This window comes from Canis lupus, chromosome 3 (genome assembly GCF_048164855.1).
Source record: "Canis lupus baileyi chromosome 3, mCanLup2.hap1, whole genome shotgun sequence".
Lineage (NCBI taxonomy): Eukaryota > Metazoa > Chordata > Mammalia > Carnivora > Canidae > Canis > Canis lupus.
In genome coordinates, this window is record NC_132840.1 from 23,697,499 (window position 1) to 23,839,908 (window position 142,410).

At 48.7% G+C, this 142,410-nt stretch overlaps 1 protein-coding gene across 10 annotated transcripts; it reads left to right on the forward strand.

Moving 5' to 3' along the window:
• Positions 1-11,508: 11,508 nt before the first annotated feature.
• BANP (BTG3 associated nuclear protein) lies at positions 11,509-116,454 on the forward strand. Of its 10 annotated transcripts, XM_072819541.1 has the most exons (14): positions 11,568-11,648; positions 32,258-32,333; positions 37,325-37,463; positions 41,559-41,650; positions 42,569-42,768; positions 59,500-59,616; positions 61,170-61,345; positions 74,720-74,959; positions 83,275-83,442; positions 88,049-88,179; positions 89,811-89,882; positions 91,664-91,702; positions 112,260-112,403; positions 115,821-116,454. In XM_072819541.1, the coding sequence occupies exons 3-14, from the start codon at positions 37,394-37,396 to the stop codon at positions 115,890-115,892; spliced, it is 1,521 nt and encodes a 506-aa protein (XP_072675642.1). In that variant the 5' UTR covers positions 11,568-11,648; positions 32,258-32,333; positions 37,325-37,393; the 3' UTR covers positions 115,893-116,454. The 10 variants fall into 10 exon arrangements, with proteins under 10 accessions (XP_072675641.1, XP_072675644.1, XP_072675645.1 ...); XM_072819540.1 differs by lacking the exon at positions 32,258-32,333 and having other exon boundaries at positions 11,509-11,648; XM_072819543.1 differs by lacking the exon at positions 32,258-32,333 and having other exon boundaries at positions 11,509-11,648; positions 89,820-89,882.
• The last annotated feature ends 25,956 nt before the right edge of the window (positions 116,455-142,410 follow it).

Genomic DNA, 142,410 nt, shown 5'->3' on the forward strand with positions numbered 1-142,410 from the left:
TGCCAGCATATACCTCACAGCTGACAAACATTGCTTCAATCACTTTATGTACAAACTGAAATCTCTGCCATTAAAAGAAATTAAAAAGCCATCTATATGCAAGTTATGGAAAATACTTGAAGCAGGTCCAAGGTGAAAAATGAGTATCTTAGAGTGAACTGCTAATAGCAGTTTCTTGTGGCTCTTTCTGGAAATTTCCATGACAAATAATCCTACATATATATTTCATTAATTGAATACAGGAAATAATCATATATCATGTAAAGGGTATATATATTTTTATATGTATATACGTATAGTCACTTAATAATTATGATGAAGAAGTTTTTACATCAGTGTTTTTTAAAAAATATTTTATTTATTTATTTAACAGAGCGAGGATGACAGAGTACAAGCAGCGGGAGCAGGGGGAAGCAGGGTCCCCGCTGAGCAGGGAGCATGATGCAGGGCTCGATCCAGGACCCTGAGATCACTTGGGCTTCGTGAAGATGCTCAACCAACTGAGCCACCCAGGAACCCCTACATCAGTGTTTTTTGCTCTTTTTTTGAACTTTAGAATATTCCATTAAAAGATATACCATAATTTATCAATCACTCCCCTTACAGATGGCCTCTTTTTTTTTTTGTTTCATAAATAACACTGCACTGAGCATCTTTGAATGGAATTCCCAGGTCTGACATCTATGGGTTAATGGATACATGTATTAGAATAGAGGATACATGTGCCAACTTGCTCTCTTGAGACAGTGTACCATGTTCTATTCTATTCTTGCTCATGCTTCTTGTATTTTGAGCCAAAGAGCCTCACGTTTATTCAACCCAACACCTTCTAATTCCTTAGTATCTCCCTTGCACATGAGCCCAATCAGTGGGCTCCATATGATCTGTAATTATCCGCTAGAACTGAACATTTTTCACGAGAGTCATGATGGTTAATTTTGTGTCAATTTGGCCGAGCCACAGTGCCAAGATGTTTGGTCAAACATTATTCTGGATGTTTCAGTGTAGGTGTTTTTTGGATGTGATTAATACTTAAATCAGTGGACTGTAAGTAAAGCAGATCATCCTCCACGTGTGGGTGGGCCTCACCAAATCAGCTGAAGGGCTGGCTAGAACAAAGACTGACCTCCCCTGAGCAATAGGTAGTTCTGTCAGCACTCTGCCTCTGGGCTTTGTAGGTCTCCCTTAGGTCTCTAACCTGCCGATCTCCCCACCCCCCACCCCCTCAGATTTTGGACTTGTAAAGCCTCCAGCCACATGAGCCAATTCCAGACTGTCCTTCAAGATGGAGGAAGAAAAGGTAGGGATTTCTATCTTTATTTTCTCTCACACCAGTTATAGTGTCTATTTTACATGTTTCATAGAGCACACAGTGTCATACCTAATACAAAAGTATGATTTATTTATAAGTATACATGTGTTGCAAGGGCATGCCAAAAGTTTTTTACTGAACTGAGTGTGTGATCAGAGTGTGGAGCTCGCTGTTCTGTGAGACCCCTCAGATTTCTTGGCATCACTCTTGCCAAATAGGGCTTTATTCTTACATGATAGAAATTCAAATCCATTCCTAAATGCAACTGAACGCTCTCCAAACTACTTTAAGATCTCCAAATGATACAGACACTGTCCATAAAGAAATTCTATTCCAGTAGAAAAAAAAAGAGGAGATAGGAGAAACTCTGGACAAAAATATTGAAAATATATGTACGTTTCAATGTGCATTTCATTCGCAGCAATTTCTTTTGTTCTCCATGGATTTTTCATAGTACAGTTTTGGGCACACACTTTTATTGATCTAATGGATTTATAAACCTGTTTCCCTGACCCAAAGAGCCCAAGGGGATGTTTTGTAGTGGAAACCTCTTGTTCATAAGGATGTTAAGACCCAGCAGTGCTTTGTGATATTCATCACCTGCCTGGCTTAATTACTCTATATTCTGAGTCAGATGAAAAGAATGAATCACGACTGCCTGGGAGCCCAAAAGAAACATTTTCTCTTCCTTTGCTTAAACATATTCAGCCTCTCCTTCAGAAAGTATGAATCAAGAGCTTCCAGGGGACAAAGTTGCACCACTAGTCAGACATCAATGTTGACATCACTGCTCACATGTGCTCGGTGTCTCTTTTGGGTCTTGTGAGAGCCCTGTGTCACACGCGCTGGGGGCAAATGCTGTGTATGCCTGCCTGACACCTGGCCACTTTCCTCTAATAACACCTGACAATCGCCAGAGTTTTCCCTGGGACACTAGCCCTCCCTGAGTGGCTGTCCATGCTCAAGCTGACCCCTGTCCCTGATGTACCTCATGTTTGACCAATCAGAGAGAAAGGAATTTACAGGTAAGCTTAGCTTGCCAGTGAGCATTAGCCCTGGGGGTTTTGCTGCAATTATAGGGAAAGAGGCACCATCTCTCCGTGATGATCATTAAACTGGTAAGATATGCACTGTATGCAGTTGCTGGGAACCCTTCCTCAGATCTTGCCCAAGAATGGAGAGAAAACTGAATCCAGGGATGAGAAGGTTGGAGAAGGGGAGAGAGAGAGAGAGAGAGAGAGAGAGAGAGAGAGAGAATGACATTGTTTTATCTAAGTGATTACTATTCCTCTATCCTGAAGTGCACTTCCAAACTTTTCAGTTCTGTGACTCAATGAGTTCCTTTTATTTTATTCAGCTACTATACACTTCCTCTGAATTCCAAAGAGCCCTAACTTAGTAGGCACCTTGGTCTCCATCCTACAGCTGAAGGAACCAAAGTTCAGAGCAGTGATACATATTGCCTAAGTTCTGCCTTGCTGGGAAGTGGCAGAGGCAGGGCTCACATATGCAGCTGTAAGCTCATGATCTCATTGAGCCTCGCCTCGCGGCTCCTCTTTGCTTCTAAGAGCCTACCCATGAAGTGCGTAATCAGTGCATGCTGAATTGCAGAGAAATGGCCAATCACCCTTTCCAAATTCTTACCTCGTGCAAGGAGATTTTTGGTTTGGAATAAACAGTGTGCATGGAAGGCTACACCAATTACCTGCTACTGCCTGACAAATCACTCCAAGGTGTGGTGGCTGAAGACATTTACTGAGCTTCACATCTGCAATCTGGGCAGGGCTCAGTGGAAAGAGCCTGTCTCTGCCCCAGGAGGCATCCACTGGCATAGCCCATTTGGGGTTGGAGGACCCACTTCCCAGGCGGTGCACCCACAACTCTGGTGAGATGGAGTGGGCTGTCAGTTCCTCTCTTTGTGTGCCTCTCTGAGTCAAGAAGTCAGCATTTGTTCACCCAGAACAGTGTCATTTAGGAAGTCAGGCAGGTTCTTCAATAAAGTCAAATGCGGAGGTAATATGAGACTCAGCAATTCTGTCCCTAGGTACATACCCAAGAGAAATGAAAACATATGTCCACGAGAACACTTGTATGCGAATGCTCACAGCAGCATTATTTGTAACTACCAAAAAGTAGAAATTATCAAAATGTTCACCAATGGATGAATGGATTAAAAAAAAAAAAAAAACAGTGTCACAAAATGCAATTATTCAGTCACAAAAAGGAACACAGTGATGGTAATCAAGGCTGTGTGGTACTGGCCGAAGAATACCCAGATCAGTCCATGGGACAGGACAGAGAGCCAAGAAACAGACCCCCATGAATATAGTGAACTTGTCAATGACGGAAGAGTCGAGGTGTACAATGGAGCAAAACCAGTCTTTTCAACAAATGGCGCTGAACAACTGGGCATCCCAATACCAAAAAATGAATCTAGACACAGACCTCACCGCCTTCCCAACAGTTGACTCAAAATGGATCACAGACCTAAATGTAAAATGCAAACCCAAAAACTCCTCCAAGACGACATGGGGAAAATCCAGGTGACCTTGGGTGTGGTGACGACTTCTCAGACTCAGCATTGAAGGTGCGGTCCAGGAAAGAGATCACAATCAGTGAGACTTCCCTGAAATGAGAAACATCTGTTCTGTGAAAGACACTGTCAAGAGGATGAGAAGATAAGCCCCGGACTGGGACAAAATATTTGCTAAAGATAGAAAGAAGGTACATCACCAAAGTGAACTCGGGATGAACTCTGGACTCCAGGTGACAGTGATTTGTCACCGTGTGATGAGCTGTCCAAATATCCCACTCTGCTGGGGGATGCTGCTAATGGGGGAGGCTGTGTGTATGTGGAGGGGAAGGGAGTATGCGCAATGTCTCTGTACTTTTCTTTCCTTTTTAAAGATTTTATTTATTTATTTTTTTATTCTTGAGAGAGACACAGAAAGAGAGAGAGAGAGAGAGAGAGAGAGAGAGAGAGTGGCAGAGACACAGACAGAGGGAGAAGCAGGCTCCATGCAGAGATCCCGACGTGGGACTCCATCCCGGGTCTCCAGGATCATGCTCTGGGCTGAAGGGCCACTGAGCCACCCGGGCTGCCTTCTCTGTACTTTTCTGATCAACTTTGCTGTGAACTGAAAACTGCTCTAAATACCAAAGTTTATTAATCAAAAAGAAAGAAGAAAGAAAGAAAGAAAGAAAGAAAGAAAGAAAGAAAGAAAGAAAAAGAAAAAAAGAAAGAAAGAAAAAAAGAAAGAAAAAAAGAAAGAAAAAAAGAAAGAAAAAAGAAAGAAAGACATGTAGCACTGACATGCTACACCAGGGATGGAGGAGCCCAGAAAACATCACATTCATTGAGGGGAGCCAGGCTCAAAAGGCCACATATTGTAGGATGCCATTTATATGAAATGTCTGGACAGGCAAATCTGTAGACATGGAAAGTAGACGAGGGGTTGAAAGGGCTGGAGGTGGGGGAGTGACTGATAATGGGAATGCAGCTGCCTTTGGGGAAGATGAGAAAGTTCTAGAATGAGTTAGTGGTGGTGGCTGCAGAACACTGTGAATGTACTTAATGCTACTGGATTATACATTTAAATGGTTAAAATGGGGAAGTTTTGTGATGTGTATTTAACCACTATAAAAAAGAAAAAGGAGGACGCTTGGGTGGCTCAGCGGCTGCGTGTCTGCCTTTGGCTCAGGGCATGATCCTGGGCTCCCTGCATGGGCCTGCTTCTCCCTCTGCCTCTGTCTCTGCCTCTTTCTGTGTTTCTCATGAATAAATAAAATCTAAATAAATAAATAAATAAGAAAAAAAGAGGGGGGAAAAGCAGTCAAGCAGGTTTGGCAAAGTGTAGGCAGACCGGCAAGTTACTACGTGATTTCCGCATAGGCACAGCATCGGCACCTACAGAGCAGGCAACAATGGTGGCTGTTAATGCTTTATTGGCGATAGTAGTGGTGTCCAAGTCCTTGGCATGGATACAAAATTTTACAAAAAAAAAAAAAAAAACTCTGGTAAGTGTCCGCTTTGTGCCAAATGCTGTGGTGAACACTTTCCCTGGTCAATTTCAAAATTTAGACACACCTCTGCAAAGTAGATTCTATTGTTCCACTTCACAGATGAGGACATAGAGGCCAAGGAGGTCTTGTTACTGGTCTGGAGCCACACAGAGGAATGTGAGCTGGAAGTGGAATGCATATCGGGCTGAGCTCAAAGGCAGGTGATCTCACAGGTGACTTTTGTGAGGTCTCACCACCCCACTTTCCAGGGGCGGAGACAAAGTCATAGTATAGTTTTGGTAGCATTCCCAGATTCACAGGACATCATAGTCACATGGCGGCGATTGAGTAGACTCCTTATCTTTCAAAAAAAAATTTTAACAAGACATTTTTCAGCTTTATTGAGGTATAACTGACAAACAGCATGATAGTTTGATACATGTCTACATTTTGGAAGTGCTGCCACAGTCAGGTTAATTAACAACTCTGCACAGTGCAGCGCTACTGGCTGTGGTCCCCATGCTGTACATTAGATCCCCAAATGCATTCAACTTAAAACTGGAAGCCTGTACACTGTGACCAAAGGATCCTATTTCCCCCACCCCCTGGGCCCTGCTAACCACACATAGGTACTCTCTGCTTCTATTGGTTTGACTTTTTTAGATTCTACATCTAAGTGAGACCATGCTGTATCTGTCTGTGGCGGCCAGGCTTACTTCGCTCAGTACCATGCCTTCCAGGTTTGTCCACATTGTTACAAATGGCAGGACATCCTTCTTTCTTAAAGCCGAATAATATTCCATTCTTTATCTATGTCATAATTTCTCTATTTGTTCAACCGTCGATGGACGCTTAGCTCATTTCCATTCTTCCTGTTGAGAAGAATGCTACAGCATGCAGACATCCTTTGTTCTCATTTCTTTTGGATATTTACCCAGAAGTGGCTGCTAGATCATATAGTAGTTCTGTATCAATTTTTTGAGGACGCTCTGTACTGTTTTCCACAGTGACTGCACCAGTTTGAATTCCCACCAACAGTGCATGAGGCTTCCTTTTCCTCCACCCTTACTGACACTTGTTATCAATTGTGCTTTTGATGACAGCCATTTTAAGAGTTGGGACATACCTCGTGGGTTTGATTTGCATCTTCCTGGTGACCAGTGATGTTTCAGGCACTTGTATGTCTTCTTGGGAAAAATGTTTATTCAGGTTTCTGCCCATTTTAAAATCTCTTTCTTTTTTGGCTATTGAGTTATGTGAACTCCTTATACATTTTGAGTATTAACTGATTTTCAGATGCATGGTTTGTAAATATTTTCTCCCATCTTTAGGATGCCTTTTCAGTGTGACATACAAAATCTTTTTAGTTGGTTGTAGTCTCACATTTGTTTGTTTTGCCTTTGTTGTGATTCTGGTGTTATATCAAAAGAATTCTCACCGAGACCCATATCAAGGAGCTTTTTTCCTATGTTTCTTGCTAGGAGTTCCATGGTTTTAGGTCTTACATTTAAGTTTTTAATCCACTTCGAGTTGATTTTTATGTATGGTGTAAAATGGGGGTCAAATTTCATTCTTTTGCATGTGAATGCTCATTTTCCCTGACACTATTTGTTGAAGAGACTGTCTTTCCTCCATTGTGTTCTTGATGTCTTTGTCCAAGATTAGTTGACCGATTGTGCATGGGTTTATCTCTGGGCTCTCTATTCTGTTCCAATGGTCTGTGTGTCTGTTTTTATGCCAGTATCATACTGTTTTGATTATGATAGCTTTGTGATAGTAGTTTGAGATCAGAAAGTGTGATGCCTCCAGTTTTGTTATTTTCTCTTAGGATTGCTTTGTCTATTCAGAGTCTTTTGTGGTTCCATATGCATCTTAGAATTGTTTCTTTTATTCTTGTGGAAAATACCATTGGAATTTTGTTAAGGATTGAATCAAATATATAGATTGTTTTGGGTAATATGGACATTTTAACAATATTAAATCTTCTGATCCATAAACATGGGATGTCTTTCCATTTTCCTGTGTGTCTTCTTCTGTTCCTTTTATCAATGTCTTATAGTTTTCAGTGTACAGCTCTTTCTTCTCCTTGGTTAAACTTATTCTTAACTATTTTATTGTTAATGGGATTGTTTTCTTCATTTTCTCTTCAGATTATTTTTGTTAGTGTATAGGTTTTTGCATATTGTTTGTAAGTTCTGAGAGTTTTTTTTGGTGGTCTTCAGGGTTTTCTATGTGTAAGATCATGTTATTTGCAAATAGAAAATTTAACTTCTTCCTTTCTGATTTGGTGGACTTCTTGCCTAATTTTCATGGCTAGGACTTCCAGGACTCTGTGGAATGTGGACTCTACCTTTATCTCATTTTTGGTCTCAGAGGAAAAGCTTTCAACTTTTCATCATGGAGTGTGATGTAAGCTGTAAGCTTGTCGTACATGGCCTTTATTATGTTGAAAGTTTTTATCACAAAGGATGGTGAATTTTGTCAAATGATTTTTCTGCATCTATTGAGATGATCATATAGTATCAATTTTATTAATGCAATGTATCACATTATGGGTATGTTTCCCTCTGTGTTCCTGGGTGGGGGGACTACACCAGTTACAAGTGGCTAGAGCTGGGTCTCAAGGTGGTTTCAGGAAGGCCTCAGCCATGGATGGCTGTTAAATTGTCGTTGCTGAGGGGAGATGTGATGAGAGAACCTCCTATTCCACCACGTTGCTGATGGACTTCCTGGTCTTTAAACCTCTTGATGGACCAGAATATGTGGCTGTGGTGGAACTATGCCAGTGGGGAATGAGGCTACAGTTGGATCTCAGTGCTACTTCTTTCCATTTCCCTGGAATTATCCTATGGGCTTTACCTCCAGGACTCCAGGATGAATTCCCCTTCATCCTCAAACTTGATCTCTTCCCAGCAAGTGCTTTTGTATGAAGCAGGAAAAGGAATCCTGGAGTAGGAGAGGAATTACAAAATAGCCCCCTTAGGTGGACAATTACAAAGAGACGCTGTTCAAGGTTGTCTCCACAGCCATGGGTGATGGTCAGTGGCTGGTAGTGTCCAGACTTTCCCATATCAGGGAATGGTGATTCCATCCATCTGGTTATCCATATTTGCAGACCCAGACAGCATCTCAGATGCCCCTCTCCCTTATCTCTGCCCCCAGTATCGGGTTTATGGTCAAGTCCTGTTGATTTCACCCCATGACATCTCTTGATACTGTCCACTTCTCTGCGTCTCAGTCTCCATTGTGATCACCCCAGTTCAGGCCTCCATCATCTCTTGCCAGGACCCTTGCCACAGCCTCCGCAAGTGCTCTCCCCAATCCACTTAGAAATTCTCCCCTCCACCCCCAATTTATTTTCAACATTCTAGCTAGAGTGACTTTTGAAATGCAAATCAGATCTTATCTACCCTTGTCCCAAACCTTATAAAGGCTTTCCATTATTTTAGGATCAAAACCAAACCTATCTCTTGGCCAACAAGGACCTGCATAGGCCACAGCCTAGCTGCCCTTCCTGCCATATCTCACAATCTTTCTCCTCAAAGCTCTAGCACTGCCTTGGCTTTGTGACCCTGGATGTGTTGCTTAACCTCTCTGAACTTCATGTTCTTCACAAAGAACAGAGATTATGTGTTTAGCTGAAGGCATGGCAACTTAACACAGCGTAATATGATCATTTCTTGAGTCAGACCTTCTGCTAAACTCTTTACAAACTCTACTTCACTGAATCCTCCTGATATCCCCATGAGCTCTAACTGTGAAATAACAGTTTCCAGAGGAGATGTCCGAGGCTCACAAGGCCTCAGCATGCAGTTTGCTACAGAAAAGCTTGGATTCCAAGCCCAGGTCAGGCCAACTCAATGTCCTTGCTCTTGTAGACAATAGCACTGTTTTCTAGGCTTTTCTTCTGCAACTGAGAGTTTCATGAATAAGAGTTCTCTCCATCCTAGTGACATCTTCATGAATAGGACCCTTCTGGAGAATTCTATGGTTTACTTGAAGTGAGCAATGCACAGTTTTGAGATCTTTGCAAATGCCCAATGCACGCATATGGAAGGGGTCCCCCATTTCTGGTGCCATTCAGGCCAGAGTGCACCTCCTTCTCTTCTCGTAAAGTCATAAATCCCCCACTAATGTGACACCAGTCTCATTAACTCCAGAACTGAACTGGATTTTTTTTTTTTCTTTGAGAGGGAGACAGAGAATGGGAGGGGCAGAGAGAGAATCTAAAGCAGTGGATGTGGAACTTAATTGCACAACCCTGAGATCATGACTTGAGCTGAAATAAAGAGTCAGATGTTCAACCCACTGAGCACCCAGACATTCCTGGACTGGATCCTTGTATGGATTGACGGGCAAGGAAGAGGACCCTCTGCAATAAAGAAGAAACCCTCCATTGGTAGATAACTGTCTTTGTCAGTTTCCAGATATTGAATTATTTTTAAAACCATGGCTAATCAGCTAGATGTCAATACAAAGTAACATTCTCCTCTATTTGAGCTTTCTGGGCAGCAAAATGAAAAATAAATTAATCTGAATAATCAAAAACGTAAAAGAGAAGTCCATGACTCTGGCATAAGTATAATTATAATTTTGATTGGCTTAATTCCTGATGATGACTTAGCACTGGTATAGAACCCAGTAGTGTGCTAGGCCTCGCCAGGAAGGAGCCAGCAACCCATATCCACAACAGAGCTACAGACAAAAGCTTTGTTGAGATTTTGAAATAACATGAAAAAGATCAGTCTACAAAAAACAAAACAAAACAAAAAAACAAAACAAAAACAAAAAGATCAGTCTACATTTATCTACTCTGTACTCAGATATTTGCATGTCCATGTTAAGAATTCTTAGTTAAGTGTTTAGTTTTGGCTACGGTTGAGGCAGAGGTGGGGATAGAAGACATTGCCCTCACTTATCTCTCAGGATTTGCACGTTTAGCTTCTGCCATCCTCTTCCCCACTATGAGCACACTCTAGACCAGAGTGTTTTGGTTTCTAAACCCTGGTTTTGTCTTCTTCCAGCAGTGTGACCTTGCTGAGCAATTTCCCTTCCTCCCAGGACAATTCTCATTTCAATGCGAGCATCTTTTCCAGCACCGATCTTCTGTGATTGTTCTCTGTAATTTCTTCAAGGCACCTTTCCTGTAAAGCTAAGCCAAAGATCAGCCTCGGTAGATCCCCCAAGTGTGCATTCTGGAAGAGACTATTACTAGCAAGGTTGCCCAAGGGCAAGCAGCTCGTTACTGCCTCCAAGAATCAGGTTTTTATCATCGGCAAAAAGGGAAGTAGGCAGGAAAGTTACAGAAACAGTAGAGCATTTTCTTTTCCAAATGAAAATAGCTCCACAGTCTTGTTTTTGGACGACCGAAGAAATTCTTGCCCGTTGTAAACAACTCAGAAAACAAAGGCAAGTGTAAAGAAGAAAACAAAAAGCAGGGTAACCCCAACGCACAAGAAGAGCAACAGTGATACCAGTGAGCAGGAGTAACATTGCCGGATGGTGTGTACAGCCAGTGGTTTTTCCCCACGAGCACCAACAGACCAGCACTTATGCTACACACGTGTAACACAGCCACATGCACACCGCATGTTCGTGTACATACGCACACACAGAGATTACTTCCACACGGGACAGGTCACACCACGAACACACATTTTCCCCCACGCGTGAGCCCTGGGAAGTGTGGTCAGACTCCGGGGACCCGGAGCACCAGCTATTACTCGGGGGCACCCCTTCGGAGTCGCAGCGGCCTCAGGCCCCCCGTCTCCAACTACAAGTCCCAGCAGTGGCGGGCGCGGGCGCCGACGGGAGGCCGGAGTCCGGAGAGACTACAAGTACCAGCAGGCTTGGCGCACACGCCGGGACTACGATTCCCAGGAACCACAGCTCGCGGCTCGCGCAGAGCCCTCCGGGATATGTAGTCGTCGCGCGCACCTAATTCCTATTCATTCAGCCTCTGAAGAAACGTAAATTCCTCTCGCGGTCCACCGACGCGACTTCTCACGGGGCTAGCGAGGAGACGGAGCGCGCGCCGGGAAAGGAAAGATTCCAGGCCCCAACCGTGGCGCGGCCGGACGACGCGTGCGCATGCTCGGCGGTCGCCGGCGCCGGCGAAGGCGCGCGCGGGAGGCCTGGAGCGGCAGGCCCCGCCCCCTGGCCCGGTCCCCGGGCCCGGCGCGCCCCGCGTGAGGAGCCTGCGCAGACGGGGCGGGGCGGAGGGCCGCGGGGAGGGACTCGCGGCGCCTGCGCAGAGCGGCGGCTTCTCTCGCGAGGACGGACGCCATTATCGCATCTCCCCGACAAACACCACGAGAATTCCGCAGCCCACACGGTAATTGCAGCTCCCGCAGCCGGTCGCGTCTCCACCTCCCCCTTCCCGCGGGGCGAGAGCGAGAGCGAGAGCGAGATCTCCCCTCCTCCCTCCTCCCTGCGCCCTCCTCCGGCCGCCGCGCCCGCGCCCGCCGCCCCCGCCCGGGACGCCCTGCCCGGCCGCCCAACGGCCCGCCGCCTTCGGCCCCGCCGGCGCGCCCCGCTCCCGGCGCCCTCCCCGCCCGCTCTGGCTCCCCCGGCCGCCGCCGCCGCCGCCGCCGCCCCCGCAGCCGCCCCCGCCCCCCGCGAGGGCCCCGCGCCGCGCCCCGGACGGACCCGGGCACAGGCCTCCCCTGTCAGTCGGCGCCCGGGGCCCGCGGGCAGGCCGCCCTGCGCCCGGTGTGCCCGCCCCGCGGGGCCGAGGGCTCACGGGGAGGGGAGGGGAGGGGAGGGGAGCGCTCAGGCTTGGGGAGTGCGGCCTGGGGTTTGCCTCGAGCCCCCCGCCCCGCCCCGCCCCCGGTGGGCGCCCTGCACCGGGCGCTCCTCGAGGACGCGGGGGCTCGGGGGCTGCCGGGGGGCTCGGGGGGCTCGGGGCTGGCCGCCCCTGGCGCCCTCTGCACCGGCTGCACCCCCCCGGCCTCGCCAAGGTCGGGGTAGTCCAGGGGTCGCCCCAGGTGAGGGACCCGGGGGACCGCCCGCCCATTACTCCGCTTCCGGACCGCCCTGCATACGAGGATCTAGAGGATCTGGAGGATCTAGCGGCGGGGAGACCGCGGAACAGCCCCCGAGATGAGTCGTCTCTGTTTAGCTTCGTTCTCCCTTGTGTTGCACTAAAGTGAGAACATGTGCTCAGGATGTTGGATTCCGTGGACATCCCGTGGCCTTAGGGTCTGGAAGTGGCTGCCGTGCACGCGCTCTGTGCTGTGGCTGGGCCTGCGGACCACTCCCAGGGCTTCTCATCGCAGCCATCTAGAGAGGTGACCGGCCACCGGGGTTAGGACACTCGTCCAAGACGCGGGGAGCCAAGGCCTTGAACTCCTCTCTCCGAGGTCCGTGCTCTTAAATAATAATACATCTAGCAGTCATGCACACGGTAAACCCTCAGGGGAAAACTTAGGTTGAAGAGCAACAGCCCCGTCTTACTCCTCAAAGACTTAACATCTTTTTGCTCTTGGGGAAGGTCTCCGTAGCTCTGGAGAGTACCTTGGTATTTTATTAGTCTTACACATTGTTGACATTCTGTTATCATACGATGATTGAGCCCTTCCTATCATATCCCACCTTTTCTATCCCCTTAATTCACTGTGTTCACTTGACTCAGATTGTTTAAGACCGAGCAAATACTGTTTTTCACTTCTACAGCTTTCTGTTTTTTTCTGTTGTTTGTAGTGGCCTTTCTTTTTCTTTGCATTCTCTGTTCCCATTGACTCTTTACGTTGTAAATTATCAAGGGATAAGGTCATCTCTCCAACTCCCCACTCCTCCCTCCCCCCCATCCTCCTCAGCCCTCTGTCCTCTTTTTCTAATCTGGATTGATTACTCAGGCCAGTACAAGTATTCTTCTGATATTTTCCTTTATTATACATCCCAGTTTGTACAGGATTCCATGTTTTAATCTTGGCTTTCTTCATTTCAATATCATTTCTGCCAAATAGTCTTATTCGTTTTGAGTAACTCCTTACAATCCGCTTTGGTGTTAGGACATTTCCAGAGTGCCCTAGGATGTGGAGTCTCACTGTGGATGTTCAGTGCTTCTGGGCGCTTGCCCTTCAGCTCTGGGAAATCCTCTTGTATCTGACAATTTCCCCTGCATTTACTCTTTTATTTTGATGATGGACATCTTGGATTGACCCACTGAATCTTGTGTCTTTATCCTCTTTTGTCATTTTCTTCTCTTTTTTGGGAGAGGGCTTCAAGTTATCTTCCAATCCTGTTTAAAATTTTTTATTTCCACAGTTGAAAATTGATCAAAAACTTATGTGTTCTCCCCGCCCCCCCCCCCCCCCAGTAGCTACTTGTGAACATATTCTTGATTTTGAGGATACCAACATGGGATTTTTTTCAATTCTTTTGTTCTTTGATTTCTTATTTCCTCTAGTGCCATTGTTGCCTTTTAAAAAATATTGGCTTCATACTTCATGTGGCAAATATTCCTTAAATATTGGTAATTGTTGTTTAAAGCAAGAGGAAATGGGCAGAGAGCTCTGAGTCTGTGGGGCTGGTTTTGAAAATGTGTGGGTCTCCCCTCAAGTCATTGGGAACTTGTTACTGTGTGGGACTTTGAGTGCCAGATTGCAGAGACTTTTTCTGTGGGTCTTACAGCTTAAGACCAGATCCCTTTGATTTGGGATTGGTCTACCTGGTCTAGGGAGGGTGTGAGCAGAAACGGCCTGTGCTCTGCTGAGTGTTCTGGCCTGCCACAGGCTTACCCACTTTGGCTGTACCCACTCCTGTATGCCCCAGATTGTGGTTTCCTTTGCCTCCATTAGATCCTATCAGTCTCCCAGAAATTTGCAAAGTATCTTGTCTGTGTCATATTTTCTTTCTTGTGGGATTGTTATATGCAATTAAAAATTAATTTAATGGGATGAGCAGAGATCACCTTTGTGGCAAGTTGCTCCTTGTGAGCAGGAATTACAGAGCCCGTTCTTGTCTTTCTGCTCTGCTGCCTCTCTTGGTAATGGATGCCATCCGTCAGTGGAACCGATGCCCTGAGCATTGTCCCCGTGGTCATCTCCGCGTTGCAGTGTGGGCGGATGTCGTGTGTTCCTCCTGGAGGTTCTGGCTCTGCAGCCTTGGAGGCATGCCAAGCTCAGCTGGGGAAGGCCAACCATAGACAAGTGTAGCAAAGGTTGTGATTTCAGACTCTTAAGGTTGTCTTATCACACTGGCTTCTTATACCATGTCATTGTACTAAGGTAGCACTTCAGTGTGCCAAGTTTAAGGATCGCCTCTAGTTAAGCAGTGATTACTGTACATGAAGTGTAATCTTGGTGCATTTTAGTCAGCTGTCCTTCGAAAGTTGTGTACAGTGAAATATGTCAGCTATATCTGTCAGGGCCTAGCAAGGCTCACATGAGGTGGTTCATGGGCCAGTGACATTACCATCACTGGGTGTTTGAGAGAAAGGCAAACTCTCAGGCCCCCACCAGACATGGGATCAGAATCTGCAGCTTTGTAAACTTTTAATTTTGAGACTTTTAATTTTAGATTTACAGAAAAGTTGCAAAAATAGTTCACAGAGCTTCCCTGTTCCCGTCACCCGCTTCCCGTAATGCTGACTTCTTACATAACCAGATATCCATATGAAAATCAGGAAATTAACATCGGCACAGTACTGTTAACTAAAGTACAGACTTAACTGAATTTCGTAAGTTTTCCATTAATATCCTTTTTCTGTTTCAGGATCTAATCCAGGATCCCACTCTGCATTTAGTTGTCATGTCTCCTGAAGTCTCCAATCTGTGATCTTTACATAGCCCCAAAGTATCTCTCTAAAGATATTTATAAATTACAAAGGGAAAAATGGTAACTTCACAGTGGAAAAACCTACAAATACCACCTTAACATCACCAGTAATAAGACATATGATATCACGTACCCCAGTGTGATACACTGAGACAAATGCTTACATTGTTCAGTCACGAGAAAACCCAAATTGAGGGTCACTCACCAAAATCTTAACTGGTGCTCCTCAAAAAGTATCCAGGTCTTGAAAAAACAGGGAAAGACTCAATTTGCATGTAAAAAGATTGCTGGGTGTGGTATATATGTCCTTTGATGCAGAAGAAATACTTCCTGTGCTAGATGGTCACCAAGGAAATAAGATAAAGAACAGTCTTGTTTTGTGGATTGCTACTTGGGTGCTTCGGGCACAGGTTCTGGGTGAGCTGTGGTAATGGTTTAGTGATAGCACCCAGTATAGCTGAGAAAGCCATCATCTTTAAGATCTTTGTCTACATTGTATAAATCCTGACAACTTTAGCTGTATGGTTAAATACATGACCCACAAGACTAACTTTAAAATGTACACATAACTATCAGTTTAGCTACTTAAGTCTGGGAAAAATAAACATTTTTCTCATTTTGAAGGAGCTCCTGGGGGAAAATAACACATTAAGGTTTTCAATGAGAACGTCTCAGATAAAAGCTTTAAAAAGTCCTCCCTATAATAGGTAAATAAAGATCGTTACTGTGTTCTCTGACTTCACGTATATGATGGTCATAACAAAATCACATAATGGATTGTTCATTGGAAGTACTCTGAACCATTCTGAAATGTTCATTTTCTTGGGACGTGAGGAGGAGTTTTAGGGAATTTGAGAGCCAAGTACTGAGTGGGATCATATGACTGGAATTTGCTCTTAAAAAGCTACACTTGTTTTTTTTGGGGGGGCCAGTACCTGGAGGTTATTTAGCTCATGGCGGAGAATTAGAATTAGCAGTCACCCCTACTTTTCCCTTTTTTTTCTAACCCTTCGGTTTTCCACTTTTGTACAGGCTGTGAAACCAGTTAAAAATTAGAGCTTTAGCTAATACACTATCTTTGCCTCGCCTTTTGGCTCTGTTCATTGTCCAGGACTATGCCTGGCTTTTCCGGGAGAAAGTTCTTGACTCCTCACCCCCAGTGCAGTGGTGAAGGTATGGCCTCCTCACAATGCTCCAGAGTACACCTCTAAGAGGAAGCAGAACTGGGGATCAGCACCTGGAGCCTCCCATTGCTTGAAACCTGTGGATGTTGTTGAATTAAAATGTGATGGAAATATTAAGCCACAAGCAGAGAGTATGCCCAAAATATTGTGATATCGCATGAAATTGATTCCTCTTTTGAATTAATTTTTCTGCACCTTTCATTTCTATCCATAGTCAAGAACTGTATGATTTCATTAAATATTTTGGAGCCATATACCTCCATAGTAGAGTGGACAGTAAGATTCACTTTCTGACTGTAAGAAGTGTCACATTGGGGGGGAGAGGTGGTGGTGATGGTGGATGACTGGTGAATAACCCGTGAGCTCAGATTGCTCCCAGTGCATAAGTAATGGAAGAACAATATCCAACAAAGGTCCAGAGAAGGCAGAGATGAGAACGTGTGTTAATTAGATCGCTGACAAAGTAGTAGGTGGAATGGATGCGTATGTGGAAATTGCCATTTCCTTGCCTTGTATTCGCATATAAAAGAATTGAGCACACGTAGAGCACTGGAAGTGAAGGTGGGTTGGACAGGACCCCCGGTTAGACAGAGGTCTGGCCACGAGGGTGGGAGTGTGGTCAGGAAACCAAGACTACGTTGAGCCTATCAAGCTGAGGCCTCAGCATCTGTGGGCAGAACCCTGTACTGACAAACTGTTTAGTAATAAAGATTTATATTCTGTGCTTCAAAAAGTGCTGTTTGTGGTTTGTAGTGATTTTTCCTTTTTTCACAAGGTAGAAAATCATCAAATAATTTGAAGCAAAGTTTAACCTTTCTGAGCTGGAAGGGGGTTTGGATGAAGCTAGCAGGGAAAACTTGGTGTGTGTACTGCCGGCACTCCCTCCCTGCTGTCAACTGTGTCCAGTGTTGTGGCCAGAGCTCCAGGCATCTGAACCTCACAGAGCAGGGACGGATGGACTCAGGCTGCGGTTCCTGCTGTCACCATGGTGCAGCCCTGTGATTCCGTCGGCAGGTGGATGGCCAAGATGTACCTGTCTGCTGTTACACCATCCTCCTGTGAACTCTCGTCGGCAGGAGCCGAGACTGGGCCTCAGGAGCAAAGTGCTGCATTAGGCTTCCTTGTCTGCCAGAACGCTTCCCTGGAGATGCTGTGTAATTCACACCCCTTGTGCTTTTACACTGAATTGGACAGAGAAGGCCTAGTGTCCTGTTGACTAGCTAAAAGTGGCAGCTGCCTGTTGGCAGTGAATTGGTCTTCTTAGCTTTGTAATTAAACATCTTGTGAATTTTTAAGATTTGTGACATTCAAGTAATTTTCACATTTTTTTGCAAAGTGAGGATTTAGTATGTTATTTTAGACTTGTGTAATTCAAACTTGTACAATGCAATCATCCTGTGTTAGGGAGGAGAAAAAGTGGAAGGGGCCACATAAAATAATAACAAGTATGTAATGCTTGGGGTTCCCTTCAAACACAGCTGCTAATGAAAAGTGCAGTTAGACTTGGTTCTTGAGTTCTGGGGATCATTCAAGAACTCCGTAAGCCTGCTTTTCCTTATTGGGATTTCTATGGATCCAATTATAACGAATCAGAAGCCACTCTCTACGGCTGACAAGAGGTGGAGCAAGAAGAGCCAGTGGAGACCTGGAGACAGTTGAACCGCCCTGTAATAATAGTGCAGCCACCTCTTTCAGAGCTCAACATCCCTGTTCTACGGTAATAGGTCCTGATTTCTTTATTCTTCAGTCTTGAGGCAGTTTCAAGATCTGAAGATGCCACCAATGTCTTCATAAACACTTTTGAGCTCTAGGGCAGAAGTCTCAATAAACTTTTTCTGTAAAGGGCCAGATAAGTGAATATTTTTGACTCTGGTGTCTCTGTCATAACTGCTCAGCTGTGCCCTTTAGGGTGGAAGCCAGCATGGGTGTAGTTGTTTTCTGGTAGAACTCTACAAAATAGCAGGATTTAGCCCCTGGGCTATAGTTTGTGAGTTCCCCAAGCTCTAAACTAAAAATACTAATGCAAGGTGGAGAAATAAATCAAAGTTGGGGGTTCAGTAACAGTGAGATGGTAGGAATACTTCGACTGATGCCAAGTACCGTTCAGAGTGTGTCCTCCCCTTACGGGTGGTGGTGCTGCTCGCCAGCAGCATCACGCTCTTAATTACAGACGTCGAGACTTGGGGCAATCTGGAAGAAGGCCACTGAGCTGTCTCATTCACCTCCTGAAGGTGCTGAGAGTGTAGGTCAGAAATTTAGTTCATTTTAGGGTAATCTTGGAAAGGAAGTGGCAGTGGCAGCCTTTCAGAAGTAGAACGAGTGATGACAAAGTTGCCTTCAAATGAGAATGCTTCCATCCATCCTCACTGCTGTTCCATGGAGAAAAAGCCTCAGCATCTCTTCGTAGGAATTGGGTGTTTTCAGACTTAGAAGTTGCAGGAATATTACAAAGAATTGTGACAGTCTTCTAGATTTTTAGGTTTTCTCTCCTCTCTACAAATCTGTGTGTGTGTATTTTTTCCCTGAACAATGTAAGATATGATGCCCCTTTGGTCTTAAATCCTTAAGAGGCTGTTTTCTATATTCCAGGGATATTCTTTTATACAACCACAACATAATTATTAAAATTCAGAGTTTCTCATTGATACAACTCTATTATCTGAGCAACAGATTTAATTCGATTTTACTAGTTATTCCAGTGATGTCCTTAGTAAAAGAAAAAGGGACTCATACACTTTGATGCATCTGTTTTTCCTCAAGGATATTTTCCCTGGCATACGTAATCATAAATTAGGTCCACACTCCTTACAAACTACAAGTTCAGTAAAATCAAAAGTGTGAACTGTTGATGAAAATCACTGAATAACCATTTCTTTCTGCCCTTCTGTTGAGAGAGGAATGGGAGGACTCAGTAAAGAGACAGAATGCTAGCTCTTTCTAAGGTCTGCTCAGATCCTTAGCTGCATGTATCGATGCATTGTGATTAGAATGTACTAGAATTGTGGGTCAGAAATGAACATGACCTCCCATGGTGTCATTACCTAGATTTATTTTTTAAAAACTTAAAATTTCCTAAGGTTGCTTTCAGGTAGATGTTATCCTATTGGGCTAGGTAAGAGTTCTTTTCCAAGGGTACCTGGTTAGTGCTGGACCGTTTTTTTGTTTGTTTGTTTTTTAAATAAGAGTCTAAATATTTTGGGTTTCCAAGTTGAAATTTGTCCCCCTTGAAAGTCAGGTTAATGGGCTAAGGTGAAAACATTTTTGAGATGCAGATAAATTATGTCATGTGTCTTTTTTTTTTTTTTTTAAGATTTTATTTATTAGAGCATGTGAGGGAGCAGGAACAGGGAGAGGGGGTGAGGGAGAAGGAGAAGCAGACAGTCCCATGGATCAGGGAGCCCAAGGTGGGGCTTGATCCCAGGACCCCAGGATCATGACCTGAGTGGAAAGCAGACACTCAACTGACTGAGCCACCCAGGCACCCCTATGTCATGTGTCTTTAATCAAAGTGAATTATTTGGTGTAGCAAACAAATTTTCTTAAAATTTAAATATCATCTGGAAATGATCTTAACCTGTAATAGTTCTGGGCCCCTTTGCTGCTGTCCAGTCTGAAGTTGTGCCTGGAGTCCTGGTTTGCTTGGCCCCCTTGTTTGGTTCCCCCACTTAAGTCTAGACTAGAGTTCTGTGCTCCAGGTAGCAGGTATTGAGATGTTTCTGGGTTTGGGTGGAGTAGTCCTCTCCAGAGAGGCGTTTCAGCTCTGTTGCCCATAAGATTGTCTTAATGTTATGTGGGCTAGGAGAGTGTTGGGGCCTGAGACCCAGAGCTCCTTGTGCTGGCTGTTTGGCTCCTGCAGGGACGGGCAGCCCTGGCCCCACATGCCAGGTGGTATGGTGGGGAGCACTCCTGAAACCCTCAGCTCAGCATTTACCAGGCTTGCAACCTGGACTCTCAAGTCCTCATCCCACCGCACACAGGCTTCCTGATGTTCTCGAGCCCCAATAGGAAGGCCTACTAGTTTGAAGAAGATATTTGACTACTAAAGTGGCTTTAAAAAATTAAACTGTAGATACATGCTTTACATGGACATTTTTGTTGGCATGAACTTTCAATCTTCTACCTGAACCAGTTAATTTTGGGGTTCCAAGTGGTTTCTTTACTTTTTGTATTGTTTTCATGACTGAGTTTGGACTACATAATGAGAACTCTGAGCTTGACAGACCATACTGAGAGACCATAAACTTAGATCCCTGGGCCCTGTGACGATAGTGGCATGGGATGTGTCTACCACCCTTGAACCCGTGTGAGAGCTGTGCATGGGTCAGCCAGTGTCCCTGACATGACCTTAGCAAGTCTTCCTAGACTCTGTTTTCTGTTGTAGATCATATTAATTACTTCTCCTTGGTTATCAGCTGTGCCTCTGAGGGGTTGCACTTGCTTGACGTGTTGTGTGGATCAGAAACCTCTAGAACTGTCCCTGCATCTGCTACCTGTCATTGTTACTTATTTTAATGACTGCTCGAGTTGGGAGTTAATCTTTTGTTTTTGTGTTGCCTGGTTAGGATTACAAATCCCCTTAACATTTTGGCACGTGCTAGTTGTTTCGTTTGGTTTCTGTGAAACTGCGAGGTGGAAAAAGCAGATTAGGACACTGTAGTATCCTTACCCTTGGACTGCTGACCACCCTCCTCCCTTGGCTTTGCAGTATGTGGCATTGAGCAGGAGAAACAGATGGGTGATAAAAGGCTTTCAGTTTCCGGAGGGAGCTACAGGATAGATGGTTGGGCAGACGCCAGGGAGGAAGAGCAAGCATGGGTGATGGATAACATATGGGCCCTGTTAGCAGGACACAGAGGTTTGACTGTGGAGCATGCTCTGCTTCCTCCCAATCCCCACCCCCCTTTTCTTCAGGGTACTCTGGTCTCATTTCCCTTAGTAAACATTCATACTGTGTTGCATCTAAGGGGAGTGTTTAGGGATGGGCCTGTCTGTAAAATGGGGGCACAACGGCCCCCATCCATTATTGTGAAGACTGAATGATATGATGCTTAATACATGGCAACTCCTGTAATTACTGTTATCAGCATCACCTTCCAGGTCCTGGGTCATCTTATGCTTGTCAAGCTTGTAAGGTGCTAGCTTAATTGATAGAAATGTGCATGTAGCCAGAATTTTTTTTTTAAGATTTTATTTATTTATTCATGAGAATACACAGAGAGGAAAGAGAGAGAGGCAGGGACACAGGATGGCTGTAGGCGGCGCTAAACTGCTGAACCACCAGGGCTGCCCCCCCCCCCCCTTTTTTTTTGTAGTCAGAATTTTGTTTGTGGTAAACTTACATCATAGAATCTTGAAATTTTAGAACTGGCCAGAAACTTAGAGGTGTTTTAAATTAGTAAACTTGCTAAGGAAAAGCTTGGCCATGCGTGTAAAGTACACATTTATTGTAAGTACAAGAACCTGCAATGACTTTTGTGTTTCTGCTGTGAGGGACTGATCAGTATGTGCTCCACCGAACACTGTCCCAGCAACCCTCCTTGATAGACATTAGGTTTCAGATACCCTCTTGTTCTCTCCAGGGAAGTGACTTCTCTTGCACTTTTTATTGTAAATTGTGGTAGATGCTGTAACTACACAGTGCTGTAATTTGTGTTGTTATTCAATGATATGTCGTTGAGAATATTTTTTTTAAAGATTTAAAAAAAATGTATTCATGAGAGACACAGAGAGAGAGAGGCAGAGACACAGGCAGAGGGAGAAGCAGGCTCCCCATAGGGAGCCCGATGTGGGACTTGATCGCAGGACTCCAGGATCACCCCCTGGGCTGAAGGCAGGCACCAAACCGCTGAGCCACCCAGGGATCCCCTACTTTGTTGAGAATTTTAAATCTTATTAGATGATTTTAGACAGTTTGCAATAGTATGAATTCTTATAATCTTAGGGTCAATATTTCTTATATGAACATATGTCTGTGGAGAAAGTGTTTAATTTGTCTTTAATTCAGTCATAGAATGAGCTATCTCTGGATTTAGGTATATGATCATAACAATCAATACAATGTTTCTTTGAAACATAGCTTTCTTCTCTAGAGGTGGAAGAATTGGCCCATGTCATCTCATGCATTTCCACACTTCTGAATGTCTTCCATCTTAACTGAAAAAATAGAGGTACAAGTACATCAAGTGTATAGGAGAGAGGTTGACTTTCAACTGCAGTCTCCAAGTATTGAATGCTTTTTTTTTTTTTTTTTAATGAGATAAAACCAAGATTTCTACTGTCCTATAGCTGAAGGGTTGAAAGACCTGTCAGGCCCAAGACCTGAAGCGTGGGTTTCAGGATTATCTTTGTTTACAGGAACATTTGAACTGCAGGGTCATTCCTTTACTCAACTAGTATTTGTGGATGACTTCCACATGCCCAGCATGATTCTTGGCAACATTGGTCACCCAATGCCTACTGCAATGGTTTTAACATTAAAGGGAGACTTTCAGGCACCGGACAAATCCTTACAGCCCCAAAGCAGCCATAGACAGCATGCAAACAGCTGGGCATGGCTGTGTTCCAATAAAACTTTATTCATGGACACTGAAATTGAGTTTCATGTAATTTCATGTCACAAAATAGCATCTTTTTTTTTCCTTTTGGCTCATGTACAAAAACAGGTGGAGAGTTGCATTTGGCTTAGAATACATTTGTTAAATGGATGAATAAAAGGAGGCTATCAAGAGGCAGACGGGGCAGAGCCAGATTGGGGAAGGTTTGAAACCTAGGGAGAAATTTGGATGTAACACTTATAAGCAGAGGAGGGCATGGAAGGTACTTAAGCTAGGCTTTGAGAGGATGAGCTTTCTTTGGAAGAATGTTAATGTGCAACTTGTCTACGGGTGGATGAGAGAGGATTGGTTTCTTGCCTGAGCCCTCTGTGGCTTTGGGATGGACCAAGGGGACACTCAGCCTGCCAGATCAATGGACTCAAATTCAGATTGTGTTACAGGGAGATGGTGCTGTGTGTCAGGGGCTAGAGGAGGAATTGGTGAGAGGCCAGTTCAAGGATGATGGGGCACCCAGCAGACCAGGTGCAATGGAAGGAAGCAGAAGGAGGAAGTGGAGGAGGAGGAGGAAGAGGAGGAGGGAGGGAGGGAGGGAAGATGGAAAGAAGGAAGGAAGGGAGGAAGGAAGGGAGGAAGGAAGGAAGGGAGGAAGGAAGGAAGGAAGGAAGGAAGGAAGGAAGGAAGTCAGTCAGGTCAAAATCAGCAAGCATAAAGAAGCCGTGGGGTTTGGTAATGGTTGGATACTTAAGGGTAGCAGAGCAGAAGTTCAAAAAAGTCTGCAGAGTTCTTTGTGGGAGGGGTCGGGAGATTGGTGGTATCTCCTTGAGCTTTCTTGGGGGAAGATTAGTGCTGGTGCAGGAAGAGTTCAGCTTTGAAAGTGTTGGAGTGGATTTTATTGTTAAAGGCCATAGTGTGTTTGAAATACGGGGTGAGAAGGCAAGGTGGGAGATGGGGATTACTCCCAGTCATTGATGTGTGAGCCTGCTGGCAGTCCTGGGAGACCATCCATCCATCTAGCATCCCAGGGCTATATCCTGGGAGCGGGGAAGGGGCCTCACTAGTGCCCCACAGCGTGTGGGTCATTTGGAACCAGGTGGATGAATGCTCCGCAGATGAAGGGGGGAGCGTTTGCAGGAGGGCAGAGGTACTGGGAGAAGGAGGGAGAAATGGAAGGGCTAGGGCCCAAAGGTACTCAGTCATTGATACAGGGCTCTTGTCTGGTCCCTTGGAGAAAAGCTCCAGTCTGACACTGAGTTTGGAAACAGTATTGTTTGAGATTCAGAGGGAGAGGGAAGAGACGTTGTGGATGAGGGTTCTAGAACATGCCTTAAGAGTTTGGCACAGGAGGGATGTCATGGCAGCTAGTGAGCAGCTAGTGGATTGAGAGTTTTATTATTTTTGTTTTTTTTCTAAACATTTACTTAAGAGCTTTTATCAGATACATTGCAGAGTAGTATAGGTTGTTCTTGTGTATCCACACCCAGTTTCTCCCTGTATCGTCAACACACACCAGCATGATGTGGGGCCAGGGCCGCGACAGGGAGCACTCCAGGCACTGCTTGGCCTGTCAGCATGAGCAGGTTCTGTGGAGTCAGTGGTTCTGTGCTGCCCTTCCTCCCCTTAATCCAGAGAAAAGTTGCTAGAAGACAGCAGTGAGTTCACAGGTGTGTGTCCTCCATCTAGACTCAAAAAGGATTAGTATTTTGGGGCATTGCTTCATCCATGTGTACAGGCACCCCTTGGAGATACTGTGGGTTTGGTTCCAGACCTCTGCAACAAAGCAAATATTGCAATAAAGTGAGTCAAATGAGTCTTACGGTTTCCCAGTGTATATACATGTTTACACTATAGTTGATTAAGTGTGCAATAGTGTGCGTTATGTCTAAAAAAGCAATACACCTACCTTGTTTAAAAACACTTTACTGTTAAAAAATGCTAATCATCATCTTTGCTTTCAGTGAATCATAATTACTGATCACAGATCAGCACAACAAGTAATAATGAAAAAGTTTGAAATACTGTGAGAATTACACATTTTGGTAATTTTTGCTAACCTGTAATTTTTTCTGCTTTTGAAAATTAGTTGCAGAGATCACTGTATTTCACCACTAAATGCTTGATGCTCACGTCCTGAGAACAAGAACATTCACATAACCTCTAAAAAATGAATATATTAAGTGTCACTGAAGATATTGTCCATATTTAAATGTCCCCCCAAATTTGTTTATGGCTGATGACCCCCACCACTAGGACCTCACTGCCTCTGGCAGATCTCCTTAGGTTTCGTTAATTGAGAGCGAGCCTCTGCTAGTTTTATGCTGTGGGCTTTTCCATGGTCCTGGCCAGTAGACCTGTACCTTTATCCCCTTCTTTCTGCCAACTCCCCAGATCTTTACGAAGGCTGTGGGGTAGCTGCCTCAACCTGTGTTCCCCTAGCTAGGCCTCTTCTTAGCTCTAGCTAAGCAGTAGATCCCAGGTGGATCCCAATTGTCACTTGTACTTGGTCACTATTTTATTGAGTATCTTAAGGGCAGGGTCATGTTCTCTTTCTTTGTAGCATCTGTTGGGCGCAGTGCCCAGTGGTTATTTTTTGAAGAATGTGGGAATGAACGCAGGAAGATCACTTAATATTGTGTGAAAGAGTTCACAGAGACTAAAATTCCTCCTAGAATGAAGAAATAAGGCTGAAATATTTAAATCTGCAGGTGGGTGTACATTAACGTACTCCTGTATCTTTGGCAGAGGTAGTATTTTATGTTGTCAGAGTAAATACTTAACGTCGTGAACAATTTATAGCTACCAGGGAAGAATTAAAATATGGGTATTATAATAGTAAACACCAAAAATTTTATTGCAAGGTAAACACAAGCTTCTCTAGTGTATTTACATTTATCTTTGGCAGTTGGTTAATCAAATAAAAGTTGCTTGTAATTGTTTATGGTTTGTATTTTATACCAGAAGTTATCTGAAATTCACTTTAAGTCATACATGGTTCTTATGCTTTCTTTCTGGATATACAATACCTGAAAGCAGTGGTTGTTAAAAGTGTGGTCCAAGGAACCCCATGGGTGTCCTTGAGACCTTGACAGGGGGGTCTGTGAGATCAGACGGTTGAAATAATGATCATAAGAGGTCATTTGCTTTTTTTGTGTGTTGACATTTGCACTGATGGTGTGGGGTTGATGTGTCAAAGCTGCTGCCGCCTGGCTGCAGTTGGGTCCTTCTATTCTTCACTGCAATTAAAAAAAGCCATTTTCACCTAAAAATGTCCCTGATGAAGTAGTAAAAATTCGTTTATTAGGTCTCAACGTTTGAGTACAACTCTTTTTAATACTCAGTGGGACAAAACAGGAAGTTTGTGGAAAACACTTCTGCATTTCAGAGTTGGAGCATTGCCTGGAGGACAAGCTTTTCTGCACTTAAGTTGCTAGCTGAACTAGCCCTGTTTTTTCATGGACCAACATGAAAGAATAATTGATAAACTACAATTATTTCTTACTAATTGAACAAAGCCTGTTACTTCAAGGAAAGCAACTAATGCTATTGCTGAAGAGAAAATTTGAGCTTTCAAGTGGAATTGGAATTTTGCAAAGTATGCCTCTGTCACTGTGATCCTGACAGCTTCTCAATACTTAAAGATGTTTCTGATATCAGTGTTAATATTAATGAATGTAATGCTGATAATACATAATGAACTGCGTTTGGAAAACTTGAATGACTCAATAAACCAGTATTTTCCACATGATCAATGCACGATGTTGCAAAGTTGCATTTGGGTGGAAGATCCATTGAAAGTTCAAGACAGACCAATGGATTTGAAAGTAATAATTTGAAAGTAATAAAGTAAAAAGTTTACCGATAAGGTTTTAGATTGCACACTGCAACAAGATTTCAGGGAAAAATAAAACACCTGTCGAGTGTTGGTATTGTCTTAACAAAGAGTACCCGCAGTTTTCTGAATTGGCTGGTAAAATATTGTCCCCACAGGACTTCTTTGTGAGGGTGGGTTTTCTTTGTGTGCATCAACTAACATATTTCCTAATGTAAGAATGAAAGCTGACAGATATGAAAATCCACTTGTTTTCCATTAAGTCTGACATGAAGGAGCTGTGTGAAAATGCCAAACTACGTCCTTCTTCTTGCTAAGATTTTGCTGCTGCTGTTTTGGAAACTATAGTTGTTTATCGTAAAAAATATTTTACATATAATATGTTGATTTTTATAATTTTTTGTTGATTTCTATAATTTTTAAATGAATAAAGAAGTATTCAAACATTTTCTGTTCTAATTTCAAATATGGTAACTACTGATAGATATACCTATACAAGCACAGGCTTCTTGGACCTCACCCACTTTACGATGGTAAAGGGGTGCTGAGCCCAGGATGCATGTGAACTGGGGCAGTAGGTGCTGTGGGACCAGTTTCAATGCAGCCACTTTTCTTTCCTGCATCATGGTTGGTATTTGAGGAGGTGTGTACCTTTTGGAAAAAATGAGTAAAAGTGGCAAAGTTAATCAAACATGAACCCTAAGGGGAAGGACCTGCATCTGAGGCCCATTTGGCATTCTTTTTCTAATTTTAAATGTAAACACATCTGGGCCAGCTGTCTTAACCAAGGAATGGTGTGGCTGGCTTTTCCCAGGAAGAAGGGGAAACCATAGGAAGAAGGGTTTCCTACTTCCCAATTTCCTTGTTTACCTGTCCCCAGACAGGGTGTTGATAGTTATATGTTCCCTTCCTTCCCCAGTTTGTCTTTTGTATACTGCCTTCCCACCCTGCATTGATTTCAGAGAAAAAAAATAAGCAAGCTGCGTCTTTTTCACATAATTATCTTAATTATGTTCTTACTACACTTAGATCCAAAAGAATTTGACCTAATGGAATGATCTTTGGTTTCGTGGAGGTTTCCCTTTTTCTGGAGATTCAGCTTCAGGTTCTACTTAGCCACTTCTTCACGTGGGAATGGAAATAATTGTTGTGATTTTTATGGTGTGGGCTTGACATTCCTGCTCAGGTGCACACAGAACCCCCAGCAGGAGCCATGCAAGATGAGAGGCGGTGGCTCTAGGGGCACTGGGCAGGCTGTAGGATCTCTGTGCTGGCGGTCCTTGTCTGCACTGCCGTTTCAGGGCTCAGCATCCATTCGGGTGGTGGCACCCTGAGACTCTTGGACTCATGTAGGGACGCACCTACCCTCAGAGTTGTTCATTCAGTTCACATCTTCTTCATGGACAGTGTGAAGTCACACCAGTTGTCTATTTTGAGACCCCTCCAAGCTAGGGTCATGCCTGACTTTCTCCTCCGTAACTGTGCCTCTTCCGCTGGCCACGCTGTGTGTATCTGATGGTGGGTAGCTTACAGTAGTAGCACAGAGTCACTTCGCTGCTGTGGGAGGTTGTGTGGAAAGACCCTCATCCAAGACAGATTCAGCATCAGAGCTTTGTTTAGGGGTTAATATAAGAAACCGCTTTACGGGCAGCCCTGGTGGCTTGGTGGTTTAGCACTGCCTGCAGCCCAGGGCGTGATCCTGGAGACCCTGGATCGAGTCCCACGTCTGGCTCCCTGCATGGTGCCTGCTTCTCCTTCTGCCTGTGTCTCTGCCTCTCTCTCTCTCTCTCTCTCTGTGTCTCTATGAATAAATAAATAAAATATTTTAAAAAAAAACAGCTTTGCAAAGAATTTCTGCCCTAAAAAAACTGGTGGGAAAAAGAAACCTGTACATGTGACATCCCTGAGACAGACCGAGTGATGTTCTTGTGGTGACAGAAGATCCCAGTGTAGACACAAGGAGGCTTTCTTGTTTTGCTTATTTTTTTCTTGCTTCCTTTTTCCTAATGAAAGCTGATAGTCCGGGACGCCTGGGTGGCTCAGCGGTTGAGCATCTGCCTTTGGCACAGGGCATGATCCTGGAGTCCCAGGATCGAGTCCCACATCAGGCTCCCTGTATGGAGCCTGCTTCTCCCTCTGCATTTTTCTCTGCATCTCTCTCTCTCTCTCTCTCTCTCTCTCTCTCTCTCTCTGTCTCTCATAAATGAATAAAATCTTAAAAAAAAAAAAAAGCTGATAGTCTGTCCATAGCATTTGTGCTTTAACCTTTGCTGCTAAAGTCAAGTTGCATGCTCAATTACAGTAGCTTTTCTTTTATTCCTGTTTTAATGGCCTTGTGGTTTTATTTTTTGGGTATCCAAAATATTTAAAAATTAGCAAAATTAAAAATAAATTTGTGGTTCTGTATTTCAGCTGATGAACAGCTGCTAGTGTCTGCTGCTGACAACTGATGAGCAGTTTGCTGTATTTTCATTGTTAACAACGGAATGTGCCGTTCACATGAAGGTCGCTGTCATAAACTAAACAGAGTTGGGACTTAATTATAGTCTAGTCTTTATTGGAACCAAGATATAGATCCAGTACTTTGAAGACTTTACTCTCTGGCTCTTAAGTAGACATGCTGACAGTCCTAGTTCTGCATTGATGTGTGACCCCACCGATAAGTCCAGTGGATTTATCATCCAGGTGCTTGTCGTGGCCCAGTGTGTGCCAGGCCCTGTGCTAGGCAGGGAGCAAAGTGATTGAAATTCCTGCCTGAACGGAGCTTCTCTTCCAGTTAGGGGAGACAGGTGCGTATGTAGTGAGTTAAGCTCTCAGTGCCTTGTGACAAAGCAGAAGAGGGGAGCAAGGAGCCATGCAGGTGCTGATGGTGGGTTTTGAATGGGTGTAGTTCTGTCTCTGGGAAGATGGTGTTGGGCAGAGGCATTAGGTGGCAGAGGGCCCAGTGGATGTTGGAGGGCTGGGGCTCTGAGCTTGGACAGGTCCAGCAAGGAGCCGTGGGGAGAGCCTGAGGGGCACCGGAGGGTGCCAGCTGGTACACAGTTGTCTTCAGAGTGCCAGGAAGCTCATGAGTTAGGAAGAAGCCTTTGGTGGGCTTTGAATAGATGAGGGACGTGGTCTGACATGTATTTTAATGTGATCTGCATGGCTTTTTAACTAGGTATTGGGAATAATTATGGGGCAAAGACAGAGCAGGGAGATTATGCAGAGGCCAGTGCACAAATCCAGATGTGAGAAGATGAGGCCAGAGTGCATGAAGTGAGAGATATGCCCACAGCTTGGCTGTAAGAGGGACAAGAGCCAAGGACTGAAGGTTTTGACATGGAGAGTCGGAGGAGCAGGGTGGTTGTGGGGTGGGTATTGAGTGCAGTTCAGGTATGTTGAAACTGAGACCAGACACCCAGGGATGGTGTCCAGGACGCTGTTGGCTACGTGGATCTGGAGTTCACGTGAGAGGTCTGAGTTGAAGGGTGGGCCTGCGTCGTCAGCCACAGGTGGTGTTCCAGTGCTACTGAGTGAGAAGAGGTCCTCCACTGAGCCTGGGCATCCCGCCAAGTCAGGAAGATGATGAGCACCCCCATAGAAGGGAAGGCAAGAGAGAGGCAGGTGGAGGAGGTGGGAGCAAGCCTGTGCCGGTGTTGCTGGCGGGGAGCATGGACCCACCTGGTTGGTCTAATTGGGCTAGGTTCTACAGGGAATGGAGGCAGCAAGTCTAGGCAGCTCTTAGGGAGGTGGTTTGCCCTGAAGGGGAGGAGCAAGATGGCCAGCTGAGCCCTGGGAAGGAGGGGCTGTGATGTGGAAGGGGGAGCAGAGAGGGAGGTGAGGTGGGGAGGGCCCGGGGCAATGGCGCTTCGGGAGCCCCCAGAGCTGTGTGGATTCGAGCACATGGCCGGCTGAGGCAGTTGCCTGGTATTTGTCAGGATTTGATGTGGTTGGACTTGTCTAAATACTTACCGGTTTTAGAGGGACAGTTTCTTTTTTTTTTTTTTTTTTTTTTTTTTTTTAGAGGGACAGTTTCATAGTGATAATAATACGTGCTTACAGAAGACTCAGCACTCAGCTGAGGGAGGATAAAGGATGAAAGTTGTCTGTACTCCCCCTCCCTGCCAGATACCAGGAAGTTCACCATGACGCCTTTACACGTGCACATGGACCTGTGACTCCACAGGCACGCAGTTATTAGAAAACGGGATTGGGATCATATATGTACTGTTCTATAATTTTCCTTATATATATACATATATATTTCTGTTAGTATTATATTCTGGAGATCTTTCAATTTGGTTCACATATTAAGCCAGTCTCGCTCACATTAATGAGTGTAGTGTTTCACAGTGTGGTGTGCCATTGTTTATTCCACCATTCTCCTGAGATCGAGCACTTCGGTTGTTGATTTGGGTTGGTGGGTCCTTTTTTCATGTGCCCCAGGGGAGATGCTCTCTTCATGGGCTTGCTAGGGTCGAACTGGTCATTTCCATCAGAGACATTATTGACATTAATCTCAGCTCAGCTGCTTTATTGTATTAAGACTGGACTACCTCCAGGACTTCTGAGAAATGGTAAATTTAATTTGCCAAAATGGCAGCCGCATGTAGTACTCTGCTCCAGTTTTCTTGGGCCTGTTGCCCTAGTTTTTCCTATTCAAACCTTCACTGTTAGCAGAATTTTAAATGACTCTCTCCTGGCAGCTGAACCGTTTTGAGTAAACGACTTGGATAGTGCGTGGCGTCCTCATTGGGAAGAGCTTGGGATTGAGGATTTTTATGGTGAGCTTGGAGGATTTTCTTAAGCCGCTCATAGAACTTTCAGAGACCAGGAAAAAGCTTGAACTAGGTGTTTGAAAACTTTCCATTAGCCCTTCGTGAGGGATGCTATTTAACCTGGAACCTGTGAACCCAGGGCCATCTGAACGGACTTGAGGGTGCCACACTTAAGGTTAAGGCTGGCTGCATGTGACAGGTTCCAGAATATGCTGTTTTAGAGCAGGTGGTTGGTTATTTTCCGATGAGGGAAGTTTGAGGCTGGTAGTCCTGGGACATGTGGCAGCTTCCGTCTTGTTCTTTGCTCTGCTCTTCTAGTTCTTTCTGTCCCACCCTCATCTCTGGAGTCCAGCAGCAGGAGGACAAGTGGGAGGGCCGTGGCCACATGCCAGCTGCCCTGTAAAGAGGTGTCCTGGAAGCTGCCATGCACCATGTCTGCACTTAAATCCCATCGGCGAGAACTGGTCACTTGAGTACAGCATGCTGCAGGAGTAGCTGGGGTAGGGGGTGGGGGGTGTCTGCCTGGTGGCCTCATGTCCCAGGAAATGAGGACTCTTACCCCGAGCATCAGGAGAACAGCTTCTGGGATAGGCAGCTATGGTTGGTGTGGGTGAAGCTCTGAAACTTGGCAGAATTTTGTCTCTCTGTGCTTTTTTTCTTTTTTTTTTTTCCTGGAAAAGAGCTCATAGCGTTTTGTTTTGTTTTAGATTTTGAAAGCAGTCTGCGACCTGAAAACGTTTAAATCCACCCCTCAAAGGTTGGGTGGGTGGTATTATCTCACTGAGGTCTTACTGCCTACATTAAGCGATTCACTGTGTCCTTTAACTGTCTTCGCTTAGGTTCTTGATTTGGACAAAGGAAGACCGAGTTTATGGCATGAGGAGCTCTTAGAGGTCATCTTCAGAGGACACAGAGGTAGCACAACACCTGTTTCTTCACATCTGACAGGCTCCCATGTCCGCTCTGCCCACTAGATCTCCCTCCCACGGATGAGCACAGGCAGCAGCGTTCAGAACTCTACTCTGCAATTGAGGCGGGAATGGGGAATCCCTAGCAGTTTATGCCCATATATTTAGATGACCAATATTTTTTTCTTCTTTTTTTTCAAGTAGGCTCCACACTTGGTGTGGGGCTCGAACTCATGACCCTGAGATCAAGACCTGAGCTGAGATCGAGCAGGATGCTTAACTGACTGAGCCATCCATGTGCCCCTATTTGACCATTTTTAAAAAGTGCTTTTTATTTCTAAAAAGGTGATAAATGCACAGGATAAAAATGCAGATATTATAAAAAGGTGAAAAGGGAAAAATAATTTCCTGTCCCTTGTATGTCCCAGGAATAGTCTGTGCATACTTAGCCTATGTCTTTAAGAAAAAAGCATGCTATACACTTCTGCCCTGCTTATGTTCACGTAATTCCACGTCTTGGGAGGTGTTTCTTAGAGGCATCCGCCTAGTTCTTACACACAACTGCTTGGTGTGTCCATTGTGTGTGCCTTGTTTTAAAAACTCCCTGTTGATGGACACATAGTCCACAGTCCCTCTTTTGCATCTAAAGCAATGCCTCCATTGTTACGGGTTCAGTGGGTCTGCAGATCTCTGCACGTGGATATGAATGTGGGTGCTGGAAGGATTCCTGAGTGGTATGTGGGGTCTAGGCCATGGCCATTGGCATCGTAATTGCCCTCGCCTGCTGCCCTGGAAGGAGCCATACCCATCTACGTTGGCCCTGGAAACATTGGAGCGCGCCCACCCCTCACCCTCCTGGGACACACAGTGGTGCTCCCCTGTCTGATGGTGGAAGATGATGTCTTGTTTAACTTTGCAGTTTATAAATTGCGTGAAGGGTTGAGTTCTCGTGTTCAAAAGCCTTGTGCCTTCTTTTTTCTGTAAATTCCCTCTCATTTTATATGCTCATTTTTCATTAGGTTTATTGGTTCCATTTCTTGCAAAGTCACTCCTTCGTTTCTTAGTGGCAATACTTCCATGCAGAGATGCTTCTTACCATGGGACTGTTTTCTCTGTGGCACAGTTTAGGTAGAAAGCAGGATAAGTGTCCAATTCTTTGTTTTTATCATCAATGTTAATAGTTAATGACTGGGTTCATAGCACCTTCCGAAGGTGACCTTCTGTGTTGTTAGTAGCATGAGGTCATGAACTTAAAAATAGTTTTTTGAGCCCACTGACATGGGTAACCTTGTTGATGGTCAGTGTTTCTTTCCTCTTTGGCGAGGAGGAGCTGCTTCATGTTGACTCTGCGCCCTCTGCGACGACCCCAATGTCTGTCATAGCTTCCTTACCTCTGGCCTGGCCAGGTGTTCCAGGCTCACTCTGCGTCATCCTTGTCCCAGACCTGGACTCAGTAGTCCTGGAAGCCCGGATTTCTTCTGGTGAAAAGTGGTATTTAAGCATCACAGTGTGGGCTCTCGGGACACACATTGCTCCTGATTCGACCACTGTTTCTTTGCCTTTTTGGTGAATTCTTTCTTTTTAGAGAATTAGAGTGCGTGTGCAGACATACAGCACATTTGTTCGTACTTGCGACCCAATGCACAGCCCCAGGGTGTTGTCTGACCTCTGGGTCCGCTTTCCTGGTTCCCAAGGAGTCAAAGAATGATAGAGTTGGAATATCCCGGAAGTCCTTATCTGCACATAGGGTGTTCTCAGGAAGGAATTCCAATGCCACCAGTCAGTGTGATCACAGAAAGTTGTTGGTATTTATTTTGTGTACATTCTTCCAATTTTTCTCCCCATTTTAAACAGTTAAAATTATATGTATATCAATGGGCGTAGAACTCTTTTGTACAGTGCTTTTCCTTTATATTCTTCACTTAGTTCTGCTTGTGAGTCTGTAATTCTTGCCACTAACCAGTTCTTATGTTGTCTCTTCAAGTGATTTTGGTTTTCTAAGGTTTGTTTTCTCGCAGTTTTTTCAGGAAGGGTTTATGGAATACCCTCCTGAGTACTAGATGTTGATAAATGTTTGTTGCCTTTACACTTGAAAGTCATTTTGTCTGGATATAAAATTCTTGCCTCATGTTTCTTAGAGTATCTTAGATATGTTAGTCTATTTTTTTGTTGTTGTAGTTTGATAATTAATTTTCCCCCCTACTTTAAGTCACCTGGTCTTTTAGCTTGGATGTGTAAAGAAATTTCTCTCTTTTCTCTCAATAATGTTTTCATTAGAATGTATCTTGGGATTGGGTATCCGTCTTCACCTCCCCCCCGCCCCAAGTTTGTGATGTGTCTCTTTCGTAAGTAGTTTCAGAGTTTCCCCCTTCCAGGGAGTTGCCTTGACTCACACTCTTGGGCACTCTGTGTCCTTGGGTTTTGCCCTGCTTTTCCCTCCTGGAGCCGCCGCCTCCACGTCCACTGGGCCATCTTTGCCCACTGTTTGTGCTCCTCTTTCTTGAACTATTTTCTTTCATCCTTATTCTTAAAGTTTTCCTCCACTTCTCATTTCCTGTGCCTGGTTCCTTTTGGTTTCCTTCATCTCTGACCCTCTTGGGTTCTATCCCTGCACTTTTGTACTTTGTAATGCTGGCTTAGGGTTCACCGTGAACCTTGTCCCTCAAAGCATGCTTTCATGGTCTTTAGTAGTATTATTTTCCTCTTTATTCTCTTTTAAAATATATTATCTTTGCATGAGATTGGACTTCAGTGTTTTCTGTTGTTCATTTTCATGTGGAATTAATTTTCCTGAATATTTAGAAGGCAAGCATGATTTAGAATAGTTTTTTCTAATTTCATTGTTCTAGAGCTCTATATCCTATTGATTTTAGAAAGTTTTAAAATGCAGCAGTTTATTTTCTGAGCTCTCCTAGCTTTGATTTTCTCCCCCATCCCCCATCCCCCCCCCCCCCTTTTTAAAGTAGGCTCTACACCTAACATGGGGCTTGAACTTACAACACTGAGATCAAGAGTCACATGCTATACCAGCTGAACCAGCCAGGTGCCCCTTTCTCTCCCACCTTTCATTTCATTCCCACCAATCAGACTTTCATTTTCCTCTCACTTTTCCCTGTCCTATACATCTGGTATTCTATTCCTAGTCATTTCTTTTTAGTGTATTTAGCCTAGAAGGGAGGATAATTAGCTCTGAGAGTTCCTGGGGCCCAGACTATTCTAGGCCTTCTGGATGCTTCTGCAAAGGCCTTTGCAGTTTTCTGCCCTTGGACTCTGCTCACCTCCTGGTTGCAGCTGCTGTCATCAGGTGGACCGATTGCTTCTTTCTGCTTTCTGCTTCATCCCTGCTTCCACCACAGTGATCTTGTAGCTCTCAGTGGTTTATCCCAACTTGCTGGTATTTTGGGGCTCATTAGGAACACCTCATCACTCAATCTTGTTGTGGATGTTGACCTGGAGTTTGTTCTTACTATCCTAGTTGCTCATATGTTTTTATGGGTGGGGGCGTTGGGGAGGGTTGGAAACCTACGGCACTCTGTCCTGGTGCCTGGGGAGGCCTCCTTTCCCTTCCCCATAGTGTGTCATCAGTTTCTCCTTTGTTGAGGACCGTTGGTGCTTGAGTACTTCATTCAGTGTTGTGTCAGGTGTATTAGCTGTGAATAAAAATGCCTTTGCGATCTTATATTTGATCGTGCATTTATGTAAAAATGTTACACATACTCTGTAAAGGAAGGTTTAACGTAGGAGCTTAACATATGAGTTCCTCCTTTTACAAATTTTGTCTCTAAGAAGTTCTATAAATTTTAAATCTGGTTGAAGGAGAAGAGCCACACTATTTAAAGGATATAAGAATGTGTGTGACACCTCCAAATTTAACTTCATGCCTCTTGGACTTACTTATTAAAAGGAGATGTCATTAGGCCCCTAGTTGAAAGTAGGTGATCTGAAAGTTAATTTGACTCCTCCTGCCCCACAGGAATGGTGACTGGGGGCTGTGAGCACTTCAGCGGTGAGAGGAACTGTGCCACAGAATGGAGGCCATTGCCCCTGCCCCCAAAGAACATGGAGCCAGGTTGTGGAAAGATCAATAAATGGTTTATTTTAAAAATATTTATTTACAAATAATTAAAACATAAAGTATAATATGTGAAAATATTATGGTGACATTGATCCTAAAGATCTCCAGGACATCCTGTTTTTAAGTAGTATGTTTAGATCTGTGTATAGATAGCCCATATCTGGCATAACGTGAACTCATTTTTGTTTTGGAAGATAAGGTCCTTCTTGACCTAATCAAAGTGTTTCAGGAGCAAGAAGAAAGGAACTGCCTGTTCCAGATATGGTTTTTGGCTCAGGGATGACAGCTCAAACCCCTGCCCTAGAGGGTGACAGGACAGCAGTGCTCCCAGGGCCATGGTTGTGAGGTGGTGCTGTGGTTTGGGTCTGCTCTGGAAGCCAGAGGAAAGCAAAACAGAGGCACTTAGTTGGGCGGGGGGGGGGCACTTTGAGTAGCAGAAAGGGAATATGGGAGCACCCTTGGAGAGGAAGGGTCCACTCAGGTAAAATCCAGGAAGTGGGGGTGTGTGTTCCAGTTGGAGAACAGCAGTGGGCATGCAGTAGTCCTCCCGGGTGCGATACAGGTTGATGATGGGCAAGTGTACTTCTGCGGAAGGCAGGGGCCCACTGAGACTACCAGCATGGGGATGGCCTGGTCAGGCCATCATAAGAAGCTGGCTTGGGAGGTAGCGTAGGGAGTGGACCAAGGAAGTGGGAGACGATCAGGAAGGGGCTGGTCTAGTGGGCAAAGATGGAGACAGTGAGCAGGGTTTGCGAACTGCTTCTGGCTTCTCAGAGAACACTGCCATGTGGTGGTCTGAAGCCAGGAGAGCCCTGTATTAAACCTTGCGCAGCACCTGACGTGCTCTGAGATACACCTGCTTAGTAGTTTGTCTCATGTCCCAGGTCACGATCGTGATCTCCCTGTTTGTCTTGATTTTGTAGGTGGCAGAAACCCAGTCCTCCGTGAATCTGATTCCTGCCCCCTCACCGGCCACTCTCTTCTCTCTCTGGATGATGTCAGAACAGGATCTGGCGGATGTGGTGCAGATTGCTGTGGAAGACCTGAGTCCTGGTCACCCAGGTACGGCGCTGTGGGACAGTAGGTGAATTCTTATACTCTCTTCTTCACAAATCCAGAAGCACTTCCAGAAATTTTCTTTCCTTTAAAAGTAAAGCAAGAGAAGAAGTGATACATGTGCTAGGCATGGAGGGTGGACATATCAGCACCGCATCCATCCATCCTGAGGGGCAGCCCTCCAGCACCCGCCTGCAGCAGTCCTGTGACACTCAGGCTTCCACAGCTTTCCTCCTTACAGCTTCCTGCCTTTACAATCCATTTCTGTAATGCACATTAGAAACCTTGCTTTGTTGGTGTGGACAAATCTGCCTCAGGTGTAGCCCAACCGCTGGACCTCTTTCCCATACACACCATTTACCTTGTGTGCACTGTTTTCCCTCCCTGTATGCCCTGCAGCAGAGAGCCTTGCTGGGATCTCTTGGCAAATATTTTTGTAGGGTAAGTTCCCAGAAGTAGAATTGCTCTGTATGTTCAAAATTTTGGTAAGACACTGACAGATTTCCCAGAAATGTTTATTGATTCTTTCATTGACTGTGTGTGAGTACAACTTTATTCCTGTACTTTTGTTAAGGCTGGTAATTTTTCTTAATAATGCTAACAGCACACATCTACTTTGAAACTTTAAATATTTGTTTTGAGAAGACTCTTTATAAAAGAAACTGTAAAATTGAGGAATTCAATCTATGAAAAAGCTTTGTCTATACATTTATTTTAGAAGATTTCTTTGTAAATTTCTTTTTCTTTCTTCTCTTTTTTAATGTTTGAGGTGAGAAGTGCACACAACAAAATCACTGGGTCTTACAGTTGCCTGGTTATTATTTTTGGAATAGTAGGATTGAAATGCTGACTTTTTTTTCCCCACAGAAAAGAGGATTTAGAAATCTTGTAAGAAAGTAGGAAGATGTGTATCTTTTATGATCTGTTTGATATATTAACTGAAAAAAATTCATTTGAAAAATAAGAGAAAAAACTTCATTTGGAACTTAGTTGTAGTCTGGAAGGGAGAGAAGTGTAAATGATTTTAGAATTAAACGAGCGGTCACAAAGAAATAGAGGCACTCCTTCAGAAATGCTGTGCCTTTTTCCTTATTTTGCCTCTACTTTGTTTATAAGAACTGCTGTCACCTATTGGCTGGTGAGATCAAGAGCCTGTCAAGTCATTGGACAAAGTTAGGGCCTGTGAGTGTAGCTGTGTGACCAGTCTTTGTGAAAGCTGACCAATTTGTTGAGAGTGAGAACTTGCAGCCTTGGCCTCATTAGCACCATGCCTTAGATGCCATTGAGATAAATACATACATACATACATACATACATGCATACATAAGAGAACCACTATCACTGCCCATAAAAATTTAAAAAATAACTTCATATTTTGGTAGGTGAATGACTGTTCCTTTAGAAAACATACACTGAGATGTTATAAAATAAAAATGTTTCAATTACATAAATTTTAAACCTTTTTAGAACAATTAGAATTCTGGACTGTTAACTTTCTAAATAAATTGTTTCTCTGGAGATTATAGTTCAAATAAGGCTTAGAAAAACCATTTCTAACCTTGGTTTTGTCCAGTCTGTGTTCCTTACATAACTGGGGACTATAGTTTATTGACTGTTTGATGAGACCATTATGTGCATGGCTCTCTGAGGCCTTCGTACACAGAAAGCTTCCAATACCTGGTCCAGAAGAGCTTGCGCACACCCAGCAAATACCATGGTGCATACATGTGTTTGCCTTCAGAGTGGGCTTAAGATGGAGATGATTTTGTCCTTCATTTCTAAAATACAGACTTCTAAAATTTAGAAGTAGTTAAACAAGTAGGAGAAATAAAAGTGTCCCATGATCCTAGCAGTAGAACTGCTTATTGACATGGACATCTACTTTTTTTCTGATTTCCACTTAAAACAAAGATGTGTAGGTTTCTCTGCTTCTGCACATCCTCCCCATGTAGCTGCACTCTCTTAACCTATCTAGCATGGATGTAGGTTTGCAGACTTTATCAGGCCTGGCCTTCCAGTTGATTGGTCTGGCTTTAAAACGAACATTGAGTTCTTTTATCTAATTCTAAAAGTAATGTGTGCAAAATTATAAAAAGCAATGCAGGCAATGTGTGTAAATATAGCAAAGGATGAAGAGGGAAGTATATTTGCAACTGTACCACCCATAGAAGGTTGTTGCTGGAACGCTGGCATGTCCTCCTCCATCATCCGCCGTGGACACACTTCCTTTGACACGTCGCTCTGCTGCCCTTTGCTTAAAGCTGGAAGTACTTCATGCTGCTGCAGGTCATCTTTTCCATAATTATAGGAACTAGCTGTGTGGCTCTGGACAAGTTGCTGAACCTCACTGGACTTGCTTCCTATTCAGCAAATTAAAAGAACTGGAATAATGACTGCCAGGATCTCTGTCTTCCAGTCCTGGGACAGTTCACCAGTTTCCAATGGTAGTAAATAGATGAAAGTTTTTGAGAACTTGTGTTTTGCTAACCACAAACACTTGTAGGCATGGATTTTTCCTTTTACTTAATTAAATGGGCATTGATTTCCACACATTTCTGTGGAGGTGGTTGAGCATTCCCTGCTGCCCATGACCCACAGTGTGTGACGCCAAACCTTTTGGTAGGCAGGGTAATTCTTGTTTTGTTGGTCCTTGGCTTGTTTCTGCAGATATAGATAATTTACCTCTAGGAAATCAGTTTACAGCTCTTATCTAGGATGCATGAAGGGTTTGTGTTTGAGCCACAGGACTAATCATCATCTTTAAATTTTGGGGTTTTGTGATGAGTCATCTAGTACGTACAGGCTTTAAGGCATTGGCACAAAACAAATCGAGATTCTGATTTGGAACCTCAGTGTGCACAACCTGTCAACCTGTAATGCTTTGATCGAGGTGGGGACAGGGCACCTGGCTCTCCCTGAAGCTTCTCAACAGATAAGGAGGAGAGATGTGGACAGCTTTGTGTGAAGGGGGCAGGGGAGAGGCATTGTGCCACAGCTGGATCACAGTGGGAGCTGGTTTGAGTTCTAGCATCCACACGGGGCTGCAGGGAAGGTGACTCAGTCTCCCTGAGTGGAGGTGGCTGGGCATTTGATGGTTCTGGGAGGGCTGTGGAGGAGCAGGGATGTGCTCAGACAGCATTGTCTGAGCAAGGCAGATGGTGGTACCTGTCACAGCCAGTCTGTCCTGCTTGACTGTAATGTGGGGTGCACTTGAAAGGTGGGATGAATGATGCCCCAAAGTGTATGTGCGCACTGGCTTATTCCCATGAATGCCATGGCAAACATGCTTCTGCTCATGTTCCACATGTACACTGGTATGGTCCCACTCACCAGTACTCACTCTGTAGAATACATTCCCAAACTCGTATGACCATCAGAAAGTGAGTTGAAGCCACTAAGCAGGAGGGCCAAGTGACAGATGTCCACGTGTGGCAGTGCAGGATGAAGGAGAAATACTCTGTGCAGTGGACACTGACAACTCCAGGCAAGGAGAGGACAAGGGAAAATACTGCAGTGATGTGGGAAGGTCCTCATGGTAATCCCTGAGGACAAATGCTGAATGGGACATTCTGTCCACAACTGCAAGTCTGTTTCTGGGTTGGCGATCTGGGGCCAAGGTTCAGGAATGGAGAGAAGTGTGGTTCACAGAGATGATGTGATTGTGGACAGTTCTGGTGTTTGTGTTTATCTTTGGTGCTGTGCTTGTAGTGAACTTGGGATAGAGGGGAGGGGGCCGGCCCTGACCGTGGGTGGAACCACTGTGGGGGGGCAGGAGCTGGGCGAAGCAGCACCCTGGCAGGGAGTGCTTGCCGTATGGCCATGTCACGTCTGAGCCTAGGAAGGTGATATGCACACTGTGGGTTTGATTTTCAAATGAGGTAGCCAATGGACAGGCCTTGAACTGAAGAGAAGGCCTCACTGTTCTTGGGTTTTGTGAAGCTGGAAGCCCTGGGGCAGAGGCGCTGGCTCCTGTGTGCGGAGTCTCAGAGTGGCAGGAGCTAGGACAGAGTCTGGTGCCTGGGGATGGGAGGCTGAGCCACGTGGGTGCAGGGTGGCGGCAGCCGCAGTGCTCACACTTGCTGTGTCTGCGTCGGTTTGCAGTCGTGCTAGAGAACCATGTGGTGGCAGACGACGACGAGCCGGCCCTGAAGCGCCAGCGCCTGGAGATCAACTGCCAGGACCCCTCCATCAAGGTGAGAGCTGCCAGGGCTGCCCGCACCCTTGTACCTGGGGCCCCACAGAGGGTGGTCCCCCGACCCGGAGGGGTTTCCCACATGGCCCTCTCAGAGTTGGTGAAGACGGGACTTCCCTGTGCCTTTGCAGCTCTGTGGTGAGGAATCCACTTGGGCTGGGGGCCACTGCTATCACAGGGCTGTGATCAACCCATGGCTGCCCCATGCGGTGGGCTGGCCAAGACACAAGCATGTTGGTTCTTGAGAAGCTCAGTTGGCTACACGTGCACTCACGGCCCCCACAGCCCCGCTCCCTGTCCCCACACCCCCCAAGGTGTCTGCTACGGGCATTCCTCCCCTTCCCCCCCCCAAAGTTGAGGGTGGGAGAGAAGAGGACAAGCAAATTCCCATTTGTTGAGCATTGCCCAGGCTGTGGCCAGCTGTGAGGACCAGTGCGAGGCATTCCTGGGTGCAGGTGTGGGTGCGTGGCTGGTTGGCTCAGCCTGGAGGTGGGGGCCGGGGGTGGGGGTGGCTGTGACTGTCACAGGAAACAAGGGGCTCTCCAGGCTGAGGGTGGGCTGCCAGGGACCTTGCTGGGAGGAAGCAGGGGAGAAAGTGGGCCAGTGCAGAGTACCTGAGCCCTCAGAGTGGCAGCTGGAGATGGCGTGCTGGCCACTGGGTGGCAGGCTTGCCGTGCACAAGTGGCACCCTGAACTACTGTTGTGTGTTCTGCTGTGGGCTGGGCTCCCGCCTGGGGATGGTGTTCCGCAGTGACCCTGGCTCAGTGGGAGCGCCTGTCCTGGTCTCTGCGCGTGCTTCTGCTGAAACAAAGGAGCCAAAATGCAGGGCCACTTCTGTTGCTGTAGATGCATTTGGAATTGGGCAGTCACCCTGCAATCACAGCATCCCTTCTGAGCAGTTTCTTTTTTCCATTTGCAGTCATTCCTGTACTCCATTAACCAGACAATCTGCTTACGGTTGGATAGTATCGAAGCCAAGCTGCAGGCTCTGGAGGCTACTTGCAAATCATTAGAAGAGAAACTGGACCTGGTCACGAACAAGCAGCACAGCCCCATCCAGGTCCCCATGGTGGCAGGCTCGCCACTCGGTGCGACCCAGACGTGCAACAAAGTGCGATGGTAAGAGTGGTATGGAGGGCGGGCCTCCTGCTTACCAGGCTTCCCGGCCTGGCCTGGCCGCTGGAGTCGCCTTGCATGTGGCTCTGTGGCTCTGAGTTTAGTTAGCCGCAACCTTGACACGTGACACCCAGCCCGACTGCCTTGAAGTCGTTCCCGTGGTTTCTGTTGGGCAGAAGCCACACTAATGCATCTTCTCTCTGGAACTGAGCTATCAGGTCTTTGAAGATGTGCATCTCTCTCTTTTTTTTCTGTTCTGCATGGCTTGTGTACACATAGGTAGTGTTTATCAATTTTATTGGAGATATCAGATTTTCCATTCATAGCAGTAGTTTTTATTGTGCCTTTAAAAAAACCCTTTAGAATCTCATGTCAGTGATGGGTGTAGTAGTCTCTGTACTGTTTGAGTAGAGACTTGATAAGAATTTACTTAGATGGAAGGGGTTCCTCAGAGTGTTCATGTATCGGCCTGTTCACGTATCGTTCGTCCTTGGGACCTGTGAGGTGCTGGCGCTCCTGACGTGAGCTCCGTCAGTCTTGGTATCCTTCTCTTCTCCCACAGCTGGCTCCTAAGAAGTCCTGTCTATGGTGGTGGCAGAATTTGTCTTTGTAGTTGATGAGAGCTTGAAGCATTTTTGCTGACAGGCCCCTTCTGTCCTGGCCTTGCTGCAGTGTCTGCAGAGTCTACCCTGTTCCAATGCTCCAGAGTCAGGAGCAGCATTAGGGGCCTGGTGGACTTTTTCAGGGGGATGTGGGGGTGGAGGAGGGGTTCCTGGTGTGCTTTGGGGATGCCACATGCTTCACTTTCATGGTAGCCACCTGTCCTGGTTTGTCCGGGACAGCTGTGGATGACACCTGCTGTGTGGGTATAACTAGCAGTGTCTCCAAGGCCTCCGGAGTGTCCTCATGTGTTTGCCACACTGCATGGCCCCACACCTCCTCTCTGGGCCTGAGGGAAGAGGGGATAGTCCACGGTGTTGCTCTGAGACAGGCCTCTGGCCCTGTGTGTCTGCCAGCAGACATTTGTTGAACTTGCTCTCTGCAGGCAGGGACACTCAACCCTATCAGAACCAGCATCTTCCATACAGAATAGTTTTTCTGTGATGCCTTCTTACCCTAAAATATGATGTTTAGAAAATATTTTTAATGGAAAAATGAGCATAATGTCTTAGGTGTAATGTGAAGAGAAATAAAAGGGTAGAAGGTATAATAAAATAATATGTGTTTTTGACTTGTAAACTATTGGGTGAAGTACATAAGGAGGCAGTGAGTAGGCCAGATGCCCAAACCTCGTATGTGGAGCTGTAGTGACAGGGAGAGCTGTTGTGCTTGACCACACAATGCTGGGAACTCAGGTACCAGGTAGAAATGGAATCTTACAAAGTGATGAGCAATGCTTGAATGAAGTTCCAAATAATGCAAAATGTAATTTTTTCTACACTTGAATTCCTGGAAAATTTGTTATAGTAGAACTATCCAAAAGTATTTTGTGTATAAACATTGAATAGAGTAAGATTTTAGGCTCAGAAAGTTGTTAACAATCCTGTTTTTCCTCATATGAGCATCTGGGACATTTGAAGTTTGTGCAGCAAGACTTTTTGTTAGATGAGACTCTGTCATGTGCTGAAGGATATTTTAATCTTCTTGGCCCACACTCACTAAATCCCAGTAGTGTCTCGTAAATGTGATGACCAGTGTGTTGCACTGGATTTCAGAGCCCCCGGCCCACCCCACCCCCAGAACCTCTCTTGGGAACTGCTACTCTGAGGAGTGAGAAGGGAAAGAACGACCTGCAGCTTCCATCTCATAGGCACGAAGCTGGTGTGTGTGGACGATGGTCTCCTTAGTTTGTCACTTTCTTACCTGTGCTTGAAAGAGCTACTCTTCATGATTTGGGAGACATGTAGACAAAGTACATCCATCCACATCCCGCTGTTGAATATTTGTGACAGTTCCAGCAGGGTCACGTGGACGAGTTCAAGGTCTGAAGAGTGCTGTTGCAGGTGTGGTTTGGACCTGGCAAGCACCTTCTTTTGGGATTCCTTCTGTGTCCAGAGCAGGGCCCCCATATTCTTGGGAGAACAGGCCTCTTCGTGCCACACAGGCTGCCCTGGTCTGAAGCCTTGGGGTGACCTGGGCTAGGTCACATAGTTTTATCAACTGTCCATTTCCACTTTCCTCATCTTGAAAAACAGGACAAGATGAAGGTGACCTAGGCCTGCCTTCGGGCTCTTTTGGCCTCTCCTATAGTTTAAAGGATGCAGCTAATGGGTGGGGGAGGAAGCGGCCCTGCTTCTTTTGGGCTTGTGCCTCTAGACTGGTGTGCCATATTCCTCTGGGCTTTGGGTTGTCTGATGACGGAGTGGCTCACTTGGATAAAGGCATTTCCAGGCTGCAGGAAGCAACCGGCTTTTTCGGCTCTCTTCAGCATTTTTGTGATTGCAGGGCTAGTGGGGACACCCCATCAGTAGAAATTCCACTGTGCTTCCTGCTGCCAGCTATGGCTTAGACCTGCTATGGTTTTCTCCGTGTAAGATTTCATGGAGTAACAAGAGGTAGAGTAAAAGGAAAGTTTTCAGATACTGACTCAGATGTCTAATCTCGTCAATCCATTGTCAATTAGGTTTTCTACCTTTAAAGAATTGTCCTGGTGACAAAATCAAACCATCATAGAATGCATTTACTATGTCTTGGCACAAGGTCTCAATATCGTTAGTGAAATGATTACATACAGAAACTGACAGGAGAGTGATAAAAGGGACGACAGTCCCGTCTCTGTTCTCTCCAAGGCATGGTTTTAAATAGGATGTATACATATGATCTTTAAAGAAATGAGAGTTGCAAACTGCTAACATAAAATTTTGGGGAGAATAGATAAGAATTTAATCCCAGTATATCAGTGAAGAAATGTATAGTTTAATTAGCAAGTTACTCATTTGTGAACACAGAAATCATTGAAAATTGTATGTATCAAGTGTGGATGGTGAGTGGGACAAAGAGGGAAGTTTCCAAAACAAACTAAAAATCACTTAACATTCTGAGTAATGAAGTACTTTTACCAAATACTTATTTGGCCTCAGGTATTTAAGATAAAAATTAGAGGTATATAAGTTCTGGATAATTTTATGTGCAAACCATATGCTTTTAAGAAGAACTTAAGATCCCTTAGGCCCATTTGTATTTGTTGTGCATGATTGGTGGGGAGTCTGAGTATAATTGCGGCAGACAGATGGAGGTATGGTAGAGGTTTCTTCAGGTACAAAAGATTCTGGGTAGTACATGAGAAGCTGTCCCCTCAAACAGTTGCCCATCCATTCAGTGAGGCTGCCTGTGGCCCAGGTCAGCCCCGACACCCCGGTATGCAGCTCAGGCCCTCCACACTCCAAGACCCACTCACTGCTGGTGTCTGCTGACTGCAGGCCCACACAGGACTGACCTCTTAACTCTAAGAGTTCCTTACATCTCCTTACTCCCTGGAACACAGAAGGCAACAGAATGCAGCCAACCTCACCTGCCATCTAGGATCCAGATTTTCCGATTCTGCACCTGAATGAGATTTACCATATAAATTCAAGAAAAAGCAGTGAAATAAAGAAAATATTTTTCTTTGATGCTAAAGCTTACTCATTGTACTACAAATGTCTGTGAGGGTGTTTGGAGGGGTTCCATGCAAGGATGATGCCCTCCCTGGGGGAGAAGGAGATGGACTTGGATCATTGCAGGTAGATGCTTTAGTTCCTTGAAGGGGCACCACAGATTCGGATTTTGCATAACCTCCAAGGCTTGACCTCTGAGGCTGCCTTCACGCTGGTGCTGAAAGTGGCAGATGGCTGGAGAGCCCCATCACGAGCTGTGCAGTCCCTGTACGGAGGCTCATCCTCTCAGGGACTTTTCTGTCTTACAGTGTGGACTGGAGGGATCAGGTGTATGGACAGGGATGCTTACATAGATGGGTATAGAAATTCCTCCTTGGCACTTCTTTGAAGCTAGACACAGCTATTGGAAGAGAGTGTAGTGAGCAGGACATGGCTGAGTGTGGCTCTGCCCCTGTGGATGGCTGCTCGAAGGCTGGCAGGACTGTGCCAAGCAGTGCCCAGCTCACGGGACAGGGTACCTGCTTGTCCAGCGGTGTCTTGTAGGGATGGGTCAGACAGCAACACAGACCTGGGTGTTCCAGGTTTGTTTTCATTAATGGATGTACTGACTAATTAGAAAAATGCTTGTGTTTCTTACTTTGTGTGTTTCTTTTAAAAGCAGAATGTTTTTATATTTTTGTGTACAGATGGTTTATTTTTATTGAGATGTAATTGCCCTACAACAGTTTATTTTTAAAAACTTAATTTTTTTTTTTAGAGTTTTAGTGTGTTTCTACAATTTTATTTATTTATTTTTAAAGATTTTATTTGTTAGAGAGAGAGAGACACATAGACAGAGAGAGCATGAGCAGGGGTTGGGGCAGAGGGAGAGGGAGAAGCAGGCTCCCCGTTGAGCAGGGACCCCGACGTGGGGCTTGATCCCAGGACCCTGAAATTATGACCTGAGCTGAAGGCAGATACTTAACCAGCTGAGCCACCCAGGCACCTCTGTTTCTACAGTTTTAAAACAGTTGCGGTAAGTCCGTGGACTCTTTATAATACTCAGACATAAAAGTGGTTTCTCTTCAAAATCATCTTTTCCTTTAGAGAGCTATGTCATACAAGACATATGGAGGAGGAAAATTGTTTTATTTTCCTTTAGGCTGATTACCCACAGAGAACTGAAACATTTGATCAAGAATTATTTAAATTCCCTCTGCTCTGCTGGTTGCTGGGTCTTTATTTCCCAGAGGACCTTTTGTTTTCAGTGTTGATGGATATTTGTGGAAAGTCGCTTGGGGCCCTTGTGGCTTGTGGGTAGAGGGGGTCCCCTTCTGAACATGCTTCTCTCGCGTGTTGGGGCACTAGCAGACATCTGTGTTCAGAGTGTCTCTACTCTGGGCCGTTGACCTTTCTAATCAGCAGGGTAGCATTTAGTAGGTTTGGGAATGTGACAAACTCCAGATGAGGCTGTTTGAATCGTGAAGAAATGGTTTGGTCTCAGCCATGATGAACTTGTTTACAAATTTTGAATTTTTGACGTTTCTACTTAATTTCTATACATAGGTTTCTCTTTCCCACTACCTATACAGCTGCACACTCGTAGTGACCTAATCACGATACCTGTGCGTGACAGGGCTAAATATGAGCCAAGGAAAACACACAGCTTATGCACATATGATTTGTGGAATCCTTAGCATAGTCTGATGACTCAGATACAATCTGATAACCAAAGCAGATAAGAAACACACGGCCAAACGTTTTCATAGATCATGCCTGTTCTCAGGATTTGGAGTACTTCTCTAGTGTTAGAATGACTCATACCTCATTGATTGGGGTCTGTGGATCAATGTGGAGAGAATTGCCACCTTACCACCATGGTGTCTTCTCCTTACACATGTGTCTAATGTCTCGGTTTTAGTGTGCAGCTCTTACTCCTATCTTGTTAAATTTTTCTCTAAGTACACCCTAATTGTAGATGCTGTTGTTGATGGTACTGTATTTTATCTTATTTTATTTATTTTTTTAAGATTGATTGATTGATTTATTTATTTATTTATTTATTTATTTATTTATTTATTGAGATGCAGGGGGGGGGGCAGAGACAAAGACAGAGGGAGAAGCAGGCTCCATGCAGAGAGCCTGACGTGGGACTCGAGCCAGGGTCTCCAGGATCACGCCCCGGGCTGCAGGCGGCGCTAAACCGCTGCGCCACCGGGGCTGCCCGATGGTACTGTATTTTAAATCCCAGTTTTCAGTTGTTTATTGCTAGCATTTAGGCGTACAGTAGGTTTTTGACGACCGACCTTTATCCTGCACTGTTTCTAAATTCACTTGTTATGTAGCTTTTATGTGGAATTTAAAAGCAAGTGGAATGTATGTGGTCATACTTTTTTTTTTTTTTTTTAACATAAAGAAAGTTTTATTTCTCATCAGATTTCCCTACCCTTTCTTACTTTACTTTGGTGGCTAGGATCTCCCTTTTCAGCGCATACTTTTTTGTATTTTTACCTTATTTCTGATCTTTGCATGAAAGCATCCAATCTTTCACCATTAAGTGTGGTGTTAGCTGTAAATCTTTTGTTCTTTATCTGATTGAAGAAATCCTATTCTTGATATCATGGTTTTTTTTTTTTTTTTTTTTTTAAATCGTGAGCAGGCATTGAATTTTCACGTGCTCTTTATCTCCTTGAGACTGTCGTGTGGCTTTTCTTCTTGGTTATATTGTTAGAGTGAGTTACACTGCATTTCTGTCACAATAGGCCTGATGGTCATAGTGTATATTATGCTTTTTATGTATTTTTGGATTGATTTGCTAATATGTAGTTAAGGGTTTTTGCATCTCCCTTTATATAGGGGATGTTAGTCTGTTGTTTGTTTTTCTTGAACTGTCTTTGTTGCCAGTGGTAGCGGGAGGGGTGGGAGGAGAGAGAAAGAGAGAGGATCCCAAGCAGACTCCATACCCAGTGAGGAGCCTGACATGGGGCTGGATCCTGGGACCCTGAGATCACGACCTGAACAGAAATCAGGAGTCAGACACTCAACCAACTTCACAACTCAGGTGCCCCTGAAAATGTTTCTATAGGATGTTTTATTTTTTCCTTAAATGTTTGATCCACTTTGCCAGAGATTTATGAATTCAGTTTTTTTTTTTAAATGTGGAACTTGAGTCAGTATTGTTTAATTTGTATTCTTGTGGGATTTTTTTTTTTCATCTAAATTCTGGAATTTACTAGCATAATGCTTTTCATAGTGTCATCGTGTTGTGGGTAGGTCCACAGGACATTTAGTTGCCCTGTGTCCTTGGGCTCCTCTGGTCTACGATGGTCTTATAGACTTTCCTGGTTGTTATAACTGTGAGGAGTGCTGGTCAGGTCTTTTGTAGAATGTCCCTTGATTGGGATTCATCTGGTGCTTTTCTCATGATTGGACTGGGATTGTGGGGTTTGAGAGGATGACCTCAGAGGTGATGTGCCTCTTTGATTACACCTCACTGAGGGCACATGCTGTCCCCATGACCAGCCTCTGTTGCCCTATGTCAGTGGGCTGAGGTGACAGTCTTCAGATTTCTCTGCTGTCAAGTTCCACCCACTGCCATCCCGTGCTCTTGGGAAGGACATCATGAGCTCAGCCCCAGCTTTGGTGGCAGGGTGGTGGTGGTGGTGGTGTCATGCTCTACCTCCTGGATATATTGTTGTGCTTCTGCACAGGAGATTTGTCTCTTCTTCCCCTTTTATTGATTGAACCATTTACTTATGTATATCAGTGTTGACTCAGGGATATTTATTGTATACTTTGGGTTAGAATCCAATACTCCTATATTTTGTTGCTCAGATGTACCAGCTTTGGCCATTGGGAGTGCTCTTAGGTGGCCCCTTTGTCCTTTGACATGCCCCTCCCCCATCATTTTGGGGTTTTTGTTTGTCTTGAGTACTTCCTTCCTTCCTAGTGCCATAAGATGCTCCAGGCTCAGTTTGCATGCTCCCTGTACCAGCCCTAGAGTCTGTCATTTCTTCTTTATTGGAAGATGGCATTAGAGGCCAGGGTCTGGGTGCTAGGTCTCACTGCTGTGGTCACCTCCAACCCCACGCCCTCTATGTGGTTACAGAGTACCTGCTCCACCCAGGAGTCCCTCTTGTCGTTCAGTTTTTCCCTTCCTACTTTTTTTCTTTGGTAGTCATTTCTGTAGCTCCTTGCAAGGGAGAAGAAAGAATATGCATTCCTAACCAAGGTGCTCTTCTGATCTGGGACTGTGAGCGTGCATCCAGAGGATTTTGTCACCATATAGCATGACTTCTTTGGGATTAGAACTCGACCCCTCCAGGGTCTATCTGCTCCAGAATCTTCTCTCTTAAGCTGCTAGTGGTTGAAATTTGTTGTGTTTGGCTATCCCCACTTCTCTGTTGCACTTGGTTATTTTGGGGGATTTGGTTTTTTACTGTATCTTGCTCATCTCATTAGATATTGAAAATAATTTTTTGAAGTAAATTTTTAATGCTAATTTATCCTTATCCCCAAGAATATTGTTTTGAGTCCTGTTTTTTTTATGACTTAATCTTTAACCTGCAAAGAATGGAACTAAACCCTGTAAAACAAATTTCAGTGAGTATTTCATTTGAATGCTTGGTGTATATGTTGGGGGCACGAGCTGCTCTGATATGGGATCCTCTGAATCTGTGGGATGACAGTTGCAGGTTGGCACATCCTGTTTCTAGAAGTGGAGCCTTGCTCCCGTTTACCTCCCATCCGTGAACACCTGTCTCGGGGCTCTGTTTGCTTCGTGGGGACCTGGGAATGTAGCCTGACTGCATCGTGGCTCCCAGGAATGGAACCACCCTATGTGGAAGGTAGGGGAGTAGCCCTCTTGCCTCTCTGGGGCTTAGAGACCTCAGTTACTGTGTAAGTAAGGGTTGCTCCCCTGGTGAATAGTTCAGTGTTTGTAAGGACAATGCACTGCACATGGTATGTTTTATTATGACCCAGATTCCTCTTTTTTTTTTTTTTTTTTGGCAAAATATAACTCTATTGAAAAAACTAAACAACAATATCCAACTTTATGTAAAAAGTATTTACAATATATGAGCTTTTTAAAAATATAAATTAAGTTAAATTAATTAACATAGTGTGTTATGAGTTTCTTTTTTGGGGGGGGAAGGACATCTCCTTTATTATTATTTTTTGTATATTTTTTTATTGGAGTTTGATTTGCCAACATACAGTATAACACCCAGTGCTCATTCTGTCAAGTGCCTCCCCCAGTGCCCATTACCCAGTCACCCCTTCCCCCCGCCCACCTCCCCTTCCACTACCCCTTGTTCGTTCCCAGAGTTAGGAGTCTCTCATGTTCTATCACCCTCTCTGATATTTCCCACTCACTTTCTCTCCTTTCCTCTTTAATCCTTTTCACTATTTTTTATATTCCTCGAATGAATGCAACCATATAATGTTTGTATGACCCAGGTTCCTGTGTGCCATTCAGGAGTACGTTTGTGAAAGCTGGTAAGAGATATATGTGCTTAGGGAACGTATGCATATCTGTGGAGTTTCAGAAGAATCTGCAAACCTGTTTTCTTATGAATAGAAAGTGGAATTACTTGAGATTTTTGCTAGCTCTCTTTTGTTAATTGAGATTTTTTTTTCTATAAAAAAATTTGTATTATATCAGCTTTACCCAACTGAACTTCACAAATGTTACTTTGAATTGCAAAAGGATCAGCTGTCAGCAGAGTGTGGTGCAGAGAGACTTCGGTGTAGGGGGGAGGGAGGCAGAGAAGTTTCCATATGTTTTTCCAATGTTCTAGCAGGATTCCTCCTCCCCCAGCCATGAAACACAAAGCTGGATATCAGTGTGTGAATAGAAGCCATACCTGAGCTGCCTGCCTCACACGGGTGGAGAGAGGGAGGCATGGTAAATTAGCCAGCGCTGTGAGAAGACCTTGTCAGCAAGGTCCCTGCCAGGTTCGGGTTAGTACACATGGTAACTGGGAGCACCCTGAGGGTGGGGCATTTCTTCTGGGCCGGGAGCAGGGCTCTCACTTCACTGAACTCTCATAACATTCAGAGGCACTTGCTGTGAGTATTTTAAGTTATTTAAATGTGTGTCTGGAAGGTTAGTTTCTCCTAGGATGGTCATGTTCTTAGCCCCTGCCTGCATAAGGTGAGGTTGAGGCCGAGAACACAGTTGTGGCCTTTCTTTCCTGCCTTGCGGCTGATGAAGGGTATCTGTGTCACCCCAGCCATGAAAGTTGGTTCGCTGAACATCCACGGGCATGCCTCTGTTGATGATTAATCAGACTTGCTGGCAGTTGGCTTCTTATTTCCTGGATGAACACTAGTGTGGAGTAAAAGCAGGCAGTGCCAGTGGACGTTTCCTTTGGTCATTAGGACCTGGAAGCAAGGACAGACCGCTTATGCTGCTCATATGAACCTGACTTTCCAGGGGCGCCCCATGCTGCAGGGGAGCTTAAGAGGCATTCTCCTGGGTACTCCCAGTGCACCGGAATTCTTGGGTTGGGAGGAAGTCAACCCCTTGCCCCACCATGTCTGTGGCAGACTGGCAGGTTGATGGCTGCTTGTCCCCTCTGAGCTCACAACAGCTTCAAACTCCAGTCAGCGTGCTGTTTCACTAGGATGGAGCTGGCTGCAAGCCTTAAGCTCTCTTGTCATCCATGTTGAAGGGGTTCTTGTGTTAGGACACAATGTAGATTTGGGTGTATGCATGCACACGTGTGTCTGCATGTACACATGTACATTCAGAATCCAGTTATGTGCCCCTGAAATCTGTGTGAGGAGTTAGCTAATTCAGTTAGAATTTCTATCAAGTTCTCTAAGCTTACAGAGATCTGACATGAAGCTCTTCCAAATAACTGTTGAAAACTCTGGGTTCACCTGACTTGATGTAATTTGTCGTCTTCTCTTTGCCCAAGATCTGTGTTTCTTGCTGGGCACTCTGCATGCCATATGCTGAGCTCCTCTTTTGTCGGCTGGGTTTTGTCCTGGGTGCCCCTGCCCTTCCTCCTCCCTGGGTCCCTGCCTGCATTGACCATGGTGTGGTCCTAAAGCTCTCTGTGTTAAACCAGCTTCTTTTCTATTTTTTTGTAATAAAAAGTGGAAAATACTGACTTGTGAAAAATAGTTTAAATCCAGCATTTTTCAAGAAAATATTTAGGTCTTCTGTTCTTGTGGTTTGTTAATTTTTGAATAGTCTTCAACAGAGCCCCTTGGCATATATGCAAATGGTAGTCATGTTTTATGTGAGTGATGGACAAAGGGGACAGAACCATTTGTGTTCTAAATTCTAGTACAGGTACCTCTAACATGGTCACCAAGCAGTTTCCCGAAACAGAGGAGACATTGAAGACCACGTTGTAAGTGTACCTTGGAAAATGTTAGCATGATGCCTCTGACAGCTGAAGAGGTCTTGTTTTAAATCCATCAAAATAAAATAGTTTCAACACCCAACACTGAAGGGGTAAGTGTTAGCAATGATTGACATCAGATCCTTTCTGGTCTTGGCTAACAGGTGACAAGGAGCATGACAGGCTCTATTACCCATAAGTGGGAGACCTTGGGCACATTCATACCCTTGCCAAGCTCCGGTCTCCTCAGTACAGTGAGAATAAAATAAGATGTAAGGATCACGGTCCTTGAGGTCCTGCCTATAAGCGCTTGGTGTACTTTGACCCTCAACACCCCTGTGAGGTTTAAGAGATTAATCCTGTTAAGGCTTCTTGTTCACTGAGGGTCTAATACCATCCAGGCCTCATGGTCACACTGAGTGGATTGCAGCGCCCTAGGCTGTCCTTTGGGTGTCGTTTTGTTGGGTTTCTGTCCTGGCTCTTGACTCTTGGTCTCTTTGAGCACGTGGCCCAGCATCATGAGATCGAGGAATCTAGCTAGAGGCAAGAGCCAGAGCACTGAACAGTCATGGAACTTATTGTTGAATTTATTCATGTGTCAAACATGCAGGGTTGCCTGTACTGTGCACTCACCTAAGTAGCTGGGGTACCTCCTTGAGAAACGGACAGATTGCTTGTGTGGGGGATGGCCACATGACAAGTTAAGCTGTAGGAAGTGAGCCACGTAATAAGTTAGCATTGTGGGGAAACAGCGAATGGAGTGGATTTGTGCCTCTTACACAGGGTTGAATATGTGTGTGATTTTGTTTGTTGTTTGAAACCAGGGACACCCATCAGAATCACCAGGGAAAATGGTTAAAAAACAAAAGCCTTGAGCTCTCTGGGGGTGGCCCCTGGATCCCCCAGGAAAGTCTGATGTTCGGAAAGTAGTGGGCTATGGACTGTTGCTTTGTTGGTGTTGGTTGTTAGTCTCTGGAGGATTTGAGCTCAAATCGAACTTGGCTGTGTGAGCTTGGGCAGATTATTACATTAGCCTTTCTGAGCGGTGGGCTGCCCGTCTGCACAGGGAAGGTGTAAGGCACGCTTCGAGGATTGAGTGTGTCTCTACCACCGGGATCCCTGGGGGCAGTGCTGTCCTTTGGCTGCCCCTGGGGGAGTCGCTGGAGGCCCCATACTCACTGTCCGTAGAGAGAGAGTGGTTCTTGTGACCCTTAGTCACAGGTCACTGGGCCACATCACAGAGTAGCTCTTCTGAATGATACCATTTTGATGGGTAATTAGCATATCTTAGAATTAAAACAATCAGGATAGTCTGTGAAGCTAGTCTTTCCCACTTTTCCTTAATTTTGGTTTTTATTTAATAGGAACTGAAAAAGCAAAATGGCAAACATAATTAAAGGTATAGGACATGATTTAAGATTGCTAAAGAGTGAATTGAGCACATCGTTTTTAGAAAACAAGATGAGAGATGAGTGGAAGGAATATCACAGAGAGCCTAGAACTAGGCCCACTGAGCTTTGACAAGTGCAGAGGCCAGGGAGTGGGGGAAGTGCAGCCCCTGAACACCTGGAGCCAGGGCTTGGACATCCGCAGCAGAATGAGAGAAAGGACCCTTGGTGTCATGTCACACCTGGAACAGAAATTAATTTGAAATGGAGCATAGATGTCAGTGCAAAGCTGTGAGACTTGCCGATGCAGCTGTAGGAGACTTGATACTGAATGCACTGCCCATGAAAACCGTGATGAAAATGCTGAACTTAGGCTCCTCTAGAGACCGATGAGGAAGATGAAGGAAACAGGCTACATACGGGGTGGGGGGAAGGCTTGCACACCATACACCTGACAGGGATGGATGGCTTGCTCACCTGCAGGAGAGCAGCCCAGTTAGAGAGTGGGCAGGAAATGTGAACAGATAGGTTGCCCAAGAGGAGATTTGGATGGCAAGTGAGCACATGATCATTAGTCATCAGGGAAAGGCACGTAAGTCCAAACCACACAGCGTGTGGCTCCACATCGGTCAGAATGATGAAATGAGAAATAGTAACACCACCACATGCTGGCGAGGATGTGGAGAAACTGGGTCTCTCATCCACAGCTGGTGGGAATGTAAAATGGGTCAGCTGCTCTGGAAAAGTCTGGCAGGACTTACTGTGTGGCCCAGCAGTCCCATTCCTGGGTGTTTAGCCCGGAGAATTGAAAATGTGTGTTCACAACCTCTGCATGAATGTCGTGGCAGCATTAGTTGTAATAACCCAAACCTGTAATACCCTATGTGCCCTTCTGGTGTTAAAGATTAAAAAGCCTGGGCTGCCCGTAAATAAAGCTCTGTGCGATAGGAAAGTCCTTGGCAGCAACGCCAGTGAAACTGAAGGTGGGTGCTAGCAAGATCTTGGGGATTCTGCTGAGCACAGAAGCCAGTCTTGAAGGTCATGAGATGTGTGAGTCCACATCCCTAACCTTGCCGAAGTGTAAGAACCATAGGTGAGAGCAGGTTAGCAGTTGTTGGGGGACAGGAATGAGGCTGGGAGGGTGGGTTTTTCTAAGGGGGCAGCACGAGGCTGCTCCTTGGCAGCAACACAGGTCTACCCATGGGGTCAATCCACCCAGAACCACACATGCATACAGGAGGCATGTAGAACTCATGAAATCTGAGTAAGGACTGTAGACTCATTAACCGAAGTATTCCAGGGTGAAATCCTGTTTTTGATGCTGTGCTGTATGACAGGGGTTATAGGATGCCACCCCTGGGGACATGGGACTTTATGTACTACTTTTATTATTTCTATAGTGATTTCAAAGCAGAATTGGGAGGGGATACATTCCCGTGTGTGTGATAGGAGAGGAGGGACGGCCACAGTACACCCGGTGAGGGTTTGTTACTTGGAGTTGGCTCACACGGTTGTGAGGGCAGCCAAGCATGTTTCTAGTCCAGGGCAGGAAGGGGAGAGCAGGATCAGAGGAAGGAGCCAGTTGGTGTCTCCAAGACCGGGAAAGAGAGCCTAAACTTCCCACCTCATCAGGCCAGGCTCACCTAGGATAGGACTTTTAATCACCCCTGCAGAATAATTGCTTCATAGCATGTGCAGATTAGTGCCTGATTGAATAATTGGAGAGTGTAATTCAGCCTAGGCAAAACACACTTATATTATTGTACCAGTTTTCCCATAGCAACCTTTAGATGACTATTTCATCTTATTAATGTGACATGGATGTTCCTTAATTTTTGAAAAATGAAATTTTTTTAATACAATTTGAGGTTGATATAAATGCATTTGATTAGTCAAAAGGGTGTAATTTCTGGTACATTGTAATGTTGATTTATTGCTTTCTCAGATGTTTGCATTATAGTCTAAATACCATCATCTGCTTAAAAGTACCCCACGAATGAGCTTTCCACCATTGGATTTCACCTTATTCCTTTGCTTTTTGACAGTTCATTCCCATCTCATCCCCTCCCTGTGCAATGGGAACACAAAAATTGGAGCTGAAAAATGTACTTCCTATTGCCACAGGCCCCAAGCCTTAAAAAGGTCTTTTGGATTGAGTTCTCCTGACAGTCATTAGTACACTTTTGAATAAAACAGAATATGTGTATAACTAATTCTTAATAATCCAGTGTTGTGAATGTGGTCTTGAGATGGATGGGGCTTTTGTTTTGGCTAGTTTTTGAATCCGCCGGTGATCATGACTTATCACTTAAAGTGAGACAAGGTTCAGCCCTGTTCCTGCTTCCAGTGATTTTAAGGTTTTAAATGCTGAGAAGCCTTGTTCACAGAAATAACTACGTGGGAGGAGAAGTACCTCTCAGCTCCTCAGGTTGTGTCAAAGGTCTTTGTAAGCTGCTGTCAAAAATGATTTTTGATGACCTCTGAGCTGAAAAGGCCAGTAGGTCCTCTGTCGGTTTTATTGAAAGCAGAGAACGCTAAAGCATTCACATGCTCTGGGGTGCTTCGTTGGTCGATGGAGGTGTCTCTACGGCTTTCTCACGCCCAGCCTGGTGTCCCCTGGGGTGTTGATATTCCGGATGGACAGTGCACATCTATGCATTTGCAGGGACAGGTCATTTTCTTTTAAGGTGGGAAAGGGGCTTTGGGAGAGGGAACAGAGACCAACCAGGTGCTCTTTCAAGGGGAAAACGTTGTTAGGAAGGAGTACGCAGTGTGGGAATTCGGACGATGCGCTGCTGAGAGCTGTCCATGCCCAGGAACCCCCTGGGCATCTTGGTGGACCTCTAGGGCTACCTGTTTACATTGAAGCTTGTTGCTTAAGAATGTTACTTCTTTGACCTTAATGAGAACTGTTAGGGAGAGAAGGTATATTTAGTCAAACAATTTTGCTAGATGGTGCCATGAGTAAGTTTCAGTCTGTTTCCTTTGGGACTTCTGAGACCGCTCATGTGCTGCCATCTGGGTGGAGTCCCATTAGGGGGCCCTGTAAGCCCCAGGGTGGCTCCACTTAGCTGCTCATGGAGGGAGAGAGGTGGAGAGGCACATGTGGGACCCTGGGGGACAGCAGGGTTCCTTGGAATATACATCACGAAAATACCAAATGCATGCAAACCTGTCATCTCCTGTTGTGATACGTGAGACCTGAAATCTTGAAAGCCTGCGTGTGACCACAGTACCAAGCTGAGGTCACCCAGGCCACTTGTGATGCCTGCCCTGTGGATAGGCTGCAGGGATTTGGTGGGTTACTTTCACTATCACCGAAGAACAAGTAGAATCCCTGAAAAAATACTACATTGGAATGAAATGGAGTTGATTTTGCTTTTATTTTAGAAAAACACCCCATGGTCCTGTGATGTACTTGGGCATGGAATGGCACTGTTTGTGTCTCTCATTTTGGGAGGGGGCATTTAACAGCTGTGTGGCTGTGACACAGGGCTCCATTTTCATATGTGCTTTTGGTTCTATGAAATCTTTTCCCAGAGTTGTGAAATTCAAGAATGACACCTTCTCAGGTCAGATTCCCATGCATTCCATGGGAATACCAGTCCATGCATGGTATTCCCATGCATTCCCAGTGCTCCCGGCCACCTCATGACACAGCATGCTCAAATTTCCTATGCCCATAGCACCACTGGCCAGAAGCTTAATGACTGAGCATCTCCAGGAGTACGTGCCTTGAGATAAGCTGTTGGCCACTGCTTATTTGACCATACCATGCCGCCTCTAGGAAGGCCTCTGGATGGGGGCTCTATTCCTTCACATAATCATGTTCCTTCAGAGACCCAAGGCCCTCTGTGGTTGGTGCACCCCACTAGTAGAACACGAGGTGATAAATGGTGTGGTTTTGCCTGCAGTCTTCCTGTCACATTTGCCCCTGTCCTTCCAGAGCTAACTAATGTTCTGGAATGATGTCGACAAGCATGGTGGTTATGAAAGCCTTGATTTGTCACGTAGGGGCGGAGTGAGTAACAATGTCAAGCTGTGTTTCATGCAAACACCCGACTTCAGAAACCCTACTAACTGCAGAAGACCCCGGGACCCCCGCTGCCTTCTGTATGAGGGTGTCCGTGTTCCTTTCTCCGCCCACCTGGGACTACCAGCAGCGAGGGTCGAGGGTCGGTAAACTCTCTCCTAGGAAGAAAGCAAGCAGAGGGAAAGGAGAAAGAAAGGCCCATCCCGGCCACTCCCTGCCCAGTGTCAACCGTAAATGCCGCGTGAGCCCCGCGGGGGGCCCCCCCTCCCCTAGTGCAGGTCATTGGGAGCTGACTGTATTGAATGACTCTTATGTGCTCTTCAAATGAATGTTGTTGTGTTAAGGTCTTCTTTTTTCTTTGTGATTCTTTTGTTCCGTAGCGTCGTCCCCCAGACCACAGTAATACTCAACAGTGATCGGCAGACCGCCACTGTAGCCAAGATGGACGACCCCTTGAGCAACAGGGCGCCGGATTCCCTGGAAAATATCATTAGCAAGTCAGTAGCCACCACACCAACCCCAGCACCTCTCACTGCCACTGCCACCGCGATGAGTCCCCCCGAGGACCAGTCGACGTTCCACGCGGGGCACGGCCCACGGTTCTGTGTGGTCGGGGCGGTGCCGCGTCCGCCACAGGGGGGTGACTCGGCCGGGGAGACGGCTCTGCTGCGTCCCCCCCCGACCACCACGTGTTCTCACCTGTCTGTCTAGCAGCGTGTCAGGCCAATGCACGGCCTTAGTGTGCTAAGTGATGGAGGCCCTTCAGGGTGACGATGTTTTTCCTCCCACCTTTTTCTCTTGAGACTTTGTAAATGCAACCTTGGTCAGACACGGGAGTGCACAAAAGGCATCATGCGATGATGGAGGCCACCGCGGGTGCCCCTGTGTAGGGCTCTGGGCCCAGCGTGGCCTGGTAACGTGCCCCGAGAGGGCCCCTCTGTTTGTGGCTCCCCTCTGTGTGTTCACAGAGCTCCATTTGGCCTCTTCTCTGGGTCCTGTCTGCAGATCGTTCCTCCCCCAGCTGTGTCCTGTGCCCTTTGTTGTTCTAGCCACTCCTGAGGGCCCCATAGTGCCGCGGCCTGCTGCGCTGGGGGGCGGGAGAAGGCCTGGCTAGATGCTTGGGGGCCAGGGAGCTCTTGCCAGTGGTGAGACACAGGGTCAGGCATGCCAGGGGCTGACCCCGAGCAATTAGGAGCCAGGGCAGCTTGAGCAGGCTGCTGTGAATCGAGTCCAGAAGGTGGAGCCCCCTCCCCGTGGCACAGCCAGGATAGGAAGCATGTTTTGTCTCTGTAAGCAGGGAGGTGGCATTTCTTCCACTTTCTTTGTGCCCACCAGTGCCCGCGAAGGGATGTTGTTGAGGCGGTCTTGGAAGAGCTGCGTAGCATGTCTCCAGGCAATAAATACAGATGCTTTGGGCCTTTTTTGGAGCTGGTGACTTATGTCCTGTTTTCCTGGCAGTATCTTACAGCCCCATATCAGGACCCCTTAGGGTGGTGAAACTGTCCCTTAGGAAGTTCTTGGCTGGCTTTTTAGGTCCATTTCAGTGGATTTTGTTGGTGGGAATAGTTGGGAGTGATAATGGCCATTAACAGAGTCTAGTTGCTTCTGGTAGGTCTAAGTAGGGAGTGGATTGGATCAGTGAAAAGTCTCCAGGTTCACTTTCTCTTAATCCAGTCTTTCCTTTGCATAGTCTAAAAAGTTACTCAAATGTCCACGTTTTGCAGGATCACCTCTGTGATCAGAGAGTTGCATTCTAGGCCTTGAGTCACAGTGGGTTGTGATTTTTTTTCTCTTGTGATACAAACATGATTGTAAACTTTGCAATTTCATACGGTTTCTTTCCAACCCCAGACTATTTCGTGCTGCTCAGTTGCTGTTAATCTTGGTAGGGAGAGCTGTATGGGGAGACTTGTGAGCTGCTGCTCCATGCGCAGCTTAGAGTCTCTGATAAATGAAGGTGAGAAGAACATGGCAGTGCCTCAGTGCTAGTGTCTGCTTGTTGCTCATGGCACGCTCACAACATTGGCTGGTGTTTTTGTTTCCCGCTCAGCGCGGTGCCCGGGCGACGACAGAACACCATTGTGGTGAAGGTGCCGGGTCAAGAGGACAGCCACAACGAGGACGGGGAGAGCGGGTCCGAGGCCAGCGACTCCTTTTCCAACTGTGGACAGTCAGGAAGTCAGAACATTGGCAACAACGTCACCCTCATCACCCTCAACTCAGAAGGTGCGCCCGCAAAGCTTCTTTCCTTTGCCTGAGAGGCGGTAGGTACGGCTTCCTGTCCTGTTCTGTGTGTTTGCCGCGGAGGAAAGCAAAGCGGTCAGCCTCACAGTGTTTCAACTTGATGATGGCTCACAACCAATCCATGCTTGGTAGAAACTGTACTTCAAATTTTGAATTGGGGTCTTGTCCCCGGGCTGGCAGCGTGCAGTCTGGTCTTGGTGATGTGAGGTAGCGGCTCCCAATCAGCCCGTAGTCATGCAGTCAGTAGCCACCAGGCCGACCACTGTTCCGCATCCCCTGCAAGCCCTTCTGTTTGCCCCTTTCAGCACTGTGTTCGGTAAGTTCCATGAGCTCTCTCGCACGGTATTTGTGTGACATGATTTTGCCCAGCTATAGGCTAACGTGGATGTTCTGAGCACATCTAGGGTGGGCTGGGCGAACATGTGATACTTGGTAGGTTAGGGGTGTTAGATGAATTTGTGACTTAAGATTTTTTCAACCTATGATAGGTTTCTTGGGACATAGCCCCATCCCCAGTTGAGGAAGATCTGTACATGTTTACTGTTTTTAAAAAGTGGTAGAAGAAAGTGAGAAAAACATAAAATTTCATGTCCAGAGAGCTCTGTAGAATCCTGTGGGCTTTTTCCATGTGAGCATAAACATGGTATGATTCATGGTGTGACACAGACCTCATTCATGCACGTCTAGTCAGCTTCTGGAGGCTTTCTAATGACAGGCATTGTGCTTCTATAACTAGTAGCTGGTCACTGCCTTTGACCATAGGCCTATCCACGTCTCTGTTGAAGACCAGACACAGGTGCTCAGAGGGGATTGTACAACCTTCCACGAGATGTAGAGGGAGCTGCTCTGCTGGCTGGATGTGAGCCTGGACGTGAGCCTCTTTCACCCACACCAGGGCTCCTGTCCCCCCGTCTCTCCTGCCAGGGTCTGATGTATGCTCTCGACTGGCCCTGGTCCCTGCTGCTGGCCTGATGTGCCTCTCAGAGGCTCCCTGCTGCCTGGCACCTTTGCCCTGCCTTTGTGGGCCAACCTCGGCTTCCCACATGGCTTTTCATAGCATGGGGAAGAGGGCAGATTGATGGTTTAGCGCTGTGTTACTGACTTCTAAAGCCTCTTGTTTCATTTACTAGTAAACTTGTCAGGTTTATTGGTTTTATGTCTGAGTTGTTGATTATTACCAGAAGCACAATATCGATTCCTAAAGGCAGTGATGTAGATTTACTGAGCAAAGATTTTCCTGTTAGACAGGTTACCATATCTGAAAGATTGAAGACAGTGTTTTTCTCAAAGTTTTGCTCAATTCTGACATAAATTGCTAGGATTGGGACAGCACAGCAGGAGTGAGGAGAGAATCAGGGTTTAGGGACAGCGTTTTTTAAAAACTTAGATCGAGGGCAGCCCGGGTGGCTCTGTGGTTTAGCGCCGCCTTCAGCCCAGGGGCTGATCCTGGAGACCCGGGACCGAGTCCCACGTCGGGCTCCCTGCATGGAGCCTGCTTCTCCCTCTGCCTGTGTCTCTGCCCCTCTCTCTCTCTCTCTCTTTCTCTGTTTCTCTCATGAATAAATAAATAAAATCTTAAAAAAAAAATAAAATTAAAAAATAGAAACTGAGATCGAATTTAAATACCATAAGGTTGACCATTTTAAATAAGCATCCAATTCAGTGGTTTTTAGTACATTCACATGGTTGTGCAGCCATTGCCCAGGCTAATTCCAGAACATTTCTGTCAGGAAGGAGGCCCTGCTACAGTCACTGGCCATTCTCCCTGGTATTCACCAGTCCACTCTCCATCCCCGGAATTATGTGTTGCAGGCGCTTCACACACGGGGGAGCCGTGTAGAGCACGCCATCCCTTCTGTGGCCAGGTCCTGCTCCATCATGTGGATGCACCACATTTTGTCCATCCATCTGTTCATTTGTCAGTGGACACTTGAAGTGCTTCCAGTTTTTAACTGTGATGACAATGCCTATCTAGGTAGTTTGCGAGAACATGTGTTTTTGTTCCTCTTCGTAGGCACCTGGGAGGGGAATCACTTAGTTTTTTTACACATTAAGTTTGAGGAAGACAGGGATGCCATCAATCTCAGCTAATGGAGATTTACCATCCATAGTAGAGATGGCATCTGTAACTACGTGTTCTTCCTGTCTGTGCACGTGGATTCTGGGTAGATGCCCACATAGGTCTGGCTGGCCACTCAAAGCTTCATGTTTGTTTGGTTTAAACTGCATCAGTTAGGGAGCATAGCACCCAGTAGTTCTGTGAGTTTCTCAGTGAGTATCATAAAAACAAAATATTTCAGCTTTTTATGTGTCTTACTGTGATGTGATTAATGTAAGATATATTTCATTTGGGGAAACTGCAGAATGCTGCTAAGTGAACACAGAAGAGTCCAGCTTTGAGGTTAGTAACATCTGGGAGACAAAATACAGATTTTCTTTTTTATCTGAGTCTGAGCTCTTGATGAGCTGACGCACTTTGTGGAAAGCATTGCTTTCTAGCGGACTGTGTCCATTGGGCATGATGGATGGAGAATGCCTGTTGTTAGGATTGGGGCAAGCTAGAGAAATTTCTCTGATGATGAATTTTACTTTGGGGGGATCATAATTCAGGACCATTCTGTTTGTCTCACGAGGAGAAAGCATGCTGTGTTGTGTGCATCCTGCTGACTCTGCCCTTGGAGGGTCTCCCCCAGAAGTTTGACTGCTGTGAGGAGTGCTGCCCCAGCCACCACCATGGTCAGGGTGAAAGGACATGGAGGTGGACAGGGTCCTCTTCATGTGGTTGCCGTGTATGGAAACATTGAGGAAAAAAGCTCATCCATTTGTGTCTCTTGTATGAGATTTACTGTTGACCTGTAGTGGCATCATGGGTTTAGTCCTCTGAGATAGACGAGTGTGCTGAGAGGTGGATTAGCACTTTCCCTGCCTCATCCTCCCTGAGACCTGCATGGCTCAGCCGGAGACAGTGTCAGGTCAGCTAGTTTATGTTAGGGAAGCTCTGTTCACATGCAGAGCTCTGAAGGGCCCTGGGCTTGGCGTTTGTTTGTGGAATCATTGAATTCCTGATAATGGCCCAGAGCTGCAACTAGACAGATTGTTCTTAGAACAGTATTTAAGTGGCTGCAGTTCTAAAAAACCACAGGTTTCAAAATGGTTATTTCTTAAGAATTCCAAATGGTTTACACGAATTGATGTGTGTTTTATATCAATTTGGAGCCCATTATTTACTCCAAGGCACCATATCTTTTTTTTTCTTAAGAGAGTGCAAGTGAGCATGTGGGGGGCGGCGGGGGAGAGGCAGACTGAGCGAGGATTTGAAGCAAACTCCCTGCTGAGCGAGCCAGCCTGAAGCCCAAGGTGGTACTCGACCCCAAGGTCATGACCTGAGCTGAAATCCAGAAGTGGATGCTCGACCCACTGCCACAGGTACCCCGGGCCAAATCATGTGATGCCCATGTTCCTAGCTCCTCAGAGTGAGGGAGGAGTCTAACTGCCATGGGCACCTCGCTCACCTGGGTTCTTGCTCCTCTCATCTTGTGGCTGTTTGGTCCATTTACTCCTGCCTTTGGAAAGTACTAAGTGTGAGAAAGATAAAGGGACTCTTTTATACACTTTGATGAATCTGTTTTTCCCCAAGGATATTTTTCCCCAGCACATGTAATCATAAATTAGGCCCACATTCCTTACAAACTACAAGTTCAGTAAAATCAAAAGTGTGAATTAATTGTTGATGAAAATCCCTCTGAATAACCATTTCCTTCTGCCCTTCTGTTGGGAGAGGAACGAGAGGCCTCAGTAAAGAGACAGAATGCTAGCTCTTTCTGAGGTCTGCTCAGATCCTTAGTTGCAAGTGTCGATGCAATGTGATTAGAATGTGCTAGAATTGTGGGTCAGAAATGAACATGACCTCCCATGGTGTCAATAGCTAGATTTATGTTTAAAAAGGTTAAATTTCCTAAGGTTGCCCTCAGGTAAACGTAATCCTACTGTGTGAGGTAAGAGTTATTTTCCAAGGGTACCCAGTCAGTGCTGGACCAGTTTTTTTGTTTTTTGTTTTTCTAAATCAGAGTCTAAATATTTTGGATTTCCGAATTGAAATTTGTCCCCCTTGAAAGTCAGGTTATAATGGGCTAAGGTGAAAACATTCCTGAGATGCAGATAAATTATGTCATGTGTTCTTTTTTTGTTTTTTATATATATTTTATTTATTAGAGCGTGAGAGGGAACAGGAGCAGGGAGAGGGGGTGAGACAGAGGGAGAAGCAGACTTCCCACGGAGCAGGGAGCCCGATGTGGGGCTCAATCCCAGGACCCCAGGATCATGACCTAGCTGAAGACAGATGCTTAACTGACTGAGCCCCCCAGGTGCCCCTGACATAAATTCTTTATGTTGTCATGACATTAAAAAACATTTTATTGGTGAACATAAATGGGGTCCTGAGAAGAGGGGGATCACAGACAGGTTAGTGACCAGTTAATACCAAGTTAGTGAAGATGACTGGAAGAAGAATGCCAGTGGGTCTTTGAGTGTGACTGGTCAGCAGGGCTCTGCTGTTTGGCCCATCTCACGGAGTTCCAGAATGGGTGGCATGTGATACTGATTTGTGATACCCTGTCTGTGCCCCATGGTTCCCACTCATTCATGCCCAGGAGGATGTGCTCTAGTCCCGATTGAGATCATGATGACTTGTGCTCAGTAGGTGACCAGGCCCTGGTCTGTGGCCTTGTCCCTCACTCAGTGTGTGCTCATGTGGTTTCTGTGGAATGTGCTTAGAGTTGTGGGGGAAAGTGTTGGCTTCAGTACCAAAGACCGTTTGTTTTTTTCCCTTTTCCTTATTATCTTATATGTAACTCGACCCCCTTGAGTAGCCCATTTAAAAACCCCAAATTATCAATCTGTTTATAGCTTACAGATGTCACATCACTCCCAGATGAGCATGGTTGTTTGGGCTACAGGTACAGAGTTGATTGTGCCTAGTTCCAGAAAGGCAGGCCGTCTGGTTGTTTAGGTTGATCTAAGGGTGGAGTGTTCTTGGTGCTCATTTCAGGTGACACACGTGAATAATGGGCACGTTCAGAACATGCCCAGTTGTGTCACGTGTGATCCAGTGTTGGGAGGGCATGTTTTGGAAAGCCTTGGTCAGCTCGTTCCTAGGGCTGTTCTCCATGAGCATAGCTGAGCCTCTGGTTCCCCTCCCCAGCCTGTGGGCCTCCTTGTCCCCACTGTCCCCCCTCCACAGGGCATGGAGAACGCCATACTGCATCAGTCCCTACTCCAGAAGCTGATGATGTTTGCTCCTGGAACTCTCTGGTTCAGGGAGACGTGGTGAGTTGGATGCAGCGGGGAGTGAGGGCCAGGGGAGAGGTGAGAGTGGAGCCTCTGGAGGAGTGGTTGGCACCCTCTAGGTGAGGGTAGAGCGGGCAGGGCAGTGCAGTGATGGGCCTGGGCATGGAGTTGTACCAGCTTGGAAGAAACTCTTAAGTACCTTATGGTCCATGTATTACTGCTGATCCCACACATTTCCTAAAGTAGCTTCTGTGACTCTGACCAGGCCTCGCAGCCTCTGAAAGCAGGAGTGGACGGTGGAGCGGGGTTCTGTGGCCTCATAGCTCAGAGGGCATTAGGGGAAATGAGCAGAGGCTCCCAGGTAGCTTTTTCTGTTTGGTCCTTTTTAAATATACAGAAGCGGTTGGACTTCAGCTTGGGTGTGTGACAGGGTGTGCGTTTGCCGCACTGCAGGACAAGGTTGCCACCCTCTTGGTAGCGGGAAGGCCCCCTCTGTTCCCTCAGCCCCGAGGGCACAGGTCCCGCCCAGCACCTCATAAGGCCTTCGTCGGGGTGTTGCCTGTGCCAGGCTTCCTTCTCTCTGGAGGCTCTCGGCCTGTTCCCAAGCTGTGATGGCAGAGAAATGGGCACATTAGTTAAACTGCGGCCCCTTCCCTCCTCAGACATGTAGAAGGATGGGGGGTTGTGCAGGGCAGGATGGGATGGTGGGCTTGAGGCACAGGGAGGTTGTGGTGTAGATCTTCCCATGGGAAGCTCAGCATGTGGCCGGCTGGGTGCAGACTGCTTCAGGCATGGTTGAGTAGAATCATATTTTCACCTTAAGAAAGTTTTGAGTGTCCTTGGTAAAAAATTTTGTAATGATAAAATTGATTTAAAACTTTCTACTCGGGACACCTGGGTGGCTCGGTGGTTGAGCATCTGCCTTTGGCTCAGGTCGTGATCCCTGGGTCCTGGGATCAGGTCCCACATCGGGCTCCCTGAAGGGAGCCTGCTTCTCCCCCTACCTATGTCTCTGCCTTTCTCTGTGTGTTTCTCATGAATACATAAATAAAATCTTTATAAGTAAGTAAGTAAGTAAGTAAGTAAATAAATAAATAAATAAATAAATAAATAAAACTTTCCACTCAACAACAACAAAACAGAAATAATCCATTCCGAAAAAGCACTTTGAAAGAAAGTGGTAGGATGTACCAGTTCTGAATCAGAATCTGTGTCATTTGTTGTAGTTTGTTGAATGTCAATTTTATGGATTTGGAAATTCTCCAATTCTGTTTCATGTGATTGTAAAAGCCCTGGTTTTGAAGGAAGGACAACCCGTTGGGGGCCACCTGGCCCCCGCTGCTGTCCTCTGGGCCTGCGGCCATTCATGCCATTTAAGACCTTTCTCTTTAGATCTTCCCGACCCTCTTCTCATGCCAAGTGTTCATTAAATATCCACTGATACATGAGGATGCTTTTGAAACATCTGCATGTGGTCTTCATAGAAGTTTAGCTAGCAGATGGCCACAACTGACAAGTTGTGACAAGTGTGCTTTATTTTTGCATAAAAATAGGTTCCAGGATCCTGGAATATCCTGGCACATGATTTTTTATGGAACAGATAATTGTAGGTAGCACAATGATCAACTGTTGCATGTATTACATGCAGAATTCTTTTTTTTTTTTTTTTTTTAAGATTTTATTCTTTTGAGAGAGAGAGAGAGAGGATGCATGCATACACACGATGGGGGGAAAGTAGAGGGAGAGAGAATCCCAAGCAGAATCTGTGTTGACCCTGAGGTCATGACCTGAGCTGAAACCAAGAGCCGGGTGCTTCATTGACCGAGCTGCCCAAGCACCTCCACCCCCCCATTTGGTATTTTCTGCCTCAGGTGGAAGAAATTCATGATTTCAGGTGCAGTCAGTCCTTGTTCGGTCCCCGGAAACACGGAGCCATGATACTCGTGTGAAGCAGAGCAGCCTGAAGGCTGCTGGCACTGGCCTGCCATCACCTGCCCTGTGAACTCTGTGGGTTTACCCTGTGGTGGCATTCCTGCCCGGGACCATCTCTTCCATTTGCTGTGGCATGCTGCTTTTGAAATTCATGAACAGTTTGGGCAGTCCTGTACAAAAGCCAGATGAAAGTGAATTTTTGATATAGATGGAGGATACAGCCTGACACCAGTCCTGACCACGAATCTGTTCTTTGAAGACTTGCCCGGACATGGGAGGGAACTGACCTTGAATGAGGTTGACAGGAAGTTTGCTGTGTTGGGGAGCTGGCACCATGTTCTCTGTCTTTGAACAATCTTGGGGCCCTGGGTGAATCACAAAGTGTTGCCTTCTTTTGGTTTGGTCTCTGTCCTGTGGGTAGTGTCCCCTCTCACGACTCTGGAGAACTGAGTATGTGGAGTCTCAGTAATAGCCAGCAGACACCACTGTGACAGGCGGCTGTCAGTGAGCATGTGGGGCCTCCGGGGGTAGAGCTGAGACCCCTGGCCTTCCCTCTTTGGGAGCTGCGGACATGTGGGATGCTGTGCTGGCAGGTGGATCACCATGGGCAAAGCCTCACGGCATTCGGAGTGGCCGCTCACCTGCTGGATTGTCCCCTGCCATGCCGCTCCGAGGTGACACACAGGTACGTGCAGCAGTGCCGTGAGTCATGGCGCCTCTGGATCAAGGCAGCTCAGCAGGGAGCCAGCCCTGTGCTGGCACGGGGTAGGTCACGTTGATGCTGTTTGGGAAGAGAGGTTCATGCAGAGAAGTTGGCCATTCTCTCTTTAGCCTGGCCGATGGTGGCCGCACAGCCGCCCTTGCATCTTGGGGCTCTTTTTCTGCTCATTTCATCTTCCTGGTGCTGAAGTAGAACCTCAGAACAGATATTTGAACTGAAGTGTGTGTTTAGTGGGAAGAACATTCAAGTTACTGCTGAAGGTTTTTTTTTTTTACTATTATATTAGGTTTTTCAGAAGTGCTAGTTAATTTCATTGAAGGTTTAAATAATTAGAATAGAAGGTAAGTTTATTTTTCTTATAATTTGGTAGTTTTTAAATAAGGCCAGTGGAGTATTTCTGTTATTTCAGATGCCCAAACTGACCAGGCTATTTTAGTAAAATAAACATATCCTTTTTTGAATTGTCAAGAGGTGAATTTCTTAAATATTTATGTGGGAAGGTGTTTTCATTATCTTTCCCATTTAAAAGACGTGATTCATTGTCACTGGTGAGAAGCTAGAGTCTAGCCTGGCTTCTTGCTCCCAAGTTGGAAGTGAGTTAGAAACAACTGAGTATTTCCAAGGGGAGCAGAGCTGAGCCAGGGGTCAGCCAATATGACCTGTGAGGGACCTGCACCTGAGGCCTGTCCTCTTGCCACAGGGTCATGGAGGTGCTGCCCATCTCCTGGAGGATAGTGGTGATGGTGGTGGTGGAGCCCCAGTCCCCATTCCCACAGGGATGCTTCCATGGTGGGGATATTTCATTGTGTGGTTGGTCAGTGTTACTCAGGGTGTAGTTCTTGTCTGCCTAGTTTGACTACTCGCTTTAGAGATGAGTATGCACCTGTCATTCACAGGGCATCTAGTGAAGTTAGGGACGAATAAGTTATAAACAGGTCATAAAATGCCTTGTAAAAGTTTGAGATGTTCGATTGGAATAAAGTTTCTGGATCATATTCTGTGTTGTCAGAGAAATTTAAACTATTATTTTCAGGAGTGATAAGGGAGCAGGGGATAAGGAAAGTTAAGTTTTAGCCTCATTTACTTTTTTTAAAAATTTTTTAATTTATTTATTTATGATAGTCACACAGAGAGAGAGAGAGAGGCAGAGACATAGGCAGAGGGAAAAGCAGGCTCCATACACCGGGAGCCCGACGTGGGATTTGATCCTGGGTCTCCAGGATCGTGCCCTGGGCCAAAGGCCAAAGGCAGGCGCCCAACCGCTGCACCACCCAGGGATCCCAGCCTCATTTACTTTTGGGAGAGGGAAAAGCATCTCCTGAAATAATACTTACTATAGGGGTCTAGACTGACCTCTTTCATCCTCCAGAATATTCTTTGTGCTTGGCATGGAGGACAGGCTCCTTTGTCCATGGGCAGGTGTCAGCATGGAGCAGGGCCCTAGCTGGACATTGAAGCCAGTGTCCTTTGTTGACTTGGTGAGGGATCTCCCGCATTCTCCTGCTTCTGTTGGAGCACCTTCAGCTGCAGCAGAGGTGCTGGGTTCATGTAGTGCCTTCCATGTCCTGTTCTGCGGCACCACTTAGCAGAGACCAATTGGCGAATACAGACCTACCCATGGCGAATACAGACCTACCCATTGCTGATCACTCTTACTGATGATTATTTTTGACATGAGAAAAAATGAGGTTTAACTGTCATTTGTAAATTTTCTCACTCATTTAACATCGTATTTTGCTTTCACATAGATGAAATCACTTTTTCATTCCTTCCTATGGAATCACTTTGAAAATACTCGCATTTACACTTTTGGAATGCAGGCGCAGTGTTGCCCTGGGACCCCTGTGGCTCAGGATGCCACCACCCCTCCCTGCAGGCTCACATGGATCCTCCTGTTCAAATACTTAGGTCCAGAGATGCTGCTTGGTGTCACTAGCCACCAGACCTCTGGTTCGACCGTAGTTACAGTTAAATCAGCAGTGAGTGTTGGAATGTGGGAAGGTTTCAACACCACAGGTCCTGAACTGAGCCCTGGTGCTTCATGGACTGATGAGTAGCCCCATCAGCAGTCATGTGTGTCCTCTGTCACTGCCCTCCCCCCGAACATCCCCTACCCTTCAGTCCTCAGCATACACCAGGTCACTCCCCTGTCCTTCCTATTTCCCCTACTTGCTTTGTGGCTTGATTGCTGCAGGTGGAGGGAAATCTTTCCACTCTGTGTGGTGTAGTGAAGACTGGGTTTACTGAGGGTTTACATCCTGAGCATTAGACCCGGTGCCAGGCATAGATAGAATTGGCCAGTAAGTATTTATAGGTGAATCAATAAATGCCTGAGAAGTTGCAGCTTTTTTGATATTCCAGATATGACTTCGAGACAGCCCCCTTCAAGTCCCATCCCATCTGTACTTAGGTTACTTGTCCGTTTTGTTTTTCTGTGGGTAGACTAGACTAACCGTGTGATAGTAGCTGATTGATGTTCAGAAACACATATCTACTGAGCACGTGCTCATACACTGATGTTTCTCAGAAATGATACTGCTTCCTTGTGGCCTATTCTGAATTGCAGAAGTCAGATTTGTGTTTTGTTTTCCATCCTTAGGAAAAGTCAGGAGCCTAGTGTCAACCCCAGCTAAGCAGTACTTCCAGCTGCAGGTCCGCCCCGATGGCGACGTGGTCCTCTGGACAGAGTTGCTGAGGCTCGCCTGATGTTCATGCAAATCTCGTGATGCAGGAGCTCAGCTGGGAGGGGCTCCCCGTGAGGGGCTGGGTGTGTGAGTCACCGCTGGGCTGGCCACTTGCTCTGCTCCAGGCCTTCGGCAAAGCAGGGCGGGGTAGGCTGCCCTTTGTGGGGACTTCTTCCTGTGTGTGGAGGTTGGAATGTAAACATCAGGACATTCGAAACAAAGCTCATGAGAAATCCTGAAGTGGTGATGACCTGGCTGTGGCGTGATCTAACAGCCACTTGACAGAAAGCTGGTGTCCCTCTTGCATCCCAGCTGCCCAGGGGAGGTTTTGTCCCTCCCTATGAGCGTCCCTTCTCTCCCCTGGTGGCCTGTTTATGCAGGGGCATGCTCACACCCTAACTGGCTTCAGTGTTGGGGTCAGAAGAGGTTGGGAAGCTGCGAGGTTTCCTGGCAGAATCGATGATTCTCTTGGTTTGTTTCCTTCTGCCAAAGGTTGAGGCTCCTTTAAGTTAGTGTGTATTTGAAGCCCTTTCACATATAGACTGGGTCACTACCATGGCTGGAAAGCTGTTCCAGGGAGATGGAATCCATGGTCTAGCAAAGCCAACCCCTTTGCTCTAAGGGTCTAGCTCGGAACCAGGGACTGGCTGCCAGCCTGGTCTCTGCCTCATGGTGTCCTCACTTCCTCCGGAGAGCTGGATAGGTGCCAGTGGATGTGTGGCCGGCATGGCCCTGGTAGAGAGGTTTTCCCCACTGCCTGCCCCCATCTCTCCCTACATCAGCCTTGTGCCTGTCTCATGATCATTGCTGTGGCTTTGCTAAAAGTTGAGAAGATGAGGATCCCCCTCCCCCCTACCGTGAACGCTGAGCTCTGGGTGTTTGCATCTCACACCGTCCTTGAGAAAGCCAGAGTTTGGGGTGTGCAGTGATTTTCAGTTTGCACAGGAGAGGCTGGAATCGATTGCTGGCGGGGCGGGGGGTGGCTCTGCCATCTGCTGATTCTGGAGCCCTCCTCCCAAAGTGCTCTCCTGTGGGCAATGGCCAGAGATCAGACTAGGCGGCTAGATGGGGTAGCTAGTCTGGGTGTGAGGGGACCTGGAAGAATAAATGATGCTAGAAGTAGCTGGAGCACATGGCACCCTGTGGAGCATCACCTGCTTCCAGACACATTTAAGGATGTCAGGTCTGCTGAGTCAGAGGTCAGGTCCCAGCAGAGCATGCAGCACCCTGGGTACCCAGGTCCTGGAGACCTGCAACTCACCAGGCACCAGATCCTGGTCCTTCTGGGGCCCTGCTCCTCCAGGGCACCCCGCTCCTCCTGGGGACCCCGCTCCTCCTGGCCCCCCTCCTCTCCAGGGGACCCTGCTCCTCCCTGGGAACCCTGCTCTTCCTGGAGATCCCACTCCTCCAGGAGACCCCGCTCCTCCTGGGGACCCTGCTCCTCCAGGGGACCCCGCTCCTCCTGGGGACCCTGCCTTTCCTGGGAACCCCACCTCTCCTGGGGACCCTGCTCTTCCTGGGACCCCTGCTCCTCCTAGGGACTCTGCTTCTGTGATCAAGCAAGGCTCGGGGGGTTTCATTCTGCAGGTAGTACCTTTGAGATTTTAAAAGCACAGATGGTGCACTCCTTCGTGTTCAGGAAAGCATGTGTGGCAGGGAATGAAGTTTCCACAAGACAGGGAGGGAGATCACAGTGCTCTGAGGAGGAGGTTAGAGGTGCTTTAAATTGATAGACTTCTCGGTTCACTCTGAGAGGCCAGAGAGGGGAAGGGAGTGGGGGGCAGGGGGCATCCACAAAGCTGGGCAAGGGAGCGCCCCATCCTCATGGAAGGACTCCACAGCAAGGAGGAGAGCATGGGCTGGTCAGCCCACACCTGGAGCCCTCTGTCCCGCTGAGTTGCCAGCTGCCTCCTCCACAGTGTGGGGCAGTGCCAGTAACATCCTTCGTCTCAGCTAGGATGTGCCTGGCCTTCCTGAGGCTTCTTCTCAGAGCATTGCTGAGGAGAGGCCTGAGGGACAGGGTTGCGAGTAGGTTTGAGAGGCGGTCCTGCCTCTCAGGGCCTCCAGAATGGCCATCGGAACCATCCCCTGCCCCGGGCGCCAGAGGGCTCAGCCTGCTGTTGTTCACCACCCTGCCAGATGCCAGCAAACCTAAAACAAATACAGTTATCTTAGGTTATTTGTGGTGCTTTCCCTGCCAAGATGTGAGGAGAATCTGTTGTTCGAGGCGAGTGCATGCCTGGTGTCACCTCTTCCAGACTTGCGGGCCAGCATGTGGGTCTGGGTGGCACGCGCGGCTGGTGCTGTGGGGCCTCCTGTTAGACTGGCAAGAGTGGGGGGCAGGCCTGGCTCCCCGGCACAGCCTGGCCCCAGGGCAGGCGCTCTGCCTTGTGTTTGCTCTGAACTGAGCTGGGGCGGGGGTGGGGGGGCGGCGTGCGAGCCAGCCTGGGAGGCGAGAGGACGTTTCCACGTGGCAGCAAGTCTGCTGTCCGTCTCTGAAGGGTGGGCGGTGGGAACCAAGGTGACTCTCGTTGGAACGGTGTGCCAGTTTCTGTTCATCACATGCCCTTTGTGACCCTGGGGGCCGCCTCCTGTGCTCCCAGCCACGCTTTGGAAATTGGGGGAGCTGTTCACCAGCAACCACCATGCAGGATCTGTGTTGAACGTATTTGAGCTGAGCTCAGGGCGCTTGGGCTTGTGAACTTACATGAGACTGCGCCTCCTCTCTTTCAGAGGACTACCCCAATGGCACGTGGCTGGGCGACGAGAACAACCCCGAGATGCGGGTGCGCTGTGCCATCATCCCCTCCGACATGCTCCACATCAGCACCAACTGCCGCACAGCTGAGAAGATGGCACTGACGCTGCTCGACTACCTGTTCCACCGGGAGGTGCAGGCTGTGTCCAACCTCTCTGGCCAGGGCAAGCACGGCAAGAAGCAGCTCGACCCCCTCACCATCTATGGGATCCGCTGTAAGTGTGGCCTTCCTGGGTGTCTGGTCACAGGCCACGGCTGGCTGAGCCTACGCTCTGGGGTTGGAGGGCCTGCTGGCCTTGGTGCTAGCCACAGAGGCTCCGGGTGGAGCATCCCCTTCAGTAAATAGCGCTGGTGCCTGCCGTGGGAAACATGGGGACGTGGGCCTTTCAGACCCTGGCTCCACCTGTCCTTGGGCCTCTCTGGAGGTCGGGGAGGAGCAGAGCCAGAGTATTCCCTGCCCTCCACTGAACATGGCCTTTCCTGGGCTTCCCGGTGGCACAAGCAGGGTGCCATCTGCTTCCTCCTTCGAGAGAGGGCTGTGTAGTTAGGGGCTGACCTCCCCGACTAGCTAGCATATAGTACTGGTCCTGATGTCCTCACAGCCTCCGTGGTGTTCCTCCTCTCTGAACAGTGCCCCACCTCAAATCAGTAATCCCTATATTCCTGTTGGTGACATTTAAGGGGGGGCAGGTGACCCATGTCTTTCTCGGCAGCACCCACATGCCTCTCTGCCCTGGGCTTGTCCACTCCACGAGCCTGCCTGACTCTGGGAGACATTGCTGTGGCTTATGATCCAACGTGAAACGAAGCAGTGGACTTAGGAGACCCGAGATTTCTAATGGAAGGGCTGGGTAGCCGGGTGTGAGACACGGATTCTGGAGAGCCACTGTGCTTGAATGTCGAGTTTAAGTCTGAGCTGGCACAGGGGGAACGAGTTCACCCAAGTTCACCATCTCAGAGCAGAGAGGGTGCTGTCCCATTGGGAAAGAGCTGTGTTTGTCACCGGAAACTCTAGTGTGATCCCCGAGTCTCCTGTTAGGAACACAGAGAAACAGGCTGGCTTTTCCACAGTTATTGTAAGACTAGCGGGAGTATTTTTCTCTATGGCCACTTATACAGACTTTTGATTAAAACTGAGGGTTTCCTGCTGACTGCTGAATCATCTGGTTATGTCTGAGACATGGAATCTAGCTCCCTGCTCACGCTAAAATGGCTCATTATCCTGGTTTCCCTGTCTCTTGGCCCTGGGCTTTCTCCCACTCCTGTCTGAACCACTGGGGGGTGGGGAGGTCTGTCACAGACCCTCAGGGCCCCCTCGTCTGTTTTTCTGGGAGACTGTTCGTGTGGCCAGGTGATGGCAGCTCCTCAGATGGGGCCAGAGTGGTTCAGGGATGAGCAGAGAATTGCAGGAGGGCCACAGCAGTGGATGTGTTAGGCTCCATGGGCCTTGGGGTCTCTTGTGACTGCTTAGCTCTGGAAGCAGCCACAGGCCAAACACAAACAGACCTGCTTGTATTTGAACAAAACGTTATCTTAAATGCAGGTAGTGGGCTGCTACCAACTGGCAGCCCCTGCTCTGGAGCAGGATGCTGACCAGAACCCTCCAGTGCACTCGCTCACATCTCTCCGTTCTGTGACGAGGCACGTGGTGTGTGTGCAGCCCGAGAACACATGGTTGTGTGTTGACAGGGTGCTGTGCGGTGGTGTGTGATTTCATGATCCATAGTGCCTCATGCAGGAGGTTTGTGAAGATGAGTGAGATTGGTCCACGATTCCCAGTAGACTCCACGTGTGGTCGGTGTTTGTCAATGGCCAAAGCCCTGGCTGGCAGTGTGCTTGGGAGGTTAGAAGAGGCAGCCCTAATGGGGAGGCTCTGTGAGCGGCTTGGACCAGGCCCAGGCCCAGGCTGTGTAGGCATGATGGCCTCTGGGGGGTGGACTGCTCTTCCCATGGGGAGTTGACAGCTCCCAGAACCTGAAGCTGGAGCATGGTTGCCTCTCATTTGGAGATGTTCCTCAGAGCATCTGTCAAGGAGTATGGGCTCCCTGCGTACAGGCTGTGACTTGTGGGTTGTTAGAAGCTTGGAAGAGGTTCTGGAGAGGGGTGGAGAAGCCAGGTGGTGTGGGACAATGAGCAGAAGCACATGGTGATGGGATCGACATGCTCATGCCCAGAGAGACTGTGTGGTGTGGGGGAATGTGCTGAACTGACCAAAAGGGCCAGCCCTGTTTCCTGTGTGTAGAGAGGTTGGCCTGCCTGTGAGCTTATCATGACCATCTGGGAAGCACTGCCGCCTTCCCAGGGTATCAGGAAGCATGAGGTAAGCATCTTGCCTGGTAGCTGCCACATAGCAGCAGCTTAGCAAGGGAGCATCTGTTTTCTCCTAGCTCTGCAGACTTCAGGGCGTGTCCCCCTGGGGGGACAGTGCTCAGCAACAGGGGGTTGCTGGCTGTGCTCACCAATCATGGCACCACATGCACCCATGCCAACTGGGCTGAACCCTCCACCCCAGAAGGTAATGCCCTGCAGGTATGAGTCCCCCTAGAAGGCCTCTGGTCATGACCTCCTGTGGGATGGGAGTGCTCCTGAGTCCATGTCCATGTGACCAGTACCACCGTGCTGTGTGGGTAGTGTAGCTTTGGTAAACGAGCTCTGGGGAGGGAGGGTCTTGGGCTGGCTGGCTTTTGGGGAGACAGAAGAAGGATGGCGGCATCTTAGGCCATGTTGGGAGACTGATGAGGGTGTCCAGCTGAGGTCTGCAGCAGTGGAAGCAGAGGGGTGCTGATGGATTCCAGGGATTCTGGAAACATGAGCAAGGCTTGGCTAAACAGAAACTCAGAAGGTCGGCTTTATCACTGCATGCTGAGGAAGATGGCCCACTTTCTATATAGCAGATGACTAATTTACTCTCATAAACCTCTGACTTACCAGCAGAATGGTTGCATTTGCATTGAAGCCAGGTGGCAGGACCCTGTGAGCACAATGGCAGGAGAATGGGCCACCTGTGTCCTCTTGTGGGAGAACAGGGGGGACAGAAGGGTTCTGGGGATCAGGCTGTCCGGGGCTGGTGGAGGGCTGCTGTGGATAGCTGCTTTCCGTAAGCAGGCAAACTTGGCCATGTGTCTTTCATGCAGGGGAAACCTGTGGGTCCTTCCTGACCCAGACTATGTACATTTGTTCTTTTTCATGTGTAATGTGTAAAGAATGAAGTATCTTTTAAAAAGAAAATCACTGGAATTGAGATGGACCATCTACAGGGAGTGTCCCCTAAGAGGCAGGGCCTGCCCTCACTGAGCTTCCATTCCTCCAAGGCCACTGCTGAGGGAGTGGGCGAGGAGTCCTGTTGGTAGGTAGCAGCTGTGTCCTGGAACTAGCCATCTAACCGTGGCTCTGGGTCTGCAGCATGCACGCCCGTTCACCATGTGTGCCCCATGTCCACCGCTTCCCAGCAGAAGAGCAGAGGGTTGGGGCCTGTAGCACTGCACATCTGGTGAGGGCTGCGCCTGTGGGTGACGCTCAGCAGCTTATCATGTGCAGGTTGCTGCACCCTCAACAACAGAGGCCATCAGGCAGGACGCGAATTCCTGAGCATCCAGCTCTGTCATGTTCAGAGTAGGTGCTGGTTTGGCGTCTTCGTTTGGAAGCAGGGAGCGGCTGTTGGCCTGGGTGAAGCTCCGGGACGAGATGGGCAGGAGAGCAGAGCACCCGGTCTGGTTGCACAGGCGCTTGCCTGTGGGTTCTCCGAAGCCTGGGCTCCCCCAAGCCCTCAGCAGCAGGGGGCGGGTGCACCAAGGCATCATCCTGGGGTAGAGCAGTGCAGTCAGGCCGGGTTTCAGTCAGGACTTTGGAGAATTAATCATGTGACTTCGTGCCAGTTCCCCCTTGCCCCTCACTCGTACAGAGAGAGCAGACTTGGGGCCAACAGCCTCCCCCCCTGCATACAGTAGGCCCTGGCCGTGTCCCACTCCCCTTGACTCCTATCCCAGTCTTACTGGGGAAAAAAATTACCATTTTAAAATATACAATAGGCTGTGTTTCTAAGAACTGCCTTTCTAATGAGGGAACAAGGAGGTTTTTTTGAAAGCGAGAAATAGTGCATAAAATATTCCATGAAAAGCATGTTTGCTTTTCAGGGTGTCAGCTTGTTTAGGGCTCTCCAGGACTGTTGGGCTTTCCCCAGATTTGGATAACTTGACCCTACCGTTTGTGTGCTCAATGCCTAAGTAGCATATTATTGTAACTTTAAAAATTGGGAACACTTTCCTGAGGGATGTCACCTAAGAATGCAAGCAGTTGCTTTTCTCCCCTCGAATTGAGAGTATAGTATGGCTTTTGTTCCTGGGTTCATCCTAGCAAATCACGTGAGCCTCTGCTTAGACTGGGTGCTAGAGCAAGTTGTGCGAGTTGCTAGGAAGGAAATGAAATCGCATGTCAGATAGACCACTCTGGGTCTCTGAAGGCATCTGGAAGCCTGCAGACGTGGAGGAGAGATACTCACGAGGCTTCTGCATACAGAGGACTGCAGTCAGCCCATTCAGTCTCGTCAGCCACGCTGGCAGAAGGCCGTGCTTCAGGACTGCTCTTGCTTGTATGAGTTTGGGTGTGCTGACTGTGCTGCCCTGGGCTGTGGGGTGCAGGAGCGCCCTGGGGCAGCTGTAGTGGAGCCCTTCACCCCGAGGGGACTCACGCAGCAGGAATTTGCTGGCTCAGCCCACGCGCCGGCAGGGCCACGCGCTGAGCTCTGCCCCTTCCAGGAGCTTCTGGTGGTGGCTGGCAGTTTGTGACAACACAGCTCCCATCACTGCCTGTGCTGACACTTGCGTCTCCTCCCTGTGGATATGTTTCTCTTCTCTCCTTATAAGGACACCAGTCGTGTTGGATCTAGAGCCCACTAGACTCCTCATATGACCTCATCTTAATTAATCACATCTGCAAAGACCCTGTTTCCAAGGGAGGTCACATTCTGAGGTCCTGGGAAGGACATGCATTATGGGGGACACTCGACAGTGCACAGATAGGGCCTGGGTTGCTGGAAACTTGGTGATCAGATGTAGTAGTGTCTGATACAGCTTATTTGGGGTGGAGGTACCCAACACATGTGTTTAGGGACACTGAGATGGCCAGTGGGAGTGCAGAGCTGGGAGGCCGGGTTGGTGAGCATAGGTGAGAGACCATCGGAGCCCTTGCTCATAGGTTGCCCAGCCACAGGGAGGTCCTCAGGCTCTACTCCCATCATGCTTCTCAGTTGTTGAGGCCTCCGCTGCTTGGAGAATGGAGGCTTACCTGGCTCTGACACTAGGACACAGACAAACGGTGCATGGAGAGACATATCGGCTAGTCCCCCTCACTCGGGGGCTGAAGAGTTCTGTTGTTTTTCTGCATTAGTCACTATCAAGTCAGGACTAATTTTAAGAAATAAATTTCTCACACTCAGTTTTCTGCTTTTCTTTCTGCTTGAACTTGAGATTACATTAACAGTGATGGTGTTTTCATTCCTCTGTGTATGATAAGCCATTTGCCACCCACCAAGGACATGAGATTACCAGTTTTGTTCCTTTTTCCCACAGTGAGTCTCAGCCCCTCTGTGGGGCTTGTGGGTGCAGGAGTGGGAATCTGGTTTTATGGGTTGAACCACCAGTGTCAGGATAGGCATTCCAGGAAGTTGGAAGGCAGTTAACGGTGCAGCAGATGGAGCTGCAGCTCTTTGGTGGGGGGTGGGAGGGTGGCCAGACAGCTTGCCAGGGGACCTGGGGAAGAGGCTCCAGGGGCAGTCTTTGGGGGTGGTGGTGAGGTGCTTGCCTCCTGAGCACTCTCCTTCAAGATGGTGAGGGGACAAGTGGCTTGCCTTGCAGAGGACACAAGCCCTACAGGTGTCTGGGGACCCTGTATGCTGGGGCAGGGCCCTGGAAGCTGCGTTCAGGTTGTGTAGTCTTGCATGGGGCAGCCAGGGTGGCAGCCTAGTGCAGGGAGGTCAGGAGAGGAGGCGCTGGTCTCCTGTGCGTGCATGGGGTGGGGGGCTTGGATGCAGGGCAGAGGGAGGCACCATTGCTGTTTTATCTGGGTGGGTGCCAGGAGGCCTGGATTTTATGATCATTTCTCACTCCTAACTAATAATTGGACAGAAACTGAAGCTAGGGTATTGGCATTCTTATTTCGTGAGGTTTTCTTGTAAGCATCAGATAACATGAGAGAAGATGCTTCAACAAGTGTGAAAAAAGTTAAAATCAAAATAAGTTTCTCATTAAGATTTTTCCTCCTCTGTTCATTAAGCTGAGGTTGCTTGGGTGCTGTTAGAGAAAGCAGCAGTGTCAGGTTCCCAGGCCAAGGCAGAGCTGAAGCCAGAATGGCATGCACCTAGGGGTGCACTCCCCACCTTAGTTCAGTGCCTTCTGCGAGGGGAGGGGGCTGTGCTGTGGACTCCATATGGTTTCCTGGCAGCGGGCAGGGTGGCTTTTGCTGTCCAGGTAGAGTCCAGGCTTGCTTTTGGAAGGAATACGTGATGGGAGGTCTTGGGAGAATGTGTAACTGTGTGAATGTATGTTTTTTCTTCAAAGGATGGAAGCCAGGTTTTGAACTGGTTGAACTGGCAAATTGGTTTTTACAAAGTTAAATTTAAATATCAGCATTTTCGCTTATTACATTTATATTCCTTGTAGGTGTTGTAGATATTCATTTCTGTTATTAACAAGTTTTTAAAGTTCCACACAATGTCATTTATCCCAATTTCACTGATATCATTAATCCCTGGAGGCATCTGAAAGGTTTCTCCCTGAGTTGAAGGTGGGAGAATAGGAGGACGGTGTAAAACGTTTCATTGAAGCGCGTCCCTGGAGGGCCTTCTGGGATGCGTGACTGCTGTTTCTCCCTTGGGGACCACTGCTGCCCTTGGCTCCTGAATGACCGCAGCCCGTAGTTGGGCTCCTGTCCCCAGAATTGGTAACTAGCCCAGAACATTCTGAGTTAGCCCCTGTACTCAAAGCCGCACGTGGCATGTGGCAAGTGCGCAGCAAATACTGATTAATAATCTGTGGTTATTTTAGAGATGACCTGAAAATTAGCAAAGAATTGCCACTTCATGTGTGTATTTCCTTTTGTGTACGAGGATTATGAAGGGCTGCTAAAATACTTTGGATTGTTTTTCTTTCTGATCCTGTAAATCCTCCTCCTCCTCAACCTAATTCCTTTTCTCTAAGTTATAGAAATTTTGGTCGTCATGTTTAGAGTCAGATTGGTCTTAAGCATGTGCTCATAAAATCAAGAAGTGTCTTTCCAAGAGGAAAGAAACTCAACACTTATATAGAATTTGGAAAACAGGTGCTCACTCTGGTGATGATCTCTGTGTAGTGGTCTTGGTGGGAGGTTTTAGGGATCATGTGTCTGTTAAACTCCGTGGATGGTGGAAACTCAGCCCTCCTAGCATTCAGAACAGGATGTTGTTCAGCTCCTTTTTTTTTTTTTTTTAATTGAAGATTTGAATTCCATTCATTTATTTTCCCGTTTATCAGTGAAGTTTCACGAGCCAGCTCCAAAAGAGGTCACCCCCTTGAAGAGTGTTTCTTGTGGTTCCCAGGCTCGTGACTGTTACTTTCTGTTGACTTGACACCAGGAAGAGGTGAAGTGTCTAGTGAGGGTCTCCATCTGCCACCATCCCTTGGTGGCCTCCCTGATGCCGGGTTTCCTTGTTGGTGAGGAGGTCGCTGGGGACCAAAGGCATGTCCCGAGAGGCCTGTGTTGCGGAAGTGGTTAACCAATGTGGGTGCCAATAAGTTGCTCCCCTGGGTGGCTGGAGAACCACGGCAAGGCTGCATGTACCCATGGCTGGTGGCAGAGTGGAGGAGATGCCCTTCCACGGGGTGTGCAGGGTTCTTGAGAATGAAGACTGATGTGCCCTAAGGTGGTTTTCTTCCTGATGGACAAGCAGAGGGAGGGCACACTGAGTCACATAAGCCACCCTCTGACTTGGGCTGGAAGAATGTCTTCAGCTGAATTGTCACCACCCTTTAGTGCACTGGTTGGTGCTGGAGCATCTGCCATGTGCCTGGGTCATCTGGGCTCTGTGGCGTACCAAACACAGTAAATATATCAGTTTTCTGAGGTGCTAGAGAGGTGCCTGGGGTGCAGGGGGGCCTGGGGTCCGATGGGCTGGTTAAGGGCGGCCCTTAGGCTGAGGTTGTGTCTGAGCAAAGACTCGGGAAAGGGGGGACAGCTGCAGCTGCAGACACAGAGGCACAGGAGGAGGTGAGTTGGTGATTGGAAACAGGGCTCCAGTAGAGTCATGGGCCCTGGTTCTATTCTCAGGGTTCAGGATAGCTACAGTGCCCTGTGTGAGGTACGGAGTGGTCAGAGTTGAGTGTGGGCGTCCTGGGGGCCTGTGAAAGTTCATTAGACAAGGACTTTTTAACATTCCAGGTGCACCTGTAGGGGAGACTCTCAACCCCAATCACATTTTGTGTTCCAGTTGCTCCCACATGACCAGGATGCAAGGAGAGGCCTTTATCTCATATCCTTCCACATGGGTGTGTGCTTTCAGGTCACCTTTTCTATAAATTTGGAATCACGGAGTCTGACTGGTACCGAATCAAACAGAGCATCGACTCCAAGTGTCGGACGGCCTGGCGGCGAAAACAGCGAGGCCAGAGCCTGGCCGTCAAGAGCTTCTCAAGGAGAACGCCGTCGTCGTCCTCGTACAGCACTTCAGGTATGCTTCGTTCAGCCGCGCAGAGCATTCCCCCTGTGGGACTCGAGGGCGGTGGTCCAGAGTGAGCCCGCGGGCCTGCCACCATCCACGGCCACGTACCGGGCCACCCACCGGGTCAGAGCGCAGTGACTGGAGCCCCGTTCTGTGCCCCCTGCAGGGTGGGTTACCTCCAGGCCCTCCTAGAAGATTTCCAGATGGAGGGCTTCGAGAGCCAGACCTCTGAGGAGGCCTGATGCTGGGAGGAGGAGCAAGGTTGGGACTGCTTGGTCTCTGTGAGCCTCTGTGCTGTGTGTCCCTCCACCCAGTCCCTGAGCACAGTGCTGGTGTGGGGACTGCAGAGGGAGGGAGCAGCAGTGCCAGGTTGTAGTGCTCATCACTACTGCTCTGAGAGCAGGGCCTTAGTGAGACTTCCCCAGCACAGGTGGGGGACATTCTAGACTTTCCTCGCCGACATGGCTGACGACTATTTTTTTCCTGAGGAAAATGTTCACTAGGAACAGCAGTGTGATTTTAGTATTGCCTTTCACCCCACACATCTCAAAATATTTTAACAAAAACATTAAAAAAAAAAAAATCTCCACAGTGGCTCCCTCGGCGATGGCTCTTCGAACCTGAGCTAGGGTCAGGATCTCAGGGCAGCCCCAGCAGGGTCGGCCAGAACTCTTATTCCGGAGCCCTGTGGTGACCGGGTCACCTGGAGTCCTCACAGGGTTTTGTCTTTCTGAGGCAGACCTCAGGATGCCGTTTTCCTCCCGTCATCTTGGCAGTAACTTGCCAGCAATTCCTGAAGATGGGAGGTGGCCACACAAGTTGTGCCCCAAAGCCCTGCTTTTGTGAGCTGCTGTATGGAAGAATCTTCTGAGGAATGTAGGCCTTTCTGTTACAGTTAGCAGTTCTGGCTCGGGAGCGTCAGGAGGTAGCGGTTGTGGGACGTGCTGACACAGTGACTCCTCGAGGAACTAGACCGTCTCTGTGGGTCCTGGGAGGGCAGGCGAGGGCAGCGTGGGTTCAGGGAGGTGGGCTTTAGGCAGAACGGGGTTTTGTCGTCCTCGCCCTGGGAATCCGTGTGGCCTGGCCAGAGCTGGACCCACGATCAGCACCGTGTGTGTCCTGAATACATGGGGAGGAATGGCAAGATGGAGCCCATCTCTGGAGGTTCTGGCGAGACAGTGTGGCTGTTGGGGATCGTGTTCAGATTCGGACTCAGGATGTCCAGGCAGTGGCTGAGGCGGTGTTTCTGACAAGGGGCAGGTGATGCCCTTGAGCTGCTGCGGATCACCCTGGAGTGTGGAAGCTGTCCGTCCGAGCAGGGCTTGGGCCGCTCTGCTGCTCGCCTCAATGAGACTTGAGCGGTCTTTACCTCCTACTCAGGTGTGGGTCGTGTTATGTGGTTGGAGATTATAGGACTTAGTTTCATGCTTGTTTGTTTGGAACTGTTCATCGCTCTTCCAGTCGTTAGCGTTTCTTTAAACTGAGTGACAATAATTCAGTTTAACCAGAGATGAGTTTCTTGTTTTTCCTTTGTTTACAAATGTGTCCATATTTCTTCAGAGATGCTTTGGATTTGAGTAAGTCTCAGGTGCTGTTGGCGTCTTGTGGGCGGTGAGTAGCCACCACGTGAGCGTGTGTCCCATGCCCAAGTCCTGGGGGACGTGTGCCCAGTGTCTCAGGATGTGTTGTTTGGAATGGATGGTTTCAAACACCGGCCCGGTGGCTTTGGAACAAGCACAGAACACAGCAGCACTTTTCGTGGCCTGCGTCACGGCCCTTTCCTCAGGAGCTTACCACACTTGTGCCCGTGGGGCAGGGACACAAGGACTTCGGAGTGGGTGTCATTGCACAAGAGAACTTTGCTGCCTCTGCCATGGTCTCTGCACCCAGCTGTGAGCAGGGAGGAGGGTGAGGAGCATAATTACATTCCTATGGCCCCAGGTGTCTGTTGAGGGAGGACTGGGACTGCCCTTCTGAGCTGCGACACCCAGCCTCACATTCTAGCTCTTTAGTCACAAGGGCTGCTTCCTGTGCGGTCCACCAGCAGCCACAGGTTTCCCAGGGAGCACTGGAATTGAATTTCTGAGAGAAACACAAAATATATTTTTATTTTATCAAACTTTTTAAAAAAGTACATGGCTTTATTATATATATATATATTTTTTTAAAGATTTTAGTTATTTGAGAGAGAGAACGGGGAGGAGCAGAGAGAGAGGGAGAAGCAGGCTCCCCGCTGAACAGGGAGGCCGATGCGGGACTGGATCCTAGGACCCTGAGATCATGATCTGAAGGCAGACACTTAACCCACTGAGCCACCCAGGCGCCCCTGGTTTTATGTTTTTTAAATATTTGTTTATTTGAGAGAGAGAGCAAGGGAGAGCTGGGGGTGGGAGAGAGGGAAATGGAGAGAGAAACTTAAGTGGAGTCCTCACAGAGTGCATAGCCTGTTGCAGGGCTTGATCACTTGACCCTGAGATCACCACCTGAGCTGGAACCAAGAGTGGGACACTTCGTGGACTGCCCCATCCAGGCGCCCCTGAAAAGCACATGGCTTTGTAAATTTCCTTTGCTGTCCTTGTTTCTGTGTTTATTGTGCCACATTCTTCATTAAAATCAGATAGAGCAAAGTAGGTGGTTAGTTCAAGGGCCTCTGGTGGTTCACTGCTCCGTTGGCATCTTCCCAGCCTCCCAAGGCAAATCGGAGATGGTGACAGAAATAACCCAGTAAAATTCCTGGATTCCTGGCTGGCTTAATTTGGAATTGGTAGTGATTCCAGCTGTGTGCCTTGTTTACTTTTGAATTATCCGCAGACAAAAAAAGGAACTTCTAAATACGTGCTATAAAGAGATCCTGAGCCCAGGTTCCTCTAAGTCTGAATTAGTGCTATCCCTGTGAGCACAGACTGTGAAATTACTAGTGCCAATGGATGTTTACAAAATCAGTTCATTAAGACATCTGTGTTGCGCTTTCCTGTCTGGTAGTATCGTGTGAACTTGTGTACTGCTTAAGTGAAAAAGACGGCTGCATCTCCCTGTGAAGGCTGCCTCTGCGCGCCCTGCAGCCCTCATCAGTGAGTTGAAAGCCTCGAGGGAGTGTCTGTGCAGTGCCTGTAGTTTAGGCTTGCGGAGGACCAGCTTGTAACAGTCTGCTGCCTGCCCGTCTGTGTGTGCAGCTGCCTTTCTTCTGGATGCAGAGAAGAGCCAGGTCAGCAGAGGGGGGGCCCTTGGAGTGGCCTGCCTTCCTGACGTGCACTCTGACAGTGGGGCGCTGTGGTCTGGAACCTTCACCAGCGTCAGCACTGTCGGCTCTGAAGGATTCTTGATCACAAAAAAGTCACCAACATGTTTTTTTGCACTGGGCTTTGATATCAGTACAAGTTATGAGACATGAATTTAAACTGGTCTACATACATTGTGTGATTTTTAGGGAGTTGTTGATTAATTGGTAGATGCAAACGTTTGATTCTTAGGTTTGGAAACCATTGACTTCATACCTACATATCCTGTGTTCTGTAGTTTCTTTAGAACCTTGGGGACCATCATTCTTCCTGTATTTTTGAACCATTTGAGAACTGGCAAGATCACTTGATTTCTTTTTTTATTAACACTAGAGCAGAAATTATTTGGGAATTTATTAAGTTATGTAATTCTTATTTACTAGCAGAGTAGACTTTATTTTTTTATTTTTATTTGTTTATTTTTTTAAGTTGATATTTTAAAACATTGACACCTAAAATTGTTCACTGAAATCATTAAAAAGGATGTAATTTCTGACATAATACAAGTGTTAACGTTTTCACATCACCACATTATTTTTTCACACGTAGTCAATGGAGTCAATATCCCATGTCAGTTTAATTACCACCATTGAGCTGTTAAAAAACACATGAAAATCTTTTGCTGGGCAATCAGACATTTTACGTCCTTGTTTTTTTTCTCCTTCCATTCGTGTTAGGCGTCTGCTTCTTACCAAGTTTCATCCTGCTGAGATATGTGTTTTTCTTACCATCAGTCCACCGTAGTTCAGATTTTATGCTGAAAACTGTGCACAAAATCAATGTTTTTCTGAGGCCTTAATATTCTAAGTGTCTAAGAAAATTCTATTAAGATATCATTATAACTAAAATTAATATATAGCACGTCAGCACAAATGTCTTATTTTGGATTAAATGAAGGAAGTAAAGTTTGGAAACGTATTGGAAACGTATCTTTAAAGAAGTGGATGGGGATTTTTTCCCTTTCCCCCCAGTGAGTTTAATTGTACAAGAACAAGTATTATTTGCTGCCGGTGTAAAATAGACTTTATTATCAATTTTATTCCTATTTTTCATTTTTGCCGATAAATCCTGAGCAACTGCATTTAACCAGTAGATGGGAATCCTTTGTCTCAGGAGTCAGTCCTTCAGACTCTTTCTCTTTCTGTCCACAGGTCAGAAATCTGCATTCCCTTGCACTTAGAACTAATGGTGTGTACAGAATGCTGGGGCTCCTCTGTTGGGCCCTGTCGACTGGAGTCTGGTCCTTTCCTCTCCGTGGGAGTGTGGGCCTGGGGAGGGCAGGAGGCCCAGAGGCGTGCACGTGGCTGGTTGCTAAAGCCTTCTGTACTTCCCTGCAGAGACCGTGTTGAGCACACCGCCCCCCGCCAGTGAGATGCCACAGCCCCCGCCTCAGGCCCTGCACTATGCCCTGGCCAATGCCCAGCAGGTCCAGATCCACCAGATCGGAGAAGACGGACAGGTCCAAGTAGTATGTACCCTTCTCACTATTCTGCCTCCACGAAGGCCAGGGGAGGCTGGAGTGGGGCTGGGGCATGGCCAGTGGGGAGGGCCACCACCAGCCTCCCCTGCATTTCTGGGTCATGCTGTGGTAGCTTGGGGTGAGGTCAACGTACCATTTTAAAGTAGAAGTTGTTAGGGGTACCAGTTCTTGCATTTCATGAATGAGGGCAGTTCCTGAAGGGTTGTGTCCTTGGTAGTGGCCCGTCATGGCTCCCCAACATGTACTGCCCTGCGTGCACTGTCAGCTCTAAGAGTCAGGCTGTTCGACCATCCCTGCTTTTGTCTGTCCTGCTGAGAGGCAGTGTAATGCACCATAGATGATTTTCAGTTCAGGAACATAGGTACCGTTTTACTGAGGGAAGAAAACAATAATTTCTTTCTGTGATCAGTAGAGAAATCTAGTGACCTTGGGTAGCGTGAAGCACTTCCTTGGAACTTTGTGATGTGCACTAAGTTTGTGTGGCAGTTAACCCAGCATTTTGCCAACACACACCTGCCTCACCCTGCTTTGCATGGCATGGCCAGGTAGAAATTCCTCCAGAACCTTCCTGGGTCCTATGGCTGGGGAGAACCCGAGGGCAGGAGCTTTGCTAGGGAGCTGCACACTTTCTGCATACTCTGGGCTCCTGTTGATGCTCTAGTTCCACCCAGCTGCTTCGCTGCATGCCCGCATCAGGAGGGATTTTTCCTGAAAGTTTCAGGGTGGCCTTAGGTCTGACATGGCACTCACAGTGCTGCTTGGTAAAGGGAGGGCTTCCAGAAAGCGCTAACGAGTGCTTTTAGAGGGGGGTTTTCTTCATCTTCCAGAGGAGATAAAGCAGTGATGAATGGTGAATTCTCTGTTTAATTGACAGTTACAAAGGCAGATACTCTTATCTTAGTATAAGAAAGTCTTTGAAGGAATCCCAGGACAGATAACATTGATCCAGTTTGCACAGAGTAAAACCAAAGCAACAGAAAGTTTTGCAGCGATGTTGAGCCACTTTTGCATTTATAGGAGTTGTCTGCTGCCTTGCAAACCTAAGTGTGCTTTAGTAGGGTTCTTTATTGGTGTTTACCCACCTATTTAAATAATTTTGTGTTTCTTTAAGACACATTGCTTGACACATATTCAGCATAGACACTCATGTATAGGCTTCCCACCACTCACGCACTGCTGTGTGGCCTTCCAGCACTCCCAGGCCCCTAGGAGACCACCTGCTGCTTCCTTGGGGTTTCTGGTCCCTCCAAGTTGATAGTATGTTTTAAAAAAACGATTCTTTTAATTTTCTGGGAAATTTCTATTTCTCTTCTTTTCCAGATGTCTTTCCCATTATTGAATTTCCCTGTTTGGTAACATTTGAAGATTCAACAGATCTTTCCTAGGCCCCAGTGTTTCTTTAAGAATCATTGCAAACTGTTCTTTCTGTATGTGTTATACACCAAAAGTTTGACTTCAAGGGGCTGTATATACCACATATGTGTTGTGTCATACTATTTAGGAGTTAGTTGTCTTGAATTGTCAGCAGGTAATCAAGGACAAAAATTTCCGAAAGCATTTCTTGTTTCCTGTGGCTTTCATTTTCTTCTGATGCTTCTCGGTGTCTTCTCTTGCTGCGGATCCCACAGGGCCACCTCCACATCGCGCAGGTGCCACAAGGGGAGCAGGTGCAGATCACGCAGGACAGCGAGGTGAGTCCCTGGGCTTCCTCCACTCTGACCTTGGTCACATGAGGTGGATGGCTGCCAGTCGCCAGATGACACAGATGTCCAGCAGTGACCACCTGACTCCTGTTTCCTCAGGAGGTGGTGTGTTGGGAGAGGGACCATGGGGAGATGGCCTCGGGACCTATTACTGGACAGAGGTGCTTTCACTTGGAGGCTATGTCCAAAGGGAGGAGGCACAGGGGCTCTGGGGGTGGGTGAAGATGTCCTGCTGAATCAGTCCTTGCTTGTTCACCTGAGGGGAGGGCCTGACATTCAAGAATAGTCAGTTCATGGGTGGGTTGGCGGGCAGGCAAGCCAAGGCAGGAAGCTTGCTGGAGCAGCAGCAGCATTGGATGGGGAAGGAAAATAGATGGTGAGGTGGGAGGAGGTTGTGGGCATGGTGTTTCCTTGAGGTGGGGAAGCTCCCTTTTAGGGGTGAAGAGAAGTGTGAGGCCCAGCTAGTGGCCTGAGACGTCTGCTAGGATCCTTCACTGCACAAGGCACGCATGGTTGGCTGGTAGCCTCCTGGAGGAAAATCAATATAGATTTGCTTTTGGAATTTTTTAAATATTTTATTTATTTATGAGAGACACACAGAGAGGGCGGGGAGGGGCAGAGAGAGGCAGAGACACAGGCAGAGGGAGAAGCAAGCTCCATGCAGGGAGCCCGACGTGGGACTCGATCCTGGGTCTCCAGGATCACACCCTGGGCCGAAGGCAGTGCTAAACCGCTGAGCCACCTGGGCTGCCCGCTTTTGTATTGTTTTTACTAAAAAATCATTTGAATATTTCTTGGATTTCATGGGTTTGCCTTTTTTTTTCCAGATTTCATAAGCACATCCCTCTTGTCTATGTAATCCAGCATTTTTTTGTTTTGGTTAGAAGATTAGAATTTTGAAATTAGAATGCAATGAATTAAAAGAAATTGCTGATGCCATTAATGATTAGTTTGTGATAAGTTACAATATGAGATTGTCTTTTTAAGATTTTATTTATTTATTCATGAGAGACACACAGAGAGAGGCAGAGACACCGGCAGAGGGAGAAGCAGGCTCCCTGTGGGGAGCCCAGTATTGAGCTCAATCCCAGGACCCCAGGATCAATACCTGAGCCAAAGGCAGATGCTCAACCACTGAACCACCCAGGCGCCCCTATGAGATTGTCTTCTTAACACAATAAAACTTTACCATGTTCATTTAAAAATTAAATATTTTGCAAGATGAAGGTATCTGCAAGAAGTTTTAACAGAGTCTGTTAGACCTAAAACAATAGTTTTTCCCTAAACAAATGAAAATACATTTATACCCTGGTGAACCCAGTGGGGCTGTGACCTGGTTGGTTGTGTTGTGTCCTGTGTGCTTCTGGGTTGGGATAGCACACCCCATGTGTGTAAGGCGTCTCCGTCAGGGGTGCTGGCTTATGTACATGGGACCTCCCTGTGTGACTTCTGGTTTTTCCCATCCATCTAAAATTGTTTCAAAATTAAAAAGTGGGGAAAGAAATGACATTTTCATTTGGTGTCAGGGTGGGGGTGGGTGGGTATAGTGTTTTCTTCAGTTTGTTTTCATCAGAAAAAATAGTATCTGTAAACTCAGTTTTTCTTTTGTTTGGGTTTTTTTATTGCTATAAGGGGTTGAGTTTTTGTAGAACTGACACTTATGGCTTTGCTGGTTATTCACAGATGGCATGGGATAATCCTGCCTCTGTGTCACTGTATCTGGAAGTTGTTCTGGTCCTTGATCTCTCCTTTTTTCACCCATTCTGCAGGGCAATCTACAGATACACCACGTAGGCCAGGATGGGCAGGTAAGTGCTCACTTGCTCTCACTTAATACCTACTTGCTGTGTGGGTCACCAGACCTTGCCTTGCCATGGGGAGGAGTGGGGGCAAGACGGTGGTGCAGCGTCAGCCTTAGGGAAAAGCTAGCTCTACCCCTGCTGGCACAGACGTCCCAAAGGGTGTGGACACCTGGACGTTGGGTCTCAGGGCAACATTTGTTTCTTTGTGGGATTTTACGTAGCTTTTTGCTTTGTAGATGACACTCCACTATCACTTTAGCATTGTTGTCTGTGAATTTACGTGAATGCTGTTGATGGCCATGTCTGTACAATAGCTATATATTAGGATAAGGTAGGGTTTTTTTCATGGATTTTACTGCAAAACGCCAATCACCAGCCTTTTAAAAAAATCTCTGACAAAAAGCATAACTGAAATAGTCATTGTACATACCAGATATGAACTATCTTTACAAGGCCGAGTATTCCAGCCATCAGAGTTTCTAGGGAGGGATTTACTTCCTAAGATCCAGTGAAATTGCTGGTGAATTTGAGGATTGACATTTTTATGCCCTTCTGAAGAGTTTCTGTTAAAGAGACATGTATAATCTTTGAATAATTATGAAAGAGAGTCTGGAGAATTTTCCTTTTTTATAGAACATGACCTGGAGCCACAAACATAGAGCCTCTTTACTCTCAAGACCATAGTACTTGGTATCCTGGAGACCAGCCACCTGGTCTCCCCCATCTGAAATACCCGTGTACGTCTGTCACCACTGGTGGGGGCCTGGTGTCGGCCCTGCATGGGGGCCTGGGGAATGTGTTCCTGGGCTCAAACATGAGGGGTCAGCGACCACACCTCTTGGGTTTTATCTGGAACCCCCTGAACACTTTGGGAGAAGTGTAGCAGACCTTAGATTAAATCACTTGTTTAGATTGGAGTTCCTCTGCTTTCAGTTTCATCTGGAAACACACACTTGAGGTTTTCATCAGAGCCCTGAAGCACCTGAAAGCTGCAACAGTGCAGAGTTAGCCCACGGTCCCCATTCATTGCTTCCGAACCCTGTCTTGGAGACAAGGTCATTGGGCTGGACCTGTGGAGGTCAGTTCTCAGCAGGTTGTCGTTGTGTGTTTCTCATCTCCTAGGCAGATGTCCCACCTAGCTAGGGTCGGAGAGGTCAGGTCATCGTCTGTAGCTGATCTCTGCCTTTGACCACTTAGTGGTTTGTATTTATACTAATTCACAAGAAAAGAAAGTGTGGGACATGGCTGTTCTTCTTTGTCTCTATTTCTGAGAATTCCACTTGGGATTTTTGAACAGTAGAAGGATCAGGTTTTTATATTATGTTAGCACTGTTGTTACCACGTATGGCTAGAGTCAGCATGTCCTAAATAAATCATGAGAACAGAGAGCCCAGTCTCATGGCCGAGACAGTGGCACAGCTTTCAACCCAGGAAGGACTCCTGGAATGTCCATCAGAGGAGCCCGTCTCTGAAAATGATGCAAAACCAAGGTGTTTTGTGTACACTTACCAAGGGTTGCCTCCTCCAAGTTGGTGGTCTTGCCAAGGCCTGTCCTAGGGAGCAACATGCTCTCACAGACGCTCCTCCTGTTCTCTCACCATCTCTTGAGAAGGGCAGTAGAGCTCCTGTGCTGATGGCCGTCTGTGCTACACAAATCATAATTTATTGATCATCTGGCTCAGGTTGCTTGTGCCGCCTCACCTGCCTTCCCTAGCTCTGCCCGGGTCCTGCCATCCATCCTGTGTGTGGGACGTGCAGTCAGAGCTCAGGAAGAGGTAGCACACACTGACATGGCTGGAGGAGTTGTAGTATCTGCCACCTTTTGCTTCCTTAAAGGAAGCTCAGCTTTCTGATTTAAATAAACAGTATGTGTTTATGTAAAGCTGCCTGGTCAGTCTGTTTAGCTAATCCTTTTTTGTTTTCCCTTTGTGGAAATTCCGTGTCATTTTATCACTTGGCTGGCTCTTGTTCCTATGAAGTTACTCTGCTCGTGACAGCTGCATTTTTTAAGTTAACTGAAAATTCGCAGAACAGAATGATGTTTCGCAAGACACAGAACCCGCCACGCCACTCAATGTTGTTGATGGGGTGCCTGTGGGGCACAGCAGTGCGGGGAGCAGGGGCTCTGAGTTAACCCCCCAGCTCCCACCCCACTGCCCCAACCCCCACCCACAGGAGGACAGCGCTGGGGTCTGTGGCTCCTTCCCCTGCAGTTGGGTGGGGGCTTGCCACCCTACAGCTGCTCCCCCCATTTCCACGCCATGGGGCCTTTGCTGGTCCTTGTGCCACCTTACCTGTGGGGCAGGTAGACTTGGCTCTGTGCATCATGGAATCTGGTAAGGGAAGGTCTAGTGTGCCCCTCTGCTCTGTTAACCCTTGTTAGAGCCTGATGATCAGTACCCTGGGATTATGAGTCAGAGTTGGACTTTAGTGAAACACCCTCACTGTTCAGATTCCAGGTCTTCTGAGTATGTGTGTGTGGCTCTCCAGTCTCATCCCCCAAGCAGGAACAACAATGGTCCATTCCAGCCCATCCCAGATGATCCACTCTCAGATCAGGGATATATCTGCTTTAGTCAGGGCCTTTCCGGCACTGGTGTCCTGATGATGTAGTGCTTTGTGAACTTATCATGGTGTTTTGTGCCCTCACAGCACTTTGTGCTGAAGTGTCAGATGTGAATTATGCTTTCTTTTTGCATGGCTAGGACTGTGTGCTATAATTAAGTGAAAGTGATTTTAAAGAGACCATCTAAATTTGACACCAATTAGTAGTGTCCCCAGGTGTTGGCAGAAGCAGACACTGGGATTTAAGGGGGCAACCCTTAGGACGGTGGGGGAAAGCTGACAGGTGACAATGGTGGGTATGCTCAGATGTAATTACAGGAGAGGCTTCACCCTCTCAAGAAATCACATGCCACACCATAGTTGATTGTGAATTTGTTACAACAGTTTTTTAATTTGAATGGTGAGTTTTGGATAAAAATGTTGCCAAGTCTTTGTAGGGAATATTTAGACCCTCTGGGTTTAGATAGCAAAAGATACTATACATGCTTTGATTCTGATTACTTTTATCTAGTTGAAGGTTTGCCAACTGACAATTTTTCAGATTTATCTAATCAGTTGGAAGAACAACTAAATAATTATACTCTGTTTAAGAGATGGTGATGCAGTCATAGAATTACACGTGGAAGTACGGACTTCATGCAGAGAGGTTCAGTTTGAGTAGTGGAAGAAAGAAGTGACCAGAAAGAAAGGATTTTTATTCTGAAAATACTCTCAGTGTTGAATTGGCTTCCACAAAACAAATTGTGATATGAAAGCATAAGATATTAAAGTTTGCATCGTTGTGACAAGCGGGGCAGAAGGTGGTTACAAAGCTGCAGGATGTGCCCTGCTTTGCAGTGGGTGTTGTGTGGGGTCCCAGGAGGAGATGGGCCTGGCTCTGGGACTACGGTGGAAGCAGGAGTGCTCTGAGGTCTCATGCTGGAGACATGGAGCTCCCAGCCACATGACTTCACATCAAGACCAGACATCTCCTGTAACTCATTATGTTGCTAAAATGAAAATATTTTATTTTTTCCCCTCTTCCTTCTCTAAAGTACTTGTTTTCTTGGGGGGGGTTAGATTACATAAGGCATAGGAAATGTGTTGTTTGAATTAGAGCATAATGTCATAGTGCTCAGATTGAGAGCACCGTGTAGGGCAGAGTGGGGTCTTTGCCAGCCGAGCATTTCAGTCATGTTAGCAAGAATATAAATCTTGTCTTGTGGGTTTGTTTGGATTTTTAAGGCAGGATCAACTGGGGTAAAGGGAGTTAAATACAGACAAGATACTTTTCATTTAGTGTATCTACTGCTCTTGACACATCCACTCCTTGATTGCTTGAGCATCTTGTGTTGCCAGTGGCTCATCTCCACTGGTCATGTAAGTGGGAGTGATGGTTGGACAGAAAGGGACCAGATCTCTAAAGATGGCAGACATTAATTGACATTGGCATGGTAGAGTGGGAGAGTCTAGTCTAAATCTTCCTGAATTAGAACCAGTCATGAGTGAGTCATGCTTCAATTACATGCAAGTACAAATAAGCAGAAATCCATAAGTTTGGGTAACAGTGTGTATGTTGTAATTAGAACTATTTGATGCTAAGTTGCAGGCGCTGAAAACCTTATAGTAGAGCTGTAGGCATGGGGATGGGGATGCTAGTAGGGAATGTAGGCTTGGGGACAGGAATGCTACTCGGGCTGTAGGCAATGGGACAGGGATGTTAGTCGGGCTGTAGGCACGGAGACACTACTAGGGCTGTAGGCACAGGGGTGCTTCCCTGTGTAAGGAGTTGAACTGTCACTCTTGCTTTAGTTACCTCTTGATGTGCAACATACTGCCCCAAAACTAGGGCTGATGACCACAACCAGTCATTATCCCGCCTATCTCCATGGTTTTGCTGGGTGCAGTGGCATCACTGGGGTGGGTCATCTGGAGTCTGAGCTGTCTGGCCTGTTGTAGGGCCCACATCCAGAGCTGGAGCTGGGCTGGGCCACACCCGGGGGCTCAGTGAGGCCATCCTCCTTTGTGCAGGCTCCCCTTGTGGCCCCGGGCCTTGCACAAGGTGGCAGGGTTCCAAGAGGTGATATAACTGAAGCTATAGACCCGCCAGCCCCTTTGATGACCCTGCCTTCTTTATGGGTGGTGTGGAATGTCTGTGCTGTCATCTGGAGCTGGAAAGGATGAGGCAAGGAGGGTCACAGCATCTCTCGGCATCCCCTCTGCGCCCAGTGTGCCTTGACTCTGAGCTCCTTCAAGGGGGGGGCCCATGCTGTGCCAGGGAGGGCTCAGCCCACGTGTACAGCTGGGGTGCAGGAAGCATGGGCGGCAGTGGCAGGACTGCAGTGAAGGACACCTAAGTATTTTTAGGGAGACCTTTACTAGATGAATCACACAGCACATTACGGGCCCCAGAAATGACCCTCCCTGTTTGAGCTGATGGGTTGAGGGTAAGTCTGTCAGCACCAGTGTCGTGACCTCAGGCAGACAGCAGCCCACCCATGTGGCACAAATCCACATTAAGAAACTTCATGGGATTTATTAACGGTGTGCTTTGTTGGGGCAGCTTGGCTGATGATCAAAGTCGGATGCATTTTTCTAATTATATGTTGTGAAATAATCATTGAACTGCTGAAAGTCTGAAGTCTTTTTTGCATTTACAAAGTCTTTTTTGCATTTACAAAGTTTAGATTTTTAAAATTTAAACTTATATAATTTCTCAGATATCTTTTCATTCCATTTATGTCATTTCTTTGGGAGTTTAAGAAAGCAAAGCACAGCCCTAAACATGTATTCATGTGACTAGAAATAATGCTCCAAGAGCGATCTGTTTTTGGATAGCTGGCCGCCACTGGCTGCCCTCCAGTTCATGTTGGAGCACCGCATCCGCGGCTCTTCTCTGCTTGCTGGGCTCTTCACCCAGGGACAGGCACTCAGTCCTGAGAGGGCGCCAAGGCCTTTTTTTCTTGTAGTTGATCCTAAGTTGTTGTTAAAGATCAAAACACAACCAAGAACAAGGAGCTAGAGGTCACTTTAACCTTGGACATCATGTAGCAGGCTTCCCAACCGTGAGTGGGGAGCCTCCTGCCCGCAGGGCTTCAGGCACCCCTTTCTGGGGCTGGACATGTTTTCTCCTGCATCATAACGTCTCCTGTGGCATTCCTGGGGAGGTGAGGAGAGAGGTTCAGGAACTAGGTGGGTGTTGGTACCTATTCTACATGTGGGGACAGGATTATGCAGGGAGGTAAAACCCGGGACGGATCCTATGACCCCTGAAGCCCCAAACTGCCTCCAGTTCTCTAGAACAGCCTCACCGCTACTGTTGCCACCGCCACTGCCGCCACCACTTGGGGTTGAGAGGGATTCTTTATTTTCTTGAGCTGTGTTCTGATCTATCCTCTCTACATAGGACCTTCTGAGTCCTATTTGGTGACCCCACAACGGCAGTACTTCCTTTTGGCTTTTAGCACAGTTCCTCAGCATGTCTGCTATGGGCTGCAGATTGAGAAAGGTTTAAACACTCACTTTGTACCAAACTCTGTTGCTAGGCAATATCCTATCTGTTGAAACATTGAAATCTGGGTCAATTATTTCTCTACATGTGGGAGATTTTTAGCCACATGGGAAATCCATAAAACTTGGGCTTTAGTCATGTTGCTAAGACCATGAATCACAGAATGGTTTAGTACTATTTCAGCTAGATGTGTGTTGTGATACTATTTTTTTTTTTTTAAGTAGCTGTACCTAATGTTCTAAAATGTGTATGAGAAAAGTTTAATAGGTCTGTAAGCTAAACAGTCTCCATTGATGTGAACACCTGGAGAGTTTTGTGTGTGTTCTGGTAGTAAGCCCATCTCTGTAATGACGAATGCACCAGGCAGGCACACAATTTGTTTGTATCAAAGCTAAGCAACACAGCGATAAATCCAGGCTGCTCCCACTGCCCTTGTGAGGTGACTTTACCAATACTTAACAATAGCTTGGCATTCTTTAAACTTTTAAACCTCTCTTGACTTCTTTGGCATTTGTATTCCTCCTTATACTTGAAAGTAAATTTTAGTAGCTTTCAGAATTTTTTCCGTGAAATGGGGCCTTCTAAACTCAGCTGGGGAAGAGATTAGCAGAGACAGGAAGTATCCAGCATTTTATGTGCACGACTCTTTTTGAAGTGGGTGAGAAGAAGGACGTGGATATGTAGAGAATGTGTTGTATGTGCAGGAGGTGTGGGTGGTGGGGGCCGTTGTTGTCTGTGGCGGTAAAGGAGTGTAGGATTTCTGCGAGGTGTGGTCCACGATAGATGGTTTGCCACAGCAGGCAGAGCATTCTCCACCTCACAACAGCATACACTGTGTCACTTCACTTCTCATAAAAACGTTCCATTCAAGAAAATATGTTTCTGCATTGCATGCCAGACACAAACAGAAATCTTGGAGGACCTAGGTAGTTCAGGGAATGAATCCCTTATGGAAAAGCCTTCCCTAACTAGAGATGGTGGAAAATATAATTTAAGCTTATAAAGGCCAGAGCAGAATGAGTTTGGTGTTGATTAGTTCCAAAAATATCCTAGAAAAGTCACAAAAACAAGTGTGCATCTCCTGTCGCCTGGTTGAGGAAGCCTAGCCTTCTGGCTAGCCCCAAGTGTGTACAGGGCTGTGGGTCACCCCATGTGAGGCGGCTAGCCTGGATGGGACACAGGGGCCACTGTGTGCCCTGCTGCTGGCTCCAGGTCTCAGGAATCGTCTTGGATTCCAGCAGAGGCTTGTCATACAAAGTGACATGGGCTGGCTGCAAGCGGGTGCAGAGCACCAGGAGCTGGTTCTGGACTGTCTCGGTCTCTGAGCAGCAAGGATAGTCATTTCAGTCATCTCAGGGGGACAGCCTGTCATGTTTCCCTGCAGTTGTCGCAGACCAGGCTGGTTCATGCAGGACACAGGGTGGGAAGGATATTATGATGCTTTCTTGAGAGAAGTTGGATGCACTGGTTACTTAAATGTGTGTTTTCAGAATTGTGTGTAGCTGGAACGAGGTTGTCTTTGAGCGGGTTACGAATAGTTGAGGCTGAAGGAGCTTTACCTCAGAGGTACTCCCAGCTGTTAGGACAGAAACTCTATGCTGCTCATGCACCCACGGCCCAGCCTGAGCTCCTTGGGGTGGAATTCATATCCAGGTCTGGTGCCTCCAGTCAAGGAGGAGTCTTCAAATCAAGGGCAGACCCTAAAATCATTTTCAAATATGTTTAAAAGGTTAAGCTCTAAATAGTTTTAATACCATTAGGTCCACAAATTTTATTCATTCCTGTTCCTTACAGAACCCAGTGTAGTACCATGCTATCAGTTCTTGATAATTGTTGGTAAATGAATACAACAATAATTATTCCAAATTAGCTGTTGGTTATTTGTAAGATGTAAGTAGGAGGCATTTTGAAACACTTCATTTTGAAGCTATTTAGGAACACAGCCGTGTATTCCCTGGTAACTTTAATCATGAGTGACAGCCTAGAAATGTATAGAGGTGTACTTATTTAAAATTTACAGCTCAGTAGGCTGAAAAATAGTGACCTCTGAGTAATTCCAGAATTTCTTTTTGGTGGGATCCAAGTTGAACTCTCTCTGTGCCAGGGAGGTGTACTGATTTCCTTGGGCCTTTCTGCCATGGTCTTTGAAATGTGTCCATGTCTCTTGCAGGTAAGCCTGGTGTGTCATGGGGGGAGCATCCCCATGCCTGGACGGACAGTGGGAGCCCACAGCCTGTGCCATCATGCCTGCGATTTGGCTGATGGCGCAGAGCAGCTAAGGGCTCTCTACACCCAAGGGTTCTGTTCCAGGAGCCATCCCCCCCTGGGTGGCATCTGCTGAGAGGAAACCTGCTGCCCCAGAAATGGGATTTCTGAGTTTCTGGCTTATGGAGGGAGGGTGGATGGAAGGGGGCCTCCTTGCCATTGCATGGAGTTTACTTTTCCTTTGTCAGAGGTAGGGTATGAAAGAGGTCATCTCTTAGGACATTTCATCTCTGTTCTTTTTTTTTTTTTAAGATTTCATTCATTCATTCATCACACAGAGAGAGGCAGAGACACAGGCAGAGGGAGAAGCAGGCTCCCCGTGGGGAGCCCATTGTGGGATTCAATCCCAGGACCCCAGGATCATGCTCTGAGCCAAAGGCAGATGCTCAGTCACTGAACCAACCAGGCAACACCATTTCATCCCTGTTCTGATCACACCCGGCCCTTCCCTTGTGCAAACTCAGGCACTCTGACAGCACCCCCCTGCATAAAACCCAAGCCTCTTCCCCGCCCTCCATGTAGCCTCGGGGTTTATACTACAGAAGGGACAGTAGCCAGTGGAGAAAGCACTGGGGGGTCAGGGCTGGGAAGGCGGGTGACATTGGTTTTAAGGTTTGGAGACCTCGGAAACACGTAGTCGTCCTTTGGGAAACGAGCAGGGAGGGCCATGGAGGGCCAGCATACTTGTGAGAGGCATGCCATGTGCTGAATCCTGATGGATAAGATACAGGAGCCCAAGTGATGTCACACAGAGCCCTTGAACCATCACATGACAATTACAGCAGAATAAAATGTTTTCAAGCCCAGGATACCTTCCCACTTTTCTTTTTACCTGCTTCAAGAATGCACCACTGAGTATTAAATTCATGGTGTTTTCATGAGGAATCTTTATTTAGAAATCATAGGTTCATTGTGCCTGGGAGCCTGGTTAACAAAGGAGCGCTGCTGTGTGAATGGGCTGGTGAGTGACTTCAGAGCGTACTACATGATTTCGCTCACTCACTGATCTGGGGAATCTGGAGGATGGTGGAGGGGAAGGTCCTAGTGTCCCTCCTCAGGAGCCTGTGCTGAGTACAAGTGTCCCATGGACAGAGGGTACGGCCCAACAGGACCATACCGTGCTGTGTGCACTTACGCACCTGCAGGGAGGAAGCTCCGTCCTGGACTCTGTGAGGATTGACATTTAGAAACCTGCAACAGCCCACAGCAGGACGGTGCAAATGTCAACATGAAGACGTGTCACGCGATGCGGAGCAGAGGTCAGTTTCTGACCCAGGAACAGATCACACGGTCTCTGTTCTGAGCAGCCAGGAGGTTCCTTGTTTCTCTCACCTGGGTACTGAGGGGAGTACTTGGAAATCCTGGGTGAGATACCCTCCCTGGAAGGATTTGTAGTCCACAAATGAAGCGTGAGTGCCCCTGGCTCTGGGCTAGAGAGAGAGAGAATCTGAGACGTCCAGTGTGCGGTGTGCAGGAGGGAGGCACCAGCAGACTGTTGGCTGCTCTCTGCATGACACGTGTGAAGGGTAGAAACATAATCTTGGAATGGTTTTCACATGCAAACACATACTGTCACTTATTTTTAAAATTCAGGCCATTGTTTCATGGGGACTCCCAAAGCAAAACAAACAAAAAGCTTGTAAAGTGACCCAGACTGATTTTTAATTCTGCTTTTTCGTCTACTCCTGTGAGCTTGTGCATTTGCTTTCAGCATCTGTTCTCACTTCATGTTTCTATGTCCCAGACGTGTGCATAGCACTGGACGCTGTGCGCCTGGCGTCAGGGACAGTCCTGTGCTCGCCACTTCGGGTTGGCCTGTGCTCTGCGTTTGGCGTTGTAGCTGGAGGATGGTGAAGATGACCACACACAGGCGATCTTATGACGGAAGCCTTTGGAGGAGTAATGACAGGGGCCCACAGTCCAGTGATAGCTGCCCCAACTGTCCGTGCACGTGTCCCCCCTCCAGGAGTGGCACCGGCAGAGGGACACACGAACCTCCCAGGTCATGTGCCCGGACTCAGGCCACCAGCTACAGGTGTCTTGAGGAGGTTGTGCGAGGGGCCCAGTTAGCAGGAGCTTGGCTGAAGTCGTAGCAGTAGGCCTTTGTGGTGTAACCAGCAGGCAGGTCTCTGAGAGAAAGCCTGTCCATCTAGGATGACTCTTCCTCGGCACCCACAGGAGACGTGGGCAGTGGTCAGCAGGCGCTCTGGCAGGAGATGAGTGGGCCTAAGAGACACCAGAGCCCTGCGGCTGTTTTCTCCTCGCCACGAAGGCTGAGGTGGCAAGGCTTCTCCTAAACAGTCTTCCTCAGTGTTTCAAGCCCAGTGGGGGTGCTGGGGGCTCCCAGCCCCGTGGCTGGTGTGCGGTCGCTCTCTTCACTGTTCACGGACAGTCTCTGGCCATGTGCTATGGGCTAGCTGGGCCGGAGTTGGCACGGCTGTGCTCAGAGCTGCTTCTGTTTGCTTGTATTTTTACTGGCCTGTGGACCCAGCTCAGAAGTTAGCCTCTGAGGCTCCATTTCCTCCCTGGCAGAGTGGAGCTAATGACAACAAACAACATGACATCTCTGCCAGATGCCCAGTGCTACAGACTTGGGCTGAGGCCCCAGGACCCGGCCGGTCCTGCTGCTCCCGAGCAGGCTCCTTGACTCTGACGGTCCTGCTCACACTTAGGTGGAATGATGATTGACCAAAATATTACATATGTGACCCTGATACTCGTCGCCATTGGCAGCTCTCTGGAGCAGACCCGCTATGGCTGAGCGCGAGAAGGACATGCCTGGGTCTGGGCCACTCTCCTCTGGCTTCCTGTGGGTTTGGCCAGTACACGGTGCAGGGGGCGGGAGCCTGAGCCGGGGCACCGCTCAGCTGCATGGACTCCCCTTCAGGAGGAAAGTCCCCCGCCCTACCACCTGGTTATTTGTGCTGCTGGCTTCCCGTTTTCTAGGCACAGTGCTAACGTGAGCATACCATGGGCCATATTGGAGCACATTGGAAAGTAAAATGTGAACTCCCGCCTCTTGAGCGGCCCACACGCTCCTCCCCACAGGCAGCCCACCACTGGCCAAGTGTGAAGTGTTACTCTCTTTGTCTCTGGACAAAGTTGAAAGACATTCTCTACACCTGAAGTTACACGTCTGCACTGTGTCTGATGCCTGGAGTCCATTCATCTCACCTTGAGCGCACCATGCGGCCACGTGGTTCTCAGTGCAAACGTGTCTGAGAGCGGTGCTCTGTGCCTTAAACCTGTGGGCACTGCTGCTCCTGTGTGTGGGCACACGAGGGCTGGGATGCCGGGCTGGGCTCCTGCTCCATCCCTGGGATGCCTGGCCCGGGGGCCCATGTCCTTGCCTGTCTATTTTCTACTTTCTGGACCCTGGAGGTTAGAAACAAGGTGTCACTCCATCCAAGGGCCAAAACAAACGCTCTGCAAAGTCTCTGGTTGAGGTGCCCTGAGAGATGTGCCTGCTGGAGTTGGGACCCAGGGCCTCACTAGAGGGGTTTTTCCAAAATTGAACTTGAAACGACTAGGTCTCTGAGGACCATCCATGAGTGCACAGCATGTCTCAGAGGTCCATTCCACTGGAACATCCTAGAAAATGAGTGCCAGTGGGTCTGAGCCCAAGACTGATGTATCCAAGGTGCCTGTGGGTCCACTGGTGGGTGTTTTCTCACCGCCATCTGTCCAGTTGTCTCTGAACTTATCCATGCCTTGGCCACCCTCTTGCCGAGCCAGCCCTTGTGGTGATTGGATGGTGATTGGAGGGTTCCTGAAACTCCCATCTTATAAGGATGTCTTACCCATGTCACTGGGAGGAAGGGCGTGTGTGTCCTCTGCCTCTGCATGCCAGCAGCTCTCACCACCAAAATGGTGACTGCAAATGGGGCAGCTTACACAGCAGCCCCTGATTTCTCACGGTCCTGGAGGCTGTTGGCCTGATGTCAGGTGTTGACATGAGGGCTTCTGATGAGGACCCCCTTCCTGGGGATGTACTCACACGGCCTTCCCTGGTGCCCATGTGCAGACACCATGTGTGTCCCACTTCTGGAAGGGTGCTGGTCACATCCCAGGCTTTCACCCTCCTGACCTCATTTCCAGACTGTCACACTGGAGGTTTGGGGTTCCACACAGGGATTTGGGGGTGTACACAGACATTCAACTCCTAGCACTCAGTCTCTTCTTGGAAAGAATTGGGCTGCTGTGACCGATTTTTCCTATGGGCACAGGAAGGGAGTTTGGGCCTGGAAGCATTTTTGGCTTCTTGTCCCAGACAGCTTTTGTGTAGACAGTAACCCTACTGTATCTTACTCCCTCACCATGGATTTTCAGACACTGCCACACACAGGCAGGTCCTGGGACAGCACAGCCCCAGCGGGGAGTTGGGTCCAGTCACCATGTACCCTGTGCTGATTTGGGTGAGGAGCATGCCATCAGCAGTTGGGAGGAGGCTCCCTTTCTCCTGCAGACTAATTAGGAGTTGGTCCAGAAGAGGCCAGTTCTTAATAGAAAATGGGAATTTGGCTTTTTAAGAGAACTTCACTTGTTTTGTCTCAGTTTTGGCAGCTTTCTGTTGATGGTCTTTAGGCGATGTGCATGTCTTCAGGTTTCTGCCAGGGTCCAGCTGCTCTTCTCCCCGGCCTGGCCCGGACTACGTTCTTCCCCATGAGCTTCGCCCAGCGGTATCTTTTGTGCGCTGGCTATGCTTGAGGCCTGCCTGGACCCAGCCAGACTCAGCCCCACACCTGTCAGGGTATCCAGGGAGCACACATCCCTGCTGTTGGGGATAAGGAGAAGGCTGCCCTTAGAGCCCACCCGGAGGACCTGTGTATGAGCAGCCAATCGTGATGAGGGGGAGGGGAGGAGCTGTCAGGATGTTCTCTGGAAGCCAAAGGCCTGAGCTCAGTCAACTAGAAAACTGACCAGGTGGCCCTCGGCGTGGGGTTAAGGCAAACCACCCGAGAGTCTGAAAGTGGGTTGTCTTTTCCTGAGCTATCATCCCAAAATCTGTGACCCCCACTGCTTGGCTTCAACAGAAATGTGTTCTCTCACAGTAGGGAGGCCAGAGGTCCAAAATCAGGGTTCTTGGGGCTGCATTCCTTCTGGAGGTTCTGGGGGGCATCTTGCCTGCCTCTCCAGGCAACCCTGGGCTGTGGTGGCATCCCTCCACTCTGTGGTCACGTGGCACCTGCCTTCCCATGTCTTGTCCAAATGTCTGTCTTCTTAGGAAGACAGTTGCCATTGGATTAGGCTCATCTCCTGTGTGACTTCTGCTTAACTTAATCTCATCCTCCCAGACTCTGGTTCCACATATATAGGTACAAGGGGTTAGGATGTGGACATTTCTTTAGGGGGATGCAGTTGGAGGCACAGCTCCCCTACTCAGACCCACGTGCCACGGAGATGTGTGGTGAGCCCCGAGCTCTGCACCAGGGAGCAAGGTGCTCTGAGGTGACAGGTGCTTGGTGAAGGAGGGGCCTTGGGTGGGATGCCTGCACCCACCCCCTATCTCCCTGTTGCTCTGGCTGTCCTTAGATTGTGGAATAGGAAGGGGCGGTTTTCTGTACGTCAGGGTGTACTTTGAGCCTCGGCTGTAGGGCCAAGAGTCGCCTCTGGAACTGATCCCAGAGGCAAGGAAGTCATCCCTCGCTAGGCCTTCTCTGGTGTGTGATTAATCTTGCTCAGTATAGAAATCCATTTCTGAACCTTTCTTCTCAGGGTAGAATAGGAACAGTGCACGGATTGAGTACACAGCACCCAGTGTAGGGAACACGCAGACGCTGTTAGCCAGCAGCTCACTGTGAATATCTGGCCACATGAACAGCAGACCCGTGTGTGTTTTACAGCCTGATCAGCCATTCACATTTCCTGGCTTCCCCTCACGCTGGGAGGAAGTACGCTGGCATCTGTGGTCCCTAGAGCACAGACAGACCTTACGAGTACTTCCTACTGAGGTGAACTCTAGGAAAGATGGCCTTGCCCCTTGGAGAAGTTCTTTCTTTGACCCCACACAGCAAACACGAGAAGCTTTCTTGTTCTGCAACAGTGAGTTTTCTGAATTAGAGCAGTGACCAGAGCCATGGGATGGGGCGCTGAAGCAGCGTGCACTTCTGTGGCTGGCCCTCCAGCTCCTCATAGTCCTGGATGGTGCAGGTTGGCAGGCTGGGTGCCCCCAGCCACCCCTCCCTTCCCCAAGTGGTGGTGACCCACTAGCACACGTTACTGACACAGAGCTTTCATTTTCCTCCTGTTCTTTCTCACTTGCTCCCCACCCACCCCTTGTGCCCCTTCTGGAAGCCAGGGGCCTGGAACTCCTGGGAAAAACTGAAGGTCTTCGGATTTGATTTTGGCTGAATTATTAACCCCACCCCAATCTACTGGAAGGTCTTAAAGCACATGGTTAAGATTTGTTCCCAGGAATGCTGCCTTATCTGGAATGATGGGAGATGAATACCAAGTATCTCCAGACTTCCGCTTCTGCTTTATTGTATTTTTTTAGGTTTTGTTTGCTTTTCCCCCAGATTATGTTTGAGGTTTGTGCCCTGATGCTGGGATGAGCTCCAGAGCAGACAGCAGAAACTGCTGTTACTGCTGCTTGCCACACAGCATCTCTCTGTGAGCGGATCTGGATGGTGGCTCTGGGGCAGTTCCCTGCACCTCTGAGGAACGACCCCAGAGGAGTGGCCGTATGTGCTCATTTCTGACCATGTGCTCATGAGTGACTTGCCTTATGAAAACATTCGCAGTAGAACCTGGGAAACACATGGCTCTTCCCATCAGACGGTTTAAAAGCTTAAGAATGATAACTCGTTCTTGGCATTTGCTGTGCAAATATATGAAGAAGATTTGGGGGCTGGTGGAGCTCCTGGCCAGTGGTGATTTGGGGCATCCCTGGGACGGGCTTCCCTCTCTCAACGCCTCGTGCTTTTGTCACGAGGAAGCTGCTCGTGAAGTAACATCTAGATTTGAGAAGATTGGCTTCATTGATGTTGTTCCCTTAATAGGCTGGGTGCAAAAGGTGATGTCAGGAACGAGTGACCACGCTGTTCCAGGACACCTTCAAGGTTCGTGTCTCATCTATGTTCCTGGCCACACACACGTAATTAAACTGTGTTGAAAGTGTATCTTGTGATGATAGGAGAGTCTGGGTTTGGTTTTTTTGTTTTGCTTCAGTTTTTTTCCATCTGAGCAGATTCTTGGTTGGATTCAAAATTTTACATCTAAACATTACAGGAAAGTCCTTGGACTTCTTGCATTTATTTTAGGCTTTGCACCAGTTTTGCATTATTTCAGTTGGGTATCAAACAGAGTTTCAAAATTGGCAGTATATCGAGGAAAACCAGATGTGTGCACTTAAAAAACCAGTGCTTTTAGATCTAGTATTTGCTTAGTGGGCTGCTTCAGATGCATGCCCTCTGGGGGGACTGGGGGGCACATCCTGAGGTCAGCCACAGGCTGCTGGCTGCTGGAAGCCTGGAGGTGATGCTCCTGGCTGCTGACCTGGGAGCCCACTGCATTCCTGTTAGATTTTTCTACATTCCAGAGCCTGTTGGGAGAAGGTTGCAAACCCCAAATGAGTGGGAAGGAGCCGGAAACTCCTCATTGGAGACTTCTTGCTCATTCTAGAGCAGGAGGGAATAGGTGGGGTGCTGGCCTCCTGTTCTCCCAGCAGATCAAGGATGGGTTGTGCACTTTCAGTGGGCTCTTCTCGGGGCACATACTGATCCATGTCACAAAAGCATGTGACCTCGTTTTTTGCTGCTCTACGTTTCAGATTTGATGTAAATTGGTTTTATTCTTCACTAGTTTAAAATGAAGTCCAAATCTACACATTGTGTCCAGCCTACTGTGTATTTCAAGAGGCTGCTTAGAGCTTTGAGGCGCTTTCAAACCATAGGCAGTAAATCAGATTCTTGTGGGATTGACTTTTGTAGTGTTGTTTTCATTTTTACTTATTTCACATGTGTTAGCCTCGTAAAACACAGCTGCCTCAAGGACATAATTGCTGGAGCGGAGGCACAGCTATACCTGGAATGTCCACTCCCTCCGGGCTGCCTTATGAGTGGCTCAGGCTGCAGAGCCTCCCTGAGGCCCCCTGGGGCGACACCCACCGGGTCCTCACCTCTTAGCCTATGTCTCTCTTTATGCCCCAGTCACTGCCTGCTGTGCGCCAGCCACTGACACCTTTCTCTGCCCTGACTGCGGGCTTGAAAGGAGGGATCCTGCTGGGGCTTCCAGGTCATCCTGCACTGAGCTCCACCCAGGTAACAAGGTTCATTCTTTTATTGTCAGATGACACTGGCTAAAATAGAAACTGCCCCACAAGCCTGATAGTGAGTGGATTTTCCTCCTCACCCCACAGGGGTGCCTGCCAGTGGTGGCTGCTGTGCCCTCTATACTTGAGCTCTTGTAGGTTCTTCTAAACACAGAGCAGTGCCACATCTTTACCACCTGCTCTTAGTAAGTACGTACCAATCGCTGAGAAACCAGTGATCTGTTACTCGGCTGTCCCTTGGTCTGACCTTCTAGAACTCCTCCTTCATGTGTCATCCCTTTAGCGGAGTGAGAACGGGCTCTGCTGTGTGTAGGTTCAGTGCGCATCCGGAGGCCTCCTCAGGCAGGCTATTGATGTTGTTTTGTGGATGAGGGTAAGAGACCGTGTCTCCTCCTGCGGACGTGGGCAGAGAAAGGTGTCAGCTGTGTTTTACGAGGCTAACACATGTGAAATAAGTAAAAATGAAAAAGAGAAGAAAAAAAAAGAAAAAGAGAGATGAAGAGGTGCTCTGCCAGTGAGGAGCTTCAGTGGCAGGGAGCCTGGGACCCTGGGCAGGATGCTCAGTGGGAAATAGTGCCAGCTTCATCTCTCTTTCTTCTTCCACAACTGAACTTTAACAAAATCTCACCTTAAAAGAGCTTTCCAAATTTTGAGGGCTACCTGAAAAGCATCCCAAATTGCTATTTGTGAAGTGCTGTCTCTCTGCAGCACGAGGCCCCTGTCAGGGTGTCACTGCCAATGGGTGTCTAGAGGTGTCTGCGATGGGGGGATGTGCCCTTCGGGGGAGCTGAGGGCAGCCACAGGAGGAAGCCTGCAAGCCAGGCAAGGCCGGGGCCACGGGAGGTCACAGAAGACACTGAGACCTATGTCTCAGCTGCTGAGCTCTCTCCACAGCCGGCCCTGCTCCCTGTGCTGCAACCGGCCTCAGCCTGGGTCTAGTCTGAATGGGCTTTCCGTCCGCTGAAGGGGAAACCATGCCTCCCATCAAGAAGCCTGACTCCCTTCAGGGCTCTCGCTGTTCCCACCTGAAGAACGGTGTCACCTTCTGGTCATGCTCCCGGTCCTCGCTGGGAGGGCCCCGTGGGAGGGTTTCCTCTGTGGGGTCCGGGGTGCAAGGATGGGCACGGGCACTGACAAGGTGGCTGGAAGGCCTTTCCCGCCAGTCCTGTGCGCTCATTGACTTTGACTCCTTTCCATTGCCAAAAGCAAACCAGTGCGGACATGGGGAGGAGGTGTGTTGGGATGAAATCTCAGGTGAAAACATTTTCCCGTTTTCATTTTCGTTTGCCAGCCAGGCTGGTAATGTGCCTGCTTTCGTTATCATAATGTAGCACGTTGAGATTCTGAGCTTTCGGGCGTTCTCGTCCTCAGGATTTAATCAACTCTGGGGACCGTGTGAAAAGTCTTGTCACTAGTAGGTTCTGACAGGAAGCGGCTCACCCCCAGGACACCATGAAATGCCCCATGTCACGGGGGTTGTGGCTCACAGCCCAAACAGAGGAAGGCAGAGCCTTCTCAGAAAACCGTTTCATGGAGGCATGGCTTTCATTAAAGATGGTTGATAATTTGACCTGAAATCAGCGTATTAAGGGATCTTGCACAGCACGTGGTGGTGACAGAACCATGACTGTATTGCCTAACGTTTTGCTCCCGTGTTTCAAGACATTGCATGGCTTTTACATTCAATCCAAGATCTAGCAAAACTGTGCCAAGTGAGGTTCACCACGGGGTACCAGTGACAGTTCAGCCCCTCCTTTCCCTCCTTCAGCCACCAAAAGGCAGATTCATGTGTGGTTTTTGAGAACCCCCTTCCTTTCTATCTTTCCCCTGTCCTGATCTTTCCTTGGTGCTATGGAGCAGAGTTCCTGCCGCTGTGCAAGCTCTGCCCTGCACCCCAAACCTCACCCAGTGGGAGCGTGCCGCACGTGATCCCTCCCCAGCTGAGAGAAAGGCTGCCCACCTGGGAGGAGCAGGGGCAGCCCCTGCCCGAGGCTGCCATCCCGTGGGCCGTGTGGGGGCTGCCTTGTGGCTGCAGAAGCCTAGCTACAGAACTGGGCGAGACTGGGTCTTATTTTATGACCATGAGAAGTTGGTGGAGAGTAGGTCTTGGGGAAAAGAAAATGTGAGCAATACAGGAGACTTCAGTTTTCTCTAGTTTTTTCAAACCTCTCTTTCAAACACTCATTGGTAGAAATGGCTCATGATGGAAAAGGAGCTGTTATTGTTGGGTTAGCCCTTGGGGAGCGAGAAGCCAGCTCCTTGGAAGGTGGCAGCTGAGGAAAGGCAAGCATGCTATGTGCGTATCCTATGGCCGCAGGGACTGGTGGCCACCCGCTCATGCTCCATGGTCAGGAGGTCCACCTCCAGCTTGGGCCTTCCGGGGCTGAAGTTGGGGTGTCACAGGGGTGTCACCACCCGGAGGCCCCAGGGGAGGGTCATTTCCTGGCTTCCCCAGCCTCCAGACCTTCCCGTCCTCCATCCTCCAACCCAGCAGTTGCCCAGAGGGCTCTTCTCACATTGCATCTCCGTTCCTCCGAAGCTAGGAAAGATTCTCTGCCTTTCCAGGTGCCTTTGTGAGGCTGGGCCCGCCACTCGCCCAGGGTTGTGTACGTGTCCAGGGGTGCTAGCCTTCCTAGCACAGCTAGCTGGTATTAGAATGTGCAACTGTCTATACATGGTTTCTGAAGACACAAAAGGAAAAGTAGTTAGTAACTTTCTTCTATTCTAATACTTGAATTTACTGGGTATTTTTTTTCCACTGAAACGTTCGTTTTTAGAGAAATAGAACTTTTGCTCATGGAAGACCATAATGCTCTTTTAAAACTATAGACTCTTTTATACACAGTTGATTTGTACCCAGGCCCGCCTTTGCCAAAGTGGACAGCCCCTTCTCCCTCAGAGTACCCCCACCCTCTTTGCTTTGTGGGGGCAGGCAGTGGTTGGGCTGGTCAGGAAGCATGCTCATCGTTGTCCTGCTGTGGACCAACAACAAGAATCTGGAGGTGGGTGGTGGATGCAACCCGAAGTATAAACCCCCACAGTTCGTGGCAACTCCCTTACGAATGCCAAGCCTCGAATGCCTTCACTCCCACCTCCCTATCTGGCCTGCGGGGCAGCAGGGTGTCCACCCACCTGCCCTGCTATTGGAGCACCAGGTGGGGATGCCTTGTGAGTGGTGAGGTTATCCAGAGCCTGTCTCCGGGGTCCTTATCTGCCCCATCCTTTAGGCACAGTCCATGGTGGAGTCCCCCTGGGACTCGGTCTCTCCCGTCCCCTGGTGGTTCCCCTCTAGCCACCAGAGTGTCCGCCTTCCTGACGGCAGCTCCTCACCCTGAGCTCTCCCTGTCCCCTAACTTGCACATATTTCTGCTTTGCTTCCTAACTGTGTTCATCCACTGTCAGGGGCTTCCCCATTTCCCGGGCTGTCAAGCGCTCCAGGGGCTCCCCGGAAGAGCCAGTGAATGTGTCTCGTGCATGGGTTGAGGATGTGATACCACCTCCAGGCTGCCCTTGGGGTCTCTCCTCCAATGAACCTCAAATAGTGATTTCCAGAAGGGTGTCTGTGCTTCAGCCTCTCCATCCCACATCCCACTGTCTCCTTGCCAGCCTTCTTGGACACCTCTCGGCCGTCTCTGAGCTTACTCTTTGAAAGCTTGAGCTGGTTGGTCTTTTTCCTAAGAGGCGTGAAAAGCCGTCATTCTGTCCACGGTGTCTGTGTTGGAGGGAGGTGGATCTGTGGATGTTGCAAAACAGCTTGGTCACACGTGCGCATTCATACGTGTACACCTTCACGCGCGTACCCTTACCAATCAGATGCGGTTCCAAAGTGACTCGTGAGACAGGTGGACCCCACGGTGTGGAAAGTGGTCCTGGGCGATCTCCCTTGGTTCACGTGTCCACCACAGAGTAGCCCCCGCCCCCGCCCCGCCCTCTGCTGTCTGTGCCAATGGTGGTCTGCTTTGTGTCTCCAGGTGCTGCAGGGGGCCCAGCTGATAGCCGTGGCCTCTTCCGACCCTGCTGCTGCTGGGGTGGACGGCTCGCCTCTCCAGGGTAGTGACATCCAGGTCCAGTATGTCCAGCTGGCACCGGTGACTGACCACACCACTGCGGCTCAGGTGGGTCCTCTTTCTGGAAATGGACGCCCTGTCTGTGGACAGGTCCTGCGGCTTTTGCAGGTGTGAACACAGCCTGGGTGTTTTTCCTTCTCATGTTCTCCCACAAGGACAGTAAATTATCATTGGAAGGCAAGGAAGTCCTCATGTTTTGTAAAGCCTACTGTGAGGAGTTAGATCCCCGTCCAGATGCCAGTGTTAGGCCAATTCTGGAGATATTCTGGGTCATGACTTATCTCAGTTCAGAGGCAAGAATTAAGGTGTGTCGACCCATGTCCTCAGAACCAGCTCTTGGGAACTGCGGAACGTGAGGGTCCCCGTTCACCGGAGGCCTCATTGCTCCTCTGAGAACAGCAGGGCCCATCCCAGGGTCAGCGCTCCTGCAGACCACGGGCTCTGCCTGTGTAGCCCCAGCCCCCACCCGCCCCAGCTCTCGGCCTTGATCCTTTTCCCAGGGGCAGCTCATGGGTCCTTGCCCTAAGTGGAGGAGGTGCAGGAGAGCCCTGGGCGGCTGGGGTACCTCCCTTGGTCCTGAGGGCCCTTTCAGGCCTGGTTTCCAGCCTCCCACCTGGTAGCCACAGGGCCTAGCTGGGGGCTGCTCGTGCATGGGGTGCAGTTTCCCCTCCATTCCATGTGTGCTTCCTCAGCACACCACCTGACTGGTGAGCACCGGCTGCCCCCTGAGCCCTTGCCCCTGAAGCCCTTGTCATCTGGTTTTGCTGGACTGTGAGTCTTGTCCCCGTTGCCTGTCCACCGTGCTTTCCCACAGTATGGGGACACTTGGCATCCACTCACTGTTTGGACCCCTCCTGAGATGTCAGATAAGGAGCTGCTTCTGTGGTATGACGCGTCTGGAGTGGCCCCTTAGTGGGTGTGCCTGGCCAAGCGAGCAGCATGCCCTCTCCCGGGCCCCCCATGCTAGTGCGAAGAGCCTCCTAGAAGCCGCCTTAGGGGACAGTGTACTCTCCATCTCATAGGTTGATTATAGAATAATGGGGCCTGTCTCTGAGAGTAAGCTAGGATGAGTCCTGAGAGAGTGGGGGGTCTTCCTTGGTACAAAGCTCAGGCTGTAGGTGGTGGGAGCAATAGAGGTGCCTGTTGCCTGTGTGTTCTCAGACCTTGTGGCTGCTGCTGTAAGTCGCTGGCCTTCCTGCTGAGACCGGGGTCTGATGCAGGGGCTGTCGTCTGCTCTAACCCAGGCTGGTGGCTCCTCCCCACCCCTCTCCCCTCTGCATCCCGGCACCAGGGAGCCACGTGTATCTCCATGCCACTGGCTTGTGATGCTCAGAATGGAAGCCCCAAATTTCCATGCAGTGCCTCTCCCCTTTCTCGGCTCACACGCTGCTGGGAGGAAAGGAAAGTCTCCTTTGCTTGCTCATGAGGTGGCTGCTGAGGAATGAGCTTGGAGTAGCCAAAGAGAGTGCCCCAGGTGACCCTGGGACCAGGTGGCCAGCTGTGTGAGCTTCTTAATCTCCTCATTCGTAGTGAGGCGTTGCCCCTCTGTCCCCTCAAGACTCCTTCGGTCACTCCCACGTGAATGGCCACTGCAGCCTGGGCACGTGTGGGTCCATCTCCTATGTGGCTTTTGTGCAGCAGTGACCACAGAGGCCCACTCCACCCTGAAGTCCACTGGAGCCAGCAGTACCACGGGGCAGGGGAAATCTCTCTGGCTGCCTCATCTGGGATGGTTTGAGCATAGCCTGTCCTGGAATGAAGGGCCCCTGCAGGCCCAGCTCTCCTCACGCGGGGTAGCTGGCATCTGATGCCCACATCATAAGTGGGGTCAGTGTGCTGAGGTGGTTTTCTTCCCTGCTGCCTGGCGGGCACGGATGGGTCATACAGTGGATGTTCAGACCTGGGGTGCTGTGTGGTGGTTACTGGACTGTGAGTTCGTGATCATTCTACAGACTTTGGAATTGAGGAAGGCTGTGTCCATGTTAACCCCTTGCCACCTTGGCTTCTTGTCTGCATTCCTTGTCTCTTCCTGCCTGGCACGTTTGTGGGACCTGCTTATTGGAGCGTGTATGGGAACAGGCCAGAGAATATCTGCATCCACAGGGGTGCTTTCCGTGGAGGACACCCCATTGGCCTGGACTCCAAAACAGCCGGCCATAGAGCAGCAGGGCAGCCCCCAGTGTGGCCCATAGCGTGTGTCCCTAGGACCTGCACCTCCCATCTCATCCCCGCTGGTGCCTCCTATAGACGGGGCCATGTTTGTCTCTGTCAGCATGCAGGCCCCCCACTCTCGTTGGGTTCACTTTCAGTCTGCTGGTCAGACAGCGTCACGTTCCTAAAGTCATTTCTGGAGAAGGCCGGGTCTGGCTGACGAGAACCTCCCAGGAGCCCCAGGAACCATAGGGGGAGTCTGGCTTTGTAGAGGATGGGCTGCTCCTCAGTAGGAGGCCAGGATGCAGGCGCCCACCTCATCTGTGTGCCACCTTCTGCTTGCCTGAGTCCAAAGCTGCCTTTCTGGTTGTTCATGGGGAGGGGCTCTCTACCCAGCCTGTTACCCCCTGCTCCCTCCGCTGCAGCCACTCCCTGCTCACTCCACTTGACCTCCCTGGAAATCTGTAGGGAACATCCGCTGTCTGTGTCCCAGGTTCATCTTCTCTCCTAAACTAACCCCTACTGGTCACGGCCCAGGGCTCTGCAGGCTGCGCAGGTGACGCACATACTACGCCCTGAAACAGCAGTACCCCTCCCTGCTCTACGAAGCCCCATGTGCAATCCTGGGTGCCGTGTCTCTGAAGTAGAGCCTTACGCCGTAGTGTGTGCTGCCGCCACGGCCCTACAGCTCTGGGTTTCTGCCCCTTCTTCCCTCATGTCTTCCCGCCTGGCCCCCCAAGCAGGTTTCCTTCCAGGGCAGCTTGGGGGATCCTAAAGAAAACCCCCCAGTTAATCTCTGTTTGAGGGTCTATTCTGGTCGTGGATGGTTGGTGACTTATTCTAAATAGAATTTTTCCCTTTCTTTTAAAACTGTAAATATACATTTAAAATTCTTTTGTCTGTAACTCGTTGATTAGAACTTCTTTCATTAAAGAGAAAAAGGTAACTGCCCCTCGGGTTTTTTTGGAACAGTGGAACACATTTTATAAGAAGGCATAATGGTAAATAGGATGGTGCAGCCACTTGGAAGGCATCCCCCAGGGGTGAGCAGGGGTGAGACTCTGAGCTGCAGACACTGTGAGGGAGGGTGGGTGGCGGAGGCATGGACAAACCGAAGTTCTGAACAGAAGGATCATGGCCCCTGAGAGTCCTCTCCCAAAGCAGGGGTGAGCCTAGGGCTCTTGGCCCCTCCCAGCTCCGCTCTGTAGGTTTCTTCCAGGCATGAAAGCCTTTGGTGTTTTATGAGCCGTGAGCAGCCTGGACTTGCACTAGTAGGTACTTTTATAGAAAGCCCTCGTCTCTCTCCTCTTGCAGACGGCTGAGACCCTGCAGCCCACCCTGCAGCCTGAAATGCAGCTTGAGCATGGAGCCATCCAGATCCAGTAGGCAGGACGGGCTGCCCATCCACAACAGGACCTAAGACAGCCGCTGCTGCCATGCTCAGTGCTGGCTCCAGCCAACCACCCTGTTCCACACGCGCCCTGGCCCCACGGCTTTGCACGGAGGTGACCGCACATGTTCTGTTCAAGTGCGTCTGAGAGCCTCACCGCGGGGGAGAGTCCCAATGAATAGAAGGTGACAATAACAACCACCGTCCCCACCAGAAGACCCTTGAGTCCCACTGTTGACGTCCAGAGAAAGAGCGGGGAAGCATAGTGTGGATTGCATTAAGTACATGCGGAAAATCAAGAACTGATATTTTTCTCTGTTCAAACAGCTTTTTTTAATTTGCTATGGTGTTTATAACAAAAAAAGAAAATTGAAAAAAAAAAGTGGAGTAGCAGAAGCCTTTTGCTGTGTGCTCTGTTCAGTGTAATGAAAATAGGTATTTGCAAAAGACAACTAACGATTTTGACGGAAATATTGCTTACCTACTTTTCTAGGGGGAAATGCTCTCAACACTGTTAATTATGCATTTCTAATGAAATAAAATGTATTTATGACCACAGAGCTTTGTGTCATTTCCCCAGAGGGGATGGTTCCCCAAGGCCGGCCTCATTCCTGGTGGGTGCTGGGGAGTCCGCCGTGCTGATGAGAAGGTTATGGTTGTGTCTTCCAGTCCCAGCAACAGGACCCGAGCTCTGGATGTGGTGTGCCCTCTCGGATGCAAGCACCCCTGATGCTGTGTGAGCCCATGCCAGTGTGCAGCAGCTCCCACGAGCAGACCTCGAGTGGCACATGCCTTTCCCCACCCTATAGTTACAGTCCTGCGGGTTCCTAGGGAAAGGCACACCTAGAGATGTATACCTGTCATGGGAAATTTTAAAAAGAAAGATAGCTCCAAACAGAAATCCCAGAGGTGGTTTTGTGTGGCCTGTGCCTGGCGCCGGCTGGCCTCCCCATCTGCCATGTTCTGGCAGTGACGTTAGTGGGGTCTGGGAGGTACCTGCCACAAAACTGTGCTCACTGACTTGTACTGGCCACTCAGTGCTTTCTCCAGAAAGGATTCAAAGTTGCTGTTCCCCAGCAGCCGCACCTCTCCATGCCATGCCATTCGGGGTCACCAGGCTGGGTGAGTGGTGATGGCAGGCGGGGAGAGCAGCCCCTGAGAGGGGGGATGACATCTCTGTATCTCATGCCTCTATCTACCCTCCAGGGCTGGGCAGTAACCTGGGAGGGGCTGTTCTCCTGTAGATGGAAATGGGAACAAGGACTGTGTCTGGAATCGTAGAAGGAGAGAAGAAAGGTGACATGTAAGGGATTCCAGAAACAGAACAGATCCCAAGTAGATATAAAAATAAAATCATGCCTGAACACACACACAGTGTTAAAGGCAAGGCTCATTCTGAAAGCAGCCAGAAAAGGACAGCAGCAGAAGCACCGCCGACTTCTCCACAACCACAAGGACTCAGAAGCCCAGGCTAGTGAGAGAAGGCGTTGAGAGGAGGAAATTCTCAGTTCCTATCTGAGTGCTTGGGAACACTGTTATTCAGGAATATTTGAGACACTTACCATTGAATCCTGCATTTCCACTCTTAGGTGTAATGTATTTACCCAAGGAAATTGAAAGCACATGACCACACATAAACTTGTGCACAAATGGTCATTGTGGCATTATTCATATTAGCCAAAAAGCGGAAGCAACCTAGTATCTACAGCAGATGAATGGGTAAGCCAAATATAATCTCTCCATCCATACTTGGAATATTATTATTATTTTTAAAGATTTTATTATTCATGAGAGGCAGAGACACAGGCAGAGGGAGAAGCAGGCTCCATGCAGGGAGCCCGATGTGGGACTCGATGTGGGCCAAAGGCAGGCACTGAATTGCTGAGCCACCCAGGGATCCCCATACTTGGAATATTATTTGGCATAAAAAGAAACGAAGCTCTAACAACACTATGACACAGACGAACCTCAAAAACCTTGTGCTGAGTGAAGGAAGCCAGACATGATAGGCCATATATGTTACAATCCTATTTCTGTGAAATGTTCAGGATGGGGCCAACCCATAGAGGCCTTGAGGAGAAGCAGATTAGTGGGTGCAGCCGCTAGCAGAGGACAAGTGGGGAGTGGCCCTAAGGGTGGGGTTTTGTTTGAGGCCACAAGAATGTGTTGGAATTAAATGACGATGTCGGCCCAGCTGGCAAATACACTAAAAGTCGCTGAAATACACACTTATGAAGAGTGTAAATTTTTTGGCATATGAGTCACATCCCAAAATTAATTAAAGGATATTTCAGAAACATTTTATAGACAAAATGAGGGTGTCACCTGCAGATCGTCCCTCCTATAAAGAAACTCGCAATGAATTTCTTTGAGAGCAGGAGTTGGGATCCAGGAGGAGATTTTATTTATTTATTGGACTTTTTTTTTTTTTAGATTTTATTTATTCATGAGAGACACACACAAAGAGAGGCAGAGACATAGGTAGAGGGAGAAGCAGGCTCCATGCAGGGATCCTGATGCGGGACTGGATCCCAGGACCCTGGGATCACGTACTGAGCCAAAGGCAGATGCTCAACCAATGAGCCACCCAGGCATCCCAAGGAGGAGGTTTGTTTGTTTGTTTGTTTATTTATTTATTTATTTATTTATTTTTATAATAAATTTTTTTATTGGTGTTCAATTTGCCAACATAAAGAATAACACCCAGTGCTCATCCCCTCAAGTGCCCCCCTCAGTGCCCGTCACCCATTCACCCCCACCCCCCGCCCTCCTCCCCTTCCACCACCCCTAGTTCGTTTCCCAGAGTTAGGAGCCTCTATGTTCTGTCTCCCTTTCTGATATTTCCCACACATTTCTTCTCCCTTCCAAGGAGGAGGTTTTAAAGGAAGAAAGGTGGGTGGACAGGTTTGTCTAAGGGCTGTGCCCTAAAGCTGCCTCACATCAAAATTTTCAAGTACAATAAGCTACTGGAAGAAATTGATAAGTTGGGGCCAGCAGGAAGGAACTAAACTTTTTTAAAACCACTCTCTTTATTGCCCTGGAGAAAGGGGATCAAGATACTGCACAATTTCAAGATGTCAGGTTTAACATCCTTGACGAGTGTTATGAAATGTGGTATATAGAAATTGTCAGGGTGGCAGGTATGTGAACGACATGATCAAGGAACTGGGCACAGGTGACATGCAGAATGCCGTGTCCAGCAGACACAGAGTGCTCAAGTTTCTCACGTGCTCCTGGGAGCGTTATCAACATTGGCCACATGCCAAATTGTAAAGATCTCCACAGACATCAAAGGACTGAGATCCTGCAGACTGCACTCTGACCAAGTGGGATTGAGTTAAAACATAATGAGAAAAAATGAGTACATTTGTCAATGTTTGCAGATTAAATAATGCCCATGAGTCAAATAAATGAAAATGAAAAGGTATTTTTAATTACCAATTAAATATGACAGAGTGACATATCAAAACTTGTAGAATTTGTCGAAAGTTGTGCTTAGAAAAAATTTGTTTCCTTCGGATGTATTCCCAGAAGTGGGGCTGGTGGGTCATTTGATAATTTTATTTTTAATTTTTTGAGGATCCTCCACATTTGTTTTCTGTAGTGCCTGTACCAGTTTACAAAGCAGTGCACAAGGGGTCCCTTTTCTCTACATTCTCACCAGCATTTATGTTCTCCTGTCTCTTGATGGCCATTCTGGCAGGTCTAAGGAGGTACCTCTTTGTTTTGTTTTGTTTTGATTTTTTTTTTTTTTTTTTTTTTTTAGGAGGATAGAGAGACTCTTAAGCAGGCTCTATGCCCAGCATAGAGCCAGACATGGCTCTCCATCTCACAACCCTAAGATCACAACCTGACCCAAAATCAAGAGTCCAGAGCTTAACCAACTGAGCCACCCAGGTGTCCCTTATCATGATTTTTTTTTTCTCATCATGATTTTGATTTGCATTTTTCTCTGGATGAGTGATGTCATGCACCTTTCCATGTGCCTGTTGGCCTTTCATAGATCTTTGGAGATATGTTTATTGAGGTCCTTTGTCCACTTTTTAATTGGGTTATTTGGGGGTTTTTTGCTGTTGTACGAGTTCTTTATGTCTCTTGGGTATTAATCTCTTATCATAGAGATGGTTTGCAAATATTTTTTCCCATTCTGCAGGTAGTCTTTTCACTTTGTTGATGATTTCTTTTGCAGTGCAGGAGCTTTTAAGTTGCATATAGTCCCACTGTTTATTTTTTATCTTGTTGCCTGTGCTATAGGTGCCCTGTCCAGACAATCATTACCCATGTCAAGGAGTTTTGCTCCTGTTTTCTCCAAGGACTTTCATGGTTTCAGGTCTTATATTTAAGTCTTTAATCAATTTCATGTTAATATTTTTGAGTGGCGTAAGATGTGGATCCAGTTTCATTCTTTGGCATATGAATACCCAATTACCCCAGTACCACTTACTGAAGAGATTATCTTTTCTCTGTTGAGTATTCTTGAAGGGTCCCCACTGTTGCCATCTCTGTTCAACACATTACTGCAAGTCCTAGCCAGAGTGATTCAAAAAATAGAGCTGGCATATGATTCAGCAATTCCATTTATGGGAATATATCCAAAGGAAACAAAAACCCAAAAAGATATCTGCATCCCCATATTAACAGCAGCATTATTTACAATGGTCAAGACATGGAGACAGGTGTCCATGGGTGGATGAATGGATAGAGAAGATGTGGTGTATGTGCACAGTGGAAATTACTTATTGTGCCACAGTAAAAAGGAAATTCTACCATTTGCAACAATATGGATGGACCTTGAAAGCATTATGCTAAGTAAAATAAGAGAAAGACAAATACTATATGGTATCACTTACATGTGGAATCTAAAACAAAAGACCAGACTCCGAGAGAGAGAGCTCAGACTTGTGGTTACCAGACGTGGAGGTTAGGAGAAGGGGGAACTGGAGGAAGGCCATCAAGAGGTACAGACTTGGGATCCCTGGGTGGCGCAGCGGTTTGGCACCTGCCTTTGGCCCAGGGCGGATCCTGGAGACCCGGGATCGAATCCCACGTCGGGCTCCCGGTGCATGGAGCCTGCTTCTCCCTCTGCCTTTCTCTCTCTGTGTGATTATCATAAAAAATTAAAAAAATATTTAAAAAAAAAAAAAAAAGAGGTACAGACTTCCAGTTAGAAGGCAAGTAAGTACTAAGGGTGTGATGTAAGACATGATAACTACAGTGAACACTGCTTATGACACACAGGATAAATCCTAAGAGTCTTCAACACAAGAAATTTCCCTTGTTTCTTCTTTCTTTTCTTTTTATTTTTTTGTATTTATATGAGAAGGTGGATGTTAGCTGAACCTACTGTGATAGTTCTTTCACAATATATGTAAATCAAGCCATCATGCTGTATGCTTTCCTTATACAGTGATGTATATCAGTTATTGTTCAGTAAAATTGGAAGAAAGAAGACTGAGTATCTTTATCTTGTTCCTGATCTTAGAGGATAAGCTTTCACCCTTTCACCATTGAGGTGATATTAGCTATGGGCTTGTCACATATGGCCTCTACTAAGTTGAAGTATGTCCCTTATTTACCCTATTTATTGAGACTTTTTTATCCTGAAAGGATGTATTTTGCCAAATGCTTTTTCTGCCTCTATTGAGATGATCATATGATTTTTATCCTACATTTTATTAACACAGTGTATCATGCTTATTGATTTGTATATGTTGAATCATCCTGGCATCCTTCGTGTCCCCACACTTGATCTGGTGTATGGTTTGCTAGTTATTTTATTAAGAATTTTCACATCTATGGTCATCTGGGATACCAGCTTGTAGCTTTCCTTTCCTATGGTGTTTTCATCTGGCTTTGGTATCAGGGTAATACTGGCCTTGTAAAATGAGTTTAGGAGTGTTCTCTCAAGGTTTTTGGGACAGCTTGAGAAGGATTGGCATTAATTCTTCTTTAAATGTTTTGAAGAATTCATCAGTGAAGCCATCTGGCCTGGGCTTCTCTGCATTGGAGGTTTTGATGACTGTTTAATGTCCTTGTTATTGGTCTGTTCACATTTTGTTTCTTTGTGAGTTAGTGTGGTAGGTTGTATTTTCAAGGAACTTGTGCATTACTTCCAGGTTGTCTAGTTGGTTGGCACATAAATACTCAGGGTAATCTCTCAGAATCCTTTGCATTTCTGTGGTATCAGTAGTAATGTCTCCTCTTTCATTCCCAATTATGTTTGAGTCTCTCTTTTCTTCTTAGTCTGGCTAAAGGTTTGTCAATTTTGTTTCTTTTCAAAAAAAAACAGGACCACTCACTGTATATACATTTTTAGTTGTAATACCTCTTCAGTGTATTGGTGAATTAACCCCCTTATCATTATATAGGGACCTTCTTTGTCTTATTACAGCTTTTGACTTAAAGTGCATTTTTTAGGGATCCCTGGGTGGCGCAGCGGTTTGGCGCCTGCCTTTGGCCCAGGGCGCGATCCTGGAGATCCGGGATCGAATCCCACGTCGGGCTCCCGGTGCATGGAGCCTGCTTCTCCCTCTGCCTGTGTCTCTGCCTCTCTCTCTCTCACTGTGTGCCTATCATAAATAAATAAAAAAAAAAATTAAAAAAAAAAAGTGCATTTTTTAAAATGTAAGCATAGCTATCCCTGCTGTGTTCTGTTTTCCACTGGCCTGGAATGTCTTTTCTATCCATTCACTATGTGAGCCTATGTGTGTCCTTAAAGCTGAAATGGGTCTCTTTTTTTTTTTTTTCTGAAGTAAGTTTTTGTTGTTTATTTAACGGGTGCAACGTGCAACTCTGGCATTTTTATTTTTTTATTTTTTTTATTTTTTTTGTAAATTTATTTTTTATTGGTGTTCAATTTGCCAATATATGTAGAATAACACCCAGTGCTCATCCCGTCAAGTGCCCACCTCAGTGCCCGTCACCCAGTCACCCCACCCTGAAATGGGTCTCTTTTTAGAAAGCATGTAGTTGAGTCTTGGTTTTTTATCCATTCAGCTACACTGTGCATTTTGATTGAATAGTTTAATCAATTTATATTTAAAGTAATTAGGAGAATTACTAATGCCATTTTATTAATTGTTCCCCCATTCTTGTCTTCCTCTGTGAAGTGGTGGTTTTCTTTTTTTTTTTTTTTAATTTTTATTTATTTATGATGGTCACACAGAGAGAGAGAGAGAGAGGCAGAGACATAGGCAGAGAGAGAGAAGCAGGCTCCATGCACCAGGAGCCCGACGTGGGATTCGATCCCGAGTCTCCAGGATCGCGCCCTGGGCCAAAGGCAGGCGCCAAACCGCTGTGCCACCCAGGGATCCCAGTGGTGGTTTTCTCCTGTGTTACTCTTTGATGCCGTTTCCTTTATATTTTGTGTATCTGCTCTAGGGTTTTACTTTACTGTTCCTGTGAGGCTAACATAACATTTTTTTAAAAAGATTTTATTTATTTATTCGTGAGAGACACACAGAGAAAGACAGAGACATAAGGCAGAGCAAGAAGCAGACTCCCTGTGGGAAGCCTGATGGGGACCGGATCCCAAGACCCCAGGACCATGACCCGAGCCAGAGGCAGACGCTCAACCACTAAGCCACCCAGGCACCCCCCCCCCCTTTTTTAAAGATTTATTTATTTATTCATGTGTGAGAGAGAGAGAGAGAGAGAGAGAGACGTAGGCAGAGGGAGAAGCAGGCTCCCTGCAGAGCCTGATGGGGGACTCGATCCCAGGATCAGGCCCTGAGCTGAAGGCAGACACTCAACTGCTGAGCCACCCAGGCATCCCTTAACATAACATATTTTTAAATTTGACAACAACAACTTCAATCACATGAACAACTAACTACTCTTTATCCTTACCCTTTTTTATGCTTTTGATGTCACGATATATATCTTTTTATATTGTGTATTCGTTAACAAATATTGTAGCTAGGTGGTTTTTTTTTTAGTAAACTACACCCAGCATGGGTCTTGAACTCATGATCCTGAGGTCAAGAGTCACATGCTCTTCCAACTGAGCCAGCCAGGCGCCCCTAGACAGTTATTTTTAATACATCTATTACTTTTATGCTAGAGTTAGTGATGAGCACATCAACACACGTTAGAGTATTCTGAGTTTGATTGTATCCTTCCCAGCATCAGTGAGTCCTGTGTTTTCTCTGTTTTGTGTTAACTAAACACATACCCGTCCATCTCCACCTGAAGCTCTCCTTTCAGCACTTCTTGTAAGACAGGTTTGCGGTAATGACCTCCCTCCATTTGTCCCGGACAAACATGCACATCGCTTCTCTGGAAGTTCTCCTGGAGCTCTGGTTGGGTTTCTTCACGTGTTTTCCTTCCCTTTCCTGTTTGCTGCCCTTGCTGGAGGAGTCAAGGGACGTGTCTCTGGCCCACTGCTGCCTCTCCTGCTGGACCCGTCTGTCACTGAAGCTTTCTGCAGAGTGTTTGTCTCATGATATTCTTCAATGTTAGGATTTCTAGTTTTAGAAAAATGATTTCTATTTCTTTGCTGAATTTCTTTCTCCTGTTGTTCATACATTGTTTCCCAAATTTCATTTGTTTATGTGTGTTTTCTTGTAGTTTATTGGATTTCTTTGAGAAGATGATTCTGCATTCTCTCTAGACGTTTCCTGACTCTCCCTTTCATTAGGGTCAGTCATTGTCATTTTTATTTTATTTTTTGGCTTCTTATTAAGGTGTCATGTTTCCATGATTTCCTGTGATCCCTGTGGCCTTGTGTTGGCGTCTGGACATTTGAAGAAGTTGGTACCTGTTCGGGTCTGCACAGATGGGCTCTGGCACTCAGCCTGTCCAGGAACCTGGGTAAGACTTCCAGTGGCATTCCAGGGGGCTCACTGCTGGAGTCCTTGGGCAGGCGGCCTGATGCCCAGGTCTGCAGGGTCAGGTCTGGGCTCCGGGCTCACTGCGGGCCAGTGCTAGAGTCTCTGGGGGCATTCAGATGTACCTGGCCCCCCACCACCTCCTCTGGGGAGTGTGTCTGTCTCAGTGCTGTAAAAGCATCTTTTGCCACCTGGGTGCTATAACCCTTACCTGCACTCCTTTGCTCTTGTGAAGGTTTCTCCTGCGGGAATATTTGTTCAAACTGATTTTTCCAAAAGGGGCTGATCACCAGAAAACTCCTGTGCTGCCATCTTGCTGATGCGACTCTTGATAGTTCCCGTCTTTATGAAATCTCACCTGCAACTTAACGTGTCATCAGAGGAAAACCCCAAGCGCAGATGACTTCTCTGTTGAATGTTTAGATGTGTTTAAGAAAGAACAGCAGCCTGTTATAAACTCTTACACAGAACAACAACAACAGAGAGGCTCATGTCCCATCTTGTTTTATGAGGCAGCATAACCTTGATGCTAAAACCTGACAAGGACATTTCAAAGAAAAAAGAAGGAGGGGAGGGAGAGAGGAGAGAAAGATAGTTATAGATCAGTGTCTCTCTTGAAAATCCCAAACAATCCTAAACAAAGTATGAGGAAGCTGGATTCAATAATAGTGAGAGGTAATATATTATGACCAAGTTGGGTTGAGTTCAGGAATGCAGGTTTGTATATTTTAAAAAATCCATCAGTGTAATTCACGACATTAATGAAGAGATAAACCATATGATCTTGACAAGCAGAGAAAACATCTGTATACTTTAATACCCATTCATGATTAAGAAAACTTTTAGCAAACTAGAGGTAGAAAGGAACCTCCTTAATCTGATCAGCCAAGAACTCGGTGGCAGATATCCTGTCTGATTGTGAGATCTCGGCCGCTCTGTCTCTGAGGTGAGGTTGAGACAAGGCTGACTGCTCAACACTTCTCTTATCCCTGCACCACAGAGCCTGGCCAGAAAAGGAGATGTAAGGGTGTACATCTTGAGAATCCAGAAATGAAACTTCTGTTATGTGCAGAGATATGGAGAAAAATGAAGAAAATCCAGAGAAATCCACAAGCAAGCTATCAAAACCAGTGAGTAAATTTAGCAAGGATGCTGGCTACGTGCTCAACCTACAAGAATTGATTCTATTTCTCATTATGGGAAAAGTTAATAATGATCCCTGATTTTATTTATTTTAGCCTTTCAGACACTTAAATTATGTAGAAATTAATAAGAGATACCTGAGAGAGAAAGCTGTAAAATACTATTGATGAAAACCTAAGAAATGGAGGTATTTGGCACATTTGTGGATTGGAAGCTTCATGCGATCCGTTCTTACCTAAGCAGTGGATTTGGTGCAATTCCAACTGAAATCCAAGCAGGGATTTTTGTCGAAATGGACAAGCTTCTTCTGGAATATATTTTGAAAATGCAAAGGACTGAAAGTAGCAGAGACTGTCTTGAAGACTTTGAACTACTCTGAAGGACAGTGTGGGGTTATGACCGTGGACATAGGGCATCGGGGCAGGATGAGGCACCTGAGGGCAGACCCGCTGCTACAGGGTTTCTGGTTGAGAGATGAAGCGAGCTTCAGGGAGCAAGGGTGCTGCGGCCCGGGGAGGCTGCTGGGTCAGTAGGGTACACACAGGGGAGCAATTGTGAACCTCTGTCTATAACACGTACAGAAATCCATGGGGCAGCTGGTCCAGGTACCCCACAGCACACTGAGGACTTGATGAAGAAGTTCCCCTCATGACCTTGGGGTTCCAGAGGTGTCTCACCCTGGATCCGGAAGTATGGCGTGGAAGGAGACGCCCGATGGTGGAGGACTCCAGTTCATCCAAAGGCTCTGCTGGGGAAGGGGCAGGAGACCAGAGTAGAGTAGGTATTTCCCACCTTTCAGCCAACGGAGGACACATATCTGGGATCCGTGAGGTTGTGAGGTTGCCTGTTACGGATGGAGCCCCAGGCACCCCTAAAGTGTTGCTTTTTAAATAAAACAGAAACAAAACAAAACAAAACAAAACAAAAAAACAGAAGACAGAAGTTTGCCACCCGCAGACCCACACTAAGAGGAGTTTTAAAGACGTCGTTCTGGTGAAGGGAGAGTGATCCTAGACGGAAGATCCTGAGTGAAAGAGGAGCAGGGAGGTGCAAGCCTGTGAGTAGTCTGAAAAACTCAGCCCATTAAAAAAATTGTCTGTAGGGCTTACAGAGAAACACAGAATTATCCTGTCGTGGAGTACTCAGGAGGACGGCAGGGGACAGCCACGTTTGGGTTTGGGTCTAGTGAGCTGTAGTCCCTTATCCATCACAAGCCTAGAGACTGTGTAAGCATCTGAATGGACGGGGGGTGGCGGGGGAAGGTTATAGTTCGGAAGAGCCCCTGGCCATACAGAAGGTGGCAAGGAGTAGGGGGTGGTGCGGGCTCTGCTGGGAGTGCACTAGGCAGGCAGCCCCTGAGAGGAGCACCCTCAGGAAGCGTGCAGGGTGCTCACGAGCCAGCGGGCTGACCCGCCCAGTGTCTAGCTGGGCCACGATGCTCCTGAGGTGGCCAGGACCCAGCTGGGGCAGCTGAGCAGCGACACTGTGATTTTCTGCCTTGCAGCGTGCAGGAGGAAGGCCCTGCCGACCCCTCGTAGGGTGGGGACTCCGAGGGTGTTTAGCTCCTGAGCAGCTGAGTTTAACCTTAGAATGTTGACTGGCATAACTCAGCACTTACGGGAGGAGAAAAATACGGGTGCCTCCACAGAGGCAGAGGCTCTTGATAAACTTCATCCATTCCAAGTGTTAAAAAAGGATGAGACAAGGACTATTCACATTCTAAAAACACAAGGGAACCTCCTTAATGCAGTCAGGGGCTCCCACACACACCAGACAGCTGGTGGTGTGCTGCACACAGCACTGGGACTCAGGAGCATGGCCAGGGTACCCATCACCACCGGCCACTGTTACCCGATGAGGAAGATAGAGGTTTCAGCATGCCTGCACGGTGGGAAGAGCCCTGTCCTGGTCCTGTGCCTCCGCACAGCAGTATGATGGCGGGCGACAAGCCCTGTGTATGGAGGGGCCTCTTTGTTGTCGGTGGTGTCGGAGAATTGGAGTCCGGGGTGGCTCGTGAGGCACTTGCCCTTCCGACAGAGTGGGCGGTGCTCACTGTCTGCTCCCCGGTGATTTCTGGGCCTCCACCCCAGACCCCAGACCCCAGGGCGTGGAGGTGGCCCCTTCTGGGGGCCCTGGGCTCTGCTCCCCACCCTCTGCAATCACTGGCACTGGTTTTGGGGACGATCCACACCTGGACATGCACCTTGAATTCATGCCCGAGCTGCTGGAGACTCTCCATGTGGGCTCCTCCCCCAGCGATGCCTGCGGGGACCTCAGGGGGCCCTGTCTGCCACCTCTGCCCAGGGCAGGTGGGCTTTCCAGAGATCCAGCCCCAGCAGCTGAAGTGTGGGCTGGAGGTCACAGACCAGCATGGAGCAGAGCGAGAAACCCACGCTTGCCTGGTGACGGTGGGGGGCGGGGGCCTTGCACTGAGGTCGTCCTCGGCTGCGGTTCCTCAAGCCTCAGGGCTGTGAGTCCTGCTGCGTGCTCTCCCCACGGCGTCTCATGGGGTCCCGCCTGTGACCTCACGATCCAGATCCAGGGATGCAGTAAAATCGCCCCCGTCTGCCCAGAGACGTGAGACAACTGAAGCAGCATCTCAGTGCCTTCCAGGTGTGACCTGACCCCCGGAGCCATTCGCATGCCGTGGGGGCCCCGTGTGCCAGGGGGCGGGCGCTCAGCAGGAGTACTGCTGACACGGTGTCCATGAGCGCCTTTCCCCCTCACACCCCACCCACCCCACAATGGCTGAGGCCAGGGACTTCTGAGGCCACTGCACCCTGGATCGGGGTGGGGGGGTGGGGTTCAGAGCTCAGACCTCCCCCCCATTCTCGTTTCCAGAAGGGCTTGTCTGCATGTCCCAGAGCCGCAGCCATTAGAAGTCACTGGCCCACGAGTGGGGGCTGGATCCCGTGTGCAGACTGTGCCAGGCAGAGGGGGGCAGAGGGGGGCAGAGGGGGGGCCCCGGCGCCAGCCGGGAGGGACCCGAGGGAACTTGCCGCTGCTGCCTCTCTGGAGGCTCCTTGGGGAGCACTTGCCTCTTCTTGGCTTCGGGCAGCAGGAGGAGGGCCTCACCCCGTGGGTGGCGGCCCGAGCAGAGCCCCAAGGGCCCCCTCTCAGGTTGGCGGCCGGAGCTGAGCCTAGGGCTGCCGGCAGGTCAGCGCCAAGGCTCCTGGTTGCCCCCCCCCCGCTGGGCCGCATGAGGCTCTGGCCACCCTCACCCTCCTGAGCACGGCCGCGGCCGCCACACCTCGACCCTCCCTCACCCGCCTGGGCTACCGGGCGTCTGGCTCCCGCCGCTCGTGCAGCAGCAGAGGCCGCTCCCCACGCCCGCTCCTGCCGTCCCCAGCCCTGCGCCTTGGCCGCGGGCAGGCCTCAAGGGGGGAGGATGGCCCAGGACACGCCGGAAGTCTGCACCGCCACCTGCTCCAGCCCCGTTCCTCGTCCTCTTCCCCGAGCTTTCCCTGGAGAACGAGCGCGGCGGAAGGGGCGCCGGGCAGGGAGCGCCGGGAGCCTAGTGCTCTTGGTCACGTTACCAGCAGGCTGGTTCCCGAGGACCCGGCGGCCACATCCAGATCCTCTCACGGGCAGGAGGGGCCGAGGGCGAGCCTGGGAACTGGGCTGCCCGGTCCCCCTGCGTGGGTCGGCCCTGTGCTGATGCAGGGGATGTGCCGACGGGCCCACGCTGCCTGCGCCAGGCTTTCTATGGCCAGGGGACCGTGCTCCCATGACCATGCTCCCGTGGTTGTGCTCCCGTGGATGTGCTCTCGTGGACCTACACCCGTGGACCTGCTCCCGTGGACCTGCTCCCGTGAACCTGCTCCCATGGACGTGTCCTGTGGACCTGCTCCCGTGGACGTGCTCCCATGAATCTGCTCCTGTGGACCTGCTCCCGTGGATGTGCTCCCGTGGACCTGCTCCCATGGATGTGCTCTTGTGGACGTGCTCCTGTGGATGTGCTCCCATGGACCTGCTCTTGTGGACGTGCTCCCGTGGACGTGCTCCCATGGACCTGCTCCCGTGGACGTGCTCCTGTGGACCTGCTCCCGTGGACATGCTCCCATGAACCTGCTTCTGTGGACCTGCTCCCGTGGATGTGCTCCCGTGGACCTGCTCCCATGGATGTGCTCTTGTGGACGTGCTCCTGTGGACGTGCTCCTATGGACCTGCTCCCGTGGACGTGCTCCCATGGACCTGCTCCCGTGGATGTGCTCCCGTGCACGTGCTCCCGTGGACGTGCTCCCATGGACCTGCTCCCGTGGATGTGCTCCCGTGGACGTGCTCCCGTGGACGTGCTCCTATGGACCTGCTCCCGTGGACGTGCTCCCATGGACCTGCTCCCGTGGATGTGCTCCCGTGGACGTGCTCCCGTGGACGTGCTCCTATGGACCTGCTCCCGTGGACGTGCTCCCATGGACCTGCTCCCGTGGATGTGCTCCCGTGGACGTGCTCCCGTGGACCTGCTCCCTTGGACGTGCTCCCGTGGACATGCTCCCGTGGACGTGCTCCCGTGGCTGTAAGCTTCCATAAGGTTGGTGTTGTGAGGTGTTCTGACTGCATGGAACTGTGGCCACCATCACTGCCCACCCCCACCATTCCCCTGGTGCTGGCATTGCAGCAGCACTGCGTGTCTGGGGCCCTGTCAAGAGGCAGTGAGCAAGGACATGTATTTGGGTTTAGGGGGACATGGTTATGGGCTTGCTGTCTCTTCTAGTAGAATCGAGCCACTGCTTACTGTGCTGGGTGCCAGAATGGCGCCCAGTGAGGTTCTGACCACCCCAGGGCTCACACACCCAGGGATACGGTGGTGATGCCAGCTGGCACCGTGGTGCCCACAGCAGGAACTGTAAGCACTCACTGCTGTGCCCAATCTGGTGTCCATGATGCCGGTATTCCTATTCTTGAAGACCTCACACAATACCTGGATCTGCTCTTCATCTCATCACCAGCTCCCAGATGTCTCAGAACTGGGTGGCTGAGGGAAGGGGGAAGGCCGACAGTCATGGGGCCGGAATGTGGGAAGTGGGTCTGGTTTTCAGCTCATTTCCTATGCACTGTCCCTGGGAGCCTTCTGGTTACTGACCTTCCCAATACGCCATACCTACGTCTGCCCCAACCCTGGGCTGAGCTCAAAACCCTAAGCTGGGGGGTGCTTCCTTGTCGGGAACAGACACTGGCTTCTCCCCTGGGCAGCCTCTGCTTCCCTCTTGGCCCTGCCTGTCACAGGAAATGGACCCAGAAGACCCTCTGGAGATCCCTGCCCAGCTCTCACCTGCCCACAGGCCTGATCTGGTTTAAACGTCCCTCCAGGTCACTCTGTTTGACCGTGTCCTGCCCAGCCCCGCTCAGACCATCCAGGCTGTCAGGAGGAGATGAGCTGGGGGTCCAGGCCCTCGCCCCTGACTGCTGGCTCTTTTCCCTGCAAGGACCTCCGGGTGTGACCACCAGGGGCCTCAACTGGTGGCCAGGCCAAGTGGGCGTGGGTCAGGCCTCTCCACGGATCCCAGGCTCTGTCCGCCTGCCCCGGGATGAGGCATAGCTCAGTGAGGACTTCATGCTGGCCAGCGAGCTTGGGGCAGCTCCAGGAATCCCCTGGCTTATCCCAGCGAAGCAGCTCCATCTTCCTGCTGGCTTCCTCCAGCCCCCACTGTGTCTGCGATTGGTGGATTTTCAAGAATGATCTCAGTGGCGTGGGTGTAGCTGATTTTGGGCCATGGCTGCTGATGACAGGGAAAACCTGTGTTTGTTCTTAGTTGCAGTTGGTCACAGACCTTGCTGATGGATCTCTTGTGTCCTCAGTAAAACTTGCTCTACTCTCATGCTTTTTTCTCTAGCCAGGATGAGGCCCCAGAGGCTTGGGGGACCCTGAAGACTTGTAGCCTGCCTCAGCCCACCCTCCTCCTACTCAGCAGCCAGGCCAGGGGTGTCAGTTCGCCACTCAGCCATGGGTGCCAGAGCCCTGTAGCTTAACAGGGTACAAAGGTGGGTCGTAGGAGGACTCTGTGGTTCTCAACCAGGGGTGATTTGGACTCCAATGGGACATCGGTTAGCATCTGAGGATATTTTTGGTTGTTACAAGTGGGGAAAGGGCTGCTCCCAGCATCTAGTGAGTACAGGCAGGATCCAGGACCTGTAGGTACAGGCATTAGAGTGAAGAGGGAAGGAGGGAGGAAGATGGAGAAAGGAAGGGAGGAAGAAAACAAAACATGGAAGACTCCACTTCTCCAGTGAGGTGAGGTGTCTCTCAGAGCACGGCTGGTTTCCCATCTGCATGGCATCCCTTCCTGTCTTTGGCTGGGACTTAGGGATGGCAGTGGAACACTATAAGGGCAGAGGGGAGCAGGTATGCCCTGGCCCAAGGGCTCTCTCAACCTGGTGTCTGCATGCAGTGGCTGTTGGAAGAGTGGGCACTGGATGGACTTCCTGTGGATGCTCAGGGGCAAGGGGCATACCTGTCCCTCTGGGCCTTGCTTAAGCCCATGCCCTGGGGACCTCCTCACTGACCACCCCCAGGGTGGCCTGGCAGTCTACAGCCTAGACCTTCCTCTGGGCTGAGGCTCTCAGCAGCAGAGCATGTGGTGGACGGTGGCAGGTTTCAGCTCAGATTAGGAGAGGCTAGCGGACAGGCTGGGAGAGCTGAGGACCAGGACTAACACTGGTCCAGGAGATGGAGATGGCCCATAGATTTTGACTTTGGCTCTTCTTGTGTGCTCACCATCAGCTAACTTTATATGACTTAACATGGTCACCCTTCTGGTCTCACTTGGTCATTTTCAGGTTGACTAGTCTGTGTCCCTTGACCTTTCCATTGCTTTTCTCTGAACTTCTTTCATTTGGACCTCTCTTTAGGACAGCACCTCTCAGATGAACCCATTAATCCATACTGTTTGGTTTTTATCATCTTCCCACCTTGATTCAGGGCTGGGTCAAGTGACCAATAGAATGTGGCAGAGTTGGTGGGGTCGACTTCTGAGGCTGAGCTATAAACAGTGCTTCCTCTTGGTCTCTTGGGTCACTCACTCTGAACAATGTCCATTGTCACTGTGACACTCAGGTAGCCCCACAGAGAGGCCACTTGGAGAGACACTGAGTTTTGTGGCCAACCTGTCAGCTCTTGTGATGGAGCCACCCTGGAAGCGATCCTACTGCCCCAGCCATACCTTCAGATGAGACTGCAGCCCCAGCCTCTGTGAGCCCATGGCTGCATGAGAGGTGCCAAGCAAAGATGCCCCATCAAGCTCTTTCTAGAGAAAAGGGGTCCCAGTCACATAGTTGAGCAGTGTTGTTGCTTGCAGCAACATGGAAAATAAACCTAATGGGCTGAGTGATGGAGCAAGATTCATGGGGGAAGCTCCATGGGCAGCTTCTCCCAGTGGCTCGTGAGGAAAGGCCTCAATGAAGAGCAAGAAGCTCCCCACAGAGGGCTGCTGGTATCAAGGAGACACCTTCTGTGTCTGAAAATATCTTTCTCATTTGTTGTGGCCAACAGTGCTAAAAATAAGAAATGGGGGCTCAGCAGTTTAGCGCCACCTTCAGCCCAGGGCATGATCCTGGAGCCCTGGAATCGAGTCCCACGTCAGGCTCCCTGCATGGAGCCTGCTTCTCCCTCTGCCTGTGTCTCTGCCTCTCTCTCTCTCTCTCTCTCTCTCTCATAAATAAATAAAAATCTTAAAAAAAAAAAAAAAGAAAAGAAACAGATGGGATGTGGAGCATTTGGGGAATCAGGGCAGACTGTGGGGCCAGCCTCCAGGGTTGTGTCAGTGACCCACTCCTTGTGGTATTCACACCCTGTGCATGCCCCTCTCACACTGAACCTGTGCCGGGCCTGCATTTGCACCCTAATATGGTGGGAGTGACAGCATGGGGCTTCTCCTTGATGGGAGACCATGGAAGCACTGCCACTGCTCCCTTGGTCTGTTGGGGAAGCCAGCCACCATGCTTTGAGGACCCTCAGGCAGGCATGTGGGGAGCTGATGGGGCCCCAGCCAAAGCCAACCAGCTTGCCAGCCAGTGAGGACTCCAGTGCAGCCTTCAGATGAGACTGTGAGGCACCACCCGAGGACCTCACTCCAGCCTTCAGATGAGACTGTGGGGCACCGCCCAAGGACCCTGGTCCGGCCTTCAGATGAGACCGTGGGGCATAGCTCAAAGACTGCCCAGCCAACAGAAAGGGTGAAGATAGTAAGCAATATTTGCTGTTTGAAGCCAGGAAGCTTTGGGGTGATTTGTTATGCAGCGATAGATTACTGAAATAAGTCCCACCCTGCAGAGAATATAGATGAGGGGATGCACCATAGTTTTGGACCAGGACAGATGGAATCATCCATTCTTTCCCCTCTAAGACACTTCTTAAGATCCTGGAGTAACTGTATCCTGACCAGCATAAGTTACCTGCTCTGAGATTTCAACTTCCTCTGGTTCTGGATTGTCCATTCCCACGTGCAGATCACAAGGGGTGCAGTTAAACAGGTCAGGCCACTTGACAGCAACGTGCGCAGCACTGCCACCCCTTGGGACGTTGTCACCCTTTGGTTCTCGACTCCTCCCTGCAGTTAGGCCATGCCACCAGCAGGAGGCATGTCCTGTGTCTGCCCCACAAAGGAGGAGGCTTTATCTGAAATGCCTGAATCAGAATTTTTGTAAGTAAAGCAGCTGCACCGGGCATTGGAATAGCAGGGGGAGCTTGAAGCCCGCGGTCCTGCCCCTGCCCCAAGACTCTGGTTGGGTCGTCTGAGGCACACCAGGTACCCGGACGCTGAGCCCTGCCCGGGAGCGCTGATGTGAAGCCACAGGTGAAACCACCAGTTTTGATCTGCCGGGTTTATGCTAACACAGTTTTCTCAGGCCTTGTTCACAAGTGAGAGCCCAACAAACCCCACAGTCTTAGGAGATCGTTGTTCTGGAAACGGTGGCCTGGCCTGAAATGGTTTACACTTAATCGCATTTGCTAGAGGAAAGTCTGCCATGGTGCTGCGGAGGGCAGGTTGCCCAGCCTGGCTCGTTAGTTGGAGGTGGACACAGAGCCCGTGGTTAACCAGTTATGTGAACAACCTTGCAGGCTATCCTGCCACCAAGCTCAGTTAGCAGCTGAAGCACAGCACGCAGCAGGTATGGTTAGGCCACGAGGCTCCTTCCACGGCGCATCGGGAGAGCTCAGAGAAAGGCCAGGCCCTGCAGCCCTCAGGACCCTACCAGAGGCCACAGCCAGCAGGAGGTTTTACACACAAAGGTGTGGATGTCGATACTTGGGCTCCCAGGAAGTCGACAGGGCAGCAGGAAACTCGGCTTTCCCCTCTGTCCCTCAGCAGAACGGGGAGGCCACCCTCCCTCGGAGTGTGGTCCCCTTCACCTGGAGGTTGGCAACGCTGCCAGGCACCTTCCCAGCAGCACATGCGGTTTTAAACAATGAGGGGCAGGGGTTCCCACCTGGCGACAGGTAGCCCTGACCCCCCCACCGCCAACCTCTGCCTGGCTCCTCCACCTGTCCTGGCCATGCCCCCCGAAGGAACCACCTGTTGGGATTCCGACCCCAACACACTGAGGTGGCTCCTCCCTGGGCTGTGCCCGTCATCCCTGTTGATGTGTCGGCTTGTGCTCTGGACACCAGGGAGCTGCTCTCACTTGCTGCAGAGTCCCCGGAGCTCAGGGCACCTGGCACACAGGTTGCTGTCAAAAGTACTGTTGGCTCCGTGGCCTGTGCACCTGTGCACTCAGGGTGCCTGGCACACTGAATTTGCCCACCAGAGGCTGCTGATGGGGTCACTCAGGGAGGCTGTGATGTGCACCCTGAGGCCCTCGCACCAAAGGGTGACATTGCAGACGAGCCCTAGAAGGGAAGCACCCGTGAAACCGGCATCTTTCCTGCAGGTCCCCACAGGGTGGGGTCTCTCATCTCTCGGGATGGCTCCAGCCTCTGCTGTAAGACGGGTTCAAGTCTCAGCCCTGCCCTGGTAGCTGGGCGACCTGGGCAAGTCACTTCGTACTCTGAGCCTCATTATTCCCATCTGGAAGATGGGAACAGTGGCACTGGCGACCCCAGGTTTGCCATGGGCTGGCGGTGTCTCTGGGAGGCAGGAGGCGGCTAGTGGCTAGACCGGGAGAGAAGAGATGAAACAAAAGAAGAAATGAAAAACACAGAGGAGGACCCAAGGACAGAATGATCGTGAAGTCAGGATTGCCTTTCTTGTTTTTAGATGCCTATTTCCTGATTGCAGCAGCACCCTCGCTCACTGTAGGAAACTGCAAACATGCGGAGGAGCAGGGGGAAGGAGGAAAGACCCCCTGTAACCCTGCCGTCCACTGAGCTGTGTGGTGCCTTATTTTGGGGGTGTTACTGTTCATTCTTTTCCCAACATCTCAGGTGAGGATGCACTAGCAGTTTTTACCTGTCTCAACGCCAGCCCTGTTTCTGTTCCGGACAGAATCACTTACATCCAAGTATGTGTTTAGAGAAAAACCCTGCAGAGTAGAAGGCCTTGAGCCATCACCCCATGAGCAGCTGGCCAAGCCATCCCATGACCTTTCCTAATTTACCCCTCACACACACACACACATTTAGGGGCTGCGCTTCCGATTAGTTAGCATCTTCGGGAGAATGTTTTCTGGATCTTGGATCTCCCCTGTCGAAGAGCAGATGCCATGTGATGACTGCATCAGACATTAAGAGCATTTCCAAGCCTGCAGATACACATGAGCAAGTGGGCTGTAGCCACACGAGTGAGTGCCTGGGGTTGGCCCCCGCCTGCCAGCCTCAGCGGTGGGAACAGCGGTGCTGACAGTGTCTGTGGGTTTCCCGTGACTGTGCTCCCAAGACTGTCATGTGTGCTAGTAGTTCATTTAGCCCTGAACCTTGTCCCCAAGAGAATGGATACGACCTGAGTTTTGCTGAGCTCAGAGAAGTCAAGCAACTTGCTTTAACCAGGCCAGCCAGTAAGTGGTCAAGTCAGGGTCTGACCCCTACATGCTGCTGCCTCCAGGGGCCATGTGGTGTGGATGCCCCGTCCTCCACATGGGGGCCACAGAGCCTCTCAGGAAGGGGCCCCAGGATACACCCCTCTGGGCTAGAACTCAGGGGCATTAGTGAGTTCTGGCATCAGAAACCAGAACCAAGATTGGGGATGGGCCATCCAGTCTCCCAATCAGGTGGCTACTGAGGGTCCTTTCTGATGGCACTGTAGTTAGGAAGGGCCCTGAAGACCCCAGGAACCCTTTGGAGGGTGTGACACCCTCATTTGGTCCCTCTGGCTGGACAGGATTATGGATGTGAGCACATATGTGAGCGTGCACGTCCTGAGCATCATGTGGGAGCCTGCGTGTGTGAGCGCGCCTGGGTGGGGAGTTCTCTGCAGGGCTGCCGTCCTTCAAGGGGTCCCTCCTGCCATCTCCTTTTACATCTGCCGTGGAATCCCCATCTGACTTATGGGAGGAGCTCATACCTGCTTAAGGGAGGGGTAAATTATGACCTTGTTAAGTTCTCATGACTCAGTTTCCCTGGTAGTTCATGAGAGCCAAGGATGCCTGGTAAGTGGATGGGACAGGCTCCTCTGGGGCCACAGGATGCATGGGCTCAGAGGAGAGACAGGCTTTCCTGTTCGTGATCCTTGCCTCTGCCGGATGCATCAACAGCTCCCCCAAGCTTTTTGGTCAGTGGGTGCTATTTACCTCCCGCAGATGTGGCCTCAGGGGCTCACCAAGGAACACTCGACGGCACGGAGCAGAGGAGGGGCTGGAATTCAGCCCGTCACGCTTCTCCCCTGTGCCCACCACCCTCCCTGAGCCTGGGGGTGTGTCTGAGCCCCTAACTCCCCTGAGGATGCCCCAGGAAGGAGCCCAACACAGGGCAGTGCCCCATGAGACCTGTGGGCCGGGAACACCCCCGGGAAGACGGCTCCTGAACCCCCCCACCCTGCAGCAGGTGCGCCCCTCCGTGGCCTGAGGAAGCAGCCCCGAGGGTTAAGAAAACCAACAGAGGCTCACAGAGGAGCATCTTCCGGCATCTTCCCCACATGCTCCAGTTCATGGAGGAGCAAGCATGAGAGGAGCCTGCTGCAGACCGGGAGCCTCCCCTGCGCCCCAGAGTGCAGCCCGTGTGTGTCCCCGAGTGTGCAAGCCCGGTTTCTTCGGATCCCTCCTTACCAGGCAGCATCAGGGTTAAGTGTGTGAAAGGGGAGGGGGAGTCCCAGGCTGTCTGGGACTTGAAACTCCCCAGCCGAGGAGAGGCAGAGGCGGCCGCCCTGTGGTTCCTGCAGGCACCTGGTCCGGCGCCGTCCGGGAGCACACGCAAATAACTGCCCGACGCCCGACACACGACACGACACGCCGCCTGCCAGGACGCGCGGCAGCCCCGTCACCGCTGCCTCCAGGGTAAGTGCAGGCTCCCTGCGCCCGCGCTGGCCCAGGCTGCCAGGGAGGTCGGAAACTTAGTGCTGTCGTTAGGAGTTTGGATGTGATGCTACCCGGGCGTGCTGTGTTTTTATTATTGTTAATGCATCCGGACTTGCAGCCAAATCATGGGAACAGATGCCATCTGGGGACGTCTTCAAGGCCAGCAGAGCATTGTTTTCTCATAGAGTAGTCCAAGTCTGGACCCAGTGCGAGCTCAGAGGCTGATCGTTTGCTGGGCCCAAGACCCATGGGTCCACAGGCTTTGACGTGCTGCCATCAGGGGCGTCCCTTCGTCAAGGGTTTCTCTCGGTTGTTGTCTGCATTGTTTCCTCTCTGTGCTCCATCCCCAGGCACGGCCTTATCTCTCAAGGCACCCGCTTCAGATACACTGTGAACTAATCCAACGAGTTGTACTCTTTGCTACATGTGCATCTCATTACAGCTTTTCTGACTAAGCGAGCCGGCCGGGCTGGATCCCCGACCCGCGGGAGCAGAACGGGGCTGGCGGCTTGCGGCTGCTTGCAGACTGTCCTAGGTGAGCGCCGGCGGTTCCGAGCTGTCCCTGCAGCGTTTGTGAGCAGTGGTCCCCTCCCAGCACCAGCGCCCTGGGGGCAGGGTCCCCAGCGGGTGACCCCTGTACCTCCCACCATGCATCCGCTTCCGCTTATAAAGTCGGGCAGCGCATGAGAGTGACAACTGTGGTTTCCATCCACTCCCTGCGACTCCCTGAGAAGTTGCCTCCAACACAGGCAGACACAGCCCGAAGCCCCGCGCTGGGTTTGCCGTGGGTTCTCTTGGGCTTGATCTTCGTGGCTGGGGAGGATGGCAGCCCTGAGGGACGGATGGGATGGGAAGTGGATGGGGTTTCCACGTTCCCCTGCAGCGGCTGCGACCCTCCCCTGCAGGAGGGTTGTTGCACTTTGAGCCAAAACGGGGTGATGTAAAATCTCGGCGAGCTGGTGCCCTGTGCTGGCGGGTCCTTGTGCCTGCCGTGTCCCGCGCTGTGATGGGAGGGAGGTGGTGGTGGTTTTTGGTTGTTGGAAACACTGCAGGGTTCCCCGCCCTGGTGACAGTCTGAGAACACGGGGCTTCCTGGCCACACTGCGGCTTCCATGGGTCTGTCCTTGCTGGAGCTCACTGTGTCTGGGTTCAGAAATGCCTCCTGTTGATGGTCACAGCTATCTTCCCAGAAACAGACTCCATGGAAAGAGTCCTTCCAGACCCGGAGCTCGGCCCAGGCTGAACAGTGAGAATGAGGTGCTGGCGCTGGATGCCAGGCATCTGGCCCACCTGCTCCTAACGTGTGAGCCGCTGTGATCCGAGTGTGTGTGTTTCCACATCATCCCCTGTGACCCTATCCCTTCGGCCTGGTCCCATGGCACCTGCCTCGTGGCTGTGACCCCAAAAGGGAAGACAGCCAAGTTCCTGGAAGATGCACCTTTCCGTGGTTTTGGTTTTTCTTGTTATGGTGCCCTAATGTGCGAGGGTCCGCAGACACTCCGGAAGCAGGCCTGGCTCTCCTCTGACTCTGCAGCCCCGTCAGAGGTCCTGCTGCCATGTTTTCTGTGGCTCCCACCTCTGAACTCCGTGATTCTGCAGCTCTGAGCACACAGGGCCATGAGGCTTGAGAAGTGCCATCACTGCAGGCACTGGGGTCAGCAGTGGTGGGTGGGCTCCCGCCCGCCTGTCTGGTGGCTACGGCCCGAGCAGAGGCCGCCTGCTGCAGGGTGGGTGCCCTCCCCTCTGCTCTGCATTCGAGCAGCCTGGGCTCCTCCCTTGAGAACCACCTGGCAGTGGGGATCCTTGCAGGATACTCCCTGAGACAGCTGTGGCTCTGACCCCCAAGGCCCCACTATGTGTTACCAGGGGCCATGGTGGGTAGGTGTGGGGGCTGGTCCCCCTTCTCATGCCACAAACTGCTCTCACCCTTGGGAAATATCAGGAGATAGTGGAGTCCTGCCCCCTTGCTCCTGGGTCTGGGAACCATCAGGCCTGCTTCTGAAAAACCAGCCTTACTGTGTCTCCTCTGTGCTGGTGGCTGAGCCCCCAAAGCCCTGGGCTGGAGGATGTGTCCTAACACCCTCTTGTGGTCACAGGACTTAGGCCTCAGGGGGGTTGACACTTGCCAAGGCCACCTGGCTGGAAGCCTCTGAGCCGGCTGGCATCCTGGCCATCCCATCCTGAGGTCATCTCCCTCCCAGATGCCACCTACCAGGGTTCATGGAGATACACTGTCTGGTCACTACAGGGGGACAGCTCTGGGGTGTCTGGGGGTATTTACAGAGCTGTCCACCCTCACTGCTGTCAGCTTTACAACATTCTCGTTAGGACAAGCCTCAGCGCCTGACTAGCGCCCGTCTCTGCGGCCAGGCAGTCCCCGCCCACCTCTGTCCCAGGCCCTTGATGTGACCACACCACGTCTGCACTCTGTGGCTGGCCTGTCGCCCTCAGCATCGCGTCCCCCAAGCCCGCCCTCATGTAGCGCCGTCTTCCCACCAGATCTTGGCCCTTCCTGCCCAGCCATGCCGCCTCTGGAAGACTCACGAGCCCCGGCACCGTCCAGTGTGGGCCGCTCGCCCTGTGGCTGACAGTGACCGGAGGCCACCCCACTGCTCACCCCTACCCGGCACAAGCGCGGGTGGCCTTCAGCCAGGGGCACCTTTAGCAGCCTTACCTGCTCCTCACACTAGTGCACGTGCCCCCAGCTGGCTTCCTTCTGGGGAGGACACCCCGTGGGCACTTGTAGGAGTTTGACCTCCGTGACCGTCGCCGCATTTCCAGGGGCTGCTGGCGGATGCTTTCAGAACAGCGTGTGAGGCGTGTCTTTGAAAGCAAACGTGACCTCAGGTAGGGCTAGTGTCAGTCCACGTGGGTAAAGTGCCCAGGAACTGAAGGGCCACGTTGCAGGATTCCAAGGCCCCAGTGGGAGTTTCCGTGATTGGTGAACACTGCCCGCAGCGCCCCAGAGGATGGGGTGCCAGGGTGCATACCCGACTGCTCAGAAGGCAGGACGGCACTGGCTCCCAGACACCAGGGCCAGGTGCACGCAGAAGGCAGGTGGTCGCACCAGCATGTGCATGTGGATGGAAGGGTGCAGCCCCACCCGGCGGGTGCTGACCAGGCCACGTTTCAACTGGCAGAGTCTGGGCAATGGCCCAGCAAGCTGGTTTCAGGGAGTCTGTGTGGAAGTCACTTCCCAGCTCAGCCACCTCTGAGTAATCGAGGATTGAAACCCCAGAATCCGCTGCCTGGCCACATCTGGCCGTGTTCGGGCCAGCACAAAACGTTTCCTTCTTGGCCGGTGAGTCCCCGCGGAGGGAGACAGCGTGGATGGGCGCCAGCGCCTCGGCCGGCTTCCACGTCCCCCCGCTCGCCCCCACGCCTCTGAAGTCAGCACATTGCAGAGGAGTTACGAGCCGTCCTGCCCCCGCTCCCCGCTCGTTACTGATGCGTGGCCTTTGGCAGATGGGGCTCCCGTGGGAACACTGCCAGCAGACGGGGCGCCGAGAGCAGAGCCCCCACAGAGGACGCCGATTGCCCAACGGGGAAGCACCCTGTGTCCTTTCTCGAGGGAGTGGGTATGTGGCCTCGGAGTTCCAGAACTTTCCCTCCATGGCCCCTTACTTACCTTCTCCCTCTGTTTGCCACCTCCCACCTCATTCTTTTCCTTGGAAAGGTCAGATTTCCCCTTAATGACCAATCCAGACGGCACACGTAGTTGGAGACAGGAGCATACAATCAGGGTCCCTGCGTAGGGGCGGACCAGAATCTCCTCTTCCCTGGGGTCCTGAGATGTCGCCCACCATCTCTGGCCTTGACAGGAGCTTCTTTCCATGGCTCCCCCTGGTCCTGAGAGTCTGGGGGTGCAGGTGGTGCTGCCCGCCAGGAGAGGGGGTGCTTGCTGTCACCAGCTCCTGAAGCAGTGGGGCCTGAGCTCCACGGCCACCTCCACTGCCCACGGCAGGGGGGTGGGGGTGGGGCTTGTGTTTTTAATGCCTCTGAGGGCAGGTTTGTGACTTCCTTATTTTAAGACAAGGTGCTAAACTGAAAATGGCATCATCCTAATCCCTAGAACCCATGACTGTGTGACCTCACATGGCAAAGGGACTTTGCAGGTGTTATGATGTTAAGGATCTTGCAGGGGGAGATTTCTCAGGAT

Coding starts and splice junctions, on each gene's coding strand:
- BANP (XM_072819540.1), top strand. CDS start 37,394: ATGATGTCAGAACAGGATCTGGCGGATGTGGTGCAGATTGCTGTGGAA. Junction 83,443..88,048: donor GTCCTCGTACAGCACTTCAG/GTATGCTTCGTT, acceptor ACTTCCCTGCAG/AGACCGTGTTGAGCACACCG. Junction 89,883..91,663: donor AGATCACGCAGGACAGCGAG/GTGAGTCCCTGG, acceptor CCCATTCTGCAG/GGCAATCTACAGATACACCA.